Raw genomic sequence first — 144,179 nt, 5'->3', positions numbered from 1 at the left:
GGCATCTGGCCAACCCTTAAACATTAACATGCCAAATCGGATTAACGATGGCGTAACTGCGGGACAAGGCTCTTTTGACCTCTCAACATTGTGTCAAAAACAAATCGCGAATTAAAAACAAATAACTTCACGTCAGGACTGCTGCCTAGTTCAGCAAGCTCACTGTGAAATTTTAAAGCTAAAGCAAAAAAAAAGTTAAAAAAATGTGTGGCAATTTTGTTCCATGCGTGAGTGTCTTAAGATATGTGCCAATCAGTATGTTGCCTCAGTGCTTGTTCCAATAAGAAAGCAGCAACACTATATCTTTTGGCCACACATCGTTTCACCTCTAAAGTTTAGAGAATCAAATGGCTGGTCATACTGTGGCGTATTAATTGTTAAGTGACTCTTTGAGATGGATAATCTGTAGGAATATTAGCTTTTACAATGTTTTGGAACCATTTCCTGTAATGTTTGTGTTTTCTTGTAATTTGGTGCTGAGCTGTGAGAGACTTTAAATAGTTCTGTAGGGAAAGGGAGCGGGAGGGAGATTGCGTTGTGATCTTATTGACCATGGAGCCAAATGTAACTGCAATTTCTTGCTGCCTGACGTAGCTGATGGTCCACGTGGTTATGTGCGTTATGTCTGCCGTTCTCTCAGTTGTCTTGTTTACGACTGCAAGCTTCTTCCTCGTCCAATTCCAAGTTTCGCTTTGGTTTCTGCAAATGAATACGCAAGTGCAAGCGTGCCTACCAAGTGATATTGCATGCAACACGAAGTTCATGAAACATGGAGTGAGCCTTTATTTTATGTATCATTTCTCCCGTAGGTATCGTTTCATTGACAATTTCATACAATAATGCATTTGTTCTGGTTCCTAGCGATCGATTGTGGTTTTCTTCTGGATTGTTGTCTAGTTGTTATGCGGGTATTTATATTCTACAGGTCTCTGTTCGGGAGGCGTGGTGAGCGCTCTGTAAAGTTTGAGACAACTAAAGATTCGTTGTCTGGTAATTTGCTTGAATGTTGTTCAGTTCTAAGTAGACTTTTCACACATGGATTACATCAGCATATTCACTACGAAAAGTCTACTTGGAACTGAGCAACGTGTTTATGGCTACATCCTATCCTGGCGGTGCAAATCAAATAAACAACGAGTGACTAATAGCATTTTGATTTTTTTGGTAGTATTCTTAACTTTTTCCGATCAACATCGCAGCGCACCGCCATCGTGAATCCTTGAGTTCTAATCTTCCTTGGTGATGTACTAACTCTATTGTTTTGAAACGTACTTGAAAAAGTATTTTTCGGCAGATGTACCGGCCCGCACAATTAAGGCGTGTTTAGCAATGTCGTTAAGTATTGCCAAGGTGGTTGCAGTATGACGCTGTTTGGTATATATGTAACTAAATCTGCAGCGACACTCATGCACAATTGTTTTCTTGTGTCTGTTTGTTGCAGCCTGCTGTTTTGAATGTAATCTTGGAGCGCTCCTAACAATACGAACTGCGACATTTATTTGTACTTGTTTGCGTTTACTCTGTTCGACATAAATTCATTCCAGAGTGTTCTTTTGAGCCGGCCGCGGTGGCTCGCGGTTCTAGGCGCGCAGTCCGGAACCGCGCGACTGCTACGGTCGCAGGTTCGAATCCTGCCTCTGGCATGGATGTGTGTGATGTCCTTAGGTTAGTTAGGTTTAACTAGTTCTAAGTTCTAGGGGACTGGTGACCTAAGATGTTAAGTCCCATAGTGCTCAGAGCCATTTGAACCTTTTTTTTTTTTTTTTTTTCTTTTGAAAGTAGTGTGTACTAAGTGAATTTTTCATGCCAATTGCGCTTCACCATTAGTTTGTGATCTGCAGCGACACTCATGCACAATTGTTTTCTTGTGTCTGTTTGTTGCAGCCTGCTGTTTTGAATGTAATCTTGGAGCGCTCCTAACAATACGAACTGCGACATTTATTTGTACTTGTTGGTCACCAGTAACAGTAATGTAATCCCGTATACCCGTGTAATTACTTGGGCCCGTTGTACATCTCGCATGTTGGTGACTATTATACGACATCGTATGCATACTCGCGACTTACACTCTTGTTGTCGAAATCCGTATACCTGGGAATTCTAGGTAGTGCTTTTTTTTAAAAGTGGCTCCAAGAAGATTACATTTAGGGTCGTGAACAACAGATAGCCCTGTCTTAACGTCTTATTATTTGTTTAAGCCCCGTTAATTGGCCATTAACTTTCCATTTAGAGTATGTTCCACATAAGCATTTTTTTATTATTTACAGAAAATATCGTTTAATTCCATATGTTTCAACATTCTAAGCAAGAAAGCGTGATGCGCCCTGTCGAACGCCTTACCGAAAACAAGAAATGCTTGGCACGTTATGGCCTTGCAGGCCCACGTGATGTACGAGATGTTTTTGCACTCTGTTAGCGTATTTAGCATCCGGCGTCTGGTTACAGCACCGGACTGATACTGTCAGCCACTTTCGGGAGTATACGTTTTATCCTGCATGTGAATAATTAGAAATCTGAAGAAAACAGCGCGGTTGGCCAATACATCTACATCTACATCTACATCTATACTCCGCGAGCCACCTTACGGTGTGTGGCGGAGGGTACTTATTGTACCACTATCTGATCCCCCCTTCCCTGTTCCATTCACGAATTGTGCGTGGGAAGAACGACTGCTTGTAAGTCTCCGTATTTGCTCTAATTTCTCGGATCTTTTCGTTGTGATCATTACGCGAGATATATGTGGGCGGTAGTAATATGTTGCCCATCTCTTCCCGGAATGTGCTCTCTCGTAATTTCGATAATAAACCTCTCCGTATTGCGTAACGCCTTTCTTGAAGTGTCCGCCACTGGAGCTTGTTCAGCATCTCCGTAACGCTCTCACGCTGACTAAATGTCCCCATGACGAATCGCGCTGCTTTTCGCTGGATCATGTCTATCTCTTCTATTAATCCAATCTGGTAAGGGTCCCATACTGATGAGCAATACTCAAGAATCGGACGAACAAGCGTTTTGTAAGCTACTTCTTTCGTCGATGAGTCACATTTTCTTAGAATTCTTCCTATGAATCTCAACCTGGCGCCTGCTTTTCCCACTATTTGTTTTATGTGATCATTCCACTTCAGATCGCTCCGGATAGTAACTCCTAAGTATTTTACGGTCGTTACCGCTTCCAATGATTTACCACCTATGGCATAATCGTACTGGAATGGATTTCTGCCCCTATGTATGCGCATTATATTACATTTATCTACGTTTAGGGAAAGCTGCCAGCTGTCGCACCATTCATTAATCCTCTGCAGGTCTTCCTGGAGTACGTACGAGTCTTCTGATGTTGCTACTTTCTTGTAGACAACCGTGTCATCTGCAAATAGCCTCACGGAGCTACCGATGTTGTCAACTAAGTCATTTATGTATATTGTAAACAATAAAGGTCCTATCACGCTTCCTTGCGGTACTCCCGAAATTACCTCTACATCTGCAGATTTTGAACCGTTAAGAATGACATGTGTTCTTTCTTCTAGGAAATCCTGAATCCAATCACAAACCTGGTCCGATATTCCGTAAGCTCGTATTTTTTTCACTAAACGTAAGTGCGGAACCGTATCAAATGCCTTCCTGAAGTCCAGGAATACGGCATCAATCTGCTCGCCAGTGTCTACGGCACTGTGAATTTCTTGGACAAATAGGGCGAGCTGAGTTTCACATGATCTCTGTTTGCGGAATCCATGTTGGTTATGATGAAGGAGATTTGTATTATCTAAGAACGTCATAATACGAGAACATAAAACATGTTCCATTATTCTACAACAGATTGACGTAAGCGAAATAGGCCTATAATTATTCGCATCTGATTTATGACCCTTCTTGAAAATGGGAACGACCTGCGCTTTCTTCCAGTCGCTAGGTACTTTACGTTCTTCCAGAGATCTACGATAAATTGCTGATAGAAAGGGGGCAAGTTCTTTAGCATAATCACTGTAGAATCTTACGGGTATCTCGTCTGGTCCGGATGCTTTTCCGCTACTAAGTGATAGCAGTTGTTTTTCAATTCCGATATCGTTTATTTCAATATTTTCCATTTTGGCGTCCGTGCGACGGCTGAAGTCAGGGACCGTGTTACGATTTTCCGCAGTGAAACAGTTTCGGAACACTGAATTCAGTATTTCTGCCTTTCTTCGGTCGTCCTCTGTTTCGGTGCCATCGTGGTCAACGAGTGACTGAATAGGGGATTTAGATCCGCTTACCGATTTTACATATGACCAAAACTTTTTAGGGTTCTTGTTTAGATTGTTTGCCAATGTTTTATGTTCGTAGTTTGACAAGGTTGTAGAACGAGGTCTTCTTGGTACAAATACTACTAAACCTTCTGTGAGCTGCGAAGGACAATTTTGTTGAAGACTAATTCGTTGAACATCTTTCTAATTTCTGCAACAGTGATGTGCCTAGTGAACATAAAATTTAATTGCCACTCCGTCTACGCTTGCCGCTTTTTTTTTTTTTTTTTTTTTTTTTTGGTGCATCAGCTCTTATTTTCTCTATTTCCACAGACATTTTAGTCTCTAATAACGTCGTGTTGTCTATCGGAGTAACCGTTGTTTCTATGTTTCCTACCATATTCTGTTGTGCAATTTTATTAGTTACCGGTTCTGTAAAATATTCAGAATAAAGGTTCATAACGTAGTCCTTGATAACAACTGTGTGTTGTACACATTATTATGTGGGTCCACCAGTTCAGTTATCACTTCCTGCTTAGCTGTTTTAGTTTCACGAATAATGTGATATACGGCCGTCGGTTCGTTAGGAATATCACATAACGTGCCATAACTTGGATGCCGTCCAAGGATAGCCTCTGATTACAATTAATTTGGCTTTTGTACAGTTAATCCTTTGTGCATTTTGGGAGGCTTGGTGTTATCAGCTGCGTCCGCGATACTACACTATCTTTTTTTTTTTTTTTCAATTCATTTTCTTCGGTATTGTTCGTTGCATTTGTTCGGGGCGAATATCCTATGACATCCGTTGATTAATTCACTCAGTTTTTTTTATTACAGCGGGCAGCTAACCCTCTGACCAATCACGTTGAGCTACCGTGCCGACTACGCTGCAGCATACGTTGGTAACCCTCGGTTACATTCATTCCAGGCTTCTAAGTCTGCAGCATGTAGGTAATTTGTTAATGCTTTGATTTAACACACAATTCGATTCTATTAAAATTTACAGATTTGTAACACTACATGACGGTAGCGGAGCTATGATCTCACGTTTACTAACCTTTGTGCTCATATCAGTTCAAGGAAGTGTCTAACGTATAGTCAGGTTTTCGTCTCCGTTCCTTGCTCTTCAGCGTTCGCGTCATCGATCTGTTCGTCCGTTTTGGGTTTTGGTTTTGCCTCATGTTCCTCTGTCCGTGTGACCTCCCATCTTTTTTTTTTAACATTTTACGTATCCGTCGTAGTTTACTTTGTAACTCTCGTAGCTCTTCGCGTGATTGTTGTGCGGACCGTTTTGGTCTTCGGTTTTCTGGGATGTTTGTGGCCTCTTGGTATTTTAATGTCGATGTGGTAGTTTGTATTACTGCTACTTGTGTTTGAGACCAGTGTAGAGTTTCGTTTTTCCCTTTTCAGGTTTCTTATTTACGTGTTTTGTGATTATAGAAGGAGGGATTTTCACTTTATCTGATTCAGTCTCCGACGCACATATAGGAGCGTCCATTGTCCTTATGGATCAGTTACTGGAATAAATGGAGGCGTCTCATTTCTGGCTATGAGGTTAATTGTTAGTGCTGAAGCTACCTGTAAAGGTACGACCAGTTGTTCTGGAGTGTGCACTCGTGTCACAGGAGTGCAGTAGAAATACATACACTGAAGAGCCAGAGAAACTGGTACAGCTGTCTAATATCGTGTAGGGTGCCCGCGAGCACACAGAAGTGACGCAGCACGACGTGGCATGGACTCGCCTAATGTCTGAGGTAGTACTGGAGGAAATCGGCACCATGAATCCTGCAGGGAGATCTCTTCTGAACAGATGTTGCAAGACATCCCAGAAGTGCTCAATAATGTTCATGACTCGGGCGTTTAGTGCCCAGCAGAAGTGTTAAAACTCAGAAGAGTGTTCCTGGAGCCACTGTGTAGCATTTCTGGATGTGTGGGGCGTCACATTATCCTTCTGGAATTGCCATGTCTGTCGGAATGCACAATGGACATGAATGGGTGCAGGTGATCAGGCAGTATGCATACGTGCGTATCACCTGTCAGAGTCGTATCGTGACGTATCATGGATCCCGTATCACTCCAACGGGATATGCCCCACACCATTACAGAGCCTCCACCACCTTGAACAGCCCCCCGCTCACATGCAGGGTCCATGGATTCATGAGGTTATCTCCATATACGTACACATCTATCCGCTCGATACAATTTGAAACGAGATTCATCCGACTAGTCAACATGTTTCCCGTGAAGAGCAGTCCAATGTCTGTGTTGAGGAGCCCAGGAGGAGCCTAAAGCTTTCTGACGTGCAGTCATCAAGGGTACACGAGTGGGCCTTCGGCTTCGAAAGCCCATATCGACTATGTTTCATTGAATGGTTCGCACGCTGACACTTGTTGATGGCCCAGCATTGAAATCTGCAGAAACTTGCAGAAGGGTTGCACTTCTGTCACGTTGAACTATTGTCTTCAGTCGTCGTTGGTACCCTTCTCGCAGGAGCTTTTTCGGGCCGCAGCGATGTCGGAGATTTGGTGGTTTACCGCATTCCCGATATTCACAGTACACTCGTGAAATGGTCGTACGGGAAAATCCTCACTTCATTGTTACCTCGGAGAAGATGCGGGATGTTTCCACTGTTGACTTTGCCGTTTGGCCTCAGGCTATCAGAATGCTGTTGGACGTATTCATCCTGTTGCATGATAACGCCCACCCTCACACTGCCAATCGGACGATAGCTACGCTTTAGTGATTTCGTTGGGAAGCACTGCAACACCCCCCATGCAGCCCAGATCTTTTACTACGTGATTTTCACATCGTTGGCGACCCGAGGAAAGACATGCAAGGACGTCGGTTTGAGTCAGATGAGGAAGTGCTAAACTGGGTGCGATTTTTGATCCCTCACCGGCTGACCGCGACCTACAAAACAGGAACTGATCGTCTCATCTCTCAGTGAGATAAATGCATTAACACTTGTGGTGACTACTTTTGAATGGAGCCATTCCATGGTCCCATTGTGGTGGGTGTTCAGTTTGCATTTGACTGGGACCTGTAATAGGGTTTCTTCCCATACTATTGACATATGAAGCGCAGGAGAAATTGCTATTGAACTGATTCTACATCTAGAAAAAAGACTTAACTCCGAGATCAGGTCCAGAGGACCACGGAGTGCCTGCTATAGGGGGTCGTTCAGATGCTTTATACAGGGGCATGGGATCGTCTTTCCAGCTTTTGAGCCGCTACTTCTTATTCAAGCAGCTCCTCATTTCGCACTGAGAGGCTGAGTGGGCTCTGTTCCAGTCCTCCAACCGTGGAACAATTTTCAGTAGCACTAGGAATTGAAAGAATTTTACTACACCGAATAAGTGAAAAGATAGAAAAGGAGCTGAGTGAAGAACAGCAGGGGTTTAGGAAAGGAAGAAGCACGAACGACTTGATATTTTCTATCTGTCAACTAATGGAAAAAAGTTGCTAGTATAACAAAAGGGTGATAATCGTCTTTACACACATAGAAAAGGCATATGACTCAGTTAACAGGGAAAGACTCTGGGAAGAAATGAAGAAGATGGATATAGAAGATGGATACATTAATTTAATAAAGACAATGTACAGATGACACAATTGTAGAATTAATTGTAGAATTAGAACACCATTGGGGAACTCTGAATGCTTCGAAATAAGACAAGGACTTAAGAAAGGAATTATTCTATCTCCTGAACTTTTTAATGTTGTGACGGAGGGAATGAATAGAGCAGTTAATGTATAGTAAAAGAAAAAGACAAAAAGATGAGTTTTGCAGATGATATGGTAATATGGGGTGATAAAGAGGTAGATGTACAGTTACAACTTGATGCATGGAAGGAAATAATGAAAAGGTATGGATTAAAAATAAATAAAGATAATAGTGAAGTAATGGTGTTTGGAAGAGAGAAAGGGATCAACGGAAATATTGCCCTGAATGGAAAACCCCTCACAGTGGTAGAAAGTTTCACTTATTTAGGGAGTGAAATATCTGGGGATGGAAGAATAGCCAACGAAATTAATAGGAGGTTACAGAAGGGAGGCAATTTCTACCAAACTATAAAACACCTGATTTGGAATATGGAAGTTTCAGAAAAAGCAAAACTCCTTATGTATAAGAATTATTACCTCCCTGTTGTCACCTAGGATGGAGAAACAGGGCCAATGACAGAAAGGGAGTGGAGCAGAGTGCAAGCAGGGGAAGTGAAATTTCTCAAAGCAGTTAAGGGAAAAACAAGAACGGATAGAGCAAGGAATGTAGAGATTAGAAAGGACCTTAAACAAGAAAGAATGAGAGAAAAAATTGAAAAAAAGAGATTAAGATGGTATGGGCATGTAAAGGGGATGCATGGGCAGAGACTCCCCAAAATTATGGAAGAACTAAAGATGGATGGAAAAAGACCTAGAGGGCGCCCAAGAACATGGTGAAAAATGGGAGTGAGAATATCTGTGGAAAGGAGAGGTGTGACCTGGCAGCAAGTGGAGGAAGAAAAGTGGTGGGAGGACCGAGCCAAATGGAGAGGACTCGTCAGCACCCAGACCCGGCAGTAGCTGGAGCAGGATCCAGATATAGATAGATAGACTAGGAATTGAACCCAGGTTATCCACAAGACTGTCAGACTCACTGACCACTCTAAGTGTACTTAAACGTCCCTATACGCCCGATAATTGGTCTGTTATTGTCCTCGCAGTCCCTGTTGGAGCGACGAGTGCAGCAATTCACTGGTGCAATGAAGTGTCCTAAAACTGTACAGAAGACATGCATCACAAGAAAACCTTGTAAACTTAAATAAATCACAGGCGAAAACGAAGAGGCTGTTCTGTTAAAAGAAAAAACCTCCATGGAGAAATTTCTGCAACAGTCTAACCAACGATAAATATAACTTAGCGACTTGCAAAGGATTTAGCGTATACATAGAGCCTGAAACAGTATTAGTACATCAGCACTTCGGATCAAACTGATTGACGACTTTCTGAAAAGTTTGGCACTAGATTCACTTGCCAACTTGTAGATGTGTAATTGCAAGAAAATGATCGTATTATGGAAAGTGTTATTGATGGGTGGTTTTCATAGAATAGGTTGGTAGTCAGGTACTCGGTTTGTTAGCCAATCAAGAGATTGTAACAATAACTAGAAAGTGTATTTTTTGTGAAAACATATACATTTTTAAATGGAACAATGCCCATTGTGCTTAATAAACTGTGAATAAGATAAATTAGAATGTCAATGATATTTGATGCAGGATTATAGTGCGAATCGTTTACGAGATATCGTATTCTGAAACGTTTCCACACCGACACTTGTTTGTGCCATTCAGCCTGCCTAGTTGCTAAGTGCACTGCGACTTGTTAGTCAGTTAGTGTGTGACAGTCAAAGAAGTATGTTGTCAGTGGGCGATGAGAATTACCAATGCAGAATAAACTGACACGTCTGTGGTGTATGGAGACCGTAGAAAGAATGCTGTTAGTTGTTGTTGAGTGTATGCTGTAAGATATCCCAATAGATGTCAACCCATCTCGGCGTTATTTATCAGCCTCTTCAAGCAGTAATGTGAAGTGGTAGTGTAACACCTAGACAACGTAACAGAAGGAAACAAGTGACAACAGAAGAGGGGGAAATTAATACTCTGCTGCTGTGCAGTTGATCGACACATTAGCTCCAGCACAATCGCACGAGGAAGTAGCATGAGTCAGGCAAGTGTGCTACGCATTCTCCATTGACATAGGTTCCATCCGTATCACCTCTCTCTGTCAAGAGCTGCATGGAAACGATTATTAGAATCATGTTAACTTTTCTACATGGACAGTGAGACCAGATACTCGAGATGTGTCACGTGTCTGTAAGGCATCCGGATTTTACTGACCTTACAAGAGCTTGTTCCATAACTACAGGACGATACAGTATGAGATCCTCAGAAAATAATAGTTACATTATATCAACAAAATGCAATTGCAGTTAATCTCATGGACCGAAAACTAACAAATAGTCTCTACCAATATAGAAATGGCATGGAACAAACAAGTTAAAGAAATACATTTTGGTGACGAACCAAGCAGGTGGTTAATGATATCATAAAACTCTCATTTAGCAAGAGAAAACCATCTTCCGGCCTCCAAGCAAAACCAAGAGCCTTCTTGGTAGTGTCAAGGACAAGCTTGGTCTACGTAAATCAGGGGTTTATCAGATACTTTGCCAATGCGGTAGTGTATACATAGGGCAGACCATTCGTACGATTGAGAACAATTCTGAGAACATCAATGGCATGGGTTATGACCAATTCAAAGTCTTGACACAGACTTCCAAATACTGGGACTGTGTCATCAAAGAAGCCATAGAGACCAGAGTAAGGGAGCCACAACTAAATCGTGACAGCGGTTACATCCTTAGCAAGGCGTGGGAACCCGCGATCACCCGGATTAAGAAGAGAAAGGATATTTCCCAGAGTGTACCGACTTCGGTGGAGGAGAGAAGAATAACGAGAGCGGTGCCGGCAGTCCCTCCTGAACGAGAAGACCTAGGACGCAGCGCCCAGACGGCGGGAGAACGGACGCTGTACCTGGACCGCGCGCGGGGCGCGGACCGCACCGACTCATAGGAAGCGCCTGAGGGAGGAGCGGGAGGGGGATTGTCCTATATATACCTGGCGCCGGCCCACCGCCGGTCAGTACATCAGCGCACCTGATGATGGCAACCTGGTCGATTGCTAAAATATTGTGTCCTATGCACACTCATACGAGGCTGTTCACCCGAGATTTATTTCGTCAAAAATACGCCTGGAGAAATTGAACATCACAACACTGACATTCTAATTCACCCTGCTTTTAAATGATGAAAAATCCAGGATGTAATTATGGAAATATTAGGAAAAGGATAGATTGCTACCCACCATTTAGAGGAGATACTGAGTTGCAGATAGGCACAACAAAAAGACTGTTAAACATGTAAGCTTTCGGCCAAAAGGCCTTCCTCCAAATTAGACAACACACACACACACACACACACACACACACACACACACACACACACACAAACGCAACTCACACACACACAACCACTGCTCTGGCTGCTGAAGCCAGACTGCAGTACAGTATACAGACTTTCTGCCCTGTTACTTCTATTACTTTACTATATTACATTTTATGCGTAAATGAAGACTAGGTACATAGTTTCTGTTTATCTTCTTATGGATTAATATATCATTTCTCCCTCCTTTACTATTTCGTCTGCATGAGCTAGCTGTTACTCCGTTTGCTATGGTAAGGTTTACAATTTCACACTCATTTAGTCCATGTTCTGTTAGAGCTAGAATATCTGGAATTTCTTCACTTAGTATTATTTCTAATTGGTTTATCTTATTTTTTATGTATATTCTGGAGGATTATGGCTAGCTCATTAATGGTACTTGATCCAGTTGACGATACTGAAGCAATGCTGCCTATGCTGTCCCACATGTCAAACACATGACTCCCAAGAGTCTCTGACATGTATTGCTTATGTAGCTTCCAGTTTCAAACTATCAATGTCCAAACATGCTCTACTTAACATAAGTAGTCGTTACAATGTTAGTACTTTTGCATGACTATTCAACTAATGTTTGGTTGTTTTCCATGTGTGTATACTGCTGTTGTTGTGCATGGAATGAAGAAAGACATCTCTTCTGCGAAATATAGATCGAAATGTTGGCAGTACACATTCTTCCAAACTGTGAATGTATTCCTAAACGTCAGTCTTGGATGAAATTTCAACCAATTCTCCCACTCTGTCTGTAGTTATGCAAATAGCCATGATTAGAGGTCTATCATTCGACTTTGTGCAGTGGCTACAACCTGATTTGGAGATTATGAGTAGTGAGGGTTATCAGGTCTCCACCCATGTGCAAATAATTTATTTTTGGTCAGCCCATATCACCAAGCCCTAGAAGCTTTTACCATATGGATTGGGACAGGTAATACCTTGTATGAGATTTTCACTCTGCAGCGGAGTGTGCGCACACTCCGCTGCAGAGTGAAAATCTCATTCTGGAAACATCCCCCAGGCTGTGGTTAAGCCATGTCTCCGCAATATCCTTTCTTTCAGGAGTGCTAGTTCTGCAAGGTTGCAGGAGAGCTTCTGTAAATTTTGGAAGGTAGGAGACGAGATTCTGGCAGAAGTAAAGCTGTGAGGACCGGCCGTGAGTCGTGCTTCGGTAGCTCAGATGGTAGAGCACTTGCCCGCGAAAGGCAAAGGTCCCGAGTTCGAGTCTTGGTCGGGCACACAGTAATAATCTGCCAGGAAGTTTCAGGTCATACCTTACATTTTTGGGACCACCATAAAAAGTGAGTCAAATATTAGGTTTTGAAAAGGTGCTGAGTAAACTACAACATTTCACCAACAAGATTGGTGCCATTAGAGGTGACAGGAGAATTATGAAGGAGAACCGATATTACAGTGTATCAAGTGGTCAAAGATGAATGATTAATTGGAACAAAGTAGAACAGTGAACACATATTATAGGCCAGTTTAAACTGTCAAGAGTAGGAAATGTACTTAAGTGAGGAGAATTAAAAGCTATACAAAGAAGAACATTTATCCCCATGAAAGGACACAACTAAGGGCAAAACATTATATGCAAGATAAAAAAATAAAAATTTTGTCAACTGTATATGGCTTATACTGGCCACTGTGCCTTAAAATTTTTTAATAAAAAGAAATATTCTACGTAGTCGCCTTACATGATGGGCGCCATTCTATCAAGAATTTAATTTTCATGTGGAAAGCATAAAGAAGTCAGAGAACCCATTTCTTGGCTCGTTGTGCTGACTTCCTGCTGGGTTGAAAAGGAGAAATCAGTAGGAAAAAACGGAAGAACATCAGTTTTCTTTTTGAAAATACATGTGCAGGAAAAGAACTTTGAACCTTTTCTCGAGAGTCACAAACTGTGCAATATAATAATACAAAACTTGCAATGATGTACATTAGTTATATACCACTTTATAGACGTCTTTTGTTAGAGACAAGGTACCACATCCAACGGCTTCATTACTTATAGAAACAACAATGGGAAAGTTAAGAGATTGTACAACAGCAATGATGCAAAAAGACTGTTGGAGAAAAAGATTCCTGTTAAAGAGGAAATTTTCTGCGGTAACTGGTAAAAGTTTATTCCTCTAATGTTGACTAGTCAACAGGATGATTCTATTTTGGAACATGAATAATAAAAACAGATTTAATTTTACAACATTGTAAACTGAAGTAATACGGAAGGATAAGTACACCAAAATTCACTATCATTGTTGGACAAAAATAATGATTATGGCATGATTGGAAAGTACAAAATGTGTCGTAAATGGAAATGGCTGTTATCTTGATTGGCCAAACTAAGTCCTGGGTTAAGGGTGGGGGAAATACGAAAGATATTACTCAGCTATAGTTGGATAAGAATGTGAAATGTTTTGTTGAGTATAATAGCTTCGTGTGGCTCAACATCCTGGTGCATGTCTCTCAATCCGATACCATTTCTGCACCTTGTGTGTCACTGACCGACCTCAGTACTCCCAACAGGAAAAGTGGACGTACAGTTTAATGTGGAATTTGAAGCACATGTCGCTCCAGGTAAATCTTCACATCAGTGGGAGGTGAAGGCTAGGTTAAAGACAGATTGAAAAAAATGTGTGGTCAGATCAGGAGCTGAACCCATGACCTCTCGATTTCCAGATATATGCTGCAACACTTGACTACCAGGCCCTGCAGTTTGGTAAGTGAACGTGTTGGCACAGTATTGATGTTGATTCTGGGTAACTATCAGTCACAAGGCCCAGGTAAAAAGAGACACAAGTGATACCGACTAGCTTCGCTGGAAGTGAGTATCAAATTAATCAGTTCACAACAGAATGGTATCTAGGAAGTGCGATATATAGTAGTAGTAGTAAGCCACCAATAGAGACAACACACCTGGATCACAAGAACACTTTTATTAAACAGAGCACTGAAAAAAAAGAGTGTCCAGTCAGTCACATTGTCCAGCTCGTACTAATGTAGTTTTGTGCCGTCCCAAAAAGGTACCGCTCTGCTTGTGCCAAAAATATTCAGTCATTCTAGGACGAATGTGCCCACAGAGCACCTCCCTCCCCCTGCTCACTGTGGAGTTAACCATCAATTTACATCGGCAGGCTTGGTAGCACCAGGCAGAACCGCTGTTTGTGGTGGTGCAGGTGCATGTGACTGACCAGTCTGTGTCTGATATCTGCAGAGGAACCGACTAGACTGTTTCTTGTGGAGCGTGCGGGAGAATATGTGACCAATCACGCCGTGGCTGGTGGTTGTGCAAGGCGTGATCAGATCATTTCTCGCAGAGGAAGACGTAGCCTGGCAGGGGCCGAGGTGTTGCAGTACTCATCCAGTGTGGCCGCACTGTGATGTTGGAGGTGTGGGCGAGTTGGTCAGCTCATGCAGAGACATGGCAGCATCGTGTAGCACATGTGGTCACTGATGTGTTGTGTCGTATCTGTCAGTGTTGTGGTTGTCAAGGTGTGTATCATTGCCATCCACCAACGATATATACGGCCTGTCTTGTAGTATCTGTTCCAGTTTGAGGCAGTTAAGGGAGACTGTTGTGGGTTTCTTGTTATTCGAAATATCAAAGGTGTGGGTTCCCCATCTGAGCACTTTGTAGGGTCCTGAATGAGGAGGGTGCAATGTGGAACGTATTTTGTCATCATGCAACATCGTCTGTTCACACTGTTGGATGAATGCCTTTGATATGGAGTGTGGTGATGGTGAGGGATCCATGTGTGATGGATGTGATTTTTGATGTATCATACCAACTATGGAAAACTGAACTCACTGATGTTGATTGCAGAGAGAGTATAATCTGCTGGGAGTGCAAGAGTTTCTTCGTACACCCCTTTGGCGAATGCAGCCTGAAGGTCCTCTTTATATGTAGTCCATGTGCCTAGTAGGACCCTTGGAGGTGCCATGGCTCGTCAGACCCTCTGGTACATGAGCGCCACATTCATTTTTCTATGCCACCTCTCGGCCAAGTCATTACTTCGTTGATGGTAAGCAATGGTGCACATATGGTCGATCCCACTGAGGTGGCAAAGAGTGTTGAAATGGATTGACTTTAAATGTCTGCACTGGTCAGTCGTAATATGATCAGGTGTGCAGCCCATAGTTCAACAAAGGTCACTGCTCGATTTCAGTGTGGACATGTTTGAAAGATGCTGTTGAGATGGGACAGTTGCTTAATATAGGCTGAGTGTGATGCCCAGTTTTGCTTTGTTGGTGGGGTGAACAGCATTGAGCCCACTGGCGGCAGTAACGTTTTACATTATGCCAAAAAAAAAAAAAAAACAGTCCCTATTCAGCTGTGTCGTTTTCCTGGTGCCAGAGTGGCTGAGATTGTGAAGTTGGTCAAATACTTCACGTTGCGTGTTGGGGGAGATCATTGGCCATGAACATCAGAGAGTAATGTAGTGTTTGTCAAAGGCAAAGTGCATCATTCAATCCGGAGACTCGTATTTTCATCAGTGAATAGTTGGGTGATAGCAGAATCGTTCGTTTGTTCTCATGCCACGTGTTCATAGTCATATTGTAAGGAGATTGCAGAAAAACGTGAGAAATAATCAGCAATGATATCATCGGCTCCATGTCTGTGTCAGATGTTGATCATTTATTGGCAAGCAAGATCCAAGTGTCGGAAATGTCAGGGGCTGGCATCTGTGGATGGATTGCGAATGACATCGATCAAGGCCCTATGATCTGTAAATATTGTTACATGGCGTCCTTCAATGGTTTCATTGAAATAACCCACAGCAGAGTAAACTGCCAGCAGTTCATAGTCTAGTGCTGGCCATTTTGATAGCGTGGCCAAGAGTTTCTTGGAGAAAAATCGAAGTTGTTGTGGCACACCATTAACAATACGTTGAAGTACTGCTCCAATTGCAGAACCCCTCACATCCGCTGTAAGTGTCAATTGTGCATCCGGTTGTGGATGTGCCAACATAACAGCTTGAACCAGGCAATTTTTAGAGCAGCAAAACGCTTCTGTCGCTTCCTTTTCTCTGCTTGTCTTTGTCTTTCAAGGCATTTGTTAGTGTGATCTGCAACTCTTATACCTGTGGGAAGCGTCGGCGGTAAAAGTTGAGAATCTTGATGAATCATTGTAGGTGTGATACGTTTCCGGGTGAGGAAGGTTTTGAACCAACAGCTTATGTTCAATTGTCAGTTTGATGCCATCAGCGTTAAGAGTGTGCCTTAGGAAGGTGACTTCCATCTGCTGAAGTTGTTTTCGCCTCGTTAATGACCACTTTATCCATTTGCAATGCAGCTAGAATTTCTAGGTGCCGTGAGTGCTCATCCGCAGAACGCAAGAAGATGAGTTTGTCGTCGAGATACATATAGCACTAGGGGAAGTGGAATAGGAGAACACCAATGAACTACTGCCAACTCCATGTAGCATTTTTAAGTCCATATGGCAAACAGTCCAAACAGCATTATAATGGCTGTCTTTTGGATGTCGTTGGGGTGCATTGGTATTTGTAGCTAGGCACACTTGTGACAGATCATGCTGAAAATTATAGCCCATGTGAGAGAGTGTGTAAAGTTCTGTATTTTGGCAATGTGATAGCTGTCATGCATTGTTCAAGAACTGAGGACCCTGTAACTGCCGCACAATCTGATAGAGCCATCTTTCTTAGGAACGAGTGTGGTTCTGTATGCCCTGGGACTATCTGAAGGAGGAACAATTCCTGCTTGAAGGAGTTTGTTAACTGCAACTTTGGCAAGTTGTAGATCTACTGGGGCTAACGATCATACTTCATTTATAACTGACAGTCTTTCTGTGGTTATTATGCAATGCGCAGTTGTGTCATGGACAGCACAGATAATGGTTCAAATGGCTCTGAGCACTATGGGACTTAACATCTGAGATCATGTCCCCTAGACTTAGAACTACTTAAACTGAACTAACCTAAGGACATCACACACATCCATGCCCAAGGCAGGATTCGAACCTGCAACTGTAGCAGCAGCGTGGTTCCAGACTGAAGCGCCTAGAACTGCTCGGTGATAAGGGCCGGCTCAGCACAGATATGTGCGCATATGTGTGAGGTGATGAGGTTAGGAGCACTGTTAACAGCCACTGCACACTGTGGTTTACTGACTTTAGGGTGGCTGACAGGGACAGTGACGTCTCTGTTGGCATGGAGTGTGCTGGAGGGCGACTGTGCCCATGTGATGGAAGCAGGGCCATGTCCAGATGTTTGTTGCCTGCTGTTTGCAGCTGCTCATGAACTACTGCTAGAGCCATTGCGGCAGCAGCGATGCCATATCGAAGCTCGCCATTTTCTGTACACAGTGATTGCGTCTGCGGGTTGCAAGTGGTGTAGTGTTGATGATTGTGGGGAACATCCTCCGAAACTTTCGTTCATTCACATAGAATGTCATAGATGGTGTGGTCTAGGGTAGTATGACAGGAGACGGTTGTGGAGGCGTGGAACAGTCGGAGATAGCTTACATTCATTCGCCCCAGATGTGAATGAGTGTAGACTGTAAGACACTGATGTAGTAAAAAGTCGATTCTGATTGTTGGTTCTACCACATCATAACCCAGAAGGTCCGTGAGCACTGGAGTGCGTCCAACGGACGCACAGTTTGTGCATCAGTTCCATACACTTTAATGGTGAAGTCATTAGGAGCGTGGAGTGTGATAATGGTCATAGACTTAGAAGCTGGAGCAGGGGGCAGAAGAGTGTGGAAGTGAGCTAACATCAGACTCCGTGTCGACTAATAGATATTGGCTTGATGCTTTGTTCAAGACGAAGAGACATCCATGAGCAACAGCTGAGGCAGGCATATGTGTGTTAGATATTCTGGTGGATTTGGAGCTACTTTGTGAGGCGTTGCAGGCCAGAATACCTATTGCAGCCCGCTTTTGGAGTCTGGGTACTTGAAAGGGTCTCGACATTTGCTTGCAGCATCGCCAAATTATGTATAATACCAGCAGGGAGCAGGACCTGGAGCCAGTGCAGGTTGTGTGGCGCCATTGCCATATGTAGCTTTGGGTGCTGCTGTGCATTGCTGCACTGGTGACGTGGAGTGCTGCAGTTTGCTGTGATATTGTCCTTCATCTCCATCAGCTGCATTCAACCAGTGGGAGGGGGAGGAGGGGGTGGAATCTGCTGCACACACCACTGAGTCTAATCCTGGGATGTTGTTATGTTTTGCCTATGGTGAATGATAGTAAACATTGTCAGCCATAGCCAAGTGCTGTCCAGTCGATTTGTCTCATTTATGGTCATGGTGAGCTGTAGATCTATCGGTAGCTTGATCAACATCAGGGCCATCAGCCTGGCACCCAATATAAGAGATGGATCAGCTGAGGTCTGGAGGTGGCGTCAGTAATGTGACAGTGTACTATCACCCAGTTTGGTCTCGTCCATGAAATCCTGAAGTTGCTGTTCCAGTGTGTGGGATTGTCTTTGTAACAGCATTGCCTATTCTCACCAGAGGCAACTTGGTGATATCATAAATTGGTTTGAAGTGGCCCAGCAGGAGGCCAATCAGATGTATATGCTTCGATTAATACCAGTTGCTGAAAAATACACTTGATGATCAGGAAGCACAAGCTCATATTCTTGGCATCGAAGAGTGGTGGTTAAAGCTGAGCGCTGCATGAACACATCAGTTTACTGGTGGATGCGCTATGTCAGTAAAGTGTAAGAGGCAAGATGGCTGCTGATTGTTCATGTTAGTGCTTGTTGCATGGTGAATTGCATATGCTGAAATACACTGTGCAGCATGGAAGATGCGGGTGACATTAAAATGGCATTGCAGAGATGATTAGAATCGAGAAGACACTCAAAGACATCTGTGGAATTCACTGGATTTAAGTCAGTCAACAGGTTCTTTGTATGCCATCATTGTTGATGCAGCAGCATCCCACTATTGACTAGTGGTAATGAAAATGCATTATTTACACACTCAAGTTTCCACAGTAGGATTCACACCCTGTCAACACTGATCCTGCACTGTATTCCTGTGAGCTGTGTCTATTGAAGATCCAGTGCCCCATAATGTTGTGTACAATGTCCACATTGTCACAACATTGTAAGCACAATCGAGTTTAGAGACTAATTTGCGCGTATTCACATTGACGCAGTGTCACGAACATTGGAAGTGGGATACTACTGTGGTTGTAAGCCACCAATAGAGACAACATACCTGAATCACGAGAAAACTCTATATTAAATGGAACACTAGTGCAGAGCATCTAGTCTAACCCATTGTGTAACTCACTTTCAACTCGCATTGCACTGTCCCAAAGAGATTCCACACAGCTCAAGCCAAAGATGTTCGCTCACTCTAGGACGAATGTCCACACATGTATATTGGTATGTGAATGATTTTTGGAACTGTTGTGGACTAATTGAGGCCCAGTTGCTAAACAGAATAATGAAGATAAATGCAATACGAAAGCACTTTCAAAGTAAAGAGCCTCCGCACATTACATTGTGATGGATAACAAGTTGTCCTAATTTTATCCATACTGTATGTCAATGATCTCTGCGACTGTTTCTTTAAAAATTAATATTGAAGAAAATCAGATACCAATTGAAGGCAGTTTATTTATAACATAACCTGTTTCAGACTGATGCCCATCATCAGGTGATTACATTCAGTTTTGTCATTACACATTTAATGTTAGAGTTCGCTCTTTAACACAAAAAACTAATTATGTAATGTTAACTAAGAAGATATAAGTGAAAACACTGAAAGTGACAAAAGGACGAGAGTTTACTATGCCAATATATTTTCATATGGATTAAATTTCTAATCGGTAATTACTTATTAGACGCCGAATTAATCATATGAAGCACCATATTTCTATATTCATACTCTAGTTCCCTAAAAATGTTTTAAACTCATATAGTTTCTAGTATCCATAGATGTCAGAATGGTATCTGCAACCTACAGTGTTTTCACTCCTTTACTGAACGTTGGAGCAAAAGTGCCTGCCATTATCATAGAGTATACAGTCTGTGGATTCTGTTTGTCATTTGTTAGAACTTCTTCGTGTTATACAACTGTTGGAAAGTGTTTGCTGTGAAGAAATACAAAATGCTGGGACACAGAGAAGGTAACTTTTGAAGCAAATTTTTTCCAGAAATTGTATTTAATGATCAAAGTTTTCTGCTTTCCCGTAGGTGTCATTTTTGATGACTCATGATTCAGTTAGTACAAACAGCTCAAATCTGCTCCCTTTGTTTACTACATTATAGTGACATGTTTTTCTTTATTTTTTGTATATTGTTAACTTTGTAAGCTTCCATTTTCCAGCATTAAATTACCATATTTCCTTCCATGTAAATATATTAGAGGTTTATTTTATTGCAATAATGGGAAAACGAACATAGTAAACCTTGTTTTGCTGTAGGTCTAACTTATAAAGGAATTGTGGAACTCTTGGCTGTGGAAGACCAAACTATTTCAGAATTTGAGTTATCTAAAGAAGAAGATGATGATGATTTTGATATAACTATCACACAACCAACAACAGCAACTGATAAGTTAACATCTGATTTGAAAAACAATAGTATGCCTTTGAGCAAGGTCCATCACACAGATTCAAAATGGATACACAAGCCTGAATAAGTAGTTACTAGAGGCAAATTTGTGTGGGATTTTTAAGGTATAGTTTGTAAAACCATGTTGTATTTTTCTTTTCTTTCCACATTTAATCCTGAAATACAAGAATCTGCAACATTCAACATTTTAATTGTGAGGTAACCGTTCAAATATTTTGTGCAATATATAGGTGAAACATTTTTTCATGATAATGTCTATTTTATGAATGTAGGTAATGCTAAACTAACAGGGAAATCAACAGACTATGAAGGAGGAGTATTAAGAAAATTTTAGGGGATTAGTGTGTTAGGGTTTTGTTTTATTCAAATTTATGTGTAAGTTTACATTGTTATTAGCATAATTAATGCACATATTTAAGTTCATATGTCATTATTTGCAGTCTGCCTTTACAAGTGAATTATTTATATCACTGCACAAAAAGATCATAACATGAATATATATTACTATTATAATTGGAATTAGTACCAAAGTACTCTGTGAGAAAACTTAGTAATTTGAACTCTGTTTCACTGTGCATTGCATATTTTTATTCTTTGTTGTTGTGAACATTTCTATTGTTTCAAAAATTATTGCACACCATGATTATAATGCTAGGTTCAGAAATAATGTCTTGAAAGTTGTTACATATTTAATATTAATACAGAAATGAGTACAAGTGTAGTCAACAACTTATCAGAGCATTTCAAATGTCATGTGGGTATTAAAACGAAGTTTCATATCGAATTAAAAAACTCGAGTTTGGACAGTTCCTTCAACTCCATTAAAGAGTATATTCACAAGGACTCACTGTATCACCATAATCCCAAAATATGTCATAATGTAAAGTCATCCTATTTTTTTCGCCTAACAAAAATGCACATCCTTGATTCTTTCCACCTTTCCGCAGGATACATAGGTAAGGTACATATGAGATTGTGTCATAACAGAAAATTATAAATGAACATGAAGCGATAGACTACAAGAATTGGTCTGGTAATGTTAGCATCTGAAAACATACCTGGCTATCCACGTGTGTTTAAGTGCCTCTTCCAGGATTGGGAGGTTTGCTGGCCCCAAATTCAATCCACCCAGCAGATTGACAATGAATGTTTTCAAGTGGTTTCCCACATCCCACTGGGCATTACTGGGCAGGTACCCAAGTCCTGCCTCAGTTATATCATCCACAAACATTTCGAAAACTTTCCCTCACTTTCACATGAACAAAACTACATTCAGATAGGTGGTGTAATTATACTCCATCACAGGGGGTAATGGGGTGGCTACAGGAAGGGTGTCTGTCTGCCCCAAATACATTCATAACCATGCTGACCCAGTACCAATGTGGGACAAAGGCACAAGAAAAAGAAGAATACTGGCATCTAAAAGACGAAAACTACGATAGAAGAAGAATTACTACATGCAGCAACAGATCGCTATCGTCTGCTACGTGTGTTATGTGTCATCGTTGTGGCTGTTAGATTTAATTACAAGCCAACCAGTGATTCTGTATACTGTACGTTTTTTGACTTTTGTGACGTGTACTTCTTGCATTGCAATATGTACACAGTTGCAGAGTTTCCCCAGAATGAACTAATAGTTAACATTCATCGACGACTTTTCTTTCATATCTAACATCTCCTAATCTGTTTACTGCTCAGAGCTGTTATGTATTTGAGTATGTTAATTCTGATAAATAAAGTTTCTACATTTTCCAGATCATGAGACTGTTATTTCAAGCACTACCACTCGGCATAATAAATACATGGGTAAAATGATTAAGTAGGTTCAAGTTCATTTCGTACCCAAGTCCTGCCTCAGTTACATCATCCACAAACATTTCGAAAACTTTCCTCACTTTGATGTGAATAAAACTAGATTTAGATAGGTGGTGTAATTATACTCCATCACAGGGGAACTTGCCAATGACCTACTAAATCATCCTACTGTAATCCAATTTACATGTATAACTCAATTAATTTAATTTAAAAAGTCTATTTTATGGTAAATTACCTGGAAAAATACTAAAAATGAATTTTTTTGCATATGTTCACTTATTATAAATTAATTATTTCAGTCTCACAAAAGGTGAACATAAAAAAAATTTAATATTTTTCTATAGAAAGTGCATCTCAGAAAATAAATGAAATGAATTATGGTGAACATATGAAATATATTCCATAACCAAACTTTTCTAATTCTCTGTTCTTGAGCAGCCACAAGATTTTTATGAACTGCCGATTGTAAATGTTTTTTGGGGAAGGTTTATTTAGAATTATACGACATTCACAAGTAACTTTTATTTTTGTGGTAATATTTTTTCATTCTTCACAAATCCAACAAAAGCCATCTTTTCGATACTTATCATTATAAAATTCATTAATATTCATTTTCTCTAGACAGTCACTACACTGGTTTAGCCATTTGGTACTGTCTACTTAAAGTTTATAAAATTTAATACGAAAAAATAAAGTCTTGAAAAACTTTTGACTTTGTGAATTCAATACATGAAATTCATTATTTTTATTTTTAAGTTTCTTCATTCCTTTATATTTCATTTTCATCTGTTCATTTTCAGATAATTTAAAATCCCGATCAGTAATTAATTTAGAATATCTGGTAAAATAATTCTAAGCTCATTATTAAGCTCAATCCAATATTTTTTCATATCTTGTGTATAAATATTCACATCCAGTAACATTATATAAAACATTTATCACTAACTCAAGAGGGTTTTTAACCTCTTTCGAGATACTTACATTGCTGAGCTTCTGGATTAGAGTCTCCATTTATACAGAAAATATTTTTAAATTTTTTATAACTTGTAATGTCGTTACAGTAATGTACCTATTTTATTTTCTAAAACATATATTTTGTCATCATGAGGGTTCAATGATTTCTTGTTTATTACAACTGAGTATTTCTCATGGTTTTCACTTAAGATCAAATAAATTCTTCTGTACTGTTCTCTGTTATTAAAAAACAATCTTTATAATGTTATTCTGTTTTTGACAATACATTTCTTAACACCTTTAGATGTTTTCTCTATTTTATCAACAACTTTATAAGCATACATTTTTACTTCTCAACCAGAGAATTCCTCCATTATTTTTTAATTACATTCATCTCTCATTTTTCCTACAACTTTCTTGTTAACTTGTCGAGTACCATAAATATTATTTTCAGAATAATCACCTTTATCAATTTAGTATTTTTTCCAAACTTTTTTGGATGTTTATAACCATCATCACTTATTTCACAGTCATTCAGTTTGTTATAGAATTCTGCTTTTGCTGGTAATTGTGTATCTGCAAATTTTTTCCAACAATCCATATAATCATATGGATATATATGTTTTCTAATCACCAAATCAAACAACTCTTCTGGAAAAAATATCTAATTGTTTTCATTGTTCTCTCTTCAAATTTCATGAAAGTTTATTAAATCAAGCTGGCACAAACTTAAAAGTATCAATAAATCTCATTTTCAAACGTTCTGTCTTCTTACCAAAACGCATGTATCTGTCACTGTTGTTTGGTATTAAATCTATTTCTTCTTCATCATAATCAAGTTCTTTTACAAACTGAAGCGAATCGTATCCTGATAAATTATGTAGATATACTGGTACAAAACTTTGATGTTTTAACTGTAAATTACATTTAGAATATAATAAAAACCAGTCAAATGATAACGTTAATGAACCTTTTTATTTTTCAGTGAATAAGGACATTTACACACAGTGCAATTTTTTATTTTCGATATCTTCACTGTTCTTGAGGAGTTAATGGTTTCATTCCCTCAACTTCAGAATAAATTCTTCCAATTCCTTCAACCTCTATTTCAAACATTAAATAAATTTTTACATCAAGTTGGTCTTCTATAAACAATAGGAATTTTATAGTATCCATTTATATAACTAATACAATAACAGAATCCATTTCGTTCATATGTTTGGTATTTCATTGTATATAGATTTTCTGGATTTCGTTTACAGTTGTTAACCTTCAACAGTAAACTTTCAAAATCAGCATAAATTACGAATGGAACTTTCTCCATGTGTTGATAATTTTTAAAACTTATGTAGGAACCTTTCTCTGGCATTTCTGCTTTTAATGGTTTGTTAACTAAACAGCTTGATGTTTGATTATTTAATTTTTCTATACTAGTGAAATGGAGTAAACACATATCACAAATAAATTTTACTGCTTTATGTTTTTTAATTTGACTCAGAACAAGGCTAAATAAATTTTTTGTAGAATGATAGTCTGAATTATTTCCTTCCTTAAAATAATATCAAATTTACATCTTTCTCTTTCTCACTTTTCATAGTTTTTAATGAATATACTTGATATTTTTCATCAAACGAAGACACGTTGATAGAGACATTAATTTTATATTCAGGTTTCGGGAATATGATCAACCACCAGAAGAAATGCAAAATTTTCAAGTTTCTGAGCAACATCAAGACCAACATTTTTATATTTCGTAACTGTTTCTCAATCTTTATCACCAGCATGGAAAGCAGATTTTATAGATCACAAAAACCTTTTTTGATCTTTGTTTTTCACAACAATATATACGTTTATGTTTTATCTGATAATTCAGTGTAAGATGATCCTCTCAGTGGAACATACCTCTTAATTCCTAGTTGTATATCAATTAGTTTGTTTAATGTCCATAGCAGTCCACATGCTTGAAAATCATCAATTCTCGACAAAATATATTTTTTTCCAATTTTAAATTTTAATTTTTTAAATTTGTAATTATCTCCCTTTCATTTATAATCCTGTAATTTACCGTTTGGAACTGAAACTCCATAATATTTCTAATAGACACTATCTGAAGACTGCTTAAGCAGTCGCTTGCCTGCATTTGGTACTCATAAAATGTTATTAAAGTAATTTTCAATCCTTGATATGTTCTTAGATCACCGATTTTACGATGTTCATAATTTTTTGGTTTACTGTAGTAAAGAAATGATTAGGTTCAATTCAATTTATATTATTTCCAAACGTTACAGTTCTTGAAAGGCAATCCAAATTATGAAGAAATCTTAAAACTAAATTACTCAGTAAATTTATATCAATGAATGAAACAAACTTGTTGGCATAATTATTTTTCTATTTTAAATAATTACACTCAAGAATAATTGATTGATGATATAATAAATGTAGGTGCTGCAGGTTACCTTTATATTTTCTATGTGGAATTTCAGGCATGGAAAACATGTAGTTCTTCAACAAAAGAAGAATAATTATGTTCAGTAGCTGACAAAATGGATGCTGGAAAAACATATTTTATTCATTATGGAATACTAGACATGATGATCATCCCAGCTGCAAATTATAGTAATAATCCAGACCTGCTTAGCAGAAGACCTAAAATAAATAACCAAATTAAATAAAATTTAATTTAAAAGTTAAAAATAACGCCGAATAATTTACATAAAGAGTCAGTGGTTGAATATTATGGCCACTGTTATAAGAATTAAAAAAACTATAATTTTTATTGAAAAAATGTACTAAAATTTATTTTTAATAAAAGATAGCTATTACAGCGAGATCTGTAGCAGTCTCAGCGACAGCTGGAGCAATCTTAGGACTGCATCAAAGCACATCTAAAGCTAAATCATCTATGATGAATTAATTTGAATTTATTCTCAAAAACAACAAGATTGAATATAACAGTAAAGAAGTGGTTTTTGATAATTCATGAAGAGAATAATCAGTGGTTTAAAGTTAAAGATGTTGCAGAGTTATTTGAGTATAAAGACGCTGTTGATGCAGATCGAAAACATATAGATTTCCATGATAAAGTGAAATGTGAAAATATATTTAGACTAGGCGAATTACTGGGTCTAACTTATAATGAAAAAGGAACTATACGAATCTGGACTCTACAAGTTGATATTTAAATCAAATATGTCTCTTGCTGAAAGGTTTACTAAATGGGCAACTACAGAAGTGTTACCATCAATTATAAAATATGGTGAATATGAACTACAATTACAATTGACAGTTTACAAGAACACATTGAAGATTTACAAATTGATAAAGAACCGACTATGTGTGTTCTGAAGAAAAGAAGAGAAGATATTGAAACCTTAAGATAAAACAGTTGTGAGAAAAATTAAATAAATATACAACCACATCTAATTGCACCAACTCAAGATATAAATGTGAGAATTATGTTTGTTATTCTAAAATAATTCAGTGATGACTGTGAATATGATTATTATTTTGTTATTATAATACAAAGAAGAAATTTACAAAGACGGTTATATGGAATTGTAGATATACTTCAAAACTGTAAAGAATTGTTAAGATTTGAATATGAGCTTAACTCAATAAATTTATACCAAAGAATGAAAGAAAATGTAAGGTTTGTCTGCCATCTGAACTATTTTAATATTATAGATGACTATACACAAGAACAATTGATTAATGATATAATAAATCTACACATAGCCAATTGAATACCCCAGCAGTCGCTTCATCAGATTGATTTAATGTAATTTTAAGTACGGTTAATCAGTGCCAGCTAAGGCAGGCTCCAGCATGCAACTTCGTTTTTAAAGTATTCATAAACAATACTAATCCATTTCTCTATTTATATTGTATAAATAATGATTGTTTTCATCAGTTTATTGATTTATGATATTAGAGACAATATCTTCATTGTCATTTGGCAAATACAAGGCTACAAAAAATTAAAGAGTCAATTTTCTCATTCGTACAGTTTGATGCATTTAAATACAAAATTTTTATAAGATATCTTTAAATTTAAGTAGTTGATGAAGATGATAAAAATACAAAGAACAATGGCCTTTTTACTTTTAAATTAATAATTTGTCCATAAAGTAAACTCCCAATTAACTTTTTCCATAACTGAATTTCATATAACATTTATAACTAGATTTATATTCGTTTAATCAGCAAAACTCACTAAATTCTCATTTGATTCGATCAACTCAAATTGAAATTCCTCATATGATTCTGACATTAGATCTCTTTTGTTAACTTTTATTTGAATATCAAACTATACTCTATATTATTTAATAAAACAATTAATAGAATGAATATTATAATCAGTACCACAATCATTTAATCTTTCAATAACGGCTTCCATTTACATAATACATAATATTAATTTTATTTACCTGACTTCTGTGTGTATTATCAAATCTAATCCATTTAAAATGTACTTTATTATCTTTCTTTCCTAAAATGTATTCAGTTAGATACACACACATCATAAATAGTTTTGCATCAGTACCATTCTGAGAGTTTTGGAACCCTTACAGAAAATTGGAATAGACATCAACATAAACATAATTTCCGCCCTTTTTAATACTCATGAAAACCACACATTGCATGTTGTACCACCATACAACGAGAACTTCAGACATAGTGGTTCAGATTGCTGTACACACGGTTACCTCTGATACCCACTAGCACGTCCTCTTGCGTTGATGCATGCCTGCATTCGAAGTGGCATACTTTCCACAAGTTCATCGAGGCACTGGTGCTCCAAATTGCCTCACTCCTCAACAGAGATTACACATAGATTCCTCAGAGTGGCTGGTGGGGCACGGAATCCATAAACAGCCCTTTTCAATCTATCCCAGTCATGTTCGAAAGGTTTCATATCTGGAGAACATGCTGGACACGCTAGTCGAGCAATGTCGTTAACCTGAAGGAAGTCATTCACAAGATGTGCACTATGGGGGCGCGAATTGTCGTCCATGAATACGAGTGCCTCGCCAATATGCTGCCGAAATCGTTGCATTATCGGTTAGAGGATGGCTTTCACGGATCGTAAAGCCATTACTACGCCTTCCATGACCACCAGCGACGTACGTGTGACCCACATAATGCCGTCCCAAAACAGCAGGGAACCTCCACCTTGCTGCACTTGCTCAACACTGTGTCTAAGACGTTCAGCCTGACCGGGTTGCCTCCAAACACGTTTCCAACAATTGTCTGGTTGAAGGCATATGCAATACTCATTGGTGAAGAGAATGTGACGCCAAACCTGAGCGGTCCACTTGGCATGTTGTTGGGCCCATCTGAAGCGTGCAGTATGGTGTCATGGTTTCAAAGATGGACCTTGTCGTTGATGTCGGGAGTGAAGTTGTGCATCATGCAGCCTATTGTGCACATTTTGAGTCGTAACACGATGTCATGTGAGCTGCAAGAAAAGCGTTATTCAACTTGGTGGCATTGCTGTCAGGGTTCCTTCGAGCCGTAATCCGCAGGTAGCGATCATCTACTGCAGTAGTAGCCCTTCGGTGGCCTGATCCAGGCATATCATTGACAGTTCCTGTCTTTCTGTACCTCCTCCATGTCTGATCAACAACAGTTCAGTTCACTCGAAGACGCCTGGACACTTACGTTGTTGAGATCCCTTCCTGGCACAAAGTAACAATGCGGACGCGATCGAACCGCAGTATTGACCGTCTAGACATGGTTGAACTACAGACATCACGAGCGGTGTACCTCCTTGCCGGTGGAATGATGTGAACTGATTGACTGTTGGACCCCCTCTATCTAATAGCCACTGCTCATTCACGGTTGTTTACATCTTTGGATGGGTTTAGTGACATCTCTGAACAGTCAAAGGGACAGTGTCCGTGGTACATTATCCACAGTCAACATCTATCTTCAGGAGTTCTTGAAACGGGAGTAATGCAAAACTTTTTTTTTGTTTGAACATAGGGATATTTTGTTTTCTGCAAATCTTGCTCAAAATTAATTTCCTTTAAGTTCTTCATCATTTAAATCTGTTAATAAGAGAATCATTTAAATCTCTTAATAAGAAATAAAAACTTTGAGGTTCGCCGATGATATTGTAATTATGTCAGAGACAGCATGCGACTTGGAAGAGCAGTTGAATGGAATGGACAGTGTCTTGAAAGAAGGATATAAGATGAACATCAACAAAAGCAAAACGAGGATAATTTAATGTAGTCGAATTAAGTCAGGTGATGCTGAGGGAATTAGATTAGGAAATGAGACACTTAAAGTAGTAAAGGAGTTTTGCTATTTGGGGAGCAAAATAACTGATCATGGTCGAAGTAGAGAGGATATAAAATGTAGACTGGCAATGTCAAGGAAAATGTTTCTGAAGAAGAGAAATTTGTTAACATTGAGTATAGATTTAAGTCGTTTCAGAAAGTCGTTTCTGGAAGTATTTGTATTGAGTGTAGCCATGTACGGAAGTGAAACATGGACAATAAATAGTTTGGACAAGAAGAGAATAGAAGCTTTTGAGATGTAGTGCTACAGAAGAATGCTGAAGATTAGATGGGTAGATCACATAACTAATGAGGATGTATTGAATAGATTTGGGGAGAAGACGAATTTGTGGCACAACTTGACTAGAAGAAGTGATCGGTTGGTAGGACATGTTCTGAGGCATCAAAGGAACACCAATTTAGTATTGGAGGGCACTGTGGAGGGTATAAATCGTAGAGGGAGACCAAGAGATGAATACAATAAGCAGATTCATAAGGCTGTAGGTTGCAGTAGATACTGGGACATGAAGAAGCTTGCACAGGATAGAGTAGCATGGAGAGCTGCACAAACCAGTCTCAGGACTGAAGACCACAACAACAATAACAATTTATATGTTACTGGATTAGAATGAATAATATCTTGGATTTCAAAAATTTCTGTTGACCAATTGCTGTCTATCCTTTCTCAACAAGTCCTTTAATTTTACTGATTCTAAGATTATCTCCTTTTTTAAATTTATTTTAGCTTTAGCTTCAACAACAGTTGGTTCATAAATCTTTTCATTAATTTCTCTTGCTTTCAATTTTATGTTTGAAGGTTTTGTGTTATTGTAGTCATCAATTAATTTAGAAACTATGTCAACCCAAAAGTTAAATAATGATTAAGCTTATGGTTTTTTTATCGATTTTTAAAATCTGGATTATAAAATTCTTAACCATTATCTGTTTGTAAATTTTATGAATTGCAGCCTTCTCTAAATATTTTTTCAAAAGCATTGATTACAATCCTAACTGTTTTATATTTTACTGGAATAGCCAGAGCAAATTTTGAAAAAAAATCTTTAACAGTTAATAAATATTTATTTCCTTTATTTATTTTTGAAAATCCTGTCAAAGTACCTGAATCCATCTCTACTAGATCTGCTTGCCATAAATCATCCATACCAGGAGAAATTATATTTCTTCTTTTAAAATTTTTTCTTATTGGTTTATGTAATTTGTTAATAACTTCTTCATGTGTATTTATTCCTTTGCCTACAAAATTTTTTAACAAATTTACTCTTTTTAGTTTTACATACAGTACAAAGACCTTCGATCCTTTATCTTCCATTTTTAGTTGTTACTCTGTGAGACTTGTGTGTCTCAATAATTTTTTTACACTTCAAACAGTAGATATGGTTTTCCATTTGTACAGGTGAAAACTTTAATGAGATTTAAATTGTATCAACAGGATTTAAATTATATCAACAGGAAGAGTGTTCACTTTCTCCTTTAATCTTACAGCTAGAAAATTTGATTTGTGTACAATTATTGATTGATTATTACAAGTTATTTCATATAGTTTATCAAATACACTTACTGTAATATTAAAACCATCAAATTCCAAATCTCTTTTTATATTCTTGCCAACAACAATAATTCTTTTAAGCCTGAAATCATATTCAAAATTGTGTATTTTTTGTTCATCTCCAGTCATAAAAGTAAATTCAATTATTTTTCTATAATATACTATATTTTCTAGTCTATTACACCTATTTAAAGCAAACGTAAGATAGGTATGCATGCTTTTAATTTCTTCATCAAGACTTGTAGTAGTGTTAAAATTATCTTGATTAATCTGAAAAACTTTTTCATTAAAATGTGTTTTACTGACATAATTACGGAATTGTGTTTGAATAATTATATATTCAGATTTTGAAACACATTCTTTTTCTAAGTATTATTTAGTAACAGCATCATAACCACTTACTGGATCTTTTACACCTACTGTTCTTCTACATTTAAAATCAATAGAAGTCTTACTTGCTTTAAAAAGACACATAATTCTTTATGAAGTTGTTTAATTAAACTTTTTACTTTTATTTCCTTTTTTACTTTTAATTCCTTTTTTGTTTTCTAAATTTGTCCGACCATTAAATGTGAGACCTTTAGGCAGTGTCTTATTTCCAAAACTGTCTATTTACTAAATTCAAAATATCATTAAACATTCTTTCACTAACTTTCATTTTTTTAACATTTATGCATAATGGTTTTAAGGGAAATAGACAGAAATGTCCACATATTACATCATCAAAGTTCTGAATTCGGTGTCCATTATAATAGAACTCACTTGAACCGAGATATTCTTACAGGATATTTCCAGCAAATGAATCAAATTCAGATTTTTTACTAATATTCTTTTAATAAAAAAATCCAGAAAATATCAGGATAATCAGATATATCTAAATTAACTATTCTATATTCTAAATTTTTCGGTTCATCAAGTAATTTATTAGTCATAAAACGCTACAAAAATATTTAATTTTTAATTGTTTAACTCATTCTTATTTGTCAAAATTAGATAAGGAACATTAAATGTAGTTATTTCTTTGAAATTTCTTTTTCACAACGCCTTTTTTCTGCACTGCTTGATTATGTCTTTCCTGTTCTTCCGCTTCCGCATTTGCTATTACTGCAGAACCACAACCAATAGTTGCTAGATATGGTAATGCAATTAATAGTAATGGAAGAAATCCACCATCATGTTATGTTAGTTCTTTACATTCTTTCTTTTGTTAGCTATTCTATAATCTTTTTCACAGCTGGAATAACTAATGTGATAAGCAAACTTCCACCAGTTTTTTTTCTCTATCTTTCCTTATTGTACCTCAGTTAAAAATGGTTCAATTCTATGTAATAGTTCATTATTTAATTTTATTTTAATTGATTTTGGTTTAGTTTTGGCACTTGGTAGCGAAGTGTAATTAATTGAAAAGTTATTCTTTTACATGGATAAAAAATTGATAAGGATTAATAGTTTTACAATCTCCACTCATTGTCATCATCGCCTAAACCCATACCTAATTTTAAATTTCCATATATTATTCCTCTAACTGCAGTAACTATGGTTTGTCCTAATGAAGCATCACTTACTAGTATTCTTTCTTTTGCACCTAACTGAATTTCTTTATCTGCTTCATGTCTTTTTTCTACATCTACATTATCTCTATAGGCAACATCATGCTTTTTACTAGCTTTATCTAATGGATTCATTCCTGGACCCCCACTTGTTAGTCTTTCTTCTAATTTGGTCCCAGGCTCACAGTATGAAGAGCCTAGAGGATGCATCTCAAATGGTAATTTATTAATCAAAATATTTACTACTCCTTTACCATGTTTTTCACTTTTCCAAAATGTATGTGGTAAATTATTAAAAAATTTAATCAAATATGGAATTCCTTTTTGATTATCTTTTACAAAATCACTAAATTTATTTCTTACCATCTGTGCTACACCAACTTTTTAATTATAATAATTTTTTCCAGTTGATTCTTCGCCATGAATTACTGCTGATCTATCAGTTAAATCTCAAACAACATTCAACCAAATAATTACAACTGGTTTTTCTGTATATTTTCTAATTAAACCTTCACCTGTTTTTGCATCTGGATAATCTGAATCTGATGATATTTGGTATACTTGTGGCAAATAGACATTAACAATTTCTTTTATTAGCTCATTGTATTTTTAGCACCATTTGATTTTATTTTATTTGGATCACTCAGAGAATAATATATATACATAATTTGATAAATCAACATGATCAAATATTTCACCATTATCATCCATAGTAATTTGTTTTTTAGTTAAAAAATTCGTTTGACCATCAGTGCCCTTGCATTGTTTTCCACCAATTCTTAATTTATCACCATCGAAATAAACTGCAAAACGACCAACAAATTTAAATCTATGAACAGGTTTTAATCCAAAAGTAGGATCTTCACTATTAGTAATATACTTTCACATTTTTCACTAACTTTCATTTTTTTAACATCATCATCTTTTTTTGTAAGCTGCATCTCCTTTATTTTTTTAACAGTGCTTTATTTATTCAGTGCAGCTTGAATTTCTGATTCACTTAATGTATAGTCATATGTACCAGGAATATCATCAGACCACTCATGTAGTTTTCTAATTGGTGATAAAACTCCAAATTCATCTACATGAGGACATTGATGATACAGAATTATTTGTTTTTCAACTTCTCTGTTTTCTTCAATAGCTTTCAAAATATTATCACTTAATCCTTCAATTCCTTGTTTTACTTGTTGAGTAGCATCCATAACTGGTTGTTCTTTTTCATATTTTTCACATTCTGTTTGTGGTTTTTTCCAAAGCTTGAATTGTTCTTTCATTTCTCTGGTTATCTTTCTGTTTCGTTTTGCTTTTTTAATAACATCTCAATAGTATTTTGCAAACATTTATTAGAGATCAGAAACCTTAATTAACCATTCTTAATGTCTAACATTTTTGCGCCAGCAAGAGCTGGCTTTAGCCAGCGGCTTCTTTAATGTTTATGTTGTTATGAAATTCTATATTTCTCTTATTTGGTTTTTTAGTCATGTCAATTGTAAAAAATCCAAATTGATTATCCCATCATTTACTACACACTTATTTAGAATCATCCACACCAATGAACTCATGATAAATATGGTTTAGGTTTTTGTCATCTTTACTGAAAATATTTAAAAAATTATGTTTATCGTTGACTAATTGTTTTGATATTTTTGAATACATTTGAACTTAATAAAAACAATCTATTCCTTTGTGTCTTCTTCTATTAACATTTATTTTTTTCTCTGTAATTCTTATCTGCTCAGGTTATTGCAGTAGCAGAGCCATGCAGCAGTGCAATAGTGACAGCAGCAGTTGTATCTACCGATTGCAAAGTGGCAAAGGTTGATTTATGGCGTATACAAATTAGCAGGCTATTACCTCAAAGTGGTACCAACAGTGATAGAGGGCAATCTGTAGAATATCAAGGAGCCTTTCATCAACAACACCATGTCTTCTAATGTAGACCATTTAGTATGCTGGTATTATCATAAGTTTGAGGAGCAGGTGCGAAAGTTTACTGCACTGTGTTCCTCCCCAAACACAAGTGGCAGTTGGTCATAGGTGCAGCTGATATTGCAGCGTGTTCCTCCCCAAATGCTAGTGGCAGTTGGTCATAGGTGCAGTTGACTGCCTCTCTACACCACAGTGACGGTTTATCAGTGGCAGGATATCACATCAAAAATATTTGGTGGACACTGGTTTTGATTTAAGTATATTGCACTGGTCCAGACCACCTACAGCGTTCTGTTTTTCAGCAGTGAACAAGTCTTTCATATTCACATACAGAATCGACCAAAGGAAATTGGATTTAGGACTTCACTGTCGCTGACGTCTTGCTAGCAACAATAGGAGCTGATCTTATGATGAGTGATCATCAGAAATAAGGCTATCGACAGCAGTTCCCCAGGGAAGTGTGATAGAACCACCATTATTCTCTATGTGCATAAATAATTTCGCAGACAGAATGGGCAGCAATTTGCGATTTTCTGATCTGATGATGCTGTGGTGTATGGTAAGGTGTCGAAGTTGAACTGCAGGAGGATACAAGATGACTTAGACAAAATTTCTAGCTGATGTGGTGAATGACAGCTAGCTCTAAATGTAGAAAAACGTAAACTAATGCAGATGAGTGGTTCAGATTGCTGTACACACGGTTACCTCTGATACCCACTAGCACGTCCTCTTGCGTTGATGCATGCCTGCATTCGAAGTGGCATACTTTCCACAAGTTCATCGAGGCACTGGTGCTCCAAATTGCCTCACTCCTCAACAGAGATTACACATAGATTCCTCAGAGTGGCTGGTGGGGCACGGAATCCATAAACAGCCCTTTTCAATCTATCCCAGTCATGTTCGAAAGGTTTCATATCTGGAGAACATGCTGGACACGCTAGTCGAGCAATGTCGTTAACCTGAAGGAAGTCATTCACAAGATGTGCACTATGGGGGCGCGAATTGTCGTCCATGAATACGAGTGCCTCGCCAATATGCTGCCGAAATCGTTGCATTATCGGTTAGAGGATGGCTTTCACGTATCGTAAAGCCATTACTACGCCTTCCATGACCACCAGCGACGTACGTGTGCCCCACATAATGCCGTCCCAAAACAGCAGGGAACCTCCACCTTGCTGCACTTGCTCAACACTGTGTCTAAGACGTTCAGCCTGACCGGGTTGCCTCCAAACACGTTTCCAACAATTGTCTGGTTGAAGGCATATGCAATACTCATTGGTGAAGAGAATGTGACGCCAAACCTGAGCGGTCCACTTGGCATGTTGTTGGGCCCATCTGAAGCGCGCAGTATGGTGTCATGGTTGCAAAGATGGACCTTGTCGTTGATGTCGGGAGTGAAGTTGTGCATCATGCAGCCTATTGTGCACATTTTGAGTCGTAACACGATGTCATGTGAGCTGCAAGAAAAGCGTTATTCAACTTGGTGGCATTGCTGTCAGGGTTCCTTCGAGCCGTAATCCGCAGGTAGCGATCATCTACTGCAGTAGTAGCCCTTCGGTGGCCTGATCCAGGCATATCATTGACAGTTCCTGTCTTTCTGTACCTCCTCCATGTCTGATCAACAACAGTTCAGTTCACTCGAAGACGCCTGGACACTTACGTTGTTGAGATCCCTTCCTGGCACAAAGTAACAATGCGGACGCGATCGAACCGCAGTATTGACCGTCTAGACATGGTTGAACTACAGACATCACGAGCGGTGTACCTCCTTGCCGGTGGAATGATGTGAACTGATTGACTGTTGGACCCCCTCTATCTAATAGCCACTGCTCATTCGCGGTTGTTTACATCTTTGGATGGGTTTAGTGACATCTCTGAACAGTCAAAGGGACAGTGTCCGTGATACATTATCCACAGTCAACATCTATCTTCAGGAGTTCTTGAAACGGGAGTAATGCAAAACTTTTTTTTTGTTTGAACATAGGGATATTTTGTTTTCTGCAAATCTTGCTCAAAATTAATTTCCTTTAAGTTCTTCATCATTTAAATCTGTTAATAAGAGAATCATTTAAATCTCTTAATAAGAAATAAAAACTTTGAGGTTCGCCGATGATATTGTAATTATGTCAGAGACAGCATGCGACTTGGAAGAGCAGTTGAATGGAATGGACAGTGTCTTGAAAGAAGGATATAAGATGAACATCAACAAAAGCAAAACGAGGATAATTTAATGTAGTCGAATTAAGTCAGGTGATGCTGAGGGAATTAGATTAGGAAATGAGACACTTAAAGTAGTAAAGGAGTTTTGCTATTTGGGGAGCAAAATAACTGATCATGGTCGAAGTAGAGAGGATATAAAATGTAGACTGGCAATGTCAAGGAAAATGTTTCTGAAGAAGAGAAATTTGTTAACATTGAGTATAGATTTAAGTCGTTTCAGAAAGTCGTTTCTGGAAGTATTTGTATTGAGTGTAGCCATGTACGGAAGTGAAACATGGACAATAAATAGTTTGGACAAGAAGAGAATAGAAGCTTTTGAGATGTGGTGCTACAGAAGAATGCTGAAGATTAGATGGGTAGATCACATAACTAATGAGGATGTATTGAATAGATTTGGGGAGAAGACGAATTTGTGGCACAACTTGACTAGAAGAAGTGATCGGTTGGTAGGACATGTTCTGAGGCATCAAAGGAACACCAATTTAGTATTGGAGGGCACTGTGGAGGGTATAAATCGTAGAGGGAGACCAAGAGATGAATACAATAAGCAGATTCATAAGGCTGTAGGTTGCAGTAGATACTGGGACATGAAGAAGCTTGCACAGGATAGAGTAGCATGGAGAGCTGCACAAACCAGTCTCAGGACTGAAGACCACAACAACAATAACAATTTATATGTTACTGGATTAGAATGAATAATATCTTGGATTTCAAAAATTTCTGTTGACCAATTGCTGTCTATCCTTTCTCAACAAGTCCTTTAATTTTACTGATTCTAAGATTATCTCCTTTTTTAAATTTATTTTAGCTTTAGCTTCAACAACAGTTGGTTCATAAATCTTTTCATTAATTTCTCTTGCTTTCAATTTTATGTTTGAAGGTTTTGTGTTATTGTAGTCATCAATTAATTTAGAAACTATGTCAACCCAAAAGTTAAATAATGATTAAGCTTATGGTTTTTTACCGATTTTTAAAATCTGGATTATAAAATTCTTAACCATTATCTGTTTGTAAATTTTATGAATTGCAGCCTTCTCTAAATATTTTTTCAAAAGCATTGATTACAATCCTAACTGTTTTATATTTTACTGGAATAGCCAGAGCAAATTTTGAAAAAAAAATCTTTAACAGTTAATAAATATTTATTTCCTTTATTTATTTTTGAAAATCCTGTCAAAGTACCTGAATCCATCTCTACTAGATCTGCTTGCCATAAATCATCCATACCAGGAGAAATTATATTTCTTCTTTTAAAATTTTTTCTTATTGGTTTATGTAATTTGTTAATAACTTCTTCATGTGTATTTATTCCTTTGCCTACAAAATTTTTTAACAAATTTACTCTTTTTAGTTTTACATACAGTACAAAGACCTTCGATCCTTTATCTTCCATTTTTAGTTGTTACTCTGTGAGACTTGTGTGTCTCAATAATTTTTTTACACTTCAAACAGTAGATATGGTTTTCCATTTGTACAGGTGAAAACTTTAATGAGATTTAAATTGTATCAACAGGATTTAAATTATATCAACAGGAAGAGTGTTCACTTTCTCCTTTAATCTTACAGCTAGAAAATTTGATTTGTGTACAATTATTGATTGATTATTACAAGTTATTTCATATAGTTTATCAAATACACTTACTGTAATATTAAAACCATCAAATTCCAAATCTCTTTTTATATTCTTGCCAACAACAATAATTCTTTTAAGCCTGAAATCATATTCAAAATTGTGTATTTTTTGTTCATCTCCAGTCATAAAAGTAAATTCAATTATTTTTCTATAATATACTATATTTTCTAGTCTATTACACCTATTTAAAGCAAACGTAAGATAGGTATGCATGCTTTTAATTTCTTCATCAAGACTTGTAGTAGTGTTAAAATTATCTTGATTAATCTGAAAAACTTTTTCATTAAAATGTGTTTTACTGACATAATTACGGAATTGTGTTTGAATAATTATATATTCAGATTTTGAAACACATTCTTTTTCTAAGTATTATTTAGTAACAGCATCATAACCACTTACTGGATCTTTTACACCTACTGTTCTTCTACATTTAAAATCAATAGAAGTCTTACTTGCTTTAAAAAGACACATAATTCTTTATGAAGTTGTTTAATTAAACTTTTTACTTTTATTTCCTTTTTTACTTTTAATTCCTTTTTTGTTTTCTAAATTTGTCCGACCATTAAATGTGAGACCTTTAGGCAGTGTCTTATTTCCAAAACTGTCTATTTACTAAATTCAAAATATCATTAAACATTCTTTCACTAACTTTCATTTTTTTAACATTTATGCATAATGGTTTTAAGGGAAATAGACAGAAATGTCCACATATTACGTCATCAAAGTTCTGAATTCGGTGTCCATTATAATAGAACTCACTTGAACCGAGATATTCTTACAGGATATTTCCAGCAAATGAATCAAATTCAGATTTTTTACTAATATTCTTTTAATAAAAAAATCCAGAAAATATCAGGATAATCAGATATATCTAAATTAACTATTCTATATTCTAAATTTTTCGGTTCATCAAGTAATTTATTAGTCATAAAACGCTACAAAAATATTTAATTTTTAATTGTTTAACTCATTCTTATTTGTCAAAATTAGATAAGGAACATTAAATGTAGTTATTTCTTTGAAATTTCTTTTTCACAACGCCTTTTTTCTGCACTGCTTGATTATGTCTTTCCTGTTCTTCCGCTTCCGCATTTGCTATTACTGCAGAACCACAACCAATAGTTGCTAGATATGGTAATGCAATTAATAGTAATGGAAGAAATCCACCATCATGTTATGTTAGTTCTTTACATTCTTTCTTTTGTTAGCTATTCTATAATCTTTTTCACAGCTGGAATAACTAATGTGATAAGCAAACTTCCACCAGTTTTTTTTCTCTACCTTTCCTTATTGTACCTCAGTTAAAAATGGTTCAATTCTATGTAATAGTTCATTATTTAATTTTATTTTAATTGATTTTGGTTTAGTTTTGGCACTTGGTAGCGAAGTGTAATTAATTGAAAAGTTATTCTTTTACATGGATAAAAAATTGATAAGGATTAATAGTTTTACAATCTCCACTCATTGTCATCATCGCCTAAACCCATACCTAATTTTAAATTTCCATATATTATTCCTCTAACTGCAGTAACTATGGTTTGTCCTAATGAAGCATCACTTACTAGTATTCTTTCTTTTGCACCTAACTGAATTTCTTTATCTGCTTCATGTCTTTTTTCTACATCTACATTATCTCTATAGGCAACATCATGCTTTTTACTAGCTTTATCTAATGGATTCATTCCTGGACCCCCACTTGTTAGTCTTTCTTCTAATTTGGTCCCAGGCTCACAGTATGAAGAGCCTAGAGGATGCATCTCAAATGGTAATTTATTAATCAAAATATTTACTACTCCTTTACCATGTTTTTCACTTTTCCAAAATGTATGTGGTAAATTATTAAAAAATTTAATCAAATATGGAATTCCTTTTTGATTATCTTTTACAAAATCACTAAATTTATTTCTTACCATCTGTGCTACACCAACTTTTTAATTATAATAATTTTTTCCAGTTGATTCTTCGCCATGAATTACTGCTGATCTATCAGTTAAATCTCAAACAACATTCAACCAAATAATTACAACTGGTTTTTCTGTATATTTTCTAATTAAACCTTCACCTGTTTTTGCATCTGGATAATCTGAATCTGATGATATTTGGTATACTTGTGGCAAATAGACATTAACAATTTCTTTTATTAGCTCATTGTATTTTTAGCACCATTTGATTTTATTTTATTTGGATCACTCAGAGAATAATATATATACATAATTTGATAAATCAACATGATCAAATATTTCACCATTATCATCCATAGTAATTTGTTTTTTAGTTAAAAAATTCGTTTGACCATCAGTGCCCTTGCATTGTTTTCCACCAATTCTTAATTTATCACCATCGAAATAAACTGCAAAACGACCAACAAATTTAAATCTATGAACAGGTTTTAATCCAAAAGTAGGATCTTCACTATTAGTAATATACTTTCACATTTTTCACTAACTTTCATTTTTTTAACATCATCATCTTTTTTTGTAAGCTGCATCTCCTTTATTTTTTTAACAGTGCTTTATTTATTCAGTGCAGCTTGAATTTCTGATTCACTTAATGTATAGTCATATGTACCAGGAATATCATCAGACCACTCATGTAGTTTTCTAATTGGTGATAAAACTCCAAATTCATCTACATGAGGACATTGATGATACAGAATTATTTGTTTTTCAACTTCTCTGTTTTCTTCAATAGCTTTCAAAATATTATCACTTAATCCTTCAATTCCTTGTTTTACTTGTTGAGTAGCATCCATAACTGGTTGTTCTTTTTCATATTTTTCACATTCTGTTTGTGGTTTTTTCCAAAGCTTGAATTGTTCTTTCATTTCTCTGGTTATCTTTCTGTTTCGTTTTGCTTTTTTAATAACATCTCAATAGTATTTTGCAAACATTTATTAGAGATCAGAAACCTTAATTAACCATTCTTAATGTCTAACATTTTTGCGCCAGCAAGAGCTGGCTTTAGCCAGCGGCTTCTTTAATGTTTATGTTGTTATGAAATTCTATATTTCTCTTATTTGGTTTTTTAGTCATGTCAATTGTAAAAAATCCAAATTGATTATCCCATCATTTACTACACACTTATTTAGAATCATCCACACCAATGAACTCATGATAAATATGGTTTAGGTTTTTGTCATCTTTAATGAAAATATTTAAAAAATTATGTTTATCGTTGACTAATTGTTTTGATATTTTTGAATACATTTGAACTTAATAAAAACAATCTATTCCTTTGTGTCTTCTTCTATTAACATTTATTTTTTTCTCTGTAATTCTTATCTGCTCAGGTTATTGCAGTAGCAGAGCCATGTAGCAGTGCAATAGTGACAGCAGCAGTTGTATCTACCGATTGCAAAGTGGCAAAGGTTGATTTATGGCGTATACAAATTAGCAGGCTATTACCTCAAAGTGGTACCAACAGTGATAGAGGGCAATCTGTAGAATATCAAGGAGCCTTTCATCAACAACACCATGTCTTCTAATGTAGACCATTTAGTATGCTGGTATTATCATAAGTTTGAGGAGCAGGTGCGAAAGTTTACTGCACTGTGTTCCTCCCCAAACACAAGTGGCAGTTGGTCATAGGTGCAGCTGATATTGCAGCGTGTTCCTCCCCAAATGCTAGTGGCAGTTGGTCATAGGTGCAGTTGACTGCCTCTCTACACCACAGTGACGGTTTATCAGTGGCAGGATATCACATCAAAAATATTTGGTGGACACTGGTTTTGATTTAAGTATATTGCACTGGTCCAGACCACCTACAGCGTTCTGTTTTTCAGCAGTGAACAAGTCTTTCATATTCACATACAGAATCGACCAAAGGAAATTGGATTTAGGACTTCACTGTCGCTGACGTCTTGCTAGCAACAATAGGAGCTGATCTTATGATGAGTGATCATCAGAAATAAGGCTATCGACAGCAGTTCCCCAGGGAAGTGTGATAGAACCACCATTATTCTCTATGTGCATAAATAATTTCGCAGACAGAATGGGCAGCAATTTGCGATTTTCTGATCTGATGATGCTGTGGTGTATGGTAAGGTGTCGAAGTTGAACTGCAGGAGGATACAAGATGACTTAGACAAAATTTCTAGCTGATGTGGTGAATGACAGCTAGCTCTAAATGTAGAAAAACGTAAACTAATGCAGATGAGTAGGAAAAACACACCCATAATGTTCAGATACAGCATTAGTAGTGGTCCTGCTTCAGACAGTCAACTTATTTAAATATCTGGGTGTAACGTCACAAAGCAATATGACATTGAATGAGCATGTGACGATTGTTGTAGGGAAAGAAAATTGGACAATTCTACGAAAATGTGACTCATGTGTAAAGGAAACCACATATAGCATGCTGGTGCGACCTATTCTTAAGTACTGTTCGGATTATAGGAAGACATCAAAGCAATCCAGAGATGCACTGCTATATTCGTTGTGGATAGATTCAAACCATGCGCAAGTGTTATGGACATACTTTAGTAACTCAAACAGGAATTCCTGGAGGGGAGGCGAAGTTCCTTTCAAGGAACACTGTTGAGAAACTTAGAGATGCGATATTTGAAGCTAACTGCAGAACTATTCTACTGCCTCCAACATACATTGCACATAAGGACCACAAAGATAAGATAACAGAAATTAGGGCTCATATGGAGGCATATAAACAGTAATTTTTCCCTCGCTCTATTTGCGAGTGGAACAGGAAGTGCAATAACTGGTAGTGGTACAGTGTACCTTCCATCACATGACCGGAAGTACCCCTCTCTGTTACAGCATTTCCCACCTTTGACTAGACCTCCAGGCGCATCTATGAAAGTGCTACATAATACGGTGCACCATATTAAAACTACTGATACCCCATCAGTATCATGCAGACCTAGATGTTCGGCACATAATCACCTGCTATCCTAAAGTCGCTCAAAGAAGGAATTATCTGACCATCAAGTGGCCCATGGTAGTTCTCTCTACACCTACTACCTAAGAAGTGTGGAGCTTATCATTTATGCGGAGATTATTGTGGTGAAGATATCATGCCATATTATGATGTCTCTCAGGAAAGGTACGTCCTTTTCTACCAACTGTATTTCGTAGACAATCCTTCAACAGCCTCAGAACTTGTGTCATCCTGAGATCCATCCAACATTTCGCCTAGTCTGGAAGCGTTTTTCTGGTTCAAAGGGCTCTGAGCACTATGGGACTTAACATCTTAGGTCATGAGTCCCCTAGAACTTAGAACTACTTAAACCTAACTAACCTAAGGACATCACACACATCCATGCCCGAGGCAGGATTCGAACCTGCGACCGCGTTTTTCTGGCCAGGGATGAATAAAGACTGCCATGAGTGGACGTGAACGTGTTTGCAACGTCAACGTAGCAAAGTACCTTGACTCTTGGTGATTTCCCCAATACAACATTATGTTACCAACATTTGCATATCGATGTCATAGGATCACTATCTCCATCGAAGTAGACAATATTTCCACAGAAACATTAGCCTCTTCTTTTGTGTCGGCATCGCAATCTAAATTTGGTTGCCCAAAGCACGTTACTAGCGACCAGCGCGATAGTTTAGATCTGCCAACTCATAAAGTTCTGTGGATACATGCACCATAAAGCTAACAGCTATCATCCAGTCAGTAATGACATGATCAGGCGATGGCACCGTTCCCTTGAAACTGCACTCATATGTCGTGACACTAGCTGGATGATCGCTCTCTCAGTAGTTCTCCTTGGTCTGTGGAACACATACAAACCAGACATAGATTCCTCCTCAATGGAACTTGTTTACGGTGAAGCAATTACATCTCCCAGCAGAGTTTATTGATACCAATTCTCTGCAACCAGATTTCATACGTCATCTAAGGGACCAGATCACTTTCATTCGTCCTCACTAAGCTTCAAACATGGCAGCCACATAGTTCCGTGGATCATGATTTGGACAGTTGCTCTCATGTAATACTACATATGGTGTGAAGCATTAATTATAACCTCCTCATATTGGTCCACACCGAGTATTAAGAAGAGTTGCGGCAAATGTTAAGACTACAACTGTTTCTCTCTATCACATCAAGGGGGCAGACTCTTCCAGGATGCACTACCAGCTGAAGCACCACGAAGACAGCCTCATCTTCCAATACCAGCACCACAATCACAACTGCAAATGGAACAACTGCCTCATGCGGAACTGCAACGGGTGTGCACGACTCAATCCAGATATCGTATGCAATTTCCTCCACATTTTCTCAATGATGCTCTGCATCCACTGAGGGGGCCCATTGTAATATATTTTTGATACAGCCACAGAAGGATATCTTATTCGCCGCCAACCTCAGCTATTTATAGCGTGCTGAGGGAGACACTACAAGAGGAGAATTAGGAGAACACTGGAACACTAATAATGATTAACGACAAGAACACACACATGTATTGACGAATACTCAATTTTGTACAAATCGCCTCAGGCAGCAGATCCTGAAGTTCAGCTACTATTCCATAAGCTAAGGTTGGATAGTAAACTGTTCTTGACCCACTAGAATGATGACTGAAGGCGAGCTGGTGTGACTCGCTAGAAGCAGGCAATGCAGTGCAAACTACTCATGTAGAAAACGATCTTCTCACTGGTCGAGCTGACTTGGAACTGAACGCTCTGCTATGGCGCTGGCGCATATTACTTCTCTGGCAGCGCCACCATTGTGACTTCTTTGTGCATCAATCGCTGGGCTTTGCATCGTCTCTGGAGTGTGTTGACGACCTATCGACACGTATGGTGCTGCCGGGTGGCTCGTTCTGCGATTGTGCGCACCTAATTCAGGCGGCTGTGGATTACACCACAGGGATGATGAAGAATCAGATTACTGTTGTCTGCTATACATGTTGTGTATTGTTGTTTCAGCAGTCAGATTTAATAATATGCCAACCAGAAATACTGCATGTAGCAGTAGCAGTGAAGGTTTATTCCTCGACTTTTTGCTTTATGTGCTTCTTGCATTATACTGTGTACATAGTTACAGAGTTTCACCATTATGAGCTAATGCTTAGCAACAAGAAACGATTCTACTTTCACATAAAATGTCTCCTAATCTGTTTACTGCTCAGGGTTGTCATGTATCTGAGTGTGTTTATTCTGGTCAATAAAGTTTCAAAATTTCCAGATCATGAAAGTGGTGTTTCAAGCACTACCACTTGGCTTAATAAGTAACCGCTTATCAAAGGTCAGACAGTCCTAATTCTAACTGCACTAGACACACCTATGGGATATTGAGAATTATCAGTAAAAAGAATAACTCTATAAAAAGATACAACCTACTAAAAGAACCATAATATGTGTGATGCAGACATCGTCTAACACTAAAATTGCTAATTCCACCAGCAAAAATAAGTTTCACATTATGAATCACAGAGATTCATATACTTTGATATAGTGATCTACCTTCGCTGCTTCCTAGCAGTGACGTCGACCTCATTGCTCCATACAGTTACATGGAGTGTAGAGGCACTTATTTCCATGCAGTGATCCTTATACTAACTGAGAGTACACGTAGACTAGGAATATCTATAGTCTCAGCATAGGCAACTGCTGATGTTACCACTATCAGGCCATAATTATCACACAACATCCATATTATTCTGTATGTTCTCATTTTGCGCTGAGCCTAAAACTCTAATATTACACTTATTTGCCCTGTTTTTATGCATATATTTATTAGTAAGAGCTATATTAAATTGCTGTTGGTAGATTATGCATATCTTATCTGGAACTGGCAGACCAGACAATAAAATCAAATCAATATGGAATATTGTAAAAAGAGAGAGAGGGAAAGAAGACATGCAAGATGACATTGTTTCTGTTAAAGAGAAATGAGAGCATTGTAAAAGACAGTTTGTGTATGGCAGATATTTTTAATAGTGGTTTTTTTTAAAGATGAGCAAATTGGTGTAAATAGTTAAGAAGAGAAAGTAAAGCAGTGCAGTGAAGAAGCAATAAAAAGGACATTAAGTAAAATAAAAATTTCACATCCCCATCTAAAATGAGGAAAACTATCATGACTCTAAAACGTCGAAATTCGTATGGGGCAAATAACATCTAGAATGTTGTTATTGTTGTGGTCTTCAGTCCACTGGTTTGATGCAGCTCTCCATAATACTCTATCCTTTGCAAACTCCTTCACTTCCAAGTACCTACTGCAACCTACATACTTCTGAATCTGCTTATTGTATTCATCTCTTGGTCTCCCTCTACGATTTTTACCCTCCACGCTGCCCTCCAATACTAAATTGGTGATCCTTTGATGCCTCATAACATGTCCTACCAACCAGCCCCTTCTTCTAGTCAAGTTGCGCCACAAATTCCTCTTCTCTTCAATTTTATACAGTATCTCCTCTTTAGTTATGTGATCTACCCATCTAAATTTCAACATTCTTCTGTAGCACCACACTTCGAAACCTTCTATTGTCTTGTTGTCTAAACTGTTTATCGTCCGTGTTTCACTTCTATACATGGCTACACTCAATACAAATACTTTCAGAAAGAACTTCCTGACACTTAAAATTTATACATGATGTTAGCAAATTTCTCTTCTTCAGAAACACTTTCCTTGCCATTGTCAGTCAACATTTTATATCCTCTCTACTTCGACCATCATCAGTTATTTTGCTCCCCAAATAGCAAAACTCCTTTACTACTTTAAGTGTCGCATTTCCTAATCTAATTCCCTCAGCATCACCTGACTTAATTCGACTACATTAAATTATCCTAGTTTTGCTTTTGTTGATGTTCATCTTCTATCCTTCATTCAAGACACTGTCCACTCTGTTCAACTGCTCTTCCAAGCCCTTTGTAGTATCCGACAGAATTACAATTTCATTGGAAAACCTTATGAACCGTGAATTTACTTTCAAAACTTTTTCTTAGGAATTTACTTTGTTTGCTAGCGATTCATCAAGAACATTAACACATTTAATCACACTATGTGAGCGTGGAAGTAGTTGCCAGGGAGTAACTGATGAAATCAAAATTAAATTGCTTTTAATAAATGGGAATTTTTTCCCTAAAAGCTTTTTCGTTTTTAAGATACAGAGAGAAAAATGGACCACCCAATTCATAAATAACCACCTTCCCGATGGTGGGCAAACGGAGAAGAATCGTGGGACGACCCCAAAACAAAGTGGCGGGTGACCTCACCAAGAAAACAAGTAGAATTTAACAAGTAAATGAAACAACATATCACCAATCACTTAACTTCTAATAAACTGCGATTTCTGGCGAAGACCTGGCGCAGCACCCCCAAAACGCTCTCCTGAACCGTCCGCTGCCAGCCGCTTCAACGGACCCAGGAAGGCGCGCCGATCTCCCGCCTCACGGCTTCGCAGCTCGCACCAGCCAGACTGATGTCGTTGGTTGACTCCCGTTGCTCTCGTGTCGGCCGCGAAGCCACTACCCCTCGCTATACGGCGCCGCCCACTGGACTCACGTGGCGACCTCACATGCACCGGCGCTCAAGGCGGACAAGTCATCATGTGTCTCAGTGCGCTCCCGACCAGCTGATCGATTCAACTGCCAATGACCATTGCCTGAGCAACTAGAGCAGACTGGCAGCCTAACGTGTAGACTCAGATGCAGGAACTAAGCCCCCGAACAGGCAACCACTCGTTGAATTCTCTCACTGCGCCACAAATTGGGACGAGAGACGGATTAGCAAGCTCGGGACGAGAGACTGACCCCAGACTGACTCCAGACTCACCCAGACTGACCCCCTGGCGAGCTCATTGCGCCCCTTAAATGACCATGAACAGGCAACCTTTCCCACCATAGGGAGATACCAAAGCAGCGATTGCCACAGCAGCGCCACTACCAGAAACGGAGGGCGACTGCTTCACACAACGGGCTGCAGTGCGCTCTTCAAAACAGCCATTTTAGCATGCCTCACCTTAAAGTTTTTATTTCTTCTCCATGGATTTTAATTCCTACTCCGAGCTTTTCTTTTGTTTCCTTTGCTGCTTGCTCAATATATAATTGAATAACATCAGGGATAAGCTACAATCCTGTGTCACTCCCTTCCCAACCACTGCTTCCCTTTGATGCCATCTGGTTTCTGTACAAATTGTAAATATACTTTTGCTCCCTGTATTCGACCTCTGTCGCCTTCAGAATTTGAAAGAGAGTATTCCAGTCAACATTGTCAAAAGCTTTCTCTAAGTCTACAAATGGTAGAAATGTAGGTTTGCCTTTCCTTAATCTATTTTCTAAGATAAGTCGTAGGGTCAGTATTGCTTCACATGTTCCAACATTTCTACAGAATCGAAACTAATCTTCTACGAGGTTGGCTTCTATCAGTTTCTCCATTCGTCTGTATAGAATTGGTATTAGTATTTTGCAGCCGTGACTTATTAAACTGATAGTTTGGTAATTTACACACCTGGCAACACCTTCTTTCTTTGAAATTTGAATTATTATATTCTTCTTGAAGTCTGAGGGTATTTCGCCTGTCTCATACATCTTGCTCACCAGATGGTAGAGTTTTGTCATGGCTGCCTCTCCTAAGGCTATCAGTAGTTCTAATGGAATGTTATCTATTCCTGGGGCATTGTTCCAACTTAGGTCTTTCAGTGCTCTGTCAAACTCTTCATGCAGTGTCATATTTCCCATTTCATCTTCATCTATGTTATCTTCCGTTTCCATAATGTTGCCCTCAAAGTACGTCAACCTTGAATAGACCCTCTATATGCTCCTTACACCTTTCTGCCTTCCATTCTTTTCTTAAAACTGGTTTTCCATCTGAGCTCCTGACATTCATACAAGTAGCTCTCTTTTCTCTAAAGGTCTCTTTAATTTTCTAATAGGCAGTATCTATCTTACCCCTAGTGATATATGCCTCTACATTCTTAGGTTTGTCCTCTAGCCATACCCGCTTAACCATTTTGCAATTCATGGCAATCTCGTTTTTGAGACGTTTGTATTCCATTTTGCATGCTGCATTTATTGCATTTTTATATTTTCTCCTTTCATCAATTAAATTCAATATCTCTTCTTTTATCCAGAATTTATACTAGTCCTCGTATTTTTACCTACTTAATCCTCTGCTACCTTCAATATCTCATCATTCAGAGTTACCCATTCTTCTTCTACTATATTTCTTTCCCATTCTTGTCAATCTTTCCCTAATGCTCTCTCTGAAACTCTTTACAACGTCTGGTTCTTTCAGTTTATCCACGTCCCATCTCCCTAAATTTCCATATTTTTGCAGTTTCTTCAGTTTTAATCTACAGTTCATAACCAATAGATTATGGTCAGAGTCCACATCTCCCCCTGGAAATGCGGAACAATTTAAAACCTGATTCCTAAATCTCTGTATTACCATTATATGATCTATCTAAAACCTTCCGGTGTCTCCAAGTCTCTTCCACATCTACAACCTTCTTTCATGATTCTTAAACCAAGTGCTAGCGATGATTAAGTTAAGCTCCGTGCAAAAGTCTACCAGGTGGCTTCCTCTTGCATTCCTTAGCCCCATTCCTTATTCACCTACTACTTTTCTTTCTCTTTCTTTTCCCACAATTACGTTCCAGACCCCATGACTATTAAATTTTCGTCTCCCTTAACTATCTGAATACTTTCTTTTATCACACATACACTTCTTCAATCTCTTCATCATCTGTGGAGCTAGTTGGCATATAAACTTGTACTACTGTGGTAGACGTGGGCTTCATGTCTATCTTGGCTACAATAATGTGTTCACTATTCTGTCTGTGGTAACTTTTCTGCGCTCCTATTTTTTTACTCATCATTAAACCTACTCCTGCATTACCCCTATATGATTTTGTATTTATAACCCTGTATTCACCTGACCAGAAGTCTTCCTCCTCCTGCCACCGAACTTCTCTAATTCCCACTATATCTAACTTTAATCTATCCATTTCCCTTTTTAAATTTTTTAACCTACCTGTCCGATTAAGGGATCTGACATTCCACGCTCTGATCTGTAGAACGCCAGTTTTGTTTCTCCCGATAATGACATCCTCCTAAGTTGTTCCCACCCAGAGATCCAAATGCGAGACTGTTTTACCTCCGGAATATTCTACCCAAGAAGGCGCCATCATCATTTAACCATACAGTACAGCTGCATGCCCTTGGGAAAAATTACAGCTGTTGTTTTTCGTTGCTTTCAGCTGTTTGCAGTACCACCACACCAAGGCCGTTTTGATTAATGTTACAAGGCCAGATCAGTCAATCGTCCAGACTGTTGTCCCTGCAACTACTAAAAAAGCTGCTGCTCCTCTTCAGGAACAATACGTTTTTCTTCCCTCCCAACAGATACCCCTCCATTGTGGTTGCACCTACAGTGCGGATAGCTGTATCGTTGAGGCATGCAAACTTCCTCACCAACGGCAAGATCCATGTTTCATGGGGGGGAGCAACATCTCAAATAAGCCACCAATAAATTGTTGTCCTATAATGCACAATGTTCTTAGAAACACATCTAATGCATCATTAACTCAAGATGTTTAACCCAGGCAGACTGAAATATGCTGTGGTTAGGTCTCTCTATAATGGTAAGACAGAGATTTAGGAACCGGGTTTTAAATTGTAAGACATTTCCAGGGGCAGATGTGGACTGACCACAATCTATTGTTTATGAACTGTATATTAAAACTGAAGAAACTGCAAAAAGGTGGGAATTTAAGGCGATAGGACCTGGATAAACTTAAAGAACCAGAGGTTGTACAGAGTTTCAGGGACAGCATATGGGAACAATTGACAGGAATGGGGGAAAGAAATACAGTAGAAGAAGAATGGGTAGCTTTGAGGAATGAAATAGTGAAGGCAGCAGAGGATAAGGTAGGTAAAAAGACGAGGGCTGGTAGAAATCCTTGGGTAACAGAAGAAATATTTAATTTAACTGATGAAAGGAGAAAATATAAAAATTCAGTAAATGAAGCAGGCAAAAAGGAATACAAACGTCTCAAAATGATATCGACAGGAAGTGCAAAATGCTAAGCAGGGATGGCTAGAGGACAAATGTAAGGATGTAGAGGCTTATCTCACTAGGAGTAACATAGATACTGCCTACAGGAAAATTAAAGAGACCTTTGGAGAAAAGAGAACCACTTGTATGAATATCAAGAGCTCAGATGGAAATCCAGTTCTAAGCAAAGAAGGGAAAGCAGAAAGGGCGAAGGAGTATATAGAGGGTCTATACAGGGGCGATGTTCTTGAGGACAATATTATGGAAATGGAAGAGTGTGTCGATGAAGATGAAATGGGAGATACGATATTGTGTGAAGAGTTTGACAGAGCACTGAAAGACCTGAGTCGAAACAAGGCCCTGGGAGTAGACAACATTCCATTAGAACTACTGACAGCCTTGCGAGAGCCAGTCCTAACAAAACTCTACCATCTGGTGAGCAAGATGTTTGAGACAGGCGAAATACCCTCAGACTTCAAGAAGAATATAATAACTCCAATCACCAAGAAGACAGGTGTTGACAGATGTGAAAATTACCGAACTATCAGTTTAATGAGTCACATCTGCAAAATACTAACGCAAATTCTTTACAGACGAATGGAAAAACTAATAGAAGCCGACCTTGGGGAAGATCAGTTTGGATTCAATAGAACTATTGGAAGACGTGAGGCAATACTGACCTTACGACTTATCTTAGAAGAAAGATTAAGGAAAGGCAAACCTACATTCCTAGCATTTGTAGACTTAGAGAAAGCTTTTGACAATGTTGACTGGAATACCCTCTTTCAAATTCTAAAGGTAGCAGGGGTAAAATACAGGGAGCGAAAGGCTATTTACAATATGTACAGAAACCAGATCGCAGTTATAAGAGTCGAGGGGCATGTAAGGGAAGCAATGGTTGGGAAGGGAGTGAGACAGGGTTGTAGCCTCTCCCCAATGTTATTCAATGTGTATATTAAGCAAGCACTAAAGGAAACAAAAGAAAAATTCGGAGTAGGTATTAAAATCCATGGAGAAGAAATAAAAACTTTGAGGTTCGCCGATGATATTGTAATTATGTCAGAGACAGCAAGCGACTTGGAAGAGCAGTTGAACGGAATGGACAGTGTCTTGAAAGAAGGATATAAGATGAACATCAACAAAAGCAAAACGAGGATAATTTAATGTAGTCGAATTAAGTCAGGTGATGCTGAGGGAATTAGATTTGGAAATGAGACACTTAAAGTAGTAAAGGAGTTTTGCTATTTGGGGAGCAAAATAACTGATGATAGTCGAAGTAGAGAGGAAATAAAATGTTGACTGGCAATGGCAAGGAAAGTGTTTCTGAAGAAGAGAAATTTGTTAAGATCGAGTATAGATTTAAGTGTCAGAAAAACGTTTCTGAAAGTATTTGTATTGAGTGTAGCCATGTATGGAAGTGAAATATGGACGATAAATAGTTTGGACAAGAAGAGAATAGAAGCTTTCGAAATGTGGTGCTACAGAAGAATGCTGAAGATTAGATGGGTAGATCACATAACTAATGAGGATGTATTGAATAGAATTGGGGAGAAGAGGAGTTTGTGGCACAACTTGACAAGAAGAAGGGATCGGTTGGCAAGACATGTTCTGAGGCATTAAGGAATCACCAATTTATTATTGGAGGGCAGCGTGGAGGGTAAAAATTCGTAGAGGGAGACCAAGAGATGAATACACTAAGCAGATTCAGAAGGCTGTAGGTTGCAGTAGGTACTGGCAGATGAAGAAGCTTGCACAGGATAGAGTAGCATGGAGAGTTGCATCAAACCAATCTCAGGACTGAAGAAGGATGAGTCAATAGATGTCCATAACTACTATCCAGTGACACTTCCTGGATTATTTTATAATATTTTGGTGGAGGTAATATACTTCAGAGTTTCATCCTGCAGTGTAGTAATGTGATACCTAGTCAAACACAATTTGGATTTCAAAATGGCCACTCTACTGAGTCAGTTAGTTATACATTTGCAGAGCACATAAAGATGTTTCTTCTAACCACCTTCTTCTATACCATAGTAGAATTTTTGTGTACAGTAATTCGTCACTTCTACACACAAAAAACGTAAATTGCCAGCATGCAGCCATACAAATATTTTTGCATTTTTTTTTCTTTCAGGTGTATGCTCTTTTATGTCTTTGATGTTTGTTCTGTTTGCATGTTCCATGTCATGACGGTTATTGTGAATATATGCTGTGTCACAAATAAGTAACTAACCATAGGTGCAAATCGACTAATGTCTTAGGAGATTAATTAACTGTTCATAAATAACTCCCACAAAAGTTTATTTACAGTTTTCATATTAGAAAGAACCGCTTTATATTTTGAAAAATATCGAGATCGACATATTACGTGATATTTTGATTTTTGCTTACTCGGAAAACATTTTGGTAAATGTCGCTGGGACATAATTTATTAAAACAGAGAATCGGCAATGTGATCAAGTGCAATACAAAATGAAAAACATCCAAACAAGCTAAATTCTCTTGCTTTTTTATCCTCAAAGCCTTATGCAAAGTTCATTTCAAATACCAAAAGTAAAAGATTAAGATATCTATATAAATACACAGTACTTTTGCTGGTGATTTCTTCCTACTACTCACATTATGACATTCAAAATTTGTAGTGCGTTTAGAGTCTAGCCTACTCCGTACCACAAGCACCTGACTTTGGGCGCTGTATATGTTGGCGCGAAATATGTTGTCCAGCGCACAGGCCCCCACAACCGCACGAGTGGTCGACTGTGAAGAGCGGACAAATTGAATAGCTGGGCGGCGGCCATTAGAGTGGTAAACTGACGCACGGAGTTCGAATGTTTATACATCGCTTTTGGTTATAAAATGCCTTCCATTGAGTTAGGTCACAAACATAATGCCTCATTTAAATACTTTACTACAATATACTTTTTAATTTATGAACAAACAGCAGCTAGTCACTGTTTATGAATTTATCTTACGTACTACATGGAATCTGCCGTAGCTAAAAGTTATGTCCTGGACCCCTAGCATTTTTCGTAGTTCATTTACGATAGATGTACGCAAAATGCATCAAAATACTCGAAGATTTGCCCACTATATTAATAGATATTTTCTGACTCTACCTTGCTTTAGATTTTATGACGAGAAGCGCGTTTTATATGGCATAGTGCTTTGGCAACTCACGACCAAATTATCAAGTTTCAACCTAATCTAGACCATGAAAACACTACCGATCAGCCAACTTTCTTCAAAATGATCAGAACATATAAAATGGTATTCTGTCCGTCGGAAATCTTGCCTCCTGACAGCGTGTAACCATTTTTGTAACAGCTGTGGTTTTGAGAAACGAAACCTGTAAATAGATGCACAGACATTATGCTAATACCGTGTTACAAAAACATTTATTAAGCAAGTGCACTGACATACAAAACAACTTAAAATATTCACATACCTGTGAAATGTAATATTCGTTCCTTTCTCGAATTTATTTGTACAATTAATCGCTGCACAACTCCTCACCATTGTACTTCTTTTGATTGGAACGTACAGACAGTAGAATTACGAGTAACAAATACTGTATGTACGCCCCAACAAATATACAACGTTTAATCTGGGTCTTCATAAACAACAATACTACACAACACATCAGACTACAACCACTATAATGGCGTCCAGCCGAAGTTTCAAATTATCCCGCGACTGCAGTGCCTTCAGTGAGTCTAGTTATTTTTTACAAGGTCTTTGCCAGCGCATCACTTCAGTCTGCCCGATAAACATCTCTGATCCACATAAAATAAACTATGGGCAAAGACTACCATGTAAATGTTTTCAAGTTTTGTTGTGCTTTACGTGATTATGTCAGTTGTACACAAGGTCTAGAGATTGGCTGTTGCAAATCTCATGTCACAGACATAGCGCAGAAAGTTCGATCTGCGGCATGGATGGTAAAAGGAAAAGAGCGTCAGGAACGAGTGTGGCGCCTGTTATAATTTGTGCGCTTGCTCTACCCTTGTCAATTCTTCTGTGGATTGGAAATATTGCCATTTCGTTCTTCATGTCCAGCGCGGAGAGCGATCCATACAGCGATGGTAGAATTTTTTCAGCGCCTGATGGTGCCTTTTTTCCCTGTTTTAGTAGTCTCCCCGTTTTTACAAGTGGATTTTGAATAAAAATTTTAAATACCGGCTGTTTTTCGTGGCGGATGAATGTAAGCGATTTTTATTTTTGACGTTAAGCATTTGCTTACCGAAAATTTTAGGAGTAACGACGTGTACACTGCGTAACTACACGTATTCATTGGTATTTTTAATATTTTTGACTGTTTTGCACGTTACTGATTCATATACAGCTGTCTCGAAACTGATGATTTGATCATTATAACGACTAAATACTTGTTCTTTTTTTCCGCGTATGCAATCCAGCCATAGATCTGCGCTCTTTTTTCCAAGCAATGATTTAATTAAATTATTATAAGCCTATAGAATAGTACACCTGTTGCCGGTTATCTTGATTGAAGTCGTGATATCCCAAGTGGTGCCGACATTATCATACCACTTCAATAACATTTTTTGAAGAAAACATAAGTTGAATAGCTAGTAAAGTATAATTTTGCTCGTGATACTTGTTGTCGTACTCTTTATATACTTTTAATCCCAAACTAACGGAGGTTCCACATACATGCATTGGGACAAATCTTTTGTATACAGTGCATTTGTACATTTTTATGGATCTGTGGGGATCTAAGAACTTTTTAATTCCTTGAACTAAGTCTTATTTGAAAATGCAGTAAATTATTGCGTTTCAAACCTGTTTCATTTCACATCAGATTATAAGGGGTAGAAAGTACATTGCATGTGAAACGCATACCTTGTTGCATGAATGTCTAAGAAGTGATTGGCTTAGGTCTGGAACGAACAACATTAAAGTGGTTTGGGTAAATCTTGGAAAACAGTAATCAGTATAACTCAAGCTGTGGTAGAGATCAACTCACATTAGCCCATTACTTTTTATCACTGTGTTGCTTGTTCTGTTGTAATTTAAATGAAGTTGATACACCTCGTATATGAACCTGTTTTATCCATCGCTATAAGTAGGCTACCAAAAAATTGCTTTCAATGAAAATAGAATAATGTTCACACCAAAATCTGTTGTACAAAAACAGTTTTGTTGTCAAGCAATATGCAGTTTCTGTAACAGTATCTACAAAGAGAGAGAATTTGTCTCTACAAAAATTTCTACTTAGTGAACTTGAAGTACAGAATTTAATAATTAGTTTTGTGTCGAGAGCACAGCAGTTTCTTTTTGACTATTGATATAGGAACATGAAAGATGTGGTTGACACTCGTAAAACTACAGTTGGATCTTGAGCTTTTGTAGGTTTCCAGAAATTCATGTGTTAAGTAAGTAATGATACTAAGAAAAAGGTAGGCCACCTACACAGGCACTGAAAGGCAAAATCTAAGTCACAATTCAAATTCTGGATCACTTCTAATTAGTAAGTTAAAGATAGGAGCCAAATGAATGTGGTTCGGTTGAAATTCTCTCAACAATTATGCCACCAATGTTGTAAATACTTTCCCATTCCAAAACTATAACAAAAATCTTGTGTGGTTATGGTTACTCAAACTGAATGATTTCTTTTCAACTGGGACAAACATTCTCCTTGTTACCTGACATCATTCTAACTTACAGAGGCTGGACAAAAATATGGAAACACAAGAAGAAATGCCTCCTTGAACATAAATACAGATGGTAGCCAAGCCTGCTGATTGCGCAGTTGTATTTGACCATGAACTTCTGCAATGTCCTCAGTATGTTGCAAGTGTCCTTCGTTGTCAGAACAGTGTTTTGTGTAATTGTGTGTACATTATACTGGAGCCAAGATATTTTGAATTGTGGGTGCTTCTGTAGCCAAGGGAGTTAAAGCATTTGTGTTTCAAGAGGCACCATATTGAAGATTTACACAGCGTACGGGGAACCAGGAAAAACATCATTCACTAAGTCTCAATGCCACAAGAATGTGTGTTGAGTGATCTTGACAGACAGTCATTGAAGAGGATTGTGGTGAAAAGCAAGAGGATGGCAGCTGAAAAAGTGACTGCAGAACTGAATGCCACACTTGCAGACTTTGTCAGTGCTAAAACAACACAAAGGAAGCTCCTTAAGCTGGAATTGCAGCATGAGATGGAATACTAAAACCATTCATCATGTTGGACTGGTTTTGTGATTACGAGGATAAATTTTCACATCTCCCCTGACCTCCACAACCACCAGATCTCAATTTTTTGGTCTATTGTGGTCTAGTTTGGAGAGAAGGGTCCGAGATGTGACTCTCCACCTTACATCATCATTAGCTGGGGTCGACCGAAGCGTCTGATCCCACCCGTTGGCTTTGACCCGTGACGTAAGGCTGTTGTGGTGTGTGATGTTACGATGGCGTGGAATTTAGTTCGTGAGAGTGGCGTGTTTCTAGGTGTCGTTTTGATGCGATCGGTGGTGCTCTCTGGTGGTGTGTTAGGTGATGTTTTTGGTTTAGTTTGCGAGTGTGGCGTCGTGTGTGAATTTTGGTAAATTGCTTTTTTTTATGTCTTTGGTAGGTATGGATATGACTGACAGGGTCAACAGTTTTCGGTTTTTGGCTATGATGGGGGACAGTGCGTTGTCTCTAATAAAATTTCTTCAACTATTCGGATTTTTGGATGAAGTCATGAAGTGTTCAGTATGTCGTGAAATAAATGAGGCTTACTTAAAGTTCCGGCGTCTCGGACCAGGTACGGCTGTATGTGGAGATGTCATAAGGATAACAGGTCAAGGGAAGTGTTCGATGCCAATCTGTGGCTGTGAGTGTTGGTATTGGTATCGGGAGATGTTTTTGAGCTATATAGGTCAAGGGAAGTGTTAGGTCCTAATTTATGGGATCGGGAGGTGTTGTTGAGCTATATAGGTCAAGGGAAGTGTCCGATTCCAAATGATATTGTGTTTAGTGATATTTGGGGAGATTTGTAATGTCAGTTTTTTTCGTTGTTTTGCGTGGTTTTGTATGGGGGTGGGTGTCTAAATTTGTTTATATTTAGTTTGTCCCCACCCAAAAACCACCTATTTCCCCCGCTTGTCTCGTTAGTGTCATTAGGCTTTTTGTGGAACGTGTGTGTGTTTGTTTTTCGATGTATATTCGTTCTCATAATGTGTACGTAACGACTTTATATGTGCCATATTGGAATTGTTGTTTATGGCCGTTTCCTCCATAATTGTGATGTCATGGGTCAAAGCAGACGGCCGGGATTGGACACTTCCGTATTTCCATTAGCTGAACTGGCCACTATTTTGCATGAAGACTAATATGAAATTCCCTTGAAAACCATGCAGGACCTGTGTTTATATATTCTGAAATAACTGGAAGCTGTTTTGAATGTCATCTGGTTTCCTGCTCTGTGTTAGGCATGGTAAAGTGTTGAGTTTTTGGTGTTTTCGCATTTTTGTCTAATCCTATGTGGGTGCTACTAAGTAGCTTATAATGCAAGTGTGTGAATTCCACAGTTATTGTTCTGAAATGGAATACACTGCATAACCATCTCTACACATGCTATACTGACCTCCTATTGTCCACCCAGTTCCAGTAATGTCATTCTTTGGCTTGGAGATGCACCTAAACATCTTGCCATATGCCACTGCTCATACAGAGTTTTTCTGGAAACAATTGTAGCCTTGCCAAATCTGTTTTCCAGCATAATCCTTCCATGTTATATTACCTAGAAAACTATACAAGGTAGGAAGGGCAGGTAAGAGACACTGGCAGACCTAATTTCTAAGCCATGTTGTAAAGTAAACTTGGATATGTCTGAAAGTGAAAGAACCACACACACAATATAAATCTGTCAAATTTTCTTTGTTTTACAACTGCATTCAAATAGAAATTTTGTAGTAACAAATGCAAGACGTAAAAATAAATTGAATGTAATGCCGACAGCACCAAGTGCTTGCTGGTCAACATGCTGTGGCATGAGAATTTGGACAATTAGTTTTGCTATTTATATTTACACTTTGATCCAATGTAATAGAAATGCAATAGACAGCTTTCAATAAAAACTTCATTCTGTGCTTATTTTTATTTTTTCCCCTCTCCCATGTACCTGGCATACTAAGATACATGAAAGTTGCTATGATATTTAAACATTGTCTAAATACATAGAATTAAAAGATGCACAGGATGATTATTCCCTCTATATGGAAAATCAAAAGACATACAGGTTATACGGAATGAGGTTGAGAAGTTATGTTTCATACAAATAAAAATTTACACTATTATCACTATTTTCCTACAACTCACAAATGACAAGTCATCTGCCACTTATTTGCAACACAAAGCAGGAATTATTTGATGTTAAATGTTGACTACAGTGTTGGCCAAATAAGAGAAAACAGAGGCGATTTTTTGACTTGGAGTCTCCAGTTTTTATCTGCTCCATTTTCACTGCTCTGTAATGTATCAGAGGTTAAAAAACATTAGTGTAAGATAGTCTTATGGCATTGTTGGCTACATCAAAGGCATTAAGGAATTAGCCCTTAACCACTGTCCTGTCACTGTTACCTTTAGTGAAACACTGCCTGAAAAAGCTGTACAAATATTCAGTCTGATCTTGATAAATTCCAAAGTTTTGCAGCGAGTTGGCAACTTGCTTCCATGTACAGAACCCAGAAATTGTGCATTTCACAAAACAAAAAAAAAGGAACCCAGTATTTTATGACAGCAGTGTCACTGAGTCACAACTGGAATCAGTGAACGTGTACAAATACTTTGTTATAACAATTTGTAGGGATACTAGAGACCAGCCCTGGCTTCCCACTGGTAATGCTAGGTATGCCTGGCCAGGATGCCTTATCCTGTAGCAGTAATAAATTATAAACATAAACCTTCCTCATGAGTCAGTCTGTTGTTGATAACTGTATCAAAATCCATACATTCAACTAGTTCCTTAGATTAATTTTCAGAAACAGGCAGAATAACCTGTCAGGTGACTAATTTATAATTTGTGCAGATGAAACAGAATGATCGGACAGCATTGGTTAACTGCATATGGTAGATACTGGTCGATTGGTGGGAAGCTAAAAAAAACGCAGTCAGTTTACAAAGGAGATACTTATAAAACACTCATACGGTCCCTTCTAGAATATCCCACCAATCTGTGAGGACCATTCCTAATATAAGCAATGAGAGCTATTGAATACATGCAAAGAAAGGCAGGAGAAATAGTCTCAGGTTTGTTGGCCACACTGGTGAGTGTCATGGAAATGCTAGTAAAACTGTACTAGCAAACACTTGAGGAAAGATGCAAACTATTGTGTGGAAGCCTAAATACAAAGTTTCATGAACCAATTTTAAGTTAGGAACCTGTTTACTGCTCCTGTAGGGATCACAAATACAATTTTACGGTAGCTGCAGGATGCACAGATATGATTAACCTATCATTCTGTCTGTAGTTCATATGTGACAGCAACTGGAAGAAGCTCTAATAACTGGTACAATGGGAAGCTTTCTCTGCCTTGCATCCCACACTGTTTTGAGGTGTATAGATGGGATCAAGACTGTGGACATCTTACATGGCGGCATCCCAGACCCAGACGAACTCAATAGGGCGTCGACAGAAAAGTCCGATCCCACGCGTCGGCTTTGACCCGTGACATAAGGGTGTTGTCGCGTGTGACATCATGACGGCGCGGAGTTTGGTTTGTGAGTGTGGCATGTTTGATGTCGTCGTGTTGTGGTTTGTTGTGCTCTCTGGTGGTATGTTCAGGGTTTTCGTTTGTGTGGTGTAATGGGATCAGTTTGCTTTTGCTCATTATACAGAATTGTTAGTGTCGGCTGTGTTTGTTGTGGAATTCATTTCAGTGAGATAACGATTTTGTGTGAAGGTTAATTTAGTGTTGTTCGCTGTACATCGTGTGGTAATTTTAGTAAAATTAATCAGTTGTTGTTTTTGTTCAGGAATGGATATGACAGATAAAATTAACAGTGCACAGGTCAAGGGAAGTGTTCGATCCCAATGTGTGGCTGTGTGTGTTGATATTGGTATCGGGAGATGTTTTTGAGCTATATAGGCCAAGGGAAGTATTTGATGCTAATTTATGGGATCGGGAGCTGCTGTTGAGCTATATAGGTCAAGGGAAGTGTCCGATTCCAGATGATAGTGTTTAGTGGTATTTGAGGAGTTTTGTGATGTCGGTTTTTTCGTCGTTTCGTGTGGTTTTGTATGGGAGTGGGTGTCTAAATTTGTTTATATTTAGTTTGCCCCCCCCCCCACCTAAAAACACCCCATTTCCCACGCTTGTCCCGTTAGTGTCATTAGGCTTTTTGTGGAAATTGTGTTTGTTTTTCAATGTATTTTCGTCCTCATAATGTGTACGTACCGACTTTATATGCGCCATATTGGAATCGTGGTTTATGGGAGTTTCCGCCATATTTGTGACGTCATGGGTCAAAGCAGACAGGCGGAATCGGACACTTCCGTATTTCCCTCAATAGGATTAAGATCAATTGGCACAGGGGTCCCTATGACCAGCTCATGGCCATGGTGTATCCCAAATGTTACTGATGCAATTTTAGAGTGGTGGAGTGATGCTTTGTCTTTTTGAAAATACAAGTCACCTGTGGTGTGCTATAGGTGAACGAGGATATACATGATTGGACATTAAGCTCTGATGTCTTTTACTGGTGAGAAATTATGGCAGACCTGTCAGTGACTCCATTCATCCTGTGTAAACATCTCTCACATGAGAGTATTATAGCCACATCCCTGAATGATACCCCTTATGTCAAACAGAACACACTGCTTTGTGTGATTTTCCAAATACTAAAGCCCTGCTATCAACTACTACCAACAGTGGTTCATCAGTCTAGGTGACCAATCTTCAAACATCTATTCTCAAGGCAGTTCCTGTGCCTGTGATAATCTCTGGAGTAATGTGTGATAATCAGAAATTTGTAACACAGAGTGGGTGGGGCACTTACTTGCACAGTCATACCCAGAATTGGTGCTTGTGTCACAGTATAACTATGCTATCTTTTATCACCTGACCCCATAAATATTTCTCGTAGCCATGTATGGTGAGCTGCAGGGCACTGAATAGTATGGAGGTAGTCTAGATATTGGTCCTGCAGGGAAAATTGTTACATCTTAGTAATATATTAATTGAAATAAATATTTAAAATTATACATTCATTCCAACATGGATCCATCTCTTTACGTTTCATGGACAGTGCTGTAGTAAGTGTATCACATAAGCATTCTTTATAATCTGATCAATGCTGGCAATCTGACATTCATCTTCCTTTCTCGCCCATTTTTCTGAATGCCGTAGGTATTTTCCTGGTGAAGTGAAAGCATGTGTCAGGGAATACATTGTGCAGCATCTTGGCCAATAATTCTGAGATGAATATATCTTATTGGAAAAATACTGTGCCAGCATATCTTATTATTAGGTAATACATGGTATATGGATTGGTGACTGAGCAGCTCCTGCTTCTGTAGAGACTTCTCCCCTGTTGCATCCCTTGACAAAGTGTTGGCATTGATCTGTCATTAGTCCATTCTCCTTGAAAGCTCCAAGCTCCTCTTTCAAACAAATATTTCACTTTTTCCTCCCACAGGATGAAGGGTTTGTGCATCCAAAGCACTCCAGCCAGCAACATTACACAAGTAAGTGGCCTGTATTCTGCTCGTTGCCCTGCCACTAATGTGTAATGGCAGTGTTAGAAATTCAGAAAAGAACAGACTGCCAAACATGTATCCAGAATCAATATTTTGCTCTGAAGCAGTATGTGTGCTTGTTAGAAGCATCCAGGCAGTTTAAAACTGTGTGCCAAATCAGGATTTGAACCCAAAATCACACGTGTTTTTCATCTGAACTCACATGCACAACTCTCAAACTGTTGTCACAGCTTCACTTCTGCCATCACCTCTCACCCAGTTTACAATACATGTAATATAATATTGAGTGCAGGAATGGTTTGTGCATCAACTGCCCGCACATAGGTAGCAGTGAGAGAGAACACACAAGTGACAGAGCGAAAGCACCCACACTCAGTTAGTTGTAAGGGAGGAGGAAAATAGGTAATCTGTAAAAATCTGGAAGCAACCAAATCTGTAGAGAGTATTTCAAGTACTTCTTGATGATGCAAAATGTCACCACAATACTGAAGCAACAAGACACTTTTACTTGAATGCACATATTTTGTGAATAATCTGGTACTGATGTGAGCTATCCTTCCTACTGATAACAACTTGTCAAAGCATTGATATCAGTATTCTGTGAGTAATCTTTTTTTTTCCCACCATACTGCAAATGTTACATGTGTGGACCACTACCATCCACTTTGAGGAAAATGGGGCAGGAAATGAACTACATTATTTTTAATGGAAAGATCCTGACATTGCAATATAAAACAAATCTCTTCTCCTTCCATTCTTATTTTGCTTTCTGGATTGCTGCACTGAGAGAGAGGAGGGGGGGGGGGGGCGACAGTGGTTAGCTCATTGGATTCACATTTGGGAGGACGAATGTTCAAATCTGCATATGACCATCCTGATTTCAGTTTTCTGCAATTCCCCTAAATGACGACAGGCAAATGCCAGGATAGTTCCTTTGAAAGGGCACAGCTGATTTCCCTCCCCATTATTGAAACAGTCTGAGGTGTTCTGTATCTGATTAAGTCAATGTCAACGGGATGTAAATCCTAATCTTCTTTTCTTCTAAGTTTCAAGCTAGCTTTGAGGTCTGCCCATCCCTTGCTGAAGTGTGGCATATCATTGTATAATTAGGGCCAGACAACTGCCACTCTCTTCTTTCAGGATTGATTAAGAAAAAGACAGGGAGGTAATGACAAGGACTTCTGAAGTCAATTATTTTGCATAAACTATTACAGTGAAGTGAATTAGTTGTGGAAAGTAATGGTAAATGTGCAAAAATTCTGGTTGTTTTTGTGTTGACTGATGCAGAAGATCTACTGACTTCAGTAATTAATAGATTTGGAATTATAAGAAGCCTGTGGAAAGAACAAGGCACATTGAAGCAGAATAAATCACTAGACCTTTTCTCCATATAGGTTCAAGAGCTGACCTCGTTTCGACTTAATGATCCCAGTCAGCTTAATTTTCTGTAACATCTAAATATAAGTAAAACTCTGTTTTGTGTTTGTATTAGGATTTGGTTTAAGGAAAAGTCACTCAGCATGTGTATAATGACTATTATGACGAGCTCTTAAACCACTGTAGTGCTGCGCATGTTGGCTTCATTGAAGAAAGAAACACTCTTAGGTGAATTATTGAACCCGTAGTACCCTCACTTTTCTGGAAGATCTGAATAGGAAGTTTTCCATGCATGCAGTAGTTCAAATATGTGTATTTCAATACTGAAAAGTCGAATGGTAAATACTGAAAGTTAAAAGGAAAAAAAAAGTCTAAATTGGCTTCGCATTTGTAATTTTTCAGTATCATTATCGTAAGCCCTGATCTTTGTCTTCTTTTTCCCACAGTGCTTTTCCAGTTGTAAAATTGGAAATGGGAAGTATGAGGTGAAAGAATCATTTGTGAAATTTTAACTTTATGGGGATATTTTCGATTCAGAAAAATAATAGTAAGAGAGTGCATTTTTTTAAAAAATTGTTTGAGATTTGTAGGTCTAATTTTAAGTTACCTCATAGCTGCTAAGTGCTCTACCTCTTCAGATGAAGGTGTTCATGAAGCTGTTAATGTGGAAGAGCTTTAGTGTTGGCCATCAGACAGACAGCTCATGCCAGTTACAATTTTTTGTAGATTGTATCATTACTATTTGTGAGTTTGTATTGCCTACTTATATCAAGATACTAAAACACCATAGCACTAGGCATGAGGCTAATGGCAAAGGTATAAAGAAGTAATTTTGTTCACAGCGTCTGTGACAAAGCTGCAGAGAAACATATTTATAATGTCCAGATGGTCCCACAGTACATAATATTGAATATTATTTGCCTGTCTGCAAAGTGCATCTTTCTCAACTACAAAGAAGCAAATGTAATATTTGCAATTTCAAAAAACCTAGCTTGTCATTAGTAACAAATATAACTTTTTGAGTACAATATTAGAATAAATTTTAATTCTGATTGTAAATAATGCCCATGAGATTTTAAAGTAACAACGAAATTACGTATAGAACAGTAGCTTATGACAAATGCCTATCTTATATGGCAGGAAGGCAGAAAGCCCTGCAGCATGTATGGCACACTTCACCACTATACAAAATTTTAATGGATTACATTTAATGTATTGATAAGTACATATTTCCAGAGCTAGTAAGGGTTGCAGCCATGTGTTAGGAGAATTATGCGTTGGATAACACCCGTATTCCATTGTGTAAGAGCCACAGTTAAAGAACTGTAGACTTCAGAGTTATGTGAGCAAAATTTAGGTAATTTATGTGAACAGTGCTCCAAATGCAATTTTAATCAGAAAATAATTTTCTGTTATCCTTGCATTCAAAATGCCACGCACAATTATATATCTGTCACTATGGAGAGGTCTGTTTTGTAACTTTAGTATGTTTTCCATTGACCAAAACAAAGTTTTGTTTGAATACAGAACAGTTCCAATGAGACTGTGTCTCACTAACACTGTGCTTGCAGAATAAAGTCCTTCGAACATTCAGTTATGAAACAATTCATATTGGATGAAATTACTTTTGAACAATCCTCATTTTATGCATATGGAATTAGACATTAAGATATAAAATGTGCTGAAACAAGCTGTGAGAAAAGAGCTAAAATTGGAGCAGACTGCATAATGGGTTGCCGGGGATTTTGAAGAAATTTCACTTCCTCATTATTTTCCAGTTTAATAGCCATAAATTGGGATACTGCTACAATTAGCCATTGTACACATCAGTACAACACTGAACTATTAAAAAAATACACTAAGCATTAATAATAGATTATTTGTGTTACACATTCTACTGTGGCAAGATTACTTTTAAGTGAGTAGCTAGGTGGGGTGGAGGGAAAGTGTGTCTGTCTGCAGCAACTAGTGCTTTGTTTTTAGTTCATAAACACATAACAAATAGCATGAGGAACATTTCGCTGTATTCTATTGATAGAGTAACTTTGTATGTTTTAGATGGTCCTGTGATTCCTCCTACAAGATGGCTTGCATCAGTAGTGATTCCACTGACAGTAGCTGCTTGGGGACTTCGTAGAAAGAGCTTGGACAGAAGTGGTGCTATACTGGGTATTCCTTCCAGCTGGCTGCCATCTGTAATTAAATTTATTAGCGTGTGTCATGATAGATCTCTCTGCTTATTTCTGTCTCTGTTCTAGGAGTAATTGTTGGATTTGTGCTGACATTGACTAGTTACTGCTTCTTAGCATGCCTGTTTACATTTTTTGTGACATCTTCAAAGGCTACAAAATTCCGTTCAGAGAGGAAACGCAAACTGCAAGATGATTTCAAAGAAGGTACTATTTGTTGTTTTGTTGTGTAATGCCATTAGTTGAATTTGATCAAAAACTGTGTTAACTTGGACAGCAAAAACTAATGACAACAGTGTATATGGTCTCTCGCTCTGTAGTTTTTGAGATGTTATGGTAGATATTTTGTAAGTTATGGTAGTTTTGGATACAAGCCAGCAATTTTATAAGTTAAGGAAATACCTTAGTAGGGTGAAGTATCTGTTGTAGATGCTAATTCATTATGGGGTGTTAATGCTTCACTATATGCTCAGTAAACTTCTTTTTTCTTTGAGAAACCTGTAGTTTTCCAGTAATATTATTGAGATGTTGTTTAGCTACTATTTTTGTTGCATACTGACACCTGTAGGCATAATATTGGTATGTATGTACGTATGTATGTATGTGCAGTGGTTTATTTTATTGTGTGTGTAGTATAGTGTATTGACAGGGCCTTGAGAGTACAAGATATCCAAGTAATTTATGGAAGGAGTCACAAGGGAGGTAACTTACAACTTACTTATTAAAATCTGTGCATTCCAAAATTTCCTCCATCCCACAGAATTTTTTTCTGCTTATTCTTATTGTATATAAAGTAAGAAAAGAAGAAATTTATACTTAAAATAAAGGAAAGGTAACCAATCACCTCACATCATTCACATGCCACAGGCACGTGCATTTGGGTGTCTTTGTGGTCTTGTGTTTGAATGTTTGTGTACGTCAACTAGAGAAAGAGCAAGAGCTCAGATGCTAGTATAAATACTGTTTAATTCCATTTACAACTGTGTGTTTGTATGCACCACATGTTAGTCAGTTATAGGTGAACAGTTGCCTTTTCTTTATTTTATGTATTATTCCATTCAAGAATTTTCAAAAGAAGAAATTTGTTTCTCGTAACAAGATTTATATGTTCGGATAGAGGACCTAGCTTATTTGCTATGCAAATTTGCTTCTTTTGTTAATTTTGGTGGAGTTTAACAATATTTTTCCTGTACAGAAGCTAGTTATCTCAATTTATCTTATTGTTTTTGAGATGCTGTCACTGTAGAATTGTTGCAACAAACTGTCCATTAATTACTAACCCTCCATGTTACTTAAGTTCTATTAGTGCTTTATTGAAGTCTGTTCTCATATCCTAGTGTGCACAACAAGCAGCTGAGAACTCCTTCGAGGGATGAAGCGGGGTGCAGGGAAACAGTCCTTCTCCTCACTCCCTTCTGCCTTGTGCCTGTCCATTAACTGTGCTGCTGACCTTCTGAAAAATATACCCCATTAGGAGATGTGGTTGTCAGCCTTGTAATGTGTCATTCTTTTACAGTTCCTTTCTATTTTTATTTACAACTCCACTATCAAAGGGGAGAATTCAAGTGAAATCTGACTACAGACATCACATCCTCATTAAAAACGAGAAACACATGAGGAAATCCTACAATTGGCTATGTTTTAACTGAATAAAATGAAACATTTTAGTAATTGCATGCACAGTGTCAGTACTAATGAGCTATTGATACAGCAGTTGCTGATAGCATTACACAAATAAAGAATTTGAGTGACATTTTTTTTCAGAAGTATCAGTGCACAAAAAATTTGAAATGATTTAATATATCTGTATTGCCTACATCTCCTCAAGTCAGTCACAGTTCATGAAGTTGCATTGGTGAAAATGTTTCGTGTTACTATCCTATCTAGATTGTGTACATCACTCCACTTGCAGTCACATTCATGCTGTGCACATTCTTGTTGGCTATGGACTGTATTATTTTGTAATAAAGTTTGTGTTCTGTTCAACTTGCAGGGTGTTACTTTTCTGTAATGCTGTTCATTGAAGTCCACAAATTTGTCTTACACACATCATATTACTGTTACTATATTTTTAAATAATACAAGGAGTAAAGATTCACTGTATGGTTGAGGAATTTTGCAGTCAACTTACATGTAAACAAGACTGAAAATGTAGCTGAGCTTTTGGACACTGTGCATTGAAGCTAACTGATATAAAGAATGGTTACAGTGTCCTAAAACTGGACAAGGGATTGGAACAAGTAGAATGAGTGAGAGGAGAAAGAAGCTGGGGAGGGGAGGGAAGGGTAACTAATGGGTGGGAGGGAGAGGCCACAAGGGAATAAGACAAGAACCTGAGATATCAACCACGACACAGGCAGGAGGAGTTGCATGTACTACATAATGAAACACAGAAGTCTGTTAGATAGTAGATTAATTGAGTGCAATTGGTTTGGCCCTCCAGGGGCTCATGGCTCTTTCATGAGTTTTTGTGTGATGCACATGGGGCCCCGAGCTATTGCGGCACATTCTTCCTTCCTGGGTTGTATTTCTTTCCTTGTGTTCCTCCCTCCCATCCTCGCTCTTTGCCCTCTGCCCCCTCCTTCTCCCTTCTCAGTGTTCTTACTAATATCGACTTGGCCATCCACCTGCTTTCTTTCTCGTATTCATTCTGGTTTTTGTTCCCCTTGCCTTTTCTTCTACACCTTTCCTCTTTGATGGTTTTGATCCCCCTTTGAGGTTTGACTTCCACTTCTAAATTTTCTCTCTGTAGTGTGAGCTATTTGGGGAAGAACTCCCTCCATAGCATTTACAGCTTGGGTTCGTGTTGCATCTCCTTCCCCTCTTCCTTCCCCACTGTAGCCCCCTTCCCCCCTCTGTAGCTGCCCCTCCCACCCCCATCCCTCCCTCTCCGATCCCGCCCTCCCTCCCTCCCTCCCTCCCTCCCTCCCTCCCTCCCTCCCTCCCTCCCTCCCTCCCTCCCTCCCTCCCTCCCAATAAGTCACCAGCATGTGTAGCCAGTCCGTGTGGTTGGGCTGTTATGTACCCATCAGCAGAGCCCCCTGAGAACACAGGGATCTCACTTCTGATATCTGAGCTGTTGTCTCAATGTGCATTCCTAGGAGTAGTTGCTTGTCACTCTGGAGCATTGGAACACTCAATTATGGCTACTGTGCAAAACGGCCCTTGCTGTGGCTGGGTGGCATCCACAGCCCCTGATCAGAGTCAGCAGTATCAGAGTGGATGCTTTCCATATGAAATGCATTAGGATCCAAAAAAATTGGGCATTCTTCTACGGCCACCTCTTTGGTTGGCAATGGACCATTTAATGCTGCTTCTTATGATCCTGCGTCCTGCCCATCCCTGGCTACACCATGGGAGAAGGGCAAGGCTTGCTGGTTTGGGGTGAAGCACTTTCTGCATTACCTGGTCTGTGATAGGAATGAGCTGGACACTTTCACCACCTCCAAGCTATTAATTTTTGTGGGAAATATTGAAGACAATTTTGGTGGAGTGGAGTCTCTCAGTAAAATGTGATCGGATGCGCTGTTGATCAAAACTTCTTCTGCTGCCCAACCTGGGCGACCTCATCTTTCAAACTGATGAGGAACTCCAGACCATTCTGGAATGGCAGGGCATTCACTTTGTTCGGTGTGTTCAGAAAGGTCATAAGGACAATTGTATCAATACTGGCTCCTTTATTCTGGCATTTGAGGGAGATACCCTCCCAGAGAAAGTCAAGGTTGTGTGTTATTAGTGTCATCTGAAGCTGTATGCCCTGCCACCCATGATGTGGCACATACCATCCCCTGTACGGAGGACCATCTTATCCCTGTATGGAAGATCCTCTGTAGAATGTGAACAGCCACTACATGAGGGCAGCCCCTGCGTTCAGCTGCCTGTGTGTGTTAATTGTCATGACTATCACTCTCCATGCTTGCCAGATTGCCCAGTTTATAATAAAGGGAACAAGGGCACAAGAGTATAAATCCATTGGTTGTTTATCCTGTGACAAGGCTCATCAGAAATATGACTGTCTTCACCCTGTATCAGTGACATCTAATTTTGCCCTTCCCGCTTTTCTATACCCAATTCCTCCCCCCCCCCTCCCCTCTCTCCTCTCCCCTCCCTTGCAGTTCCCACACCCTACCCTCCAGGTCCACTCCCCCACCCCAGGCAGCGAAGTGTCCCCTTTATTTGGCACCTGCCAGTGATAGGACTCCTCCTAGGACACCGACCTCCTCCTCCCTGGACATCTCCCAGGCCAGAGAGGCCTGCTACCGCAACTCGGCCGTGGGACCCACAGTACATGTGCCCAGAGGCCAACTGCTGTCTCTTAGTTCTGTACCTTGCAAAAGCCTGCTCTCTCTCTCTCTCTCTCTCTCTCTCTCTGTGTGTGTGTGTGTGTGTGTGTGTGTGTGTGTGTGTCATTCACCCCCCCCCGCCCCCCTCCCATTTCCCCATTGGGACCCCATTCCGTGCTTATTCAATGGAACTGTAATGGATACTACCATCACTTATGTGTGTGTGTGTGTGTCATTCACCCCCCCCCCCCCCCCGCCCCCCTCCCATTTCCCCATTGGGACCCCATTCCGTGCTTATTCAATGGAACTGTAATGGATACTACCATCACTTACCAGAGCTGCAATCCCTCATTTCCTTTTACTCGATAGTTTGTATCATTCTACATGAATTTCACTTTACTGACGCTCACTCACTGACCCTTCGTAGGATCCTTGCATTCTGTTGGAACCAGGTTGGTCCTTTGAGGGCTTCTGGTGGCATTTGCACATTGGTCCTTGTGGACACTGTTAGTACATAGATCCTCATTCGTACGACGCTAGAAGCGCTTGCTGTACAGGTCCACTTCGATCTGTGGTCAGGGTATGCAATCTCTATCTTCCTCTTGACAGGCCATGTACTCCCACTGCACTCCTTCAGCAACTCTCCCCTCCCTTCCTCCTCCTTGGGGATTTTAATGCCCATCACCCATTGTGGGTCAGTGCTTTATTGTCTAGGTGGTGGCTTCTCATTGACCAGTTGCTTGTGGACCATGACCTGTGCCTCCTTACTGATGGTTCCCGTACTCATTTTAGTGCCTCATATAGCCCTATCTCTGCTGTTGATCTTTTGCTCTATTTCCCTTCCACTGGTTGCCACAAAATGACCTCTGCAATAGTGACAACTTCCTATTGATTCTCTGATTCCCTTCCCACCTTCTGATGACCAGCTTACCTTGCTGGGCTTTCAATCGTGGTGATTGCCTTCCCAGATCATGTTTCCACCTTCTTTGTTAGGTTGTATCAATGAAGTTGTTTGTGATCTAACCAGTAAGGTAATTCATGCCCACCAGCATCTGTGATTGCCATCACACCTTGCAACATCTTAAGTGGCACCCGTCCTCCACTGGTCTTATTACCTTTAAACATCTTCACACTAAAGCCTATTAGTTAATTAAACAGAGCAAGTGGATGTGTTGGGCGACCCTTTGTCTCTTCCCTAGGTTCTTCTGTCCCTTCGTCACAGGTGTGGGCTACACTCTGCACCCTCTAAGGTTGTCAGCAGTCTTCCATTCTGGGCCTTGCCCCTCTAGATGGCCTTTATATGGATCCATCAGTTCTTGCATTATGCTTTTGCAGCCCATTTTGTGATAGCATTGGTGTTAGCCTCCTGTCCAGCTACCTTCCTCCTCAGGAAACAGTGAGCTGAAGCTTCGCACTTATGTTTTACCTCTTGTCAGGCATAATCCTGCAATGAATGGGAACTTATTGTGGCCCTCTCTTTTTCCAATGATTCAGCCCTGGTCCTGATTCCATCCCTAATGAATTGCTTCAGCACCTCAGTCCTCCATAACGATAATATCTCCTCTGGGTGTTTAACCATATTTGGCTTCAAGGAATTTTCCCCTCTCAATGGAGAGACAGTATTGTGCTTCCTGTCCTTAAGTTTGGCAGGGATCCATCATCCCTTCATAGTTAAGTTACCAGCCAGCCAGTCTCACCACTGTCCCCTGCAAGTTATTTGAACAGATGGTGGCCCATCAGCTCAGTTGAGTCTTCAAATCTCGTTACTTTTTATCTTCCTTATCAGTGTGGCTTTCAGGAGGGATAGCCTTCAGTCAGAAACTGCAGTTCAGCAGATATTTTTTCATCTCTTTTATCTTGTAGTTTTCTTTGATCCTTGCAATGTCTATGACACAGCTTGCTGTCATCACATCTTACATACTGCATGGCCCTTTTGCAATTTGTACTTTCCAGCACCTGTCCCACCCGTCATTCAGAGTTCTGGATGGCACCATTCTCAGCTCTCCACAGAAACAGGAGAATGGCATTCCACATGGCTCCATATTAACTGTCCTTGTTTTTCTTATTGCTATTAATGGACTTATGGCTCCCACTGGACCATTGGTCACCCCTGTGCTACATGTTGATAATTTCTGTATTTGCACTAGCTCCTATTTGGTGGTGTCTGCAGAGTGACAGCTCTAGGGTACCTCCAGTGTGCTTCTGTGTCGACACTCTTGCACTGTTTTCAGATCTCTCCCCTTAAGCTGAGAGTGGTGCATTTCTGTCACTGTGCTACTGTCCAACCTTATCCAGAGCTTTACCTAGACACCCAACACATATACCCTCAGCATTGAGTGTCCATAAACTCCTTCAGTGCCCAACACAGGACAGTCATGCCCCAGTTCCATTTATTGGGTCTTCTTTTTGGCAGCAAGCATACTTGGTTGCCCCATATCCACCTTCTGAAGGTTGGCTGTTTTTGTAAACTGTATGTTCTTCACTTCCTTGCTCCCACCTCTTGTGGTGTAGATTGTTGCAAGTCTTCTCCATCTTTATCTGGCATTAGTTCTGTCTTGTCTGGACTATGGTTGTCAAATTTATGGATCACTTACCCCTCCACACTGCTCCTCATGGTCTCATTTCACTGTCGTGGTATCTGTTTAGCCATCGGTGCCATTCACACTATAGTCTGATTAAAATTACGTGATAGTTAATACTTCACTTGTTGGAGCTGGTTTCATCCAATCACTGCTCAACATCATTCCTGAACTGTTCACCTTTGCCAAACTGCCACAACAGTTGGTCAGTTCATTTCCTGTTTCTTGTCTGACATTCTTTCTTGAAGTGTTTGGATCCTGAATCATGTGGCACTTTTATTTCATATTTCATGAAACATGATAATCAATAACAAACAAACAAACAAACACAAACACACACACACACACACACACACACACACACGCGCGCGCGCGCGCAATGATGCTAATGAATTACATATTCCATACACAACACTCACAGGATATTTCCACATAAGACACAACTCAGTGACGTATATGTGGTTATCATAATCACAGAGATTGGCTTACATTGGATAAGCTTCACACTGCATTGTGTGGAACCAAGTTTTTGAAGGCTGCATTCCATCATTGTGACTGGGTGAATACAGTTGAAAATACAACAGCTTGATTCAGTGGTTAGCATATTAACCTGCCACGTTGAAGGTTGTAGGTTCAAATCTTGTCAAATATCATGAAACTTTTTTGTTTCTAAATCTACTCAAAACAGTTTGATTATCAATTAATTGGTTTAAATGTATTTTTTATTTCTAATTCTTTGCCACGTATTTTCATCATTGTATTGACTTTTTTATTTGCTTTTATTTTCCTACCTATCATTCATTTGTTTTGTCTGGATTCTGTCTGTGTTGTCTTTAATGTACATCCAAATGCCAACGAGGACTGCTCATCGGTTGGTAAAGCGGCAGGCTACGTAGCCAGTGACAGGCTGGTTTCAGGTAAACAACGATAGCAAGAAATTGCAGTTTGCTTTTAGTGCTGAAACTGAACATTTTCTCTTTTGAGTTTGCTTGTAGAGATTAGCTTTAATAGCCATGAACAAAAAAAATAGTGATTTTAGCTGCAGATTGTTAACCACCACTTTCTTGGATACATTACACATCATGAGGCTGTGGTTAGCTTAGGACATGAGTGTAAATTAAGGGCTACAAAATACGTCTCCTGGCACAGTTCAGTAATTGGTCACTTAAAATCAGCTGTTGATGAGGCATCTAATGTTTCCGACATATCTCGTAACAGACACTGCCCACATTGCTGTGTGTTTCACATTAATAGCATTTGTGAAGTGACTTGCTGTGTTTGTGTGTCACCTATAAATGAGTGGTAGCTGGCGACCGATGTAGCAACACCACAGTGGCAAGTGACACGTGTCTACTATCAAGTAATATTAAATGGACTATAGCCCTATAGATATTTGTCTGTTTGACACTGAGACTGCTTCCCTTTCGTTGTGGTGGTCACAACTCCTGGTTTCTTACATCATCAATATCTGTTCTTCCTCTATTCACCCTGCCTTTTCTGTTCTTTTCGTGGTTGCAGGAAGTCGCCACCTTGCTGCCTGCTCTCGGGGGAGTTTACTCTTTGAGCTCTGCCTCTGCCTCACTTCTCTCTTCTGCCATTTCCATCTCCCCTCCTTGTCCTCTTCCCACATTCTCTCCTTCAGGCTACTGCTGTCATTTTCCCACCACCCCTTGATCTCTACCGTCCACAACCTTCTCACTAATCTTGGCACTTCTGTTTGTTCGGTTGATTTCCTATGGGTCCCTGGCCATGTGGGCATCCCAAGTAGTGAACTTGCTGATCATCTGGCTGGTGGGTGGGGGGCAACAACCTACTCCCATTCTCCATGATCCCTCCAGGAGCGAATTTGTGGCTTTATGTCAAATCCCTTTTTGCTCAATTGTAGGCCAACTCTTGGGGGGAGCTACCCTCGTGCTCTAATAAACTTCACACAGCCAGGGAAACTCCCACCATATGACATTCTTCCCCCCACATCTTCTGGTGGGAATCTACCACCCTCTGCCAGCTTTCTATTGGCATTACTACGCTGACCCATGGTTTTTTCAGGGACAACTGGGAAATCTGGGAAAAACCCAGAAGTTTTTTCATCCAGAGGAAAACAGGGAAAACCTGGGAATTTTTCATTATTTTGGTTTTCAGTTAAATTTTTGTAGTTTTGACTGGTAAGAACTGATACTCTAACAAAGAATTTTACTTTAGCCCATTACTGCAATATAAAACTGCAGCAATAAAACATAAATGAGGAAAAAAATAAATAAAACTTAAGTTGCAAAGGAAATGCGCCATTTGCAGCAACAAAACACAGTGCGCACCAAGCATCTGCCAACAGCAAATTGTGTCAAAGGCTTTAGGACGAAGACTATGCAACAATAGTTCATAACAACAAACTGCTTCTGATGGGCATGATATCACAGTGGTTAACATAGGTTTGTTTGAGCAGTTGCCAGCAGGCTTATGCGCATGCACAGTTGAGTCACATATGAGCAGTCTTTCTCCCACTTCTGGCTACTTGAAGTGCGGCTGTTAGCTTTATCCAAGGTAATTCGGCATAAGCTGTATCAGCAGCAGCAACAAGCAGTCAGATGCTACCCAGAAACATTTTTCTGGCGCACACGAGCTTCCAGGTTTGTGCATTCGCAGAGCAGTCTGAGTTGTAGTGGGCTGTGAGGGGTAGTCTCCACGTGAACTGTGTTTATGTTTAGTGATTTTGCTGTTTCCTCTTGGTTTACAGCTCTCAAAAACAAAACGTATTTCTGTGGCTGGGACTATAAAGTGAATTAAAATATTCACATAATTATGGAAGGCTAAAAATGTTATTAGTTTCAGTTTTCTGATTTTATTTCCTGATTTTTGGCAGTCAGCTATTAATTGCCTTGCAGAACCATCAAGTAATTTTTGTCGATTTGCTAAAAAAATTTGGCTTTGATTAATCTTTTTTGCAGAGACAGACAATTTATTTGGAACACTATTAGCTACTGTCGACTGTTTGTAGAATTTCAAGTGCACGTTGTTATCTTTTGGGACATATGACATTATGCCATAATAAAGAACTAAACATTAGATAATACAACACTGGTACTCCAAGAAAATTTGCATCCCAAAAACCTTACTGAAAAGCTTAATATCAGCTTGAGGCCTACTTATTTGTGAATCTGGACATACGAATGTGCTGTTTAAGTCGAATTATGCATTTTAGTATGGTTTACAAAATTCCAATGCTTTTGGAGTATCCTCTGAATTCCTGTTTCATTTATGGCATTATGTAAGATCTCTTAATGCCATATACACTATGTGATCAAAAGTATCCAGACACCCCCAAAAACATACGTTTTTTCATATTAGGTGCATTGTGTTGCCACCTATTACCAGGTACTCCATATCAATGACCTCAGTAGTCATTAGACATCTTAAGAGAGCAGAATGGGGCGCTACGCAGAACTCACGGAATTCTAACGTGGCCAGGTGATTGGGTTCACTTGTGCCATATGTCTGTACGCAAGATTTCCATGCTCCTAATCATCCCCAGGCCCACTGTTTACAATGTGATAGGGAAGTGGAAACGTGAAAGGGCACATACAACACAAAAGCGAACAGGCCAATCTCGTCTGTTGACTGTTAGAGACCGCCGACAGTTGAAGAGGGTCGTAATGTGTAGTAAGCAGACATCTTATCCAGTCCATCACACAGGAATTCCAAATTGCATCAGGATCCACTGCAAGTACTCTGACAGTTAGGCGGGAGGTGAGAGAACTTGGATTTTCATGGTTGGGCGGCTGCTTATAAGCCACACATCATGCCGGTAAATGCCAGACGATGCCTTGCTTGGTGTAAGGAGTGTAACTGTTGGAAAATTGAGCAGTGGAAAAACGTCATCTGGAGTGTCGAATCACAGTACAGAATGTGGTGATCCAATGGCAGAGTGTGGGTATGGTGAATGCCTGGTGAATGTCATCTGCCAGCATGTGTAGTGCCAACAGTAAAATTTGGAGGCGGTGGTGTTATGGTGTGATCGTGTTTTTCATGGAGGGGGCTTGCACCCCTTGTTACTTTGCATGGCACTATCACAGCACAGGCCTACATTGATGTTTCAAGCACCTTCTTGCTTCCCACTGTTGAAGAGCAATTTGGGGATGGCAATTGCATCTTTCAACACGATCAAGCACCTGTTCATAATGCATGGCCTGTGGCGGAGTGATTACACGACAGTAATGGACTGGCCTGCACAGCGTCCTGACCTGGATCCTATAGAATACCTTTGAGATGTTTTGCAATGCCAATTCATGCCAAGCCTCACTGACCGACATCGATCCCTCTCCTCAGTGTAGCATTTCATGAAGAATGGGCAGCCATTCCCCAAGAAACATTCCAGCACCTGATAGAATGTATTCCTGCAGGAGTGGAATCTCATCAAGGCTAAGGGTGGGCCAACACCGTATCGAATTCCAGCATTACCGATGGAGGGCGCCATAAACTTGTAAGTCATTTTCAGACAAGTGTCTGGATATTTTTGATCACATAGTGTACATATGCACATACAGACTACCTGCGTCATTGTATCCGCGCAGGAACAGTAACGCCATTTTGTGGCACACTCTGACAACTGCTGAAACGAATTCCAGCAGGTCGTGGGAAAATATTTCAACTGGTTGTTTGAAAAGCTTACTTTCAAAGTACATTTTACTTTATGCAATATGAGTTATGTGTGCAAACGTGCTTTGAATTTCTTAAATCACTGAGTGTTTGGTTTTCATTTAAAGCTTAACACTTTGAGGGCCAACCGCTTAGAAGAATTTCGAGCCCAGAAGACCAGGCATTTATGTCATTACTTAAAATTTTACTTAATAATTGGCAACCAATGCTGTACAATTGCAATAATGTCATGAGATGTTCAATTGACTCTAGAACATGTTACACGTTTTGGGATTACACACATCTTCAGACATCACAAATTTCAACTCCTTTCTAACCAACCAGATGTGCAGTCTTAACAACTCAAAGAAAGTGTCCAATAACATATGACTATAACTGCAACTTAAACAGAGTGTATACTCTGCTTCAAGACTGCTTGTGTCGCAGTTGTAGTCATATGTTATTGGACACTTTCTTTCAGTTGTTAAGGCTGCACACCTGGTTGATTAGGAAGGAGATGAAATTTGTGATGTCTGAAGATGTGTGTAATCCCAAAACACGTAACATGTTCTAATAAAAGAGCCAATTGAAAATCTCATGACCTTATTGCAATTGTACAGCATTGGCTGCCAATTATTAATGTAAAAATGATCACAGGCCTTAAACAGGATTTTATGTCCTGTATATCATAAAATTGTACTGGCGCATTTGGCATTTGGGTGATGTATCGAAGTGTAACATGTGCAAAAAAGACAAATGTTATATATGAAAGCATAGCTTTTTTTGTAGTGCACTATGTACATTAGTTTAAACCAGTAACTTTCCCTATTTGTGTATTCACACTACTTAACAGGGATGTTGCTTTAGGCTGACTACATCACATGCCATATGTTCTGAACCACTACGTTCACATGCAACACATCTTCTGAAAGACGAAAACCAAATTTTGGAATCCGTTTTTCACTGTTGTGTTTACATGTTAAGGTCTGAAGCGAATTTGCTAGCCCAGTTAACTACGGCGCCCGGAAAATAGCGGATATAGTTTATGACTTAGTCAGCACAGTCACTATTTCTCTGCAATTAGATGAGGTGTCTAATATGGTCTAATATTTCTAATTATACTTCACTGTACGAAAAGCAACTCCATCTATATTAACCAAAATTTTTAAAACAAGACGAAACCTCACAGCCCAAGCACGTTTCAATACCGGCTGTGTTCACATGGGAGTGAAAATTGATTGCAGAATTGGGAAATCATCAACAAGAAGCAGATTTCCAGAATCGATTTTGAAGTGTCTGCCTGACTATCCAGAAGCAGTATTGGGAGATCAGTTTACAAAATCCTGTTTTGGGAGCCCCGTGTAAACATGATGTATACCTGCTATCATTGACTGGTGAGATCTCGTGACATGAGCAATGATTGGGTTACAAAAGCACATTGTGATCTCGATTTCAATGCTTCGAAAACTAACATTCTGTGTTTGGTAGAATTCAACTATACACATTCGTAATATGAAAATATGCAGCGTGCATGTTGCTGCAAATCAAAGAGCTTACCAAAACACATTTTTTTCTGTGGTTCATTTCCGAAAGTGGCGGGAGGCTCTACACAGGTGTATAAAACCTTAACCATTCAAAGTATTGATAAGTTTTACAATCCAGAGGGAAAGTATACTGTCACGTAACATGAAAAAGCGTATTTTCACTAAGGAGAAAGTGTTTTTTTTTTCTTTCCCCCCCCCCTCCTCCTCGGGAAATCTGGGAAAAAGCTGGGCTTTTTTTTTTCTTTGTCTGCATATACATCCTGTTTTGGCTCCTCCACAATGATCTGCCCCCCACCTTCATAGTTGTTGGGTCCCCCTCATAGTCATCCATATTTTGCTGGAATGCCTCCACCTTTTATCCTGGGTGTTAATGGACGACCCTCCCCTGGTTATGTCTGCCCTCAGTTTTCTTCACACAAGTTGTTTGTCCTCCCAGGTTTAAGTACCTGAATTTCCCACTGGAATTGGAGTCCCTCAGTTAGCGTTGATGTTGGTTATGGAGGCCTTGGCATTGCCTCCATACTGGTCAGGTTCTGCCCCCTTTTCCCAACATTTTTTGTGGCCTTTTATGCCATTTTGTTTCCCCTTTCTTGTGTCTTCCTCCTCTGGCGTTGTCCCCATTGTGTAGTGATCATGGTATTGTGTGGGAATCAGGAAAGGATGGCGACGGAGTTGGTGCACCAATGCACATAGCATCCCTGGGCTGCCCCTGCTCTTGACTTCTTGTCCCTCTCCCACTCCTGTTCTTTACTCTTCCTGCTGTGCTGATGTTCCTTTTACCTCTTTGTTTACCCATTTTCCCTTCCCCTTCACTAGACTGTGCTGCTCATGTTATTCCTCGCTTGTTTTCTACCACTTTAGATCATGGGACCCATGGCCTCACTGTTTCGTCCCCTCCCCCAATCAACCACCATCCAATCACTAGGTTTGGCAGCAGGACTAGAAGTGAGTGTAGCTGGGCCAGGGGCTAGCAATAATATGTGCTCAAAGGAATGTTCTGTCACTAGGTGGTCAACTTTGCTTTTGACCACAGTTGGCAATGGCCATTCATTCAGGAGGACAGCTAATTAGTGGTCATGCCCACAAAGAATCCTGTGTTATAGTGGAATATGCCTATCACGGGACTGGAATAGGATGTGCTGGGTGAGAGCAAGGATAGGTTTTGCACCTAAGTTTTCTACTGGAATATGACATGTTTCAATGTGGCTGGGGTAGGTGTGACGTAAGGAAGAACCAGGATATTTTTTAGATTGGGAGGATGGTAGATTACCACTCCATGTGGAATGAGAACGATTTTTGGAAGGATGTTATTAATTTTTGTGCATTGGTAATAGGTAGTTGAACCTATGGCGAAGGATTGGAGCAATTGGTGAAGTTATTTGAATCTGGGGTGATGTTTGATAATGGGGGCTGGTCTCCTTTGATGTTGATCTGTGGGATTCGTTGGAGGACTAGGAGCATGTACGGATATGACTCAAATGAATTTGTGAACTAGGCTTGGAGAGTAGTGCCTGTGTATGAAGGACTTCCTACTTTACAAGTGATTCTCATCATTGCATACACATCACTGATGGGTGCCTAGACTTTACAGAAGAGATGTTGTAGCTATAAAAATGGATGTACCATTTATGGATAATGGCCTTGTTGTGAACAAAAGTTTTTACGAAACAATAGGGAGGTGGGGTCCAATGTCGGGTAAGTGGCATGTTGGGTGGAAGAGGACTAGGTGAAGCAGGCAGGAGAGAAAATATAGAGGATGTGGAGGAATGAAGATAGTGTGTCTAGTCCCTGGAATAAGGTTGCCGATGGTACCATGAATTAATGTAAAGGAGACAGTCGTCTAAGATATTAGGTGCTTACAATGGTTTCCTCTAGATGGCCCATGAACAGGTTTGCTATAGGAGGGTGCCATATGGATGTCCATTGCAGTGCCATTGGATTTGCTTGTATATTATCCCCTTGAAAGAGTAGTGGTTATGGGTAAGGATATTGTCAGTCAGGTTTCTAAACTATTTGATAGGGGGTTTTGCGTCAAGGGGACCTTGGAACAGGAAACATTACTGTTCTATGACAGACACAAACAATTTAATCACTTTATTTTCCTGGGCTGTGATTATTCATCATTGTGCCTAAAAAGAGGAATTCTCTTCACACAGTCCTTGTTACTTCCTCCAGAGTAGTATTCCACTGCCCACCTAATCTTCCAAATATCCTGGTCCATCATTATGCCACACCTACTGCCTACCAATTTACACATTATTTGTATTTATGTGGAAGACCTAGGTGCAAGACCTATGCTATGCTCTAGCTCAGCACATCTTATTCCAGTTCCCTGATAGACCTATCTTACAATACGAGAAGCAGGGCTACCTGTGAAAGAGTAGTCATGTCATATATCAACACTGCTGCTTCAGAACCCATGACATCCTAATCCTCTTTCCAATGCCAGTGTCTCTGAATCATGTAGATGTGAGTTGTCTTTACAACACATTCTTTGATCCCACAATCCTCCTGCATTCAATCAGTGCTTGTCCTGTCTCACACCCAGTCCTCATGCCTTCCACTTCACTGCATTAATCTGCACCAACAGTGTCACATTATGTCATGTTCTCTTGCAACCTCTCCCCCACCCTTCCTTCTCAGCTGTGAGCCTCCCTTCCCTCGACTACTCCTTCCCCCTCTGTGTCTCATCCTCCCCTCAGCCACTCCATATGTTTTAGCCACTAATCTCAGTTGAATATCAGTTCCATGTGTATGTATATTTTTGTCATATAATGTGTCATTTTTTTAGTTTGCTTCAGTAGCTTTCCAGGCCAAAGTACATTCAGTAGTGAACCAGATAGGGACAAGCAAAAGTTCTTTACACGTAAGATTTCAAGCAGTAGATTTTTTTCTGTTGCAGATAGCAATATGATCAGGAGGCTCAAGGTGTCATGCACAGATGACAGCTGCAGTGTCAGGCAACAAAAATGAGTACTTAATGAAGGGTGAAAGTGTAATAAAGCATAACTGTGTTTGGGACATGGTGCATGAGAAAAAGTAATGAGTGAAAATACAGTATGTAGCAGACAAAACATTTGAGAGGGGGAGGTAGCACAAACAATGAAAATTAATAATAAATGAGAGGACAGCAGGTGGATCACTGCTGACAACATGCTGGGCAGCAAGTGGGAAGAATTGACAGAAGAATGATGCTGGCCATCAAGTTGTGAATCTGTGAGGCATTGTAAAAATATTTTGACCCCTTACAGATAGCTTTGTGCTTGCTGAGAGCAAAGTTTAAATTGTGTTGGCCCCCCAGCAAACAAAAATTTCACACATTCTGATATCTATTTCGATGAGGCTTACTTTTGGAGTGGCATATCATATAATATTCTTATAATAAATAATAACTTCAAAGGTTTGGAATGAATCATTAGCAACACATTTGCATTGATGTATTAAAGGACTACAAAATTATTAATTGTGTATATCTTCTCAATAGGAGGCCAGAGAAATTGGATCCAAGTGCTATGTAATGGTGGCATGGCAACACAACTAGCATTGCTGTACCTTCTGGACTCTGGTTGTGGTGAAAGACCTGTGGATTTCCTCAGGGATTACCGTTCCTCCTGGCTAAGCCTTGGAGTTTTAGGCATGTTACCTTATTTTTCATATTGAAACACTGTCTCGAATAACTACAAGTGTTCTCAATAATATCGTTCTGTCAACAGGGGCATTTGCATGCTGTAATGGAGATACTTGGGCTTCAGAATTAGGATCTGTAATAGGTACTGCTGAACCATTTCTCATAACATCCAGAAAGAAGGTTCCCAGAGGTAAGTAACTGTGCATAATTTGCATGTTTGCACATACATACACACAAAAAGTAGCTCTCTATGTATTAAAACAAGATTTTTGTAGGGATATTCGTCTCTGTATTGTGTTATTCCAATGCGAAGTTGCATGACTATTTTACATTTAAGCAATGTAATAAAATTAGTTAATGAAATTAACGGCATGTTTAACTCTGTAATACTTTGCAGGAAGTTTGTCGAAGTTTTGATGTGTTATCAGATGCATTTTTCCAGTTACACTGTTTCCATCTACTTCATATTATGAAAATAGCTACATTGGGCTATTGTTTATTTTTTTGTCTTTTGTCATTACATGGTGGCAAGGACAGCACATAATCAAGGTGGCTCCCAGGTTACCATGAAAGAAACACATTTATTAGTAAAGACATTTAAATCAACAATTCACAGTTCTGATATGAATTAGAAAATAGTAGCCACTTTGGGTAGAATGATGAAGTCTCCCAACTGGAGTCCAGTTTAGGGTCCTCAGTTGGGGTCCGGTTGAGGTCCTAGATGGTGTGTTGCTCAGTCGAGGCAAAGGCTGGCCTGTTTGCCATTAGCAGAGCACTGGCGGCCAATGGGAGACCAATGTCCAAAACAAAAGCAGTCTCTGAGACACAAGACTGCCAAACTGGCTCGGCCAGGTGACAATGCCCTAAGTGGTGTTTGGTGAGGTGCAGGCTGGCCGGAGTGATGTCGGCGTAGTACTGGCAGCTGATGGGAGATCAGAGCTCGAACCAGTGGTGGCTTCTGGAACAAGAGGGTACCAATGGGCTCAGACAGCTGACATCATAGGCAATGTTGGCACAGTGTTGCAGGAGGAGCCCAGTTGGATTACTAGGCCACACTTCACTGACATTCGGTCGGAAACTGTGGACCACGCTGTAACTTTTGCTGATGGCCAACACATGGGCTGCTGGGTGCAGCTGGCATTGATCCCAGAGCATGAGCAAATTGTGGCAAGTTCTGGTCACGTAGCATCTTAAATAGTCCATCGGAAGGGTATCTTTGAGGTGGCACATGATGTGCAGGTGTAACATCCTCATTTACCAAATTTCTCTAATTGTCAATTCATAATGTAGTTTACAGTGTGCTTATCATGTCATCTCACTTAATAACTGCTATTATCACATGTAGAAGCAATGTAGTACACAAACTTACATTATATACATTTTTATTATGTCAACAATGTAGTCAAAAGACTACTGTATTGTAAACTAACTAGTTTTACCACTGTCCTATATCACATGTACAAACAATGTATGAAACTGATTCTTGGACCAATAAATAAATAAATGACTACATACACACCTCTGTGGAACCTTGTTGGTTTAATGATCTTTACCCGTATAATATTTAAGAGCCTGAAGAATAGTCATAGAATCTTGGAATTTTCTAAGCAGGTTTTTGCTGTATGGAAAGAGGCATTCATCAGTTCATATGCCTCAGTATTTTTGTGAGATTAAACCATGAGTCAGACTAACATGTGGCCATTCACAATGCTCTCAAAGTCCCATTAATCAAACTTAACAGTCATATTTGTAAAAAGCAATGAAGGGGCTAGGTTCATCCATAATAGTGACAATGACTGAGAACTGTGAAACACTGCTGATTTATAGTATCAAGCACTAATGACTTGCCTCCACACACACACTCATAAAGGAGAATGGGTTTGAGGATGCTTTTCCTTGTCTTGCATTAAAAGGCCATCTATAACATTTTATTTGCAGTACTCATTATGTACAAAAATGGATAGTCAGAGGAGCATTTGTGTTTGTGCGAGACGCATGTGAACAGACACAGAGTGACAAAGAAAAAAGTTAGCACATTTAGAGTTGTCTGGAGCTGTTCAAAGCAACTTCATCATTTGAAGATTGATTGTGCATGTGCCATTCAAATATAGGCTATGTGTGTGTGTGTGTGTGGTTTTTTTTTTGGGGGGGGGGGGTTAATTGCCATTTTATCTCCTTTTGATGTCTTCCAAGTGCCCATTCTGTGCTTCTTACGTTTAAGGGGAGCTGTTGGGTGTGTCTCAAAGGCATTACTTAGCATCCCTTGTGACTTTTTGCTAACTGTTTTCATTGTCTCAAAATTGTGGTCACTGTTTATGCTTGCTGATACAACATATGTGCCACAGCCCTCTGTGGTTACGTCACAGCAGTATATCTCATGAAAGGTATTTATGTAAACCATTTTCAAATATTCTACCACTGAATCCAAACTTGATATTGGCCTTTGTACGAATCTGTGTGACTGTTCGATTTTCCAACCCCCCTGCACTGGTAATTTGTGTAAATTTCAAACCACATAACACCCATGAAAAAGAAGAGGCTTGAGTTTTACAGTTCCTTGTTTTCATCGTTTTCCAGCAAAATGCTCTGAACTCTATGTTTCATTTGAGTTGGCTGATCCTTCCAGAGAACTCTGAGACTACCTTCCAAGAAGAGTCAGATAACCTATTACAAATACACTTGTTGGGTCTGCTGCCAGATAACATTGCGCAAGTTCTGCAATATTTCATCAAAATAACTGTTCACCATTTTCAGGTGTTACTATTTGCTGTAACTGCTGCGAGACACGACTGTTGATACTCGTGCAGAGGTGTCATAATTTATCAGGGCTAGGAGCAGGAATTACGCGTGCATGGAGAGGCGCTCACAGTTGGGGGAAAATAGCGCTCATGGTGCTCCCCTGCTGGAAACTGGATTATCTTTCTACATTGCCAAAGTCCCAATTTCTTGTTTCTCCTGTTTTAGTTTAATGCTGCCAGTACTGCATTCCAGGCAGTGCTTAGTTTCCTTCCACAGACATCTGTAGGGGCTGTACAGGGTTGGGTCCAAACTATGTATGTGCAATCAATGAACCGGAACCAATCATTAGGGAAGTTACATATAAATATATCATAAACTGATTGGCATATGAGGGTGACATGCAGATGTCCATGATAAAGCCACAGATTTATTTATAAATCTTCCCCTGGAAGTAGAAGAAGTTGTGGCTCATAATGAACTTGATTATGTGTATAAGAGCTGAGGTTGTGGCATTGGAGTCAATGGTTCCTATACACCTACACACTCACCCAAGCATGTCGTATTCCAATTCTGTCACAACCACTGAGTGAGATGGTGCAATGGTAGGACACTGGGCTCATATTGGTGAGGACAGCAGTTCAAATTCGTTTCTGGCCATCCAGATTTAGGTTTGCCACAGTTTCCCTAAATTTCTTAATGTGAATGCCTGGATGGTTCCTTTGGAAGGGCCTTCCTCATCCTTCCCCTATTCAAACATGTGCTCCATTTCATGCTCTCTTAGTCAATAGAACATTAAATCTTTATCTTCCTTTCTCCTTTTCTTCCTTGCTGCCACAGCCATAGCCTATCAACCTGTGAAAGCAGTCATGTTGTTTCTCTACCTGTCGATAACTCTTAAAAAATTACAGCCACTGGAGTGAAATAAATAAAAAGGGAAGTATAAGTACTGATATATCACCGTAGATAAGAAAGTTTCTTGTGTTTAAGAGTTGGCAAAACACTCTCCTCCTTGTGTGCTATCATTCGCCAAACTTTCGTTTCGATGCCTCGAGCGGTTTAGGAGATATGAGAGATGTTGCGAGTATTTCATTCTCGCGGGCTTGAGATCGGAAGTGAGGATCCATTTTCTCGAGATCAGAGGCAGATAGAGACCTCCTCCCAAGTCTAAACAAAAATTCAACATGTTAGCTAAATTTCATACGCAGCAACATGTGGTGTAATACGCGCCAAACGCAAAATCATAGTGACCCCTAATTTTCATTGCAAACTTTTGGAGTTTTGCCTCATGTCTTACAAAAATGTGTACATCACAATTAGTGAGATGATGGACACTTCGCCACGAAGCTAACATATAATGCTACAAGTAAGACAAAAATCAAATATTTTCAGTGAATAGTTTCTGTAAAATCGTTTGAGAAAGATAACAGGTTGCGCACGCTTCCGTTCTGTCAGCGCAGAGTGTCACCAGTCGGCGCGTGCGAACTATGGTGTACGCGTCGCAATAGGTGCTGGACTCGCGTGATTCGTGCGGCAGACCTATACTAATGCTGCTGTAACATCTGCACAGCCTTTTATCTAGGTATGATTATCAACTGACTGTCATCAAAATCAGTGACCTCTGCTAATCTGTTTACATTGTATATAATATTATTTTTGCTTGTCTTGATTTCTCTTTACTTTTATCACTGTAACATTTAGATGGCTATCTACAGTTTCCTGCAGTATCTCTCACCACCCTCAGTCAGGTCCTCCTTTGCTGTGAGAGAAAGAGAGACATAGATTTTCATTATTTCAAATTATCTTGACTAATTTACAGTTATCACTGTACCTCCTGCTATTACTACTGTTACAACAGCATTACTGCTGCCACAATAACAAGCTCTATAGCTAATCCACTTAAAAAAGAAAAGGGGATCACTAATACTTCTACCACCATGTATGTTTAGTTATTTTTTCCCTTTTATTCAGCAAATGTTACTACTACTGAAAATTATTTTGCTTTTACTAACACTAATTTTCCTGCTATGATTCCATATGATCACTATTTCTCTTTAATGTAGTCAGACATGGACATACTTACAAACATTCAGTTTACTGCTATCAAAATGAATCTAGTTTCTCTCTACATTCCGTACCAGATTGGCCACTCCTACAGGCCCAGCAGTATTTTGCTGCCTCCAGAAGGAATAGCAATGATTCAGAGTACATCATTTATACTTCAATGATTCTTCTCAGTCTTCTTGGGTACATTTGTCAACCACCTCCTTTCAGTCATTCCGTTTCAGGGCCATGTGATTGTTGAGCTATCAGGATTCATTCACACTCGCTAGGATCATCTCTGCTATGTTATCTGTTGGCTATAGTTACTCCTCGCTTTTTCTGAGATGGAGCTACAAATTTAAGGTACCAAGATCCTTTTCTATTCTAATTATATCATACACAGTTTCACCTCTTAAAGCCTGCCTAGCAGTCCATGATATATCTTCAACTAGGGGACATACCTATTGGACATGATCTGGTGTGCCACTTTCACCACTGTCACAGGTGGTCATTGCTCTTTAACCTGTTCTATACAGATACCTAGGACATGTCCCATGTCGGGGAAGGTAACGGACTAGTTCCCTACTTGACTGGGAATGTGTCATAATATCAGGAAGAAACTGAAATGTTCTCCTTCCTGTATCTGATTCTTTATTACTGTTGAGTTTATTGCTGATTCTCTTGATGATTCCATGTATTTTTTTGATATTCTTCCTTTTTCAGCCTATAGATGGCAGCATTTTTCTTACTTGTAGGTTGAGGGCACATATGCTCATTAATATAGTTAGGACATCTGTAAACGTGGTGCTGAAGGCTCTGCAACAATGTAGCAGAATTCCTCATTGTACTTTTACTGCAGCAGCAGGTTTGATCAGTTGTAACCTGTGTGTCCAAACACTGGCATCATAGTCCACAACTGTAGTTAAGATAGACTCATGGTACTGTGTAATTATATTCAGGGCCAAACAAAGCCTCTTTTATCCCATATTAATAATTTTATTCACTATACAAATTCCTTTCCTCTCTACAATTTCTATATGGGCATTGAATATCCCTTGTCTGTCCAGATGCACACCAAAAGACCTGTTGTCAGTATGCCTTTGAATTACCTCCTGATTTATGAGGGTGATTCCAATGAAACCCTTAAAAGTGTTCTAATATTTTTAATTGTAACAATGAACAAAAAACTTATGTCATTTTTTTGACATTGTCTGCCTGATGTAAAATGCACATATTCTGCTGCTTCAGAAGCTCATAGATACCACAATGAAAGAATTTGTTTGGTTGTGTGTGCAGCCAGTCTTGCACCGCAGTTTTCACCTCATCTGCACTTCTGAAGTGCCTACCTCCCATTGCTTCTTTAAGTGTGACGAACAGATGAAAGTCACTAAGAGAGAGAGGTCTGGTGAATGAGGAGGATGTACCAGACATTCACATTTAATTTCCTGAATAGTCTCAACTGTGTTATGGGCTGTATGCGGTCGGGCATTGTCATGCTCTAACAATTCTTCTGAAGTCAGAGGTCCTCATTGTTTACTCCTGATTGCAGGGCAAATTTGATTTTTCAGCATGTCTGAATAAGAAGTACTAGTTACCATCACTCCCCAATTTATGTAATACTCCAAAGTTACTCCATTTGCATTCCAGAAGAGAATGAATGTGAAGTTTCAAACAGATGGTTGAGTGCAGAATTATTTTGGTTCCAGCGATGAGCTGTGGTGCCATTCCTTGCTTGACCTTTCCATTTCTGGTGGTGGTAGTGGACCCATTTCTCATTCCCTTTAACAGTTTTTCCCAGAAATGCACCACCTTCAACATGGAAATGATGCGAAAGTTCACAGGTATCGATGTGACAGTCTTTCAGGTCTGCAGTCAACTGATGTGACACCCATCTTACAGACACCTTATTGAAGCACAGTACATTGTGAACAATATTCTGCACTGAACTAGTACTAATCTTCAGACTTGTGGTATTTCATTCAGAGTTAGATGTCTGTTTTCCTTTACAAGCTCCTCCACCAACACAATGTTCTAGTCCGTCGCTATGTGGTGAGCCTGCCCTGGTCTTGGGGTAACTTCCACAGAAGTTACACCACTTTTAAACTTCCTACACCACTCATGCACTTTCTATAATGACAAAAACAAAGCACCAAACTGAGTTGTCATTGTGTGATGAATTTTGATTGGTTTGACACCTTCACTACACGAGAAATGCATCACAGATTGTTGCTCAGTCACAGTGAAGGCTGACAAGGGGCAGCCATCTCTTTGTAGATGCTGCTGCCTTCTCCTTCATTGTAGCATCACTCTGTTGGTCGCTTCCTGAACCTCAAAGAACACTAGTGCCACCTACCAACTCCATCATTAACTGCATCCTCAGTACATTAACCACCCACTGGCAGAACCTGCCACTGAACACAACATGCTTGACTTTAAAGGCTAATACAAATGCTGTGCCATCTAGAACCTTGTCCTGAGTAGCAGCTTCTCTGAATTACAAAGATAGGAATCTTTATTACAACACATCATTTGATCCCACTATCCCCCTGGCTTCAATCTGCACTAGAGTCTTATCTCACACCCATCTCCACTCATCTACAATTCGTGCCATTTCATTTAATGAATCTAAACCCACAATGTTCTCTCAACCGCCTCCATCATCCACATACTCATTTCATCATGTGCCACATGCAATTTCCCAAGTCTCTGCCTGGGCAGGGTCAACTATTCCCACTTTCTGAACCATTTCCTTGCTGTCTCTCCCTGGCAGCCATCACTCTCTCTTCCCCCACCCCTGTACAATCTCACCTCCTTGTTCTTCTCACACTCTTCACCCAACACAACACTGTCACACCATTTTGTTATGGAGAATAAAGGCTGATGTTTTACTACTTTTCTACCATTCAGTTGTTGTTTTCATTTATTTGCAATTGATTTAAAAGCAATTATGGCTTCACCTTCATGGACTTTGGTTCTGTTATTGATGTGATTTGCCACTGCAAGCATATTCTGTTAATGTTCAGCAGCGTCAACTACTGTGGTAATTATAAAACTGTCAAACTAATCAGCAATGATTTCAGTATTCTTCTCCATGGTCAGTAATGAAGAACTATAAGCCTAATTGAGAGAGAGGGAAGAGAGAGAGAGAGAGAGAGAGAGAGAGAGAGAGAGAGAGAGAGAGAGAGAGGTACATGACTGAGTTCATTAATTGTCTAAGCAACAAAAATGATTCATTTTGTGATTAAAATGTATTGTGTTGTGCAAAGAACAAAACATGTAGTTATTGGATTTTGATAATAACTAGCCATTTTTAATATGTATATTACTTGAAACTTTGATGTGCTACTTTGAAAACAATTATTGTTCTATTTCCAGGTACCAATGGAGGCATTACAATTGCTGGGCTTGTGTGTAGTCTGCTGGGTGGGACTGTTATTGGCATAGCCTACTACTTTACTGTCTTGTACACAGTAGATCCAAGCATCCTGGAAAAGAGTCCCTCTCAGCTGCCACTAATTGCTGCAGGGGCTTTTGCTGGATTAGCTGGAAGTATTTTTGACTCAATTTTGGGAGCTGTTTTTCAGTTTTCTGGTAAGGGGGCAGTATTATTTGACATTTGTGTTTAAAAAAATGTACATTATTATAACAATTAGTTTTTGTTGACATTGTTGTGTAGCACACAGGTGGGTACGTTGAATGCAACTTGTACATTGTTTAATATAAGCGATGTGAAAAGATCTGCTTAAGATGCTGTCAGATGGTGAGCATCTCAAAGTGCAGCCATTTGTTGCCAAGTGTTAGTTCATGAAACTGAGATTCTGAACATTGGTGGCTGACTGGAGCCACTAGTATTCATATACCTCTCTGTCTCTAGAGTAAAAAAAAAAAAAAAGGAATTAATGCATATGCAGAGACTATTGATGGTCTTCCTTCGCATGTACCATACATAAATCAGATAGAGAGGAGGAAATGATACTATTACACTATAAATGTCCTTTCCACTTCAATTTCATTTTTATGACAATCATAGTTATGTATTCCTTTCTAGCTTATTACCTGATCTATCAGTTTTCCTGGCTCTCAGTTTTTGTCTCAGAAACACACAGCTTTGGAAGGTTTTTGCATAGACTATTTCTCATTGCTTTATACACACTGATTATAAACAATCTTTTTCGGACATACAAGAAGCTTAGTTTTGAAAACTTTCTTTTGTTTACCAACAGCATTCTAAGGCATGTTTACTCATCTGTATCTCTTTTGCCGACAAGTCGGATGGTACACAGACTAGAACACTGCTTAGGGAAACACAGTGACTGTGTTGTAATTTTTATTATTATTATTATTATTATTATTGTACATTTAAGCCTCAAATCACACAAGTGGGATCATAATCAGTTTCGATCAGATGATCAGAGTATGTTATGTAGTACCTCTTTGATGAATTCAAAGAGATTCAAATGATCTGATGATGACTTGACAATAAGTTAAAACTGATACTACTTGTGTGAGTTGAGACTGAAATATATAACAATAATAAAAACAGTTTTTTGTCTTCAGTTGTTCTAAACACAAAACCTCATCATCTGGTTCTATAAATTTATTGTATATTTGTACAATTTCAGTATGCTGGTTTTATATGATTTTAATCTTATTAAAATTGGCTTTCAGGCATACTCACAAACTTATTCCATTAACTGCTGTCATTAGTCATGATTAGTCATATATACTAGAGGAAAACAGTACATAATCAGCAAAACAAAGGTGATTAGAAAATGCTTGAAATGCATTTCTCCTCTCTTTCGACAGTATATCTGGAGATACCAAGGGATGGGAAGAATAGCATTGATCCTATAGAATCTGCTTACATGACTTCTGTTTCAGTTCTGAATATCCTTCTTTCCTGATGGACGTTATAGCATCCATATACCGTATTTACTCGAATCTAAGCCGCACTTTTTTTCCGGTTTTTGTAATCCAAAAAACCGCCTGCGGCTTAGAATCGAGTGCAAAGCTAGCGGAAGTTCTTAAAAATGTCGGTGGGTGCCGCCACAACTTAGTTCTGCCATCGAATATATGTAGCGCATGCTTTGTAGGCACAAACATAAATACTGGCGGGCGCCAAAACCTCTGTGTCCGTAAATAAATTAAAAAAAAAAGGTGTAAGACAAGCTTTTTTTCTCCGCGCCGAGTTTCGACCACTGCATTTTCATACATTATCCAACGAGGTAAACACAAATTCCGTATTGTTCGTCTTCGAATGTAGCAGCATTTCAATGTACTACGAAAACCCGACTGGCAAGAATGTTTACGATGTTTGTCAATATGGCCAACTCTACGTTCTAAATTTTTTCCTATCTGTGAGAAGAGATGGTTGCTAATAGGAACTTTTATAAATTGTGAATCACATGCAGTATTCTCGCCACCACAAGAATAATACGAATATAAACATTTTGCCATGTATTGTTTCGTGTTTGCTGTTATCTGCCGGCCGCGGTGGTCTAGCGGTTCTAGTCGCGCAGTCCAGAACCGCACGACTGCTACGGTCGCAGGTTCGAATCCTGCCTTGGGCATGGATGTGTGTGATGTCCTTAGGTTAGTTAGGTTTAAGTAGTTCTAAGTTTTAGGGGACTGATGACCGCAGATGTTAAGTCCCATAGTGCTCAGAGCCATTTGAACCATTTTTGCCGCTATCTCATTTAAATTCTGTCTGCGTAATAAACCACAAAACTAGAGTGAGACAACAGCAAACGTGGAAGAATATACATATCATGTCATGTTTATATTCGTATTATTCTTATGCTAAACAGTGATACAGTCAGAAATGAAGCGAGGCAATTGACTGGATTTTTAAATCTAAGATGACTCTAATTTCTGTGCAGAATGTAATGTACTAAAGAGGCACCTGCAAAGATTTTCAAATGGAGAAAAATTTTCGCTAAACTCTCGTTCAGAACATCTTCTATCATACGCAGTTGATTATTTGGTTCTTGTTGATCATTATCAAAGAAAGCAGCTGTGTAAGTAACAACAAGTAGCTGTCTCTTGCCATTGTTTCGCTAATGAGACGATTCTTCTCTTTTTTTGTAAGCGGCGGTGGCGTGCTCAAAAGCAAGCCATGCCACGAGCGGCAACAGGCCGTAAACACGCAGTATCAGAGTACGACAAACAATGCATGACACAGTACAGTAATGCATTTTCGGCGTAGAGTGACGTAAACACCTATAACAAAGAAAACTGCGCTTATCAGATCAAAGAAAAATAAGCAATCAATTCAATGCAGACGAAGCATGTGAAAAAGGAAGGGTACCCGTATAAATACGGACGGAGCGCCTGACGCATAGCAATGGCTACCTGGTTAAGCTTAACTGCTAAGCTTACGACTCGAACCAAACTACAGTAGCTGTATCGTCATTCATTCGACCTAAATTGTCTCATATTACAGTGGACCAACTTTGTTTCGATTTGGAGACACGGCCTAAAACTTTTCTCTCCCCTTGAATTTTGAGTCTCAAATTTCAGGTGCGGCTTAGATTCAGGAAATTTTTTTTCCTTGATTTCGAGTTTCATTTTTCAGGTGCGGCTTAGATTCGAGTGCGGCTTAGACTCGAGTAAATACGGTATATGTCCTTCAGTATACTAACATAGATTTTATCGGTGCTTTATTTCTCAAGGTATGTTAGTACAGATTTCATTGAGTTTAAGTCAAAAGCTTCTTCACAATCTCTGAATCCTAGGTAAAGTGCTTCCTCTGTTCTGTAATTTCATTCATGATTCAGTTCATTGTGCTACATTCACTTCTAAAAACAGCTTGTTCTTCTTTGAAAAAGTTAAATACCCCAGCTGTAAAAAATAAAACTTTCATCAACCTTAATGCTGATTTGAACACCACTGTGCTTTAGTAGACATGCTGCTACTTCAGGTTGTACACCCTTCCTTCTTCTGACCTCTGAACTGACATACCCAACCAGTTATAGAGGGACCTACAGTTTATCATGGACTCTGACCCAAAGTGCAACCCAGCTTTTCTTGCGTTAACAGATATTACCAGAGATCAAAGAAATGTTAAGTGGCAGACTGGGATCAAATACCAGATCTTTAAACATGTAGTTTGGCACTTAGCCACACTGCCGTCAAGTACCATATATACGAGGGAAGGCTGGAAAGCAACACACAATAATTTTATTACCAAAAAGTCAAATAGATAACAAAGCAAAAAAATCACAAATGAACTTACATCTCTAACCTACTTTTCTACATAGTCACTAACATTCTCAATACATTTATCCTGTTGTGGTACCAGTTTCCGTATGCCCGTTTTGTAGAAGTCCGTTTGATTGGAGTATAGCCATCTGTGAACTGCTGATTTCACTTCTGCGTCTGTTGCAAAGCATTGACATCCAGGACTTTCTTCATGAAAGTCCAATGGGGCAAGGTCCAGACTCTATACTGGATGTTGGAGCACCTCCCACCCAAATTTGGTTCAAAAAAATGGCTCTGAGCACTACGGGACTTAACATCTATGGTCATCAGTCCCCTAGAACTTAGAACTACTTAAACCTAACTAACCTAAGGACATCACACACATCCATGCCCGAGGCAGGATTCGAACCAAATTTGGTGATTTTCTCATGAACAGGAGCAGCAACACGGGAGGGAGCATTGTCATGAAGAAGTTTGACACCATCAGCCTTATTGTTGTGGCATTTTACCACAAATGGCACCATACAGCTTATCTAAAGTTTTAATTTAGGCTGCAGCATTCACAATAGCCCCGTGTTCAGCAAAGTCCACCAATAATACACCATGCATATCCCAGAACACTGTCACAAACACTTTCCTAGCAGATTGAGCCACTTCACAATCTTTTCATACTGAGGAACCAGCATGTTTCTACTCCATAGAGGCCTGCTTGGTTTTGGGTGTGTAGTGGTATGCCCATGACTCATCACTGGTGACAATTCCTTTTAGAAAGTCGTACCATTCCACAGAAGAACACGATTAGTGCTCCAAGCTTGTCATTATTTGCTGGCCTTTGTGGTTGTCTGTCAGGTTCTTAGACACCCAGCAAGCACTAACTTTATGAAATTTCAGTGTACCATGAACAATATCTTGTACTGTGCCTTAGGAAATGTTGAACTGCTGCAATAAAAAACACAGTTGCACAAATGTTCGTTCAAACTTGCTGCCTCAGTGGCTCCAACATTCTATGAGGCAGCAGCTGTTGCTGGCCACCCGGAGTGAGGCGATCACTAAGGTTCATGCGACCATCTTGGAAGAATGCACACCACCTGGAGACATTGCTACAGTGCTTATGGTCATCCCCATATATGCTACACATGTCACTATGAATTTCACTCAGTTTACATCCTTTGGCCCGCAAATATTGAACTATACTTTGCTGATCTTCACAAGTTGATGACAGTAACTTCCGTGTCATGTCTGTTTCATAGTTCAGGCTTCTCTTGCTAGAGCTGCACATGAAAACAAAATACCCTCTGTAACACAAACTTCAAACTACATCATCATGAAATTTCAACATTCCAGCGGCAGTACTAGATGAGAAAATAATTATTGTGCTTTACTTTCCAATCCTTCCTCATATATGCAGGAAAAACAAGGCTATATTTACTGGCACTTCTAATTACTTATATGATCTATAGTGTCCTGGATAGTTTAGCTTCTTTTGAATCCATATTATGATTCAGATATACTATGAAAGACTGTGTAACTATGTAATCTGCCACAAGGTAGGAAGCACCTCTTTAAAATTTTATAGTGAAAATGTAACATGCAAATGGGTGATGTAATTTTATCTGACAGTTGTTGCAGTAGGATAATTTTCTTGTTATTGAAATACTATTCAGAGTAGACTAGTTAATATAAGAGCTATTCATAACTTATCCTCTGATCGATATTAAAAAAAGAAAAAGTAGATAATTTTTGTATACTTGCTCACACTACTTCTCCACATAGTTACCCCCAAAGTCAAACATTTGTCATACTTTGACACCTGCTTCTTAATCTCGTCATCAAAGAATGGCACTGTCTGGTGCTCCAGCTAGTTGTTGACAGCATCTATGAGCTCATTGTCAGTTGTGAAGTGTTGAGTAGCCAGCCAATCTATGAAATGTTGAGTAGCCAGCCAATCTTTCATTTTGGGAAAAAGATGGAGGGCCAAACAGTTGGGAGGATGTTGAGAAATCTTGAAGTCAAAAAGTCTGAGTTTTTCTTTTATTCAATTTGCAGTATGGGGTGTGTTGTGAATAAGAATGATTCCTTTGGTAGTTGTCCCATGCCATTTGTTTTGGATTGACTTTTTTTGTTTCTTAAGAGTCTCATAATAAAGCTGTCATCTCTCAATGTTCTCACTCACTACTCTCTTGGAATCTGTTATCAAAATCCCTTTATGATCTCAGTAAATGTTTATTTTTTTTTTTTTTTTTTTTTAAGAGAACGAGTGTGCATCCACTTTGAAATGTTCCTCAGTTATGGAAGTCATGCATAGTAACCCTGTCTTGTCCCCAGTCACAATTCTGTTCATAATTTCCCCTCCCTCTACATGATAGGGTAGAAGGAAACTCAAGATTGAATTCATTCTTTCAATTTTGTTAAATAACATCTCTGTAACAGTGCTAAAAAGGGTTGTCCTTGAAACTTGAGGCTTATTTTCAGAAAGTGTGGCAACTGTGAACTAATGTTAAGTGTGCAAAATTTCATGAACAAGTTACACAGATGCATCAGTCATATCTGATTATCTTCCTCAAGCAACAACACCACTCATAACCTCATTCCATACACATGACACAATTAACAGCCAATCTCAATGGCATTTACTACTTTTGCTTGCAGGAAGCAAATGATACAATCTACCTTGCAACTGGCACAAGGTGCAGTAACACTGTCCATTTCAGTCACTTATTACATACACACTGATGAACACAATAGAAATCACAAAAGTTAAACTTAGTGCATTTTCAGTTATAGAAAAATCAGTGAAATGCATGTTGCGCTGATGAAATACATTACATCAACAACGGAGGCTAAGATTTAGTTTTTAATTGATGAAAATGTTAGTTTTTTATGGATTTACAGGTTTTGTGTCACTTTAATGTTCTCAAAACTATTAGATGTACATAATTTAACAGAAATATTATTTGTGATTTATCTTGATTGTGAAGTGACTGTAAATTAAAGTAACCATTGTTTCTGTCACAGTGAGCATTTTCATCTACCTATAATATTCATTTATCAGTTCTTTAGATTGCCGGCCGTGATGGCCGAGCTGTTCTAGGCACTTCAGTGCGGAAATGTGTGTGATGTCCTTAGGTTAGTTAGATTTAAGTAGTTCTAAGTCTAGGGGACTGATGGCCTCAGATGTTAAGTCCCCTAGTGCTCAGAGACATTTGAACCATTTTTTTATTCTTTAGATCAGCAATTTTGCTCTTAGAAATTGTATCAACTTTTTCTTTGATAAATCATTTTAATTTTATTTTGTAAGCAAAGTTATCTTTGTGAATAATTTTCATTTTTTCTCATAATTAAATTTCATTGCTCAAAATACTTGGGCTTAAAAGTTACATTGAAATTACATAACACAGTTTTCTGTGAACAGTTCTCATATACAAAATGTTTTATGAAAGAATCAGATTTACAAATCCTTAAATCATTGTCTTTCACTGAAAACTGGACAAGTGTGCAAATTGCCACAGAATCACCAAGAACAATCAGTGTGAGAAATGTCAACATTATTTTCATGTCAGATATTGTAATACAACATAAATGCTGAAGATACTTGCCATTTCTGGAGGTGCTTTATGACAGTATTGGAGAAACAGCACCTTATCTTTAAACTGTGAGCTGATTTGGCAGTAGTATAATAAGAGTTAACATAATTGCAAGCTGTATAGTGCAGCAGTGAGTTTAAGGGTAGATTAGAAGATTTGATTAGTGTCAGACCTTTCCAATCAGTGAAATGTTCTAAGAAATTTTTCACGTCCAAGATCATAGTAACTATTTCCAATGGCTACATTGCTTTGACAAAAGGATACAGAAAATTCAACAAGTTCAGAAACAGCCAGACAGTATGGGACATAAGATGTAGTAGTCCCAGGAGGATTGTCAGAAATGGGTACAGAGTTCTTCAGGATATAACTACCAAGTAGCTAGTATTTTTAAGCTCAGTGTAGGGCTCAGCAATGTCACCCCTGATTTAGGCTCTTTGAGAAAGTAAATTGGAGCAGAAGATTGTAATGATAATAGGGATGCAGGCAACAGTTTGGACCATAATTTGAATTCTTCATCTGAGGATGAGATTCGGAGCTGATAATGCTCCTTACACTGGTGTGAAGATCTTGTCACTCTTTGAGTGTTGTGATAAGCTCTTGATGAAGCAGGCTGTTGAATTTGTTGATTCAGAGCTTTGAATATTGTTCAGAAAAAGGGGACAAACTCACATTGATGTGACTGATGCGTCATCCTTCTGATTGCATCCTTCATGAAATGGTTTGCATTTTAATGGTACTAGTAAGAGGCATGGCTTATTACCGAATGTATCCAGGCTGATCAAAGCAATTTGCATCCTATCGTAATGATTTCCAATGTTTTGCAAGAATTTTTTATTGTGAATTCACCCTAAAGAAAGAGCTTCAGTATAAAGGTAGTTTCTCTTGAAACACTACAAGCAAACTATAGTGACCAGAATTGTACAAGTCTGGCAATGACTGCGGAACTAGTACTTGCTGGACGACTGGCTGAGAGTGTTGACAGCGAGTTGTGAGAGAACAAGAAGTGGACTGGAGGAGCTCCGCTGGCCTATTGTCATGGACAGGGGTGGACCAGTTAACTGTTTCAGGTATCCCTGGAAAATTGCTGGAGCAAAAGACATCCCAAAGAGCAAGCACCTGGACTTGTAAAAGCCAAAGGGAGTGTTGATGACCATAATGTACTGCAATTCCTCATTCTGAGGGATCTGCAAATGTACATAATCAAAGTCTGTCTTGGAAAAATATGCACCTTTCACAAGGAGGCCCTCCAGATGCAGGATGGTTAGGTTTTCATTTGTGCCTGAGAATTGATCATCATTTTTAGGTTTCTTGACCACCACCAGGGGTGTGGCCCAAGCACTGGTTTTGACAGGTTCAATTACCCCATCCATGCAGAGATGATCAAGTTCTTGCTTGATGGCTGTCAATAGAGAGATAGGAAGAGGTTGCATCTGGCAGAAACAGACACAGCACCCAGATGTAAGAGAGATATGGGTGTGGAACTCTGTGGGGCACCCTAAGCCAGGTTCAAACAGAGGCACGAAGGCTATAGAGAGCTTGTCGAGCTCCTGGAAGGGAACTGGGTCAGAGATGACTCAAATCTCATCACTGATGGAGAACCAAAATAGTGAGAAGGCATTGAAACCAAAAATGTTTCCAGCTGGGTGATTATCAACAAGAAACACAGTCATCAACTGTAAGAGTTTTCTGTACCTAGCATTGGCTGTGAACTGACTCCAGAGAAAAACCGCTCTTTGAAGTTCATACGCTGTCCTATGAAGCCAGGGGGGGGGGGGGGTCATCCATCAAACTATGCTGATGGTTGATTACAAACAGTGTGCAGGTGCCCATCTCTCCCAACAACAAGTGCAGTGTGCCAATCAGTCTGGACAGTCCCCATGGGGGTGTGCCATGAAGCAATCAGGGCACGACAGGAGATCCCACTACTGCAACAGCGAGTGACAGGCTGTTCAGAGGCCATAGAGATGACTAAAACCAATAATCAGTCTACCGCTGGTGGGAAATAGACTTATGAGAATACTGCCCCTGAAGCAGTGGCTGCGCTACCTGAGATCAAAGCATGAGACTTTTTTTTGCAGCCTGTGCAACTGCAAAAGATGGTGTGATTTTCAAAATATCCTTTAAGGAAGGGTTTTCCAGTCTGAGGGCTGCAGTGTGAACTTGCAGCAGGAGCCAATTTGACTACAAAATTGCGGATCATTGAATCAGCATATGAAGTTTTGCAAGTTTGGATTGTACAAGTGAAATTGCAACATATACTCAACCTGTGCAATCTCAAAAGATTGTTTGATTTTTGAAATATCCTCTAACATAGGGCTGTCCAGTTTGAGGGCTGCATTGTGAACTTACAGATCAGGAGCTTATAGTTTTCTTGGATCACTGAACCAGCATAAGAAGTTTTGCAAGCTAGGTTTGTACAAGTGAAATTGCAGCTTCTATTCAACCCTTGCAAACCCATTACCTGTGAGTGGTGCAACTAACCAAGCAGCTTGCGGTATTCATGGAACTTGAGGATGATGCAGTCACCTGGAATCATTGCGAATGATAATTGGACAGCAACAAATGCATTCGAGAGTGGAGCCAACTTCTTTACCAAGAAAAACGCCCCCAAGAAGTCCAAGAAAGCAAGAACAATTGTTTGCAAGTGTCAAGTGAAACCTGAATAGTGGTGAAGTGCTGTTTCATCCATTGCAGATACATTACCCCAATCCTCTTTTACATGGGGAAATGTGGGTGGGCATCACTCCAACTGGGAAGTGACCACAGCTTGGATAGTTTGGGGACCCTAAACCAGTAAGCAATCTGACAAAAGTTGTTGGAATTGCTATTGCTGTTGCTGAAATTGCTGTACAACTGCTGTTGTGAAAGCAGCTGCTGGTGTTGCTGTTGATGGTCCACGAGTTGCATGATCTTGGCGTCCATGAAATGCCACTGACCATCCCATCCTCATCACCAGTTATAGGGACCAGAATCAGACAAGTCCAGAAACCAGCGGTGGCTGGCCAACTGGCCAAGAGAGTCAACAGCGAGTTGACCGAGAAAAACAGGTGGACGGCCTGAGAGAACAACAGACAATGGAGACAGCATGACAGAATAACAAATCCAGAGAGCAAATTAAGGTCAAATATTTAGATGTAGTGAGTTCAGAACCAATATAACAATGTTAATAAGATCTATATGGTAATACAGAGAAATCACAACTGATGGATGGAGTGGCTGCACTGCTGGCTTTAAAAGGTAGCTGCAAGCCCTGACAGGCCGGCTTGACAGGTATGGCCTATGGAAGCACATATCAGCAACTGCAGCCCCTGCAATTGCAGCAGTACCACCTAGCAACCATCGTTGATGTCCATACTGCCTGGCGGGTCTTCATTGTCACGGGCCGGGATACCAAGCAAACCAGAATATTGCACCTTGGACAAGGTCATGGGTTTTAAAGAAAACATCATCTAAATATCAGAAACCTCATTAATAAAAGGATAAACTTCTAATATCCCCATACAAAAAAGAAATAATGGGCCAATGAAACAAAAACCTCACATGGAATGCACTAAAACATGAAAAAATACATCTTGATAGATGCAATCTAATTTTGTATTGCTATAGAACCAATAAGAGGAAAGGGACCAGGTGGATAAATATGAAAAAAGTGGAGTAATTCACAGATCTTTTAGATTTATAAAACTGTGTTCAGTAACTCTTATAGTTGTTCACAACAATGAATCGGAAAACACACAAGCTTATATAGTACTGACAGTTTACAGGCCTTCATTGGGAAATATCATAAGCTTCATAAGGCAGTTACAGATCATTTTAATAAGGTGACACAGACCTAACTGGAGAATTATTGTTTGTGAAGACATAAATGTTGATTTTCTATCAGATAGTGTTGATGAAGGGTAACTGGAGTTGTTGGTGTCCAGCTTTGAGTTATATTCCACAGTAAAATTCCTTGTGGTGATTGAAGGAGATAGCACAACAGCCATTGGCACTTTGTTTTTAAAGATTGCAGTGATTCAACTGTATAATCAATTGCCATTCTGTTCTTTAACGATAATGATTAAAGGTTAACAACAAAGTAAACTGACACGTTAGGTTCGTATCGTAGAATAAACATACTGTATCACAGGATCATAAAAAGTGAGTCAGTCACAGAATTAAGAGAGAAATTGCGGGAAGGATGCTGATAAGAGATTATAAGGTAGACAGTGTGGATCGAAAAGTTAACTATTTCTTAAAGATGTTCCTACAACACTTTGAGTCATGTTTTACCCTAAAAGAAATGTGTGTTAAAATGAGGAGGAGAAGGTCAAGGGATTGATAACTCATGAGGTTAAAGTATCTTGTGTATGAAGACAGAGTTCCCCCTAGTTAAGAGGACAAGCTGCAGCCAAGAGTTGATTCTCCAATACCATTGTAGTGTAGGGCTTGAATGGAGTGGGGTCTGGCCTGGAGGTTGTGCAGATGTGAGCTTGTTATAGCTATAAACATTTATTAAACACAGCAAAATTCTTCAACAATTTAGAAAAATAAAAAAATGAACAACAGTGAACTCAAGTAGCTTGCCCATCTACAGTTCTTGAGAAAGTGAGCACCAAACAAATGTAGAGTAATTACAATTACTTTCAGTACAATAGTAAGCCGATCTGATATTAGATACCAACCCAGTGACAGCAAAATTGGGGCCAGTAACAGAACAGTTTACAACTCATAATGTTTGGCCTTTTTGCCCATAAAACACAATAAAGTGTGAAATAAAAAAGTCTTCTCTCCTCTCCTGCAAGAGAATCCAAAATATTGTAACACAATAAAGATGTATAAACAACTTGTGGCAAACTTAACCAAACCACATGTGTTGCAACATTTAATATAGGTCATAGGCTGGTTTTAAGTTGTGAGACATGTGTCCTCCCTTGGCACTGTTACATCCCTAATCATTTCTGTGACTGGTGTCAGAAACTGAATAATTACAAAAAGCTCCTTAAACCATTGCAGCAGCTTTCCTATCAGCTTAGCCTCTGCTCTACCCATCTTATCAAAGTTCCTGGTGTGCATCAGGACCCACTTTCTAAATGGAAGGGAGTTTTTCCCTGGTTGTATTTGTGAGAACATAGTTCTTGGGCAGCCAAAATATTCTTCTGGGCCACCTCTGCCTGATTTCCATAGATGATACCAAACTGGACAATCAATCTTTTTGATTGACCACAAATTAGGCAGTATGGAGTTAGTCATAGAAGCAAACATTAATCCTGCCAGTGTGTCTCTACGTGTCTCGTGCTTTGCTGTGTTAAAGGTGTACATAAACCATTCTAGAGTCTCATCCCAGTATGTAACCTGAATGATGATGTGCAATGAATGCTGTCTTCAGATTGTGGTTCACTCTTTCATCAGACAATGGGTTTGGGTAATATGGAATCGTAGTTGAATGCCTAGTTCCTATTCCAGAACAAAATTCCTTAAAGACTCTGGAGGTAAATGCCTTGGCATTATCAGAAACTAAAACATGGTAAGAACCAAAGGTACTAAAAACTCTTCAAGCAGTATATCACAGATTGTGTGATTGCCACTCTGGTAGGAAACAGCAAGAGAATCTTGAAAAGGCATCAATGCAGGAAACAGAGGTCTTTCTACCAGCTTTGAGACCAACGTGCTTTGTGTCATATCCTGAGGAGGTTTACTAATTTAACATATCTTGCATGCCTGCACCATCCATTCCTTTCCATATGAATTCCCTGTGGATTTTGGCACATTTTTTATAGATGCCCAAGAGTCCACCCACTGATGACTTGTGATAATAGACAAATAACATAGGTGCTACTTCCGTGAGCACCACGATCCTGGGCCGATTGCTACCCCTTGTATTACAATACAGTGTGCCATTTATCAAATACAGCCAGTCCACTGCCCCATGTTCTACTCTCTGTCTGATTGCTGTTAAGGACACATCCTATTTTTTACACTTGCCTATATCATTGAACATATGTAGGATTCAATATAGGATTCACCCCATATTGTTTACCAATCAGTTCTGGTCAATTACTTTTCTTCCGAATACCCCTGAAACATGAGAGTCCATCCTCAGTGACGTTGTCGGCTCCTCTTGCCTGTCTGATTTCAGATTGAAAAGCTGAAATTCATGTGATCTATGTGGAAATTCAGCTTGTGCATCTAGGTGTGCCAACACACAGTTAAGTGTCTGATTGTCCATCTGTAACTGAAAGGGTTTGTGGTCTATTTAGAATCTAAATTTCTGCTAAGGCTTCAAGTCCATAAATAGAACACTTCTTCTCAAATGGAGATACCCCTCTAGAGGCATATGGTACTGGTTTTCTCCTCTCTGGATATTCTTGAAGCAGTACTCCTACCATCGAGGCATCAGTTGGTACAGTGAAGTATGGTATGGCAAAAAGAGGAGCCTCTATTAAGGCCTCCTTTAACACTTCAAATGCAGCTTGTTGGTACTCACCCCATTCAAATTTGCAACCTTGTTTCTTTAATTCAGTCAGTGGACAACCCAACTGCACAAAATGCAGCACAAATTTTCTAGAAAAAATTAACCATCCTGAGAAATATTGCCATGTCCTTGGCATTTCTTGGTGCAACACATTCTCTAATAACCTTAGTACATTCCAGATCAACCCCCACTTCTCCCGGCAAAACAATACCCCCAAGAAATGACAAATCAGAAAATTCAACCTTTACCTTTTTGGGTTTATCTATGAATCCCATCTTTGTAAGGCATGTGAAAACTCTTCTGAAGTGTTCCTTATGTTCCTACCAATTCTTACTAAAAATAACCAAATTATCAAGCTAATGGTACACAAATTTGAACTTGATATCTGAAAACAATGTGTGTAAGAGCTGGGATAAAATAGCGATGGAAGTTGTGATCCTGAATGGCACCCAAATAGACTCAAATAAGTTCTAATCAATGGCAAACACTATTGCACTTCAATTTCTCAGCTACAGGAATTTTATAATATGCCTGATTCAGATTGAAAGTTGCGAAAACACCTGTATCTGCGAGCCAGCCAAAATGTATGCTTGTCTGATAGTGGTTTGACTCAAAGGACAACCTTCTTATTAAGTTCCCTATAATCTACTACAAGCCTTGATGTGGCAGATGGTTTTGGCACAAGAAAAATGGATGCTGAATATGACAATGTGAAAGGGCTGATAACTCCTTGCCCCAACAACTATAGATTAACCTTTTTAATTTTTTCATGTGCAGTGGCGACAATGATATTGCATTTGCTTCACTGGCACTCTCTGTCACTTCAGAGTAGTATTTAATTAAGTTATTAAGCTCTAATTTAACAGTCAGCACATCATCAAATTCACTGAACAATTGCCGTAATTCTGCCATCTGACTTGGTAATAAATGTCTAGTTGCACCACACCAACTCCCCCTTCACACTGGTGTACCACAGCTACAGGTACATCAAAATGTGGTCAAAATGAGAATGTCCTGTTCCTAGAAAATTGGAAGATGAAGTGACTGTGTGCCGAATTAGAATTGGCCTTATGCTCTTAATTAAACGAGACCCCAGAATCAGTTCTGTGGATAGTCCCTCCACTACCCTTAGTTTAATTTTCCGTGTAAAATTCATGAATTCTTAACTTAGTGACTGCCTATCCCAACATCTGCAAAGTGCTTGAATTGTCTGGTACATACAAAGTGTCATCTTTGTTCAACTTCAACTATCCTCTTCCCATTTGCTGTGTGCAAAACGACTTGTCCGTATGGGCTGGCACGATAGTAGCAGCCAGTGGGAAGCAGCATACGCTGAAGACGACATGGGGACATATATTGAGCGGGGCTGACAGGATGGAGGAAGGGGGAATTGTTTGATGTGTTTCAGTCTCATTGATTGGTAAATAAAAAATCTTCTTCGAGTATTACTTACAGAAAGATGGAGTTCTGCAATTCATTTAATAATAGAGATGTATTTTTTTGTGAATGGAAATAAAATAGTTTGATGGTAGACATACTTTATTATACAGGCTGTTTCAAAATGAATATAGGGTTTTTAAGGAATTGTAGCATTTATTACATTTAACTTACAATTAGAAATAATACATCAAATGAAAGAGCAAGTATAACAGTTTTTCTTAAAAGTGTTCAGTGTGAGCACCATTGTCACACATTGAGTCGATAGACAAGTTTTTCCAAAACCTTGATCACTATGTCTATAGTAATTGTTGTAACAGCGCTGTTTATGAAGTCAGATAGATCACCTGGTAGTGGAGACATATACACATCATCCTTTACGAACCCCAAAAGGCAAAAATTGCATGGGGTCAGATTGTGTGTGAACATGAAGATCATATAAAACTAGATCTATCATCCAGTGCCTTGCGGCCAATCCAGTGGTCGGGTACAACGTCATTTAACCAGTCACGTGCTGAGTTATGCTAGTGAGATGGTGCACGATTTTGTTGCTGAGAAACACCAGTTACAGTTGCTTTACCGAAAAAGTCAAGAGGAGTGTTGTTGCAACTGTACCATCTAATGGGGATTTGCTTACCCCCAGATACACACATTACATGTGTTCACATTTCCATTTAGGTGAAATGTTGATTCAACACTGAAGACGACACGACCCAGAAAATCTTCATCTCATGCAGCAAAATTTCGTTTGTGAAGCTGGCACGCAAACGATGGTATGTAGGCTTTACAGCTTGTAACAACTGTGAATGACAAGGGTGAACCGATTTCTTGGGACTACGCATGACAGACTCTCACTCATTCAAGATGTTTTTCATTCATTCTTGGTCGTTCCATACTGTTCCCGTTGCGCATGGATATACAAACAAATCTGATCGCATTGCTCTTTCATTTGATGTGTTATTTATAATTATAAGTTGAATGTAATAAATGTTACCAAACCTTAAAACCCATATATTCATTTTGAAACACCCTGTATATTACTTTATTTTTACACAATGTGATCTTGTTAGTGTTTCATAGATTGCTTTTGCACATAATCAAGGGTTATTAATCTAAAATTGAGGCTGTAGAATATTGTCATTGAAACTTCCTGGCAGATTAAAACTGTGTACCGGACTGAGACTCAAACTCGGGACCTTTGCCTTTTGTGGGCAAGTGCTCTACCAACTGAGCTAGCCAAGCACGACTCACGCCCCGTCGTCACAGCTTTAATTCCGCCAGTACCTCATCTCCTTGCTTCCAAACTTCACAGAAGCTCTCCTGCGAACCTTGCAGAACTAGCACTCCTGGAAGAAAGGATATTGCGGAGACATGGCTTAGCCACAGCCTGGGGGATGTTTCTAGAATGAAATTTTCACTCTACAGCAGAGTGTACGCTGATATGGAACTTCCTGACAAATTAAAACTGTGTGCCAGAAGGTAGGAGACAAGGTAGCGGCGGAATTAAAGCTGTGAGGATGGGGTGTGAGTCATGCTTGGGTAGCTCAGTTGGTAGAGCACTTGCCCTGCCAAAGGCAAAGGTCCCGAGTTCAAGCTTCGGTCCGGCACACAGTTTTAATCTGCCAGGAAGTTTCATATCAGCGCACACTCCACTGTAGAGTGAAAATTTCATTCTAGGAACATTGTCATTGTTTGTGTAGTCATATTAGTTATTAATTAGCATAAAATGAAATTAATTATGTAGCAAATAAAGCATTTGAAAGTGCTTGTCTCCAGCTTATTGCCAGCACAGTATTAAGGGATCAAACAGCCTTTCTCCCATGAGAAATTTGTCTGATATGTGCAATGGGAATCCTAATTTCTATACTGGTTTATATGCATCATAAAAACCTTAAAATATGCATGAAAAATGCTAAGAAATGTATGAAAAGTGCGTAGTATTCAAGATCAAATAATTAAAAAAAATGATAGTTACTGCATGCATTATATGTCAAAGTCGAACCTGTGCATATCAGTTACAAGGAAGAGTGCTGGTCACGCGAAAGATCGGTACATTTAGAATGATGATATTATTTTCTGAATACTTTCTGGTAGAGGTTAGGAAGGGGACCTTTCTGGGATTATTTTCTAAAATTTGCAAAATGGGAATGCAAATTGTGTTTCAAGAGTTGTTTCTTCTTTGCCATTGTTGTCAGTGACAAGCAGATGCGATGCAAGTAAGTCACAGAAAAACAGTCAATATATACAGAACCAACTTCAAGATACATTGCACACAGAGGAGCAAACTTGGAAACTCTGTAATATTTTATTTAAAAAATTACATACAGTAATGATCTTTTTTGAACAGTGTCAACTTTTAATTAATACTGTTGGACCAAAGCCTCATTAAAATTTTTTTTACATTTTTCTACTATTGTAAACATAAACTACCAAGTACTGTTCTAAAAGTTAAGAGGTAAGATTGTGCCTTCGATCACTCAAAACATTTTTATAAGCAGAAAAGGACCATTCTGCATCAACTGAGGTAACTGGGTAGTATTCGAATTTGGGTCGGCACATATCATTTCTGATAAAAGTTCACCCGTCCGATTAATAAAACTATCAATTTGGCACAAGGGTTCAAAGCCTGGGTTATTGTTTAAAATGTTTTCAAACTTTTCTCTAAGTTTTCTTGGGAACACCTCCAGCAATGAGGAGTTCACAAGAATAATTTTATTGATTACCTGAATATATTCATTCATTGCCAAACCTTGAGTTTCAAGCTTTTTAATACTTGAAAGTATATGGGAAAAATGAGTGCTAATCACAGCAATGTCTTTTTTTTTTAATACCAGAATCATTAAAAACTTCCTGGCACTGGCAAGCTGCCGAAGCCTCTGCACTATCGAAGTCATTTACTGCCCCTCTAATGGCCTCAAAATGTTCATTGTAAAACAACATAGCTTAGAACCACGTACCCCAACAAGTGTTCATTGGTTTGGGAGGTCAAAGCGCATTTGGTAGTTTTTCTTTGTAGGTCTTGATGTGAGCAGGAGCCTTTAGAAACTCATTCTTTGCGGATGAAAACGGTTTATTTACATTCACAAATGTGAAACATATATCTTCAGCATGGTAATATACTCAATTAGCAAACCACATCACATGAATCAAATTGGGATAAAATACTCAGAGGGCTTTTTCTGCTTTGATCATGTAGGGAGCAGCATCTCAAATAAGCACAAACACCCTGCATCTGCAGAAGATTCTGGAAATATTTTTCTAATACTCTCGTTCACAAATCTGATGATCGTAGAATGATTTACTTTTTCAAGTTCTTTGCAGGCCACAAAACAGGAAGAAGGAGGCTCTTCTTTTAAAGCACCAACAGTTAAATTTGCAATGTAATGGCCATAATTGTCTGTAGTTTTGTCAACTGAAATCCAGATAATGCTGTCCTTGAATTCATTGCATATTTCATGCAGAACATTTATGTAAATTGCCAGTATGTAATTTTTACACAATGTTGATTCATCTGGTACATTTGGTTTAAGCAATATTTGTACAGGAAGCTTTTGAGGATAGGGTTTGTAAGTTTGTGAAGAGGAATATTGCTTGCAATGAATTCTTCACTTAGATCCTTGTTAAACCGCCTTTTCAGATACCTTTGGACAAATTAGTGCTACTGCAACTTGCTGCTGTCAGAAGTTGTTGTTGTGGTCCTTTCTTCTGCATTCCTATCATATGAAGACTTGTCTTGACTTGAAGGTCTATTTGAAACCTTTTTTTGCAGAAAATGTTTTTCCGCAAACTTGACAATATAAAACAATTCTGTCATATGTAAATGTTCCAGGATGGTCAGCTATCCACAAAATGATGTTTCTTTTTTCAGGTGGCATGGCGCACAACACGTTACACACTACACGTTGTAAACACGCTCAACTGTGTGCTAAACTGAAACAATGGACATGTAACTAAAAGCTTGTGTAGTTTAATTGTTGCAGACGCGTGTGGTATGACAGTGGAGGGGATTAACTAGGTGCGAGGGTGCAGGAGTGTTGACTCTGTCTGCCTGCTCCTGTTCATCTTCTGTAGTGATTTCACTAGGCAGTGGCCTCTCAATTGGTGATTGCACGAAGTTCTATGTCACGGTCAATCTGAGAGACTTCGAAACTAGATTGAGCTATAGACCACACATCTAAATTTTTAAAATTTTGTAAACATAGAGCAAAAATATGCATCGTCACTAGTTTTTAGTTAAAATATGCAATAACCGGTGAACAGGAGCCAAATATGCAAATGCATATGAAACATGCAAATGCATATGCAACATGCAAATGCATATAATTCTGTCTCTACTAATTTCAATCTGTATAGATGATTCTCAAGTATTATATTCTGCTTCCCTTGTGAAGGACTCTATATTACTGGATGCTAAAATTCAGGAGAAATTTAGTAATCAGTTTGAATAAAGATTTTTAAAATTTCTCTTATATATTTTATTGTTTTATGTGTCAGTAAAAATTAGTTTAAAGTGTTTGGTATATCAGTAGCACATCTGATTCCATAGTATCTACATTAGTTGTTTATCAAGTCCAGTTGTTACACAGTTTGTTAACATGTTTTGCTCCAGGTCTCGATGAACGGACTGGAATTGTGGTGGAACATCCTGGCCCTGGTGTGAAGCACATAAGTGGGTATCAGTTGTTTGATAACCACAGTGTTAATCTTATTTCAAGCATTGTACTGGGACTTGTTACTCCTCCTGTAGGAAACTGGTTGTGGCCATGACAGGAAGACAACTTTCCCTGGGCTCATTTTGTAAGTATAGTGTTGGGATTGCACTGTGGAAAAGAAGGAAATGCCATTTTGCAGTTTGATCTTCACTTCTTAACATGTTGACCTTAAATGTATCAGTAGCATAATTTCAGAAGTGATGGAAAGGGTTGGTGCAGGGTCATTTTTAGGTTTCTTAACTATTCTCTCTTTCTCTCTCTCTCTCTCTCTCTCTCTCTCTCTCTCTCTCAATTTCTGAATTCAGAGTTATCACAGCTTTTGATTATACTTCAATAATAGTTTACATATAAATCAGATTTGATGGCAATGGGAAAGATAAAGTTGTTAACAGGCTAAGTTACTTTTTCCAAGAAGGGTACTGCCTTTATGTTTCTCATTGATTAAAATGATTCAGTTGTTAACATATTTGTACACAGAAATATTTAGAATATTACTGTTGCTGGTAAAATAACTTATCCTTAAAAATTAAGATTCTGAGATAAAATCTTCTCGGCGGCTATGCAGAGCCACTGAAGGAATTGCTCCTGTCTTTGATGCAAAGTGGTAGCTTGCTGCCAATGGGTTGAAGGTTTTGATCCACAATGACAGAGATCCTTTCTCCAGTCACCTTAGGACTCCCGAGTGTTTTAGTTTTCTTGATCCTAGGAAGCATATAGAGAGTGAAAATGTGGGGAATGGTAAAAGTGAGGAGGAAATGAGTTCTAAGAGAGAAGTTCTAGTGCTGGGTGAATTCAAAAGTGACTCTTTGGATGTGGTTACTGTAGCTGGGCTATAGATAAATGTGTATGATAGCCAGCACAGAACCTCCGTGTTCAGTAAGAATGTTCTACTTCGACACTGTTTTGAATGGTGAGTAACAGCTATTTTTGTAGATGTGAGGTTGGTCTATTGGTTAGGGATCCAGGGAAGAGCAGCAAGTTAGAAGTACTTGGTAGGCTGCCAAAGTACAGGGTGATTCAAAAAGAATACCACAACTTTAAAAATGTGTATTTAATGAAAGAAACATAATATAACCTTCTGTTATACATCATTACAAAGAGTATTTAAAAAGTTTTTTTTTTTTCACTCAAAAACAAGTTCAGAGATATTCAATATGGCCCCCTCCAGACACTCGAGCAATATCAACCCGATACTCCAACTCGTTCCACACTCTCTGTAGCATATCAGGCGTAACAGTTTGGATAGCTACTGTTATTTCTCGTTTCAAATCATCAATGGTGGCTGGGAGAGGTGGCCGAAACACCATATCCTTAACATACCCCCATAAGAAAAAATCTCAGGGGGTAAGATCAGGGCTTCTTGGAGGCCAGTGATGAAGTGCTCTGTCACGGGCTGCCTGGCGGCCGATCCATCGCCTCGGGTAGTTGACGTTCAGGTAGTTACGGACAGATAAGTGCCAATGTGGTGGCGCTCCATCCTGCTGAAATATGAATTGTTGTGCTTCTTGTTCGAGCTGAGGGAACAGCCAATTCTCTAACATCTCCAGATACTGTAGTCCAGTTACTGCTTGCTGGATGTGTGCTACATTTTCATCACTCGTTCTCGGCCGTCCAGAACTTTTCCCTTTGCACAAACACCCATTCTCTGTAAACTGTTTATACCAATGTTTAATACACCACCTATCAGGAGGTTTAACACCATACTTAGTTCGAAATGCACACTGAACAACTGTCGTCGATTCACTTCTGCCGTACTCAATAACACAAAAAGCTTTCTGTTGAGCGGTCGCCATCTTAGCATCAGCTGACGCTGACGCCTAGTCAACAGCGCCTCAAGCGAACAAATGTACAATTAAATGAAACTTTATAGCTCCCTTAATTCGTCGACAGATAGTGCTTAGCTCTGCCTTTTGTCGTTGCAGAGTTTTAAATTCCTAAAGTTGTGGTATTCTTTTCGAATCACCCTGTATAGTTGCATGGGAGAAGGGGAGGCTGTTAGTTGGATGGACATGCAAACTTAGTGAGGCAGAGATTAAAGTTCAGATTTGTTTGAATGATTGCGAAGAATTGACTAAAATGTGAGAACTGTGTGAAAGAGAATTGACTAAAATGAGGGAACCGTGTGAAAGAGAATTGACTAAAATGTGGGAACTGTGAGGAAGAGATTGAGTCTTTGATTAGAATAAATAGATGGAAATTCAATATGAGGTTAAGGGTGAGTCCTTCATGGAGAATTAAAACTTCTGTGGAGTTGAAATTTTTTGAAAACAGTTTTCATGAGTTTCTTAGTATCTGTTTGGGTTCTAATTTTTGATTTCCAGAGGAACTCTGTTGAAGTGTAGTAAATGTAGCAGTCCAGCAATAAGTGATTGGTATCCATGCGAGACAGGTAGGCTATTGTGATTGTGGGTAGTAGAACTCCAAGATGAGATTGTGAAGTTTTTGTGTTAGGTAGTTTCTTTGTTGTGCAATTGCGCTTGTTAACTTGTAGTATTTACCGGTGTCTGCACAGGTCATGTCGTAAGTTCTCCATGACATTTTGACAGACTCATTGCCATCTTCAGGCAAGAATTCTAAGCATTAGAAATGCTGCAAGTGAGAAATACTCTGGGAGAACTTGAGATGACACTGTGCTTGTTAGTCTCACTACTGGAGAGTGAGCGATTCAGTGTGGGAGTTGGGATGTTGGAATTTAGGACTGAAAAGAAATAATTTACGGGGTAAAGAGGAAGTTCATGCATGACTGTGACTGGCTAATATAGTTTTATAGGACTGGTTAGGTTAGCATTACACACTAACTGAACATGAACAAATGAGAAACTTTGTGGACAGAAGTGTTGCAGACAAAAATGAGATTTTTCTCTTAAAAAAAAAAAATAAATAATAAAAAAAGGCTAATTATGAGATAGGTATCCATTGTGTTATAGGCAATAAAACAGGAAAAATTTGAGAGACTGGGTTTTTTATGTATTTGCTCAAATGAAAGGAGCCAACGGCATTGCCGCAGTGGTAACACTGGTTCCCGTCAGATCACCAAAGTTAAGCACTGTTGGGCTAGGCTAAGACCTATATGGGTGGCTATCTGGTCTGCCGAGTGCTGTCGGCAAGTGGGGTGCACTCAGCCCTTGTGAGGCACAAACTGAGGAGCTACTTGATTGAGTAGTTGCCGACATACGGTTGGGAGCACGGTGGCCGGTTGGTACCGTTGGGCCTTCCAAGGCCTATCTGGATGGAGTTTAGTTTAGTTTAGTTCAAATGAGAGGAGCGAGAATGCTTGATTGATAGGTAAGGTACGTCGGTGGACAGAGATGGGCAGAGGGCAGGTCCAAATGTGAGAAGGGCCGAGCTGGGACTCACAAAGTAATGGTATTGAAGTGATATATGATGATAGGCTTAAAATAATAACAGTCACAGAGAAGAACAGGGATAGAGCAACTAAAAATTAGGAATTAAAATGAAGATAATAAAAATAAGTAGAGAAAATGTAATTGAGAATAGCGTGGCTTACAGAAACAAGAAAAGAACTAGGAAGAAAGAACAACATGGAAAGAAGAATGGAAAAGACAACATGCAAAGAAGCTGGAGTAGTACTGGAGACATAGGAAACAACAAATAAAGAAAAGGAATTAAATATGTAAAGTTTTTTTTTTTTTTTAATTTACTGCTACGAGTCACAAACTTTGTCAGCTATTGTATTACTTATTAATTTAGTGACATGTTTAAAGGGTTATACCTCATCTTTAGGCTAAATGGCATTACAAAAACAACTTGTTTTTGTAATGCCATTTAGCTTGAAGATGAGGTATAACCCTCAAAACATGTCGTTAAATGAGTAAGTAATACAATAGTTGACAAAGTTTGTGACTGGTAGCAGCAAAAAAAAACTACTTTACATATTTCTTGAGACAGTCATGATCAAAAGATAGTCAAAATGGCTTCAAAAAAGGAATTAAAGTTGTTACATGATCCTAGTTGGTCCATATACAAGTCAAAAATAATCGTTGCCATTAGTATAAAACTAAATAGAAATGTAAATGAAAACTGGAATGGAAAAATTCTTTGTACAGGTTATGTCATTATTAATGGCACAAACACATGGGGTTGAAAGTATATGATACTAGAAGCAAAAAAGCCTCAGTAAACATAGATTGGCAAATCAACTGTGTGCAAGATAATTGTGACTTTGTGTTACCAGCTACTACTGACTTGATTTTCTTTAAATATCATCCCAGTTAGGAAATGTGGCAATGCTATACATTAAGAAAAGATACTAGAGATCCTTTGATAGCAGTGCAGATGTTCTGAATGAACATGACAACAGTTACATGACTGAAGTCATTGTTAAAGGAGTAGTTCAAAGTGTCATCCTTGTACCCAGATGCAGGCATGTACCTGCCACCACAATGAGCCTCTAGCAATCCTGCAAGATGTCTAGTATTACTAACCACACATTTTAAGTGATCAGCCACCCACATAATTCTAAGTTTCTGTTTTAGTTTTCTCAGTCTTTTTGACACTATCTTCCATGATGTGAGCTAATGTGATTGTACAAGTGGGCATGGGTGAGACTGGGTGAGAGTGTGCATGTACACACACACACGCGCGCGCGCGACACACACACACACACACACACACACACACACACACACACACACACACACACACACACACACACACACACACACACACATATATATATATATATATATATATATATATATATATATATATATATATATAGAGCATGTGAGTTGAAGACTAGATGACTCTAAACATGCCCCCTGCGGGTCCGGGGGTTAGAATAGGCCCGAGGTGACTAAAAGGAGTTTCACATGTTTCGGCCTTCATGTGACGGTCCCCTGTAGGGTTTGACCTCCAGTCTTCAAAATTTTCCCGAAGAGGGAGCCAGTTGGGAAAAGGCGCCTTACAAGGTGCATCATGCCAATCGTGCATTGAGATCTTTACCCCACTTTCTTGTCGTCGCATTGGAGCCCTGCCCATTCTCCAACTCTTGGGTGAGGACACCTTCCTGGGTGCGTTTTCCGCCATGCACTATGCAGTGCCGATTTCTGCATCAACGATGACCATGGACTTATTTGCGCCTGGTATCCAGCATGGTAGCCAGTCCGTTGTGGTGGGGCCGCCATGTACCCTGTTGGTTGTAGCCCCCTGACCACACAGGGATTGCTCTGCTGATGCCTGCGCCATTAACTCCCCACGTATGCCAAGGGGTAGATGCCCATCCCCCTGGGGCATCAGGACTCCCGGCAATGGCCATCCTGCCAGGTGGCCTATGCTGTGGCTGTGTGGCGCCCATGGGGACGGCCCCTGATCGGAGTGGGTGGCATCAAGGCGGATGACACATGATGAAGTGTAATCCATCATCTCTTGCTGGTGGTGAAACACCAGCAGTCTCTAAGCGATCACGAGCTCAATTCAACGCACAGATGTATGACCCCAAATCATTCCCCTCCCTGGCCACACCATGGGAGGAACGTCAGGCTACGGATGGCAGCAGATCTTATTCGCCCCGGTACCTTGTATGTTCGAGAGCTGATGGGGAATCTTTCATGACGGTGAATCCTCAGTTTTTTCTTGAGCATTTAGAGGACAAGTTTGGGGAGGTGGAGGGCTTGTCCAAAATGAGATCTGGGTCAGTCTTGATCAGAACATCATCCTCTGCCCAGTCACGGGAGTTACTCACTTGTGACAAGCTGGGGGATATTTCTGGAACCATCACACCCCATAAGAGCTTAAGTATAGTCCAGGGTATCATATTTCACAGAGACCTTCTTTTGCAGTCTGCTGATGAGCTGCATGCCAATTTAGAGCAGCGAGGTGTACATTTCGTCTGGCGTGTCCACCGGGATCCGAAGGATAATCAGGTTGCCACTGGTGCCTTCATCTTGGCCTTTGAGGGTGATATATTTCCCGAGAAGGTCAAGGTGATGGTCTACCAGTATTATGTAAAGCCCTATATCCCTCACCTGATGTGGTGCTTTAAGTGCTGGAAGTTCAACCATAGGTCTTCCTGCTGTACTTCCAGGGTCAAATGCCGAGATTGTGGATGCCCATCACATCCCAATACTCCATGTGCCACGCCTCCCATCTATGTCAACTGTAGAGAGCACCATTCGCCTTGCTCGCCCGACTGCAGGATTCTCCAGAAAGAAAGGAAAATCATGGAGTACAAGACCCTGGACAGACTGACCTACACTGAGGCTAAGAGAAAATTTGAACACCTGCATCCTGTGCGTATGACATCATGTTACATCCCCACAACAACAGTTCTGGCACCATCAGCTCCGCCAACCCAGGTCACCTCTCAGAGCTGGAAGACTACACCTGCCCCCTTGATGGTGGGGGGCATTTCTCTCCCTGTTGCTCCTGCACCACCTACTTCGGGAGCAACAGCCCCCCAACCATCGGGGACATCCATCCCCACTTCTAAGCCGGAGAAGCGTAAGTCGTCTTCAGCTTGTCTCGCTAGGAAGGGGCCCCTTGGGTCACTCCCTTCCCGGGTTTCTTCTAGTGGGAAAGACGACACCCACCAGTGGCTGAAGAGCCCAAAAGCAGCTGGTCATACGGCTTCACGTTCATCCTCAGTCCTGGAGACTGAGCCAGTGAAATCCTCCCAGCCAGGGAAACCCAAGGAGCAGCGAGAGAAATCCAAAAAGAAAATCCCTAAGACCAAGGAAATTGTGTTGGCACCCACACCACCTCTACCTACAAGCCCTGCAGCTGAGGATGGGGTGGAGGTTTTGGTGTCCACTGAGGACCTAGATCTCACCAGACACTCAAACACAATGGGTAAAGACTGCTCAGGCAATAAATCTGTGGCAGCAGGTGACTCTGAGGTATAAATTGCCTCATTGAATGTTCCATGCCTTCCCAGTCTCACAATGTCATCCTCCAGTGGAATTGTGGCAGTTTTTTCCACCGCCTGGCTGAGCTACGGCAACTGTTAAGCTTTACACCTGCTATCTGCATTGCCCTCCAGGAAACGTGGTTCCCAGCAACGCAGACCCTGCCCTCCACGGCTATGAGGGATATTACAGGAACTGTAGCGCCTATAATTGAGTCTCAGGTGGAGTTTGCATTTATGTCCTAAACTCGGTCTGTAGTGAACATGTGCTCCTTCAAACCCCTCTTGAAGCTGTGGCTGTCAGAATAAGGAGGACGCAGGAAATAACTGTCTGCAATGTATATGTTCCTCCAGATGGTGCAGTACCCCTGAATGTATTAGCTGCACTGATTGATCAACTCCCTAAACCTTTCCTACTTCTGGGAGATTTTAGTACCCATAACCCCTTGTTCGGTGGTACCAGCTTACTGGCCGAGGCAGAGATGTCGAAACTTTACTGACGCAATTTGACCTCTGCCTATTAAATATTAGGGCCGCCACACGTTTCAGTGTGGCTCATGGTATTACTCGGCCATTGATTTATCAATTTTCAGCCCAGGACTTCTCCCATCTATCCACTGGAGAGCACATGATGACCTGTGTGGTAGTGACCACTTCTCCACCTTCCTGTCACTGCCCCAGCATCAGGCACATGGACGCCTGCTCAGATGGCCTTTGAACAAGGCGGACTGGGGAACTTTCACCTCTGCTGTCACCACTGAATCTCCTCCATACAATAACATCAATGTGATGGTTGAGCACACTATAGTTTCTGAGGCAGAAAACGCAATCCCTCGCTCTTTAGGGTGCCCGAGGCGTATGGCAGTCCCTTGGTGGTCACCGGAAGTTGCTGAAGCACTTAAGGAGTGTCGGCAAGCTCTACAGAGGCATAAATGGCACCCTTCCCTGGAGCACCACATAGATTTTAAACGGTTCCACGCCCGTGTACACTCCCTTATCAAACAACGGAAGAAGGTGTGTTGGGAGAGATACATCTCCACCATTGGGTGCCACACATCACCTTCCCAAGTCTGGGCAAAGATCGAACATCTTTTTGGGTACCAGGCCCCAACAGCTGTCCCCGGTGTTACCATAAATGGCAAGTTACGTACAGACGCAAATGCTATTGCCAAGCACTTTGCTGAGCACTTTGCTCGAGCCTCTGCGTCGGAGAATTACCCCCCAGCCTTTCGCACACTCAAATGGTGGCTGCAAGGGAACGTCCTCTCATTCACTACACGCTGCAGTGAATCCTATAACTCCCCATTTACAGAGTGGGAGCTCCTCAGCGCCCTTGCACACTGCCACAACACCGCTCCTGGGCCTGGTCACATCCACAGCCAGATGATTAAACATCTGTCATCTGACTACAAGCAACATCTTCTCATCATCTTCAACCGGATCTGGTGCAATGGCGTCTTTCCATCACAATGGTGGGAGAGCACCATCATTCCAGCTATCAACCCATCAGCCTCGCCAACGTTTTTTGTAAGCTGCTGGAACGTATGGTATGTCGGTGGTTAGGTTGGGTCCTGGAGTCACATGGCTTGCTGGCTCCATGTCCGGGCAGCTTCCACCAGGGTCACTCTATGACTGATAATCTTGTGTCCATCGAGTCTGCCATCCGAACAGCCTTTTCCAGATGGCAACACCTGATTGCTGTCTTTTTTTTGACTTACATAAAGCATACGACACGACTCGGCCATCTCATATCCTTGCCACATTGTATGAGTGGGGTCTCGGGGGTCCACTCCCGATTTTTATCCAAAACTTCCTGTCGCTCCGTACTTTCCATGTCCAAGTTGGTGACTCCCATAGTTCCATACATATCCAGGAGAATGGAGTCCTGCAGGGCTCTGTATTGAGTGTCTTTCTATTTTTAGTGGCCATTAGCTGTCTAGCAGCAGTTGTCAGGCCCTCCGTCTCACCTCCTCTTTATGCAGACGACTTCTGTATTTTATACTGCTTCTCCAGTATTGTTGTTGCTGAGCGGCTCCTCCAGGGAGCCATCCACAAGTCGCAGTCATGGACTCGAGCCCATGGCTTCCAGTTTTCAGCCGCAAAGTCATGTGTCATGCACTTCTGTCAGCGTCATACCGTTCATCCGGAACCCACAATTTATCTTAATGACGATCCACTCACTGTAGTGAAGACACGCCAATTCCTAGGACTGGTTTTCGACACTCGATTGATTTTGCTCCATCATCTTCGTCAGCTAAAGCAGAAGTGCTGGCAGCACCTCAATGCCCTCCATTGCTTGAGCAACACCAGTTGGGGTGCAGATTGCTGTACGCTGCTGCAGCTCTACAGAGCCCTTGTCCAATCCCGAATTGACTATGGGAGTGTGGTTTATGGTTCGGCAGCGCTTTTAGCATTGCATTTACTCAACCCTGTGCACCACTGTGAGGTTCTATTGGTGACAGGAGCTTTTAGGACAAGTCCAGTGACCAGTGTACTGGTGGAGGCTGGTGTCCCTCCACTGCAGATCAGACGTGCACAACTGCTCGCCAGTTACGCAGCACACATTCATAGTTCCCCTGAGCATCCGAATTACTGTCTCCTTTTCCTGCCCGCGACAGTCCATGTCCTGCCTCGGCAGCCCAGATCAGGGCTAATGATTGAGGTTTGCGTGTGGTCCCTTCTCTCTGAACTGGAGTCCTTCCCTTTACCATCTCAACTTGCGGTCCGTTCACGTACACCTCCATGGTGTATGCCTCGGCCGCAGCTTCGTCTGGACCTTATGCATGGTCCTAAGGTCTCCATTAACCCCACCACTCTCTGCTGTCACTTCCTCTCGATTCTTGACATGTTCCAGGTCTCTGAAGTGGTTTACACCAATGGCTCAATGGCTGATGGTCATGTAGTCTTCACATATGTTCATGGAGAACATGTTGAGCAGCACTCCTTGCCAGTTGGCTGCAGTGTTTTCACTGCAGAGCTGGCGGGCATATCTCGTGCTCTTGAGTACATCCACTCATGCCCTGGCAAGTCATTTCTCCTGTGTACTGACTCATTGAGCAGCCTAGAAGCTATCGATCAATGCTACCCTCACCTCCCTCTGGTAGCATCCATTCAGGAGTCCATCTAAGCTCTGGAACAGACCTGCCATTCCGTGGTGTTTGTGTGGACTCCAGGACACGTGAGAATCCCTGGCAATGAACTTGCCGACAGGCTGGCCAAACAGGTGACGCGGAAACCACTTCTGAAGATAGACATCACTGAAGCTGACCTGCGTTCTTTCTTACACTGCAGGGTTTTCCGGTTTTGGGAGACAGAATGGCATAACAGCATGCACAACAAATTGTGTGTCATTAAGGAGACTATGAATGTGTGGAAGTCTTCCATGCAGGCCTCTCGCAGGGAATGTGTTGTCCTCTGCTGGCTCCACATTGGCCATACGTGGCTAACACATGGTTACCTACTCCGTTGCGAGGACCCACCTCAGTGTCGCTGTGGCTCCTAAATGACAGTCATCTGCCTCTTGTGTACTTTCAAGTGTGTATCTTTACACCATTAATTATGATAACGATGTATAATCACCTGGTATGACTAATTAAATAATAAAATATGTGCCGATCACACTTTTGTGTTTATAAAGACATCCATTATAAGGGATTTGCAGCTACTAAATGGATGCACTTCTTCCAATTGTCATGTCTGACTCACTTTTGATGCCTATACTCACCCAGATTATTTCTCATTTGTACTCTGTAGTAATGTTGATGTTATCAAGTTCTATACAGCAGTGAAATAGAGTTCTGAATATTTTTGATGATTTGGTTGAATGTGAGTCTTAAAAACTTATACATTAGTACATCTACATCCATACTCTGCAAACCGCTGTCAAGTGCACAGCAGAGAGTACTTGCCTTTGTGCTAATTATTATGGCGTCTTCCCATTCCATTCATTTAGGGAGCAAGGGAAGAATGACTAAACACCTCTTTGCACACTGTAATTTGTCTATTCATGTTATCACGGTCCCTATGGGAGCGATATGTAGAGGGCTGTAGTGTATTTCTAAATCCATTATTCTTAAAATTTATCAGTGGGCTTCTTTGGATTGTTTGCATCTATCTTCAAATGTCTGCAAACGTGTGACCATTTGTGCTGCCCTTCTCTGTATACAGACAATATCAACTGTTAATCATATTTAGTATGGGTCTTACATGGTTGAGCAATATTGTGATGGGGGTTTCACTAGTGTTTTGTAAGCAATCTCCTTTGTATATTGACTGCATTTCTCTAGTATTCTACCAGTGAACCAAAGTCTGCCACTTGCTTTACCTATCACTGAGCATATGTGATCACTCCATTTTATGTCCATGCAAATTTTTACAACCAGTTATGAGTTGATTGATTCAAGTTGTGACTCTTTGATACTGTAATCATAGGATAATATGTTTTTTTTTTTTATTATTTTGTGAAATTCACAATTTTACATTTCTGAACACTTAAAACAAGTTTACAATCTTTGCACCAATTTGAAATCTTATCAATATCCAACTGAATATTTGTCTAGCTATATTTGGACAGTGCTTCATTATACATAACTGCATCATCATCTGTGAAAAGTATGAGGTTACTAATAATATTATTGGGAAGATCATTAATGTACAACATGAACAGTAAGGATCCCAACACACTTCCCTGGGGCACACATGAAGTTAGTTCTACATCACTTGATGATTCACCATCTGAGATAACATGCTGTGTCCTCCCTCCTGTGATTTCCCTAAATCGCTCCAGGCAGATGCCGGGATGGTTCCTTTCAAAGGGCTCGGCCGACTTCCTTCCCCGTCCTTCCCTAATCCGATGAGACCGATGACCTCGCTGTCTGGTCTCCTTCCCCAAAACAGCCCAACCCCTCCCTCCCAAGAAACCTTCAGTCCAGTTGCAAATTTTGCTTGATACCCCATACAATCACACTTCAGTTTATAAGTTTAAGTATGGTACTAAGTCTAATGCTTTTAAGAAATCAAGAAATACTGCATGTACCTGGCAGCCTTAATCCATGGATTTCAAGGTGTCACGTGAGAAAATTCCAAGTTGAGTTTCACGTGATCAGTATTTTCAGAATTGATGCTGACTGGAATGGAGGAGGTCATTCTACTTGAGATACCTCGTTACATTTCGGCACAGAATATGAGGGGCGTTTGAAAAGTCCATGCAAAAATAAAAACTACTTGTGCGTTTGGGGTAAACCTTTTTCATTTTTCGATGTAGTCTCCTTTTAGATTTATACGCTTCCTCCAACACTGTTCTAATTTGTTCACCACTTCAGAATAATAGAAATTGTCCAAGTCTGCAAAATAGCTATTAGTTGCTGCAAACACTTCCTCATTTGAATAAATTCTTTGTCCTGCCAGCCATTTCTTCAAATTGGGGAACAAATAGTAGTCTGAGGGAGCCAAGTCAGGAGAATAGGGGGGATGTGAAACATATTGGAATCTTATTTCCATTAATTTTGCAACCACAACTGCTGAGGGGTGTGCTGGTGCATAGCCGTGATGGAAAAGGACTTATTTGCGATCCAATCATCGGCGTTTGTTTTGCAGCCCAGTTTTCAAATGGTCCAGCAACGATGAATAATATTCACCTGTAATAGTTTTACCCTTTTCCAGATAGTTGATGTGGATTATCCCTTGCAAATCCCAAAAGACAACCACCATAACCTTTCCTGCCGAAGGAATGGTCTTCGCCTGTTTTGGTGCAGATTCTCCCTTGGTAAACCATTGTTTAGATTGTTGTTTGGTCTCAGGAGTATAGTAATGTATCCATGTTTCATCAACAGTGATGAAACGACACTTAAAGTCCTTCGGATTCTTCCTGAACAGCTGCAAACCATCCTTGCAACACTTCACACGATTCCATTTTTGGTCAAGCATGACCAATCGCAGAACCCATCTTGCGGATAGCTTTCTCATGTCCAAATGTTTATGCAAAATATTATGTACCCCTTCATTTGAGAGGCCCACAGCACTAGCAATCTCACGCACCTTAACTCTTCTGTCATCCATCACCATATCATGGATTTTATCAATGATTTCTGGAGTCCTATCCTCCACAGGGCGTCCAAAACGTTCAGCATCACTTGTGCCCACATGGCCACTCTGAAAATTTTGAAACCACTTACAAACTGTTCTAATCGAAGGTGCAGAGTCACCATAATGTTTATCAAGCTTCTCTTTAGTCTCCTGAGGTGTTTTGCCTTTCATAAAGTAATGTTTAATCACCACACGAAATTCTTTTTCGTCCATTTTTTGACAATCACTCTACTTCCTTGGTTAACATGAATGCCAAACACAAATAAATAGACCAATGTGGCTGAAGCTTGGTGTGCGCTCTTTCCAAAGATGCTACTACCTAAACATGTCCTCGACATGCGTCGGTAGTCCCATATCCCTGACTTTGCATGGACTTTTCAAATGCCCCTCATATGTCATGAGATTCTACAGCAAATGGAAATTAAGGATAATGTATGGTAGTTTAATGGATTACTTTTGTTACCCTTCTTGTAGACTATTGTAACCTGCTTGTAGAAAATAATCACTATTGCTCGTTTTGACAACCAAATTACCATGACTTTTTTCGTTACTGAATTTGGTGACTGGAAAATTGTAGTAGCTTGTTTGCCATTGGAAATAGATTTTGTCAGTAGCAGTGAAGCATAGGTCACACCTGTCAACAAGAAAGGTGACAGAAGTGATTCACAAAATTGTTGTCCAGTTTCACTGACATCCATCTGTCGTAGAAACCTAGAACATATTGTGAGCTCAAACATAATGAGGCATCTTGAACAGAATGAGCTGCTTCGTGCTGTTGAGCATGCATTCTGAAAACAATAACTATATGGAACCCAATTTGTGCTTTTCTCATGTGAGATCCTGAATGTCATGGTTTAAGGCAGTTAGGTACATGTAGAATTTCTAGAGTTTAGAAAAGCATTTAAATCAGTACCACACCTTGGCTTATAATCTAAAGTATGATTGTATGGGATATCAATTGAACTTTGTGACTGGACTGATGATATTTTGGTAGGAAGGACACAGAAAGATATCTTGGATGAAGAGTCAGTGATATATGTGGAGTTAATTGTAGGTGTGTGGGGAAGCGTGTTTGAACCTTGTTGTTTGTGTTATATGTTAATGATCTTGCAGACAATTTTAATAGTAATCTTTTTGCAGATGATGCAGTTATCTATAATGAAATACTGCTCAAAAAAAGATGCACAAATATTCAACTAGATCTTGATAAGATTTCAAATTGGGCAAAGATTGGCTTTCAATGTGCAGGAATGCAAAATTCTGCACATCACAAAATGAAAATAAAAACTGTATTTTCACATAAGTACAATATTGTCACATAGAAGAAGGTGTAATTATATGAATGACGAACACTAGCTTCATTTAACGAACATTTATTCAGCACTTGCACATACAAGAGTGTGGAGCGAACTGCCTCTGGCCAGAACATATACGGTATATATACAATTACAGAACATTCCAGTACAATGATTTTGAATTTGTGGATACATCTAGAATGCACTCGAACTAAATACAGAAATTAAAATTTTACAGTTCAGGTGAGTTTGAACTCATGATCCTTCATGCAACAGTCTAGTATTATAACCACTACACCACAGTTTCTGCAACATTGCACTCTACTTAAGAGAACAGCATCTTGGTGTTACGTCCTCCTAGTCCGGGAACGAGTTATCGGTCCTGCACACTCCGACTCTCAATGACTGATGTCTGCCCTGGCAGTGATCTTCTTAGAGCTTCCTTTGCCACTACACTCTTCATCACCTTTCTGCTTGTTGCCTATCACTGGAGCTTCGAATTTACCCTGAGTTGCAGGATCCATATAGGGCTTCATTCAAAGGACATGGACCATGTCTCTGATCTTCCGTCATCTTGTGTCAGGGTCGAAATCTTCTACTTCATAAGTAACATCAGACAACTGTCCATCAGACAACTGTCTTATAACCTTATATGGTCCAAAGTAGCACCTGAGGAGCTTCTCAGAGAGATCAACCTTCCGAACAGGAGTGAAGATCCAGACGAGGTCACCAGGCTGGTAGACAACAGGGCGATGGCTCGCATCACACCTTCGGCGATCGTTTTCTTGAGCCTGCAGCGTGCGGAGTTGAGCTAATTGCCGAGCTTTCTCAGCTCTGGTTAATACCTGGCTAATGTAGTCGTCGTCCACGTCATCAGGATGTAATGGAAACACAGCATCCATCGGTGTAGTCGCCTCACGCTCATGCACCAGGAAAAATGGCGTAAATCCTGTTGTGTCTTGTTTGGCGATTTTGTAGGCAGACGTCATGAAAGGTAGCACCTCATCCCAGTTGCTCTGCTCAACATTGACGAACGTTGATAGCATGTTGACCAAAGTCTTATAGAGACGTTTAGTAAGCCCGTTAGTTTGCAGATGGTAGGCAGTCGTCATGTGATGAGTAATGTTGCACTGACGGTTTATCACTGTTACAAGATTTGATTGAAAAACTTTTCCTCGATCCATAATTAACGACCTTGGGGCACCGTGTTTTAATACAATGTCTCCCACGATGAATTTGGATACCTCGAATGCTTCGGTTGTTTTCACGGCTTTTGTAATGGCATAGCTTGTCAGATAATCAGTGCAAACAATAATCCATCTATTGCCACTAGCAGACGTTGGAAATCATCTGAGGAGGTCAATCCCAACACCCTGGAAAGGTATTTCGGCTGGTGGAATTGATATGAGTCGTCCAGGTGGTTTCTGAGGAACTGCCTTTCTCCTCTGGCACTCCCGACAGTGTGACACATAGTGACGGACACTCCTAAATAAACCTGGCCAGAAAAATCTCTTGCGGATCCTATTGTATGTCTTAATAAATCCTAAATGTCCAGCCTCAGGTGTGTCGTGGAATTTCTGTAGAACATCTAAGAACATGTGTTTAGGAATCACTGGTAGCCACCTCCTTCCAAACAGATCAAAGTTTTTCTTGCTAAGTAATCCATTAACTGCCTTAAATTGTCCTTTCTTACCCTCTGACCAATTTAAGGTAAGCATAATCTGAGATGTCTTGGCATCCTTCTTCTTCTCAGCAGAGAGATCCTGGAGTGCAACGAGACAGTCACTATCTTCATCAAAGTCTTGATGGTCTTGACAGGGTTTCTTGAGAGACAATCGGCATCTTGCTGTTTTCTTCCACTTTTGTACACTATGATAATGTCATACTCTTGAAGACGTAGTGCCAACCTGGCGAGTCGTACTGTTTGATCCTTAAGACCTGTTGACCAGCAAAGTGAATGATGGTCTGTAGCAACTGTGAATGGCCTTCCATAGAGATACTGTCGAAATTTGCACATGGCCAAGATCACAGCAAGACATTCTCTTTCTGTAGTTGAGTATTTTCTCTTGGCTTTTGTAAGTGTCCTAGAAGCATAGGCTATAACCTTCTCTTTTCCATCCAAAATTTGCACCAGAACAGCACCAATCCCATACCCAGTGGCATCATACAAACCAGGCACAGGGTCAGTCGTCAGAGTTTATCACAGCACACTGAAAGAATCTTGTTGAGCACCACCCCCGATAAATTTAGCATCGGCTTTTAACAACTCTTGGAGTGGCCTGGCTTTGATACAAAAATCTTTGATAAAACGGCAGTAATAAGAACATAATCTGAGGAAGCTTCTCGCATCTCTAATACTTTTAGGAATAGGAAATTCCATTATAGGTCTCACCTTTTCTGGGTCTGGCCACACACCTTCGTTTGACACAAGGTGTCCAAGTATTTTGATTTCTTTTGCTCCAAAGAGACGCTTTCTTGGATTAAGTTTCAGCCCACCTTGTTGGAGACACTTAAGAAAGGCCCTCAGTCTTTTTACGTGTTCATCAGATGTCTCTGAGAACATTATAATGTCATCTAAATAACAAAGACACATCGTTCACTTCAGGTGACTTAGAAGATTATCCATGATCCGTTCAAAAGTTGCTGGTGCATTACACAAACCAAACGGTATTACCTTAAACTCATACAAGCCATCAGGGGTGATGAATGCAGTTTTCTCATCATGGGCCTCATCTACTTCGATTTGCCAGTAACCTGAGTACATGTCCATGGTTGAGAAAAACTTAGCCTCCTTCTGACAATCTAGTGTATCGTCAATTCTTGGAAGGGCATAAATGCCCCTTTTAGTTATCTTATTAAGCTTCCTGTAATCAACACAAAAGTGCCAACTGCCATCCTTCTTCTTGACAGGAACCACTGGTGACGACCATGGGCTCTGTGAAGGCTGAATGCTGTCATTCTTCATCATTTTCTCTACCTTGTCGTGAATTATTCGATGTTCCATTGCTGACACATGGTATGCTCTCTGGCTTATTGGTTGATCGGTCTCCACTGCTAATCCAGTGCTTCACTGTCGATTTGTCTACTTTGCTTTTCACCTGTGGATTGAAGCATTCAGATAACTCTTGAAGCATGGCAAGTAGCTTCTTCTGTTGTTTCTTAGTGAGATTTGGTGACAGTCGAGCTAGAAGATCTTGTCTCATAGTGGTAGTGCTAATTTTGCCCACAGACTCGGCACGGGAGGTTTCTATGACTCTTTCTGCAATTAATGGCTCAGCGTTTGCTACGCACATGTGTCTTGGAAGGATCTGCGGTTCTCGGCAACAGTTAACTATCCACAGTTCACTGAATCCGTTCGTAAATGAGACAACAGAGGTTGGAATGACCAAGTTGTTCTTCAGTGGTATGCTTCTCTTACATTCCACTTCAAGATCCGTGGGTTGATGCATGGCATGACACGACACATGACAGTTACCTTTCTAGCACTGACTGCAGGATTGATCACTTCATCCAGCACACGTAGTCTCCACACACTCAGATGCGCATCTTCCTGTCCACAGTATCTCATCTCATCTAGCATAAACTTCGAGCGACCACAATCTATAATTCCCTGAGAAGCTTTTAAAAAGTCCCATCCGAGAATGACATCATGACTACACTCTTGTAAGATGATGAATTCTAAGGGCTGTGAATGGCCACTTATACCCACATGAATGACACAAATTCCTGTAGGTTTTACATATTTCCCATTAGCCACCTTCAGGAGAGATGTTATGTTGTCAACAAATACGGTTTTCTTCAACTGCCAACAGTACTTCTCCGAAATGTCTGAATATGTTGCTCCAGAGTCCACAAGAGCTTGGGCTGGTCAGCCATCCATGAGGATATTGACGTAGTTTCCTATCATTTTTGTAGTGATTGACTGCAGAGGATTTTTCTCTTCGGCGGCCTCACCTCCAAGGAATGTCGTACCCTTTAGTTTTCCAGGTTGCAGCAGCTAGCTGATCGACTGGAGCTTCTAAATGGCTATGGAGTCCTCAATTGGCGTGTTGGGAAGCATCCTCTCCAGTGGCTAGCTTGTGGTGATGGTGACCTACATCGTCCTGCACCCACATCATCTAGTTCGTCTTCGTCGTCTCGGAGTTGGCGTCGGCTAAGATCGGTCTGCTGTCTTCTGGTGCAGGCGTCTTCAAATATTCGCTGCCTTTCTCGACAATAGCGCACCATATGTCCCAGTTGTCCGCAGTGGGAACATACTGGTTGGTTATCCTGGGTCCTCCAGACATCAGTCTTCCTTGGTGCCCAAACAGGTTCCTCATGCGGCATTGTAGGAACGTAACTTCGCCTAGATCTCGACTTTTTCACTGTTTTAAAGGGAAATGAAGGATGAGAGATTGGGTTCGGTGTCTGTTCCACTTCCTCCCTTATGACCTCTTGAAGTGTCTCAGTTTTTTGCTCGTCGTGCAATCCAAATGCCTCCTGAACTTCCTCTCTCACTAACTTACGAAGAACACTTGTGAAATCACTTCCTTCTTCCTTCATATACATTGATACGATGTTTGGAAGCCGTTCAAACTTATTGCGTGTAATTCTTTTTTGTTGGATTGTCTTGATATATTGGCACCATTTTATGAAGTCATCTGCTGTCGAAACCTCCTTCAGAAGTAGGGCTTGATGCATGTCCTCAGCAACACCCTTCATGAGATGTGCAACCTTATCTTCCTCTTTCATATTAGGATCCACTATTTTACATAGGTCCAAGACATCTTGAATGTAGGATACTGTAGTTTCTGCAGGACGCTGTGCTATACACTTCAATTTATCTACAGCCTTGCACTTCTGTCATTGTGTGTCACCGAAATACTTGCACAGTTCCACCTAGAATACTTCCCAGCTTGTGAGCTTCTCCTTGCTGTTCTCATACCATTACTTGGCAGTGCCCTCCAAATAGAATAATACGTTAGCCAAACACACGGTGTCATCCCATTTGTTAAATTTGGCTATATGCTCATATACCTTCAGCCACTTGTTTGGATCGTGGCCATCGACACGAGAGAACCCGGAAGGATGTCTCATGTGGTGGCACATAGTTGCTGTCATCGTAACGTCCTCTTCTTCATCTGTCTCTGATAGATTGCAATCCGTTAAATATGGCTCAAACTCTGGTTCCTCAACACGTAAATGGCGGCTCTGTCGTGGCCTGATGGGAGCCACTATGTCATTGATAATGTGCGCTATCACAAGTTCCAATACCCAGCATCTCCACGAGAATAATGTCACGAAGAAGAAGGTGAAATTAGATTCATGATGAACACTAACTTCACTTAACAAAGGTTTATTCAGCACTTGCACATACAAGAGCGTGGAGCAAACTGCGTCCAGCCAGAACACGTATGGTATATATAGGTACAGAACATTCCAGTACAATGATTCTTGACATTTGTGGATACTTCTAGAATGTATTTTTGCAGTTCAGGTGAGTTTTGAACTCATGACCCTGCATGCAACAGTATACTATCATAACCACTACACCACAGTTTGTGCGACAATATGAATGAGTTGTAATTATAAACGGTCACCTCATATGAATCGTTGGGGTAGGGACATGAAATTCAGTGAACACATAGACTCAATGAAGTTAAAATCTTCTGGGTTATTAGGCTGCTTCATGTTTCTTCTAAAATGTTCGGCATTTCGACCCCTTTGCTGGTATCTTCCTCAGGATCTTTTGGTGTCCACTACTGGTAGAACACTGTCAGAGACAAGTGTCGCGTCCACTTATAAAGGGGAAATTTTCTGGCGTTCGTGCTGGAGAAGTGATAGGATTGGTTGAAATTCATATGGCTACCATTGGTGGGCCATAGTCATAGGCTAATACAGAAGTTGGTAGCTCATCTCCTGTGGATACCATTGGCGGTCATTGTCATTGGATAGAAAGGTACTATTCCACAATTATGCTGGAGAAGCATTATTGTTTGAAATGCCTGCTATTGCTATTGGTTGGTCGTCATCAGTGGCTAGATTCAAAATGAACAGAGCAAGAAAGGGGGAATGTTTACCCAAAATATTATTGTCCACCGAAGCGTGTTGTTTATGCTGCTCACAAACCGCGGCCGCGTATTTACTTCCTTGATGGTGGGGAGCCACGATGCCGGAAGCCTATAGTTGTCCTCTCTATTGAAATTAGATGCATTCTTAGAAATTTCAACTGCTTCTCGGACCTTTCTTCTATAAATGTTGGTTTCTTTAGCCGGCACACGTACATTATTAAAATCAATGTCAGAGCCACAGTTCTTGTGTTGTTCCGCTACTGCCGATTTTGCACTTTGTTTTAGCCGCATGTTCCGTTCGTGTTCCTGAATGCGTTCTTTAACAGTTCTTCACATTTCGCCTATATACACTTTGCTGCAGCCACATGACACTTGATAGACTCCTGCATTGTGGAGGTAATCAGGTGCATCCGTTTTCCGTCGGAAAAAGTCCTTTATTTTGTTTTGACTGAAGAAAGATGTCTGAATACCATTTTTCTTAACAATTCTGCTTATGCGGTCAGTGACCCCAGAAATGAACGGTAACCCAACGGAGTGAGAAGGCAGTTCCTCGTCATTCTTATTAGCGGTATAAATATTCCGCCTAAAAGCCCTGTCGATTGAATAACTATCATACCCATTTGCCTTCAATGTCCTCTTTAAAAATATTCAACTCCGATTCTAAGTTGTCATCACTGACACGGAAGGCACCGTGAAGACAGAGTGTTGAGTACTGCTTGCTTCTGGGCTGGGTGGTGGTGCAAAGTGGCATCTAAATACCTGTTTGTGTTAGTCGGCTTTCTGTACACTCTGTGACCTAGACTGTTGTCAGATCTTCTGTATACCAACACATCTAGGAACGGGAGACCGACCTTACTCTCAACCTCCAACGTGAATTTGATATTGGGGGGATTCCATTTAAAAAATTGTGTAATGCATGAAGTTCTTCTTCGCCGTGTGGCCATATAAGAAATGTATTGTCCACATAGCAGAGCCAGCAAGAAGGCTTCAAAGGAGCACTACTTAACACTTGTTGCTCAAAATGTTCCATAAAAACGTCAGCTGCAACTGGGGAAATGGGTGAGCCCATGGCAAGGCCGTCAGCCCGTTCATAGAATTCACCATTGTATTTAAAATAGCTTGAATGAAGACATAATTCAATTAGGTCACAAACATCTGGAGCAACATTCTCTCTTATGATCTCCATTGTATCTGATACTGGGACGTTAGTAAATAACGATGTCACATCGAAGCTAACAAGAATGTCACCTGCAGATATCCTCAGTGTGCGCATAATTTCTAAAAAATGTTTTGAATCTTTTATAAAAGTATTTGTTTTACCAGTGAGGTGTCTCAGTTTGCCAGATAAATGACGTGCTAAAAAGTAATTCGGCGAGTTAATCCCACTTACTATAGGCCTCAAAGGAACCGATTCTTTATGTATTTTCCGTAGCCCGTACATTCTGGGTGAGACAGGTATTTGAGGTGTTAGATTCTTTGTAATAGAGCTGTCCAGTCTGGAGTCTGATATCAGGTTTTCCACTTTCCAAATGATGCTGTTCGTCGAATCGCTTTTAAACTTGCGATACACAGGATCAGCTAGTAGTTGTTCCATCTTCCTGTGATAATCCACAGCGTCCAAAACAACAGTAGCATTCCGCTCATCCGATTTTGTTGCAACGATGCTTTCATTTCTCATGAGTTCAATAAGAGATTTCCTTTCCTGAGCCGATATGTTGCTTTTCGGAGGTTTCGATTTCCGTAGAACTCTCGACACATCTTGTCTTACTTCTTCAGCTCGCACCTTTGGAAGACAAATCAAGGATGCTTCGACAGCACTTAAGATTTCTTCAACAGGTATTCTCTTCGGTGTAGTTGCGAAATTCAGACCTTTGCACAGAACTGAAACAGCTGCTTCATCGAGTACTTCTGACGAGAGATTCACCACTACTCTCTTAGGATCCACAGTAGCGTCGTCCTTCTTAACTGTAACCGCTAGCTTCTCGAACTTCTGTTTTTGTTTCATAGCACTGTAATCCGAAAACCCTGCTGAATGATCAAACATTATTCTGTCCACTTTTTCCCAGTCCTGGGGTGAGAGAGTTGCCGCCAGTGAAAAATGCACATCAATTGAAACGGAGCTAACATAATTCAAGTCTCTGCATATTTGCTGGATTCTTTCACATAGAAGTGCTTCGCTGGCCCTTTGATAGATTCTCCTGGCTTTCACTGTCTGCACATGGTGGCTAATTCTGGCGAATGTGAGAATAACATCCTTATCATGTCACCGGGATAGAAAGGCCAAATCGCATAGTAATTTACCTCTTCTTCTGTGAAGATTCTCCAGTCTTCCGATGGAGGTATAAACCTCTTGGCCATACAAGCATTTTATGTAAGTCTGCAGGCTTTCATGGCCACTGTCACTGAAGTTAAAATCTTCTGGGTTATTAGGCCATGTCATGTTTCTTCTAAAATGTTCGACATTTCGACCCTTCTGTTGGGATCTTCCTCAGGATCTTTTTTGGTGTCCACTACTGGTAGAACACTGTCAGGGACGAGTGTCACGTCCACTTATAAAAGGGAAATTTTCTGGCGTTCGTGCTCGAGAAGTGATAGGATTGGTTGAAATTCATATGGCTACCATTGGTGGGCCATAGTCATAGGCTAATACAGAAGAAGGGGCGTTGGTAGCTCATCTCCTGTGAATACCATTGGCGGTCATTGTCATTGGATAGAAAGGTACCATTCCACACTTATGCTGGAGAAGGGTTATTGGTTGAAATGCCTGCTACCGCTATTGGTTGGTCATCATCAGTGGCTAGATTCAAAATGGACAGAGCAAGAGAGGGGGAATTTTTACCCAAAATATCCCACGCCGGGGTTCCTGGGTTCGATTCCCGGCGGGGTCAGGGATTTTCTCTGCCTTGTGATTTCTGGGTGTTGTGTGCTGTCCTTAGGTTAGTTAGGTTTAAGTAGTTCTAAGTTCTAGGGGACTGATGACCATAGATGTTAAGTCCCATAGTGCTCAGAGCCAATCACAGAGTGTACAGAAAGCCGACTAACACAAACAGGTATTTAGATGCCACTTTGCACCACCACCCAGCCCAGAAGCAAGCAGTACTCAACACTCTGTCTTCACGGTGCCTTCCGTGTCAGTGATGACAACTTAGATTCGGAGTTGAATATTTTTAAAGACGACATTGACGGCAAATGGGTATGATAGTTATTCAATCAACAGGGCTTTTAGGCAGAATATTTATACCGCTAATAAGAATGACGAGGAACCGCCTTCTCACTCAGTTGGGTTACCGTTCATTTCTGGTGTCACTGACCACATAAGCAGAATTGTTAAGAAAAATGGTATTCGGACATCTTTCTTCAGTCAAAACAAAATAAAGGACTTTTTCCGACAGAAAACGGATGCACCTGATTACCTCCACAATGCAGGAGTCTATCAAGTGTCATGTGGCTGCAGCAAAGTGTATATAGGCGAAATGTGAAGAACTGTTAAAGAACGCATTCAGGAACACGAACGGAACATGCGGCTAAAACAAAGTGCAAAATCGGCAGTAGCGGAACAACACAAGAACTGTGGCTCGACATTGATTTTAATAATGTACGTGTCCCGGCTAAAGAAACCAACATTTATAGAAGAAAGGTCCGAGAAGCAGTTGAAATTTCTAAGAATGCATCTAATTTCAATAGAGAGGCTTCCGGCATCGTGGCTCCCCGCCATCAAGGAAGTAAATACACGGCCGCGGTGTGTGAGTGGCATAAATAATGCGCTGCAAGTCACTTTGGTGAACAATAATATTTTGGGTAAACATTCCCCCTCTCTTGCTCTGTCCGTTTCGAATCTAGCTACTGATGATGACCAACCAATAGTGGTAGCTGGCATTTCAACCAATAACCCTTCTCCAGCATAAGTGTGGAATAGTACCTTTCTATCCGATGACAATGACCGCCAATGGTGTCCACAGATGAGCTACCAAAGCCCCTTCTTCTGTATTAGCCTATGACTATGGCCCACCAATGGTAGCCATATGAATTTTAACCAATACTATCACTTCTCCAGCACGAACGCCAGAAAATTTCCCCCTTATAATTGGACGCGACACTTGTCTCTGACAGTGTTCTACCAGTAGTGGACACCACAAAAGATCCTGAGGAAGATCCCAACAGAGGGGTCAAAACATCGAACATTTTAGAAGAAACATGACATGGCCTAATAACCCAGAAGATTTTTACTTCAGTTTCAACGGCCACGAAAGCCTGCAGACTTACATACTTACGCTCAATGTTACTTAAACTGGGTGGCAGACTTCAGTTCATTGGTAGGTTACTAGGAAAATTCAAGAAGTTTGAAAAGGAAAATTCCACTCATCCTAGAACATTGCTCAAGTATAGGAGATCCATACCAAATGTGGCTTACAGGGGATACTGAAGATACACAAAGGAGGCCAGCACTGACAGTCACAGGATTGTGTGACCCATGGTAGAGCATCACGGAGATGCTCAAAAAATTTAACTATTGGATACTTGAAGAGAGACACAAACTATCCCACAAAAACTTACTTATAATGTCTCAAGAACCATCTTTAAGTGAGGAATATAAAATAAAAAAAAAAAAAACACTTAAGTTATCAAAGTAAACTGTGCTTTATTTTGAAGACACTGCAGTTATGTTCGAAACAAAGTATTATTCAAATGTCCACCATGGCTGTGAACACACTGATGCACATGATGGCTCCAGTTGGTACTTACTCTGTCAAGCATAAGTATTGTAACGTCTGTGATAGCCTGACAAATGTTTGCTTCCAAATGTTTTAAAGTTTGTGGCTTGTCAGCATAGAAATGGGGTTTGATGCAGTCCCAAATAAAATAATCCAAGTTGTTACATCACATAACCATGGTGACCAATTCAAGATCCACTTCTTGAGATGATCTGGTTGCCAGTCTTCTCCTTCAGCAATCAAGCGTAGCATCACCTGTGTGGCACAAAAACAATCCTACTGGAACCACATGTTTTCAATATCCATCGTCTCAAATTCTGCCCACAGAAATTTATTTTACACGAATCTATTGGTGTTGGCATTGATGGTAATAGTTCTTCTCTCATAATCTCGAAAGAAATAAGGCCACCACACTATAAACTGGAGTACACAGTGAGTTTTTATTAATGCAATGGCATCTCATGGACCACTGTTCTCACTCCAGTAATGACAATTTTGTGTATTGAAGAAGCCACTAAGACAAACATGTGCCTCATCTGAGAAGATGATTTTTCCACAGAAATCAGGATCTGTGCCCAACTGCTGTATGACCCATCAGTGACACCATGATGCAGTCTGTTATTGTTTGGCTTCAGCTTTTGAATCAATAGAACTTTGTATGTCGCAGGCCCAAATCCTTGCTAAACTGATGTCTCAGATAGCTGCAACTGCTGAGATTATCTTGAAACTGGCACATTTGGCTCTTCCTCAGTACTGGCCATTACTGATGCAGTATTGTCCTCACTTCGTGCTTTATGTTGTCTTCTTGATGACTTCTGGATGTGTAGAGAGAAATCCTGCTCAAATTTGGTCACAGTACAGCATATAGCCTGAGTAGAGATATGGTGGTGGCAACCCAGCTCTCCAGTGAATAAATGATGAGCACCCACAACTGAGCTGCCACTTTAGTAAAAATTTTTAATGATGTCTGGACATTCAGTAAGTGTGAGTCACAGCATGATGAAACTGGAAATTGTACTGGACGTTTCCACAGCTTGAAGCAAACAAAAAAATATATTAGAAACTGTAAATTGCAGTTTTAAAAAGTATCATTCGTAATTACAGATCCTATACTGTTACAAGTATGTATTGCTCTGGTAGTTGTTGTGAAGACAAGATAAGACTAATTACAGTGCACACAGAGGTGTTTAATCAATAATTGTTCCTGCATTCCATATGTGAATGAAACAAGAGGAATCACTGCCATACACTTCACATTCATGCACAGAATATAGATGTAGATCTAGATCTTCACTATATACTTGTTCCATATTTCACAAGATTCCATGCCACATTCTTGTGGTCAGAAATTTCAGAGCCAGAGCCACCTATTGGTCATTGGGTTTATTGTCCCCCCCCCCCCCTCATAGGGATGGTTGCCTGTCATGCTTGGTTACACACACACACACACACACTCTGTACATAACAGTAAATGCCCAGGTCTTTTCGTGGGGCCTTGTTTCTATGCCCTTTGTGCACTCCACAAGAGAGAAGGAAAAAATCACTCTCTCTCTATTTCTCCTTCCGTGTTGAATTTTGTTTATGGAAACATAGCTCTAGATTCCTACATCATTTACACCATTATTCTATTTTTCCAGTCCTTTTATAAGTCTACCCTCTGTGTGTTGCCCATGGGACATCATTGAGTAATGCAACACTGGCAAAACAATGACAGTGACACTCTTCATTTGATTTACTCATTTTCCTACTGAAAATGTCTCACACAATTCTTGTAGCCATTGTATGTTACAAAATTAAATTTCTAATACAAATGAAGCCTTGATTAAAGTATTATATGCTGTGAGTTGCAGGGCAAATAAACAAAACTTCTCATGAGCTTGAGCTCCCCAGTACATCTTCTTTGAAGATCTCAGCCTATTGCAGTTTTCAGACAGTGACTTTCCACTCACAATGCTGGAAGTTGTCATCCCTAGTGTTCCAAAACTTTTAAGTGCACTGGATCAGCTGGTGCACTGTTTCACCAACCTTGAATGGCCTTTGATTGCGACTGACTCACAGCTGAGGCTGAGTCATGCATGTTGTGGGGCCTTCAAGAATAATTTGCCTGTCAAATAGTAAAGAACCTACCTAAAGAGACAGAATAAGCCAAAAGAAAACTAAGTAGGACCCCTTTATCCATACAATTTCACTTCAGCCAACTTGTACACATAGACAGTGGTAGACTGAAGAGACCAACCCAACAGAAAAAGCCAAAAATGTATAACATATGTTTTTAAACCGGTTATTAAACTATAAGGCTGGTCTGAATCTGTATTGTTTTCATGTTTATACATAAAATAAAGGAAAGGCAACCACTCAGCTATAGCTGACTGTTGTGTGTTGCATGGAAACACACAATGAAAACTTATGTTTTTGAGCTCTTGCTTTTTCTCTAGTAGAAGTACACACACTTATACTGTGAATGTGTGTACTTCTACTAGAGAAAGAGCAGGAGCTTGAAAGTGTAAATATTGTTTTCTGTTGTGTATTTACATGTGCCATACATCAGTCAGCTAAAGGTGATAGTTGCCTTTTCTTTATTTTAGGTATTGTTCCATCCAGGAATTTTCATTGTTTTTCAATTTGTTATAGATGGCAGGTTTCAATAAAAAATTCAGATTGTATCAGACTAGGTCAAAGCAGATGAATACAGCAGTTGTGCTTCCAATCTGCAACTTATATCCAAGTATTCAATGTCTGCTTTGCTTTCTGCTGCACTTTTTTCAGCTACCTCCATTGTTTCATTTCATCCATGTAGGCTAGTTTTTAGATTTTGTCCTGAGTGCATGTTGGACTTGTTTTCAGGATGACTGTAGATCAAATTCTCTTGTGCTAATCCATATCTAGTTTTTCAATCGTCCCCTTAAATCTTTCAAGATGAATGCCAAGGTGGTTCCTTTGAAAATGACACAGTTAATTTCCTTCCCCATCTAAGCTTGTACATCATCTCTGATTGCCCCATCACTGAAGGAAAGATAAAGTGTAATCTTTCTTCTTCTATACTAAATGTTTCACTATGAGAAATTAAAAACCAAAACAATCACATACCAGTGTTTGAACATTACAAAATCAACTAGAGATGATAAGTAGTTATTTCAGCAACACTCAGGTGGCTGTGTGGTGGACATTAGTTTCACATAAGTCTTGTTTTAATGTTTTGTTGTTGTTATGGGGGGGGGGGGGGGGGAGTTCTGGTAGAATATAAATACTTTAGAACAAAGGAGACCACTCGCTAAGTCATCTTCATACAAGCAAGCGAAGGAAAGAAAACTTACTAGCTTCCGGAGTAATCATTTTTCCAGCTAGAGTATAAAAATGCGCACACGCGCGCGCGCGCGCACACACACACACACACACACACACACACACACACATACACACACACACACACACACACACACACACACACTGGCGGCTGGGCACACAACGGCAGTGCTGCAGTTTGGTTGGTGGACTAGGTTGAGGTGGGGGTTGTGTTGAGTGGAGTGGGTGAAGGGGGAGAGAGTCAAGAGACAGAAAGACGCATTACAGGTGGATGGCAAGTGGCTCAGAGGTAGGTAGCTACTTTGCCAGCTAGGAATATGAGAAGGATGGGTGGCAGGAGCATGGGCTAGGCAAGTGATGCATGGGTGTTGGAACTGATGGGGGCATCACACACTGAACATGATGTGGAGATGTGAATTGGGAGGGGACAATAGAATGGAGGAAGGGGAAAGTGTTGGGTGGAGGGTGTGGGTACATTGGGTTATCAGAGATTGACACCAGGACCATTACAGGAGCAAAAGATGTGTTGCGAGGATAACTCCCATCTGCATAGTTCAGAGAAGCTATTGGTGGAAGGAAGAATCCAGATGGACGAGGTTGTGAAGGAGCCTTTGAAATTGAGTATTTTATGCTAAGCTGCATGCTGTTCCAGTGAGTTTGTTCTTGGCAACAGTTTCACAGTAGTCATTCATCCTGGTGGGCAGCTGGTGGCAGGTAGCGTTAACGACATAAAAAGCTGTGCAGTGTTTGCAGCAGAGATGGTATATGACATGGCTGCTTTCATAGGTGACCCGGGGTAGGATAAGCCTCTGACAGGAGAGGAGTAGGAAGTGCTGGGTGGGTGAATTTGGCAGGCCTTGCACCTGTTTCTTCCACAGGATATGATCCCTGTGGCAAAGGGTGAGGAACAGGAGTGGCATAGGGATGAAATTGGATATTCATTAAGGAATTTCCCATTGTTACTATGGGCCCCCCATAACAAATGTCAGGAAGATGACATATGGGTAAAATCATCACCATATTTAGAATTATTTCACAGTGAGCAGAGCAATTCAGAATTGTCACCAGCATACTAATGAAATTGTGCAGTATTTTCTGATAGACGTCCAAGAGAAAATTTTTACTACAGTTATTTAGTTCAGTTCTGTATGTCAGCTCCTCACAAATTAAATTTTATGTTTATTTACTGATCCACAGCTTATTTTTCTGACACTGATATATTCCAACTTCACACAAAGCAATGTCGTATTTGTAAGTTACATTGATATAACACTGAGTAATGTAGATATTTTAATGTCCATACAAGCTGCTCAAACAAGACAGTAACTTTGAAAAACTATAAAACTTGACTATGAACTACTGAGAATGTCTTGTGAGACTTCTGCCTTCAGAATATAAGCTTGGTTTGTAAGATAACTGGTAGCATGGCACATTTATGTTGTAATCTGCTCTGATTTCCATAATCTGAGGATGAGCTTACTGTGTTTTGATAGATAGTTTATGGGTAAAAGTACAAAGTATTCCAAGAAAATAAATTGCAGATGGGTGTTGTATCTTTTATAAATTGTCTTCTATTCACACCACAATTACAGTGTTCAACACTGATCCCAATGGAGGGGATAAAATTATTTTAAGGTATTCCCCTCATTATGTGTGGCTACATGTTTCAAAGGTATTACGGTATGCATGTGCATGTGAACTCATACTGTCTAACAGTACAATTATAATTATCACATTTCACAGATCCCTACTAGTAAGTTTTTCTTTCTTAACTCTCACCATTATAACATGTAATGTGGTAGCATGATATTCACCAGTGAAAAGGCCAGGATAGAATGTAACAATATTATGAAAAGGGTAGTTGCTACTTACCATATAGTGGAGACACTGAGTTGCATATAGGCACAACAAAATGACTGGGAAAAAATGAGCTTTCGGCAAACAAGGCCTTTGTCAGAGATAGAAAAAAACACACACACTGTGTGTGTGTTTTCTATCTCAGACGAAGGCCTTGTTGGCTGAAAGCTCATTTTCTGACAGTCTTTTTGTTGTACCTATCTGCGACTCAGCATCTCTGCTACATGGTGAGTAGCAACTATCATTTTCATAATATAGCAACATGTTATTGATTTATAGGTTGGTACATGAACAGATGAAAATAAAGATTTAAATTTGCATGAGACAAGCAAATGCTTATTTAGTAATATACACCTTATTTTTACTTTTTAGGAGACTGAGTGAAAGGTGTCATTGAATTTGTCAAAGGATGAAACTGACTTTCTGTGAGAAAGGCATGGTTATCAAGAAAAAGGAAGAAAAGAAATTACATTACAGATTTGAAGTGTCTCTAAAATCTATCAGAACAATGAGGATAAGTCACAAAGGTATCCATTCCTATGCCATGTCAGCTTCAGAGGAACTGCTGTTTAGCATTTTGAGTGATAGTGACCCCATACAAGTGTTTAGTAAGAACATTTGAAGTTTGGACCTCTCTTAGTCTCACCTAACTCTTTCAGAAATTCTTCTAATTGCTTTTTAGGTCCAGTTTCTCTCCTTTCCAACATAATTACTTTTGGTTACCTTTTCAGTTTTGCATGTTCCTTGTAGCTAATCAAGTATTCAAACTTCATGAGCAAACACTAACAAAGGCAGACCTTCATCTCAGGAAACAGAAAAGTCATTGCTATATTACTTCATACTGTCACCAATTACTAATGGGTATCCCCATGAATGATTCATATTTGAAGTGTGTATAATGTTACATAACTATGACATCAAGTTATTAAGCATATGTTTGACTATCTTGTATTAGAAAAAGCCATTGTCCATTGCAAAAAACTTAATGAAGTTCTGTGATTACCTCAGAGTTGGAACACCAAATTAAAATCCCATTCTAAAAATTATCCACTTATTCTGTAAACATGTTTACTCTCCTAGTGTTTGTACAGTGCTGTTTTGTATATTTGTATTTGCTGCTTCGATGATGTGGTGTGACTTGTTTGGAGGCTACAGTTTTTTTAGGGACAAGAACTTTTATATCATCCATTATTTTTCTTAATTATTCTGAAAAACACTAGGTGGTGATGTGCTCATCTCAAGTAGAGAAATGGAAAATGTGAAAAAAAAACCTTTATCAGAAATTTACACAATTGATTAAGAAGGGAGCATCTACTTTAAATTTGGTTATTTCATTCATAGCAAAATGCTGTCAATAGTGTGTTAAATTCTGTAACAGCAGAAGAATGGAAGTGCCTTGTGGTTACCTATGCTTCATCACAAGAAAGACAAAATCCACTTTCTACAGTTTATACTGGTTTTCAAAAGACATGTGCAATAGCACAAGAATGAATTATCTAGTTTTATAGGTGATCATGTGTACTAATCAGTTTACTTACTTCAGTGACTAGCTCCATGCAAAAGAAATTCAGAGGAATAAATGTGATGGTGGAATGTAATTGTATTCAAAATATGTACAATGTCTTTTGGCATTCTATTAGTTTGCTAGTCATATCTGTTGTTTTTAAAACTGTGCAGCTATTTACATTGTAATTCTGCTTTTAGTGCAGAGAATTTTGTTTTAAATAAAGTGTTAATATTGTTCATCTATATGAAACTCTATCTTTACTGTCTGAGCATGCATTAGTTGTTGGTTACATGTGCCACCCATTAAATAACCAGCAGATTGCAACTGTTGCAGTCACGCGTAAAGAGCAGTTTTTGATGTCACAGTGTTCTTTCTGACACACACACACACACATATATATATATATATATATATATATATATATATATATATATATATATATATATATATATATATATATATATATATATATATTGGGCTTGCATTTGGGGGAATGGCATTTCAAATCTGTTGTGTCCATTTATCTTGATTTAGGTTTTCCATTATTTTCCTAAATCACTCCAGGCAAATGCTGAGATGTTTCCTTTGCAAGGGCATGGCCAATTTCCTTCCCCATCTTTGAAACAATCTGAACTTGGGCTCTGTCTCTAATGACCTGAAGATTGACAGGGCGTTAAATCCTAAGACTGCCCAAAATTATTA

At 39.6% G+C, this 144,179-nt stretch overlaps 1 protein-coding gene and 1 pseudogene across 2 annotated transcripts; both read left to right on the top strand.

Moving 5' to 3' along the window:
• Positions 1-55,517: 55,517 nt before the first annotated feature.
• On the top strand, positions 55,518-143,675 carry LOC126252047 (transmembrane protein 19). 2 transcript variants are annotated; one of them, XM_049952843.1, is made up of 8 exons: positions 55,518-55,648; positions 66,845-66,955; positions 67,045-67,182; positions 83,495-83,644; positions 83,724-83,828; positions 91,793-92,008; positions 111,702-111,889; positions 142,343-143,675. In XM_049952843.1, exons 1-7 carry the CDS (start codon positions 55,642-55,644, stop codon positions 111,857-111,859), a joined length of 885 nt encoding a protein of 294 aa, XP_049808800.1. In that variant the 5' UTR covers positions 55,518-55,641; the 3' UTR covers positions 111,860-111,889; positions 142,343-143,675. The 2 variants fall into 2 exon arrangements, with proteins under 2 accessions (XP_049808800.1, XP_049808799.1); XM_049952842.1 differs by having other exon boundaries at positions 55,529-55,792.
• On the top strand, positions 114,793-114,910 carry LOC126253773 (5S ribosomal RNA; annotated as a pseudogene).
• Positions 143,676-144,179: the final 504 nt, after the last annotated feature.

Source organism: Schistocerca nitens, chromosome 4 (assembly GCF_023898315.1).
Source record: "Schistocerca nitens isolate TAMUIC-IGC-003100 chromosome 4, iqSchNite1.1, whole genome shotgun sequence".
In the NCBI taxonomy this organism is placed as follows: Eukaryota; Metazoa; Arthropoda; class Insecta; order Orthoptera; family Acrididae; genus Schistocerca; species Schistocerca nitens.
This window is presented reverse-complemented; position numbering and strand designations above follow the sequence as displayed.

Bases quoted from the DNA above. Each gene is read 5' to 3' on its own strand.
- LOC126252047 (XM_049952842.1), top strand. From the start codon at position 55,642: ATGGATGGTAAAAGGAAAAGAGCGTCAGGAACGAGTGTGGCGCCTGTT. The intron at 66,956-67,044 runs GTATTCCTTCCA...TCTCTGTTCTAG, and splicing joins CAGAAGTGGTGCTATACTGG to GAGTAATTGTTGGATTTGTG. The intron at 83,829-91,792 runs GTAAGTAACTGT...TTCTATTTCCAG, and splicing joins CAGAAAGAAGGTTCCCAGAG to GTACCAATGGAGGCATTACA.